Source organism: Camarhynchus parvulus, chromosome 11, assembly GCF_901933205.1.
Source record: "Camarhynchus parvulus chromosome 11, STF_HiC, whole genome shotgun sequence".
NCBI lineage: Eukaryota > Metazoa > Chordata > Aves > Passeriformes > Thraupidae > Camarhynchus > Camarhynchus parvulus.
This window is the reverse complement of record NC_044581.1, coordinates 12,444,956-12,588,428: the sequence shown is the minus strand read 5'-3', so window position 1 is coordinate 12,588,428 and position 143,473 is coordinate 12,444,956. Positions and strand designations below refer to the sequence as shown.

Sequence of the window (143,473 nt, the reverse complement as noted above, 5' to 3'; positions counted from 1 at the left end):
CAAGCAATGTTTTTATTGGGTGGTTTGAGGTTTGCTAGGAGACAAGAATTTACAGCTGGCATGTGCACCACCCCCAGTGCTTGGACAAACAGGCAGGGTGGAAGAGAGCACACGCAGCCAGGCAAGACACTATTCTCCCAAATAAGACCTGCAGAAACAATATTGCATTTTCTAAGGCTCCTTTGAACGGAGTTTTCCAAAGGCCCTCTGAGGGACAGCATAAACAAGCAATTTTGCTTCCTTTCACCTTAACATTGTGGGACAGAAAGGTTTTAGCAGCCCCTGCTCTGGAGCCACTGAAGACAGCAAATTCTCTACCTGCCTTTTTGTTTGCTCAAGTTTTGCCCCACATTGGCTTTGCTCATGCCAATCAGACAGCAGCAGGGTTTAAGCCACTAGTCTGATGTCTTCAGCTGTGCCACTGACTGCTACAACAGAGACAACATTTCTTGAATGGCCATGTGTGGGGATACAAAAACCTCATTTACTACTTGGCATCTCAAGGAGGACAGGGTGGTACAGCAGCAGGTGACAAATTAAAAGCTCATTTTTCTATGCACTTTCTTTGGAGCCACGTTTTGAATACAGACCCACTGGCAAGGGGGAAAATCATAACTTGGATACCTCTTTACGAAAATATGCATTTTGTCTTTGGGAGAATTCCTGGCGCATGTCAGAGCAGCCAGCAAACCCCATTTGTGAGCAATCTGCCTGCATAACACCAACAGCCCCACCACCAACACAGCATCCTTCTGCCAACTGCAGGGGGTTTGTGCCCCCAGGCCCCTGAGCAGCAGCTCGTGCTGCAGCCAGGGACACCCAGCAGTGCAGCCTGGCAGCTCTGCAGGCAGGGCCGGCAGCTCCCCCTCCACAGCACCCTCGGGGCACTGCAGCCAGGCACACCACGCCTCTGCCAAGCAGCTCTCGGGGGTGGGGGTTTTCAGACCCTCACCTTTATGTACAGGCTTATTTCTGAATTTACTCTCATTGAGAAGAATGAAAAAAGAAGCTCTCTGTTAAGTGTTTGAGACCAAAAATAGTAATCAAAATAAATCAAATTGGAGTTCTCAAACAAATATCACTTATCTGTTATCAAGCAGGAAAAAAACACCCTTGAAATTATAGGAATCAGGTCAATGGACTCATATACAAGCATTGGGCAAGACTCAAGAGCCAAAGACAAACACTCAGAGTTTCATTTTAAAACAGCTCATAATGCATTGTACCATACTCTTCAAGTATGCTCAGAATCAGACCAAAGTACTTCATCTTTTAAAAAAAGAAAAAATCTTTGAAGCAACAACTTTGGCAGCCAGAGTTGCCTACTACATTCCCCACAAAGTATCCCTGCCAGAAACACACCATTTTTTCTACACAATTCTAGTATAAACATAAATAAGGTGCAAGTCACACACAGCCCTCCTTCTCTACTTCCCCACCCTGATATTTTCAGTACTCTGCCACATCCCACATGCCCTCTGGGGGAACAGTCTGGTCAGTAAAAGCAAAGAAATTACAAAGGGCAAGGCATGCCATTTTCCTAGAAATAAAGGAGGCCATGAGCAAATTATCCAACCAAAATGCATCCACAGAATTCAGCAATAAATAATACACAAGCTTGGCATTACTATGTAATCCAGTATCTCTTTACTCCTGTGAGTAATCTAATGAAGCTACAGAAATCTGAGTAATAGCTTGAATAAGTAAATTAAAACAAAGCTACATTTACCTGTCAAGTAAAATAGCCAGAATGCTGCTGGTTTTTTCAGCACAGCAGGCAGGGTACATCAGAAAAACCCCCTTGCATTTTGCAACCATTTTAGTTGGCCCAACAAAAGATATTACCTATTCCTCTAAGCTTTCTCTTTCATTCACACATGAGCACACATCATTTACTGTATGTATTTGTGTATAGTCACACAGTAAGTGTTGAAAGCCTACTTTTTCCAGTTACCAACCTGATCTCCCCTTCTGTACAAAACCCTGAACAATTGCAAGTCCTCACAGGCCAAGTTCAGATACTGCCATGATCCTAAAATAGTTGAAACACCAAGAACTGATGACTGCAATCACACTTGTCCTCAAATGTCTCTATATTAAACAGAAAATAACTAGATAGCACAACAAATGCAGCAAAGCAGGAAAGCACTGTCACTGTCTAGTAAGAGCAGAAAAACTATTTTGTTTGGATCATTTGCATGTCTAGTGGGTTTTTTTTCTGCTTATGCATAATTACACACTTTTCCATGGAGCTAGAGTCAACTTTTCAAATCTGTTCCTTCCCTCAGTCTTCCAATTTAAAATTAAAAATAATATAGCTACAGCTCCAGGTAAGCCAACCTCCGTGCCAAAGCTATGCACCTAATCATCAAGCACCCTCTATACTCAAATTGCAGCAACAGATTTCCCACTTTTATTTCCCACTTCCCCATTTTATTTCTCTGTTTAGCATCTCCACTTCCCAAAGTATGAAGTTTAGCCTTGCTACCATGTTTTTTTCTCCACCTCCTTTTAGTTTTCCATTTTTTTAGACATGAAATTGAAAGAATGCAGAATCACAGTCACTGTCTCTCATGTAAATCTGTACCTGCTTATAGTGACAGATGTTAAACACAACCCAGGTCTCTTGGGTTTCCCCAGTGCCATCTAGGAGCTCCCACAGCCCTGCTGCATCTTCTGCACCCTGAACCTTCCCAGTGCTCCCCTGGAAATCCTCCCAGCAGCAATCTCAGTGTCAGCAGCAGGAGCAGGAGACACTCTCTCCAGCATTAGATCCTGAATGACCATTTTCATCAAATCTTTTTGCGCTGCTCCTGCTCTTTCAATTGCAGTGTAAGGAATGAGACTAAAATCCAACCCCCACTAAGACCTGTAAGAAACACTACCACAAAATCAAGAGAGAGCCTTCACCCTACAGCTGATAGCCTACTCAGTCTTCCAACACAAACCTCAATTAACAGAGCTACCCAGAGAGCTTAGACTTACACTTAAACATACAACCCAGACTCAGTTGCAATCAAAGGGGGGAAAAAAATTAATGTACTCACACTAAAGACTGCAAAACCAGCCACATACTCAGCAAAACACTTCACCTCTACATTGCACCACTCCCTTTTTAAAGCACACGGCAAGTCTGTCTTCACTAACAGACTTCTTATCCTCATTATAGTCAGCTGCCCACCAGGTGAAGCAAGTTCCAGCAATCAGCAGGTGGATGCTTGGCTAACCTGCCCCAGTAATAACCCAGACAAACCTCATCTCAGCCAGGTGAGGATCATCAAGAAATTAAAAGAGCTGCAAATTAAGCACCTGGTGAAGGGTGTCTAGATCCTCACCCCAATCTCTAAATTACCTGTGGGCAAATACTACCTAAAGCCAGTAGCAGCTTTTGTGAGTCCAATCGATTGAGTGGTTAAACTTGTACAGTCAGCAGGCAACCAAGGGAGGCATATATTTTAATGGTAGATGTGGAAACAAAGGAATTTTGATTAGCCTTGGGACTGGAGGGGGTAAAAATACTGGTTTAGGATTTTCCCAGGATATGCATATTAAGAACTTGTCTTTTTGCCCTCTGTGTAATTTTTTTTAATATTTGGAAAGCAGAATTAGGCCACATTTGACCAAACCTCCAGAGCCTAGCAGGAGCCAACAGAGACCGGAGTACAGCGACTTGTTAATTCTTGTACTTTTACTCATAGCAGGATTTCACTTGTGAGCAATGCATTTTCTGCAGTGCTATCAGAGGCTTAAACAAACTGTTTCTCTACAAGCAGGGATCTTTCCCTCTGCTTTGCTTTCAAACCTGAATGCATTGTTTACGTTCTCTAATATCAACTAGAAATAACTTCTGTGTAAAGAAACTCCAACTGTTACACTTCTGAAGCAGCCTTCGTTATCAGTGCCAGACTCGAGGAGAGCATGACTGCAGGTGATGCTACAAAGAGACACGAGATCAACCCTACTAGAAATTGCCCAGGAGAACACACAGGTAGGGTGGGTTTAAATGAGATCATGACTGAGATTATTTCACCCCCAGCATACCCAAGTGAGCCCTTCAGGTCTCCTGAGTGGCCTCTATGCAGCAAAGGAAACACTTCTCTGCCACAAAGGCTGCCTTACATTTGTACTTGCCACGCGGCTGCAGTAGCAATAAGTCCTTTGCTGTTTGTTCAGCTCTTGAAAGTCCTGTAAAGCATTCACCATTCACCTGTCACACTGCACAAACTGAGCCCTTTGAAATGAAAATCTAAAAGTAAATGTGTTAGTCAACGGCTGCTGCTGCTGCAACAAGAAGCAAGCCCGACACCAGCGAGCCTTCAGGCAGGTAATTCAGTTCAACACGAGACCGGCAAACAACAGTATGTTTTATTTAATTAGGATGAACAGAAGAGCTAAACCTCACAGCAGGGTGGGTAATGACAACATTTCAAAAATAATTCATGCCCAGGTAACAAAAGGGCAAATTTCAATTACATAAAAAAGCTAAAAAGTTGACTTAATACATCCAAGGGGGAAGAGAGAAAAAATTAATAATTATACTGCATATGATTAACAAGTGGCATTTACAAGCTCTACAAATTGGTCTTTCTGTTGCCTAATCTGTGGCTAGAAAGGAAAAGGTTTTCTTTCTAAGCAAGTGCAAACAATATAATGAAGGTACTTATGGCTAGATTCAGATGGGCATTGCAGTGCTACCTGAAGCAAGTCATTCTGTGGAAAGCGAACACCATCCACCAACCCACAGCACCACAGGGAGATCTGTGAGCCTGTTCCAAATGGCAGCACCCAGTTCCCAACACCATCAGGTCCCTTTGTTAACATTTTTGAAAACAAGCCATTGGAAGAGGTCAAAGCCTGAGACTTCTGTAGCTGGAAATGTCACAAGAGACCATTTAGTCCCTGCACATCCTTCTACTCCCCAGAATAATGTGACTCCAACAAGCCACCATAATTCACTAATGCACATATATGTACATCTACGTGTTGTCAAGATGTAGTACTTAAAACTCCCATCACCTTATTTGTCTAAGAGAAAAAGGAACCAGCAACTAAACTCCAATTACTAATGGACATCAGGAAAGAAAATGCATGAGAATCGACTTCTGGGCTCTAAAACGTGGAATAAAGGCACACAGAGCTCAGAGCTGGTCCTTACTTGGCTCCAGCTCCCACCTGCACTCGCTGAATCCGTGTCCACCAATGCATGCACCAAAGCCAGGCCCTCCCCTCCACCACCATTTGTCAGTCAAGATTTAGCAGGAGTCTCTAATAGGTTTTATATGACTACTATTTAATTTCTCCAGCACATTTGCTAGGATACAAGGGAATATAATAGCCATGCTTTTTCAGAGGCAGTTGCGGAGGACATTGATGGAGTGATGCGGATCTGATATAGGCATTTTATAAGACAGTTCAATTATTGTGGGTAATTAATAATCTTTTGTGTAAGAGAATGTTATAATACATATGATGCATGAAACCAAGAGATTATTTCTTTTTCCAAAAATAGTGGTTTGCATTTTTCAAATAATCTAAAACTGATTTCACAAATTGGAATTGGAAAGCAATATAAAAATTAACCAATTCAATAAAAATAGCCAAGTAAACAATTACAAGTGCACCTATCAAAGAGAAGTAAATATTAATTCTACAGTGTGAGAAAGTCTCATCATTCACAAAGCCAGCAGGTGAGGTAGGGTTTTAAAATGTTTACTGTAGTAATTGATCAGTGGGTACTACCTCAAGTACTCAGTTAATTTAACGAAGCTTAAACCACGTACCCATGTTTAACCTAAAAGTTAATTTGGCACCAAACAATAGATAGAACCAAGCCAAAGCCACATCTATGATAAGAAAATCTGTATTTACACAAGCTTAACACATCTAGAAAACATCATTTTTATATCCAATTCAGAGGATGGCATGAACATCTGCTTTCACTTCAAGACATTAATTTTCAATTATTGAAGAAAAACAAAATAAATCCTGACAAATTACTGGTAACTGTAGCATCTTTTGTTACTCTATTAGTTTATAATAGTAATTTAGAAATCCTACAATTAACATCCTACAAGACATCTCTGATTTTTTTTTCGCATGTGTCATCTGAAGCAATTCAGTAGTGAATGATGTTCTTTAACTTGCACTGATTGTACACAAATATTTTTGAAGAAAAACATAGGAAGAATTCTCCAAGAGCTGTACAATGGTAGTTGTTCTTCTTCAATGGCTTTAGACATAGCATCACTAAAAATATGAGATTTCTATTTTCTTCCCATTTATATTTAAATGTTTTGTGCTACCTTTCCCACTCTTTTCAATTTTTGGCCATGTTTATTCGTTATATTCACTGAGACCAATGGGAACAGGCCGCAATTAAAAGGTGTTTGCACACAGGCAGGAGTTTCAATCAGTAAAACCAGTTAAATACCACCCAGATCCCGTCCAGGAGAGCATACCAGAGGGAGAGAGAGGCAGGAAAATGGGACTTGTGGAGTTCAGAGGAGAACGCTGTTAGGCTTGTAGCAAAATACACAGGCAAAAATTAAAAACTGCAGGCTAATCCCTGAAGGCAGTGCTCAGAATACTGCACGGATTCAAACACTCTCAGGGCACCAGCCCCACAATGAAACACCAACATCTCCAATTATTCCTAATCCCCCAAAAGCTACACTTGATAAAGAACAATCAAGAGCGTAATCTTATTTGATATGAGTTTTATCAATTTTAGCTGCTGCTTTCACTGTATCAATAAAATTCCACCGAAACTTGAATGAACTGTAAAATTAAAGGATAATCGCACAAGTCTCTTGTATTTGGCAATTATGATTATACTTGTCAAAATTTAATTTGTAGAATGTACTGTTCCAGTACCTTCAGGTTCTTCTTTATCAACTGGGAAAAAAGGAAAATTATATCTTTAAGACAAGTATGAAAGACATTGTTACTTCCACAGTCAACTCTGTAACTGAGCTCCAACATTGTATAATTGACTTTGCAAGCAGAACAACAGCAATATAACAAAGAAAATGTCAGTGTTTTCACAGCGCTAATCTATAGCACTAGGAGGGCCTCCTGCTGTCAGCCAGAGCTGACAATACAATAGCTTTCAAAGGGATATTACCATCATGCTTTTATTCTTGACATCAATCAAGACAAAGAGAATCCTTTTCACAAGACATTCAAAATCAAACCTTTGTATGAGCAGATAGGTAAAACAGCATTCCTTTAAAGAAGATCATTCATAGCAATCAACTAATTGGAACTCAGCAAATGGTTGAAGTATTTTTATTTACTTTGCAGATAACGAAGTAATGAGCAACCCCCCTTTTCTCTTCTTGACTGACACAAATGAGGCAGGTAGGGTGTGAATCAAAAGTTTCTATCAGCATTTTTTGCCAACAGAAAGCAAAAAAATATGACAGCAATTCTGCAACTTCAAGTAGGATAACAAATCTAGAGTTAATTAGTGCATTCTTTTGCAAAACAGTTTGATTACCAACTAGCACGTTTATGCACAGAATATCCCCGCAAGCTGACAGCAATTTGCAGCACTGTCAAATTCAGCAGCCGAAGTGCATCTGATGCTTAAAACCTTGTGCCAATGTGAGCCCAGTCCCACAAAGAGCAGTCCAGTAATGCCTCAATTACCATTACATGGGACTGGAAATCCACGGGTTGCTGTTACCCACATCCCAGCACGGCACCGTCCAGAACCACCTCCAAGCACGGGAAGCTGCAGTTTGACCAAGGGCAGGAAGGAAGACCTGCCCTGCTCAGCCCCCTACGTGGACTGGGTGCCCCCCACTCCCTGCAGCAACCAGCACCAAACAAACCTTTAAGGACACCGGTGTTAATATCAGCTGTATTGGGGGACAAGACAGAGTGCTTTGATATTGACAGCTGCGTTATGTTCTGGGGTTCAGGTCCACGTGGTTTTAACAACACTGAGCAAGGTATAACTCTTCCTTACAGAGAACTGAAAAAGCTCTCAGCAGTTGAGGTTACTGGCAACAGGGCAAGAGTCTGTGCTGAGGAAAATTACTTTCATGGGCTTCATCTGTGATGTGAAGTCAAGCTTCAGAAGGTATTTTACTTCATCATTGCTACCACCACACTGTCCCCTAAGTGTTTATTTTGTAAACCATCAGAGACTCAATACTCACACTTTTATTCCATTCTCACTGATGTGAGACCACCTTCCTTTAGGCCAGCATTGTCCCCAACTACCAGCTAGAAGGTTAGTATCTTCAAGTTTGCACAAACTAATGGTCAAAACAAATCAGTGAATTGTATTGCAAATCATAAATCCCATGTCAGGGGGAAGCCCAGGGCTACTGCTGGAGTTACAGCTGCAGGAATTACTGTAAGTTTCTGCCAGGCTGAACCTGAGACCTCATAATACAGCACAGGGGCCACCTGACCTGCAGCTGTGCTGGCATCCACTTTGGGTTTGCTATCACTTCATTTGCAATAACGCGCATCTAAGACTTGTCAACATTCGATACTTCTGTCAAAGTCAATCACTTCTTTAAAGTCAGCATTGCTCCCACTTTAAGAGCAGGCAACTTGCTTTTTGCATGCAGAATAATCCCTTTCATCACAGGCACAGACTGATCCTATTTTAGTGCATAATCTTTCTGAATGAAAAAGGATACACAAATTTCGTAGTGGTTAATAAATAGCTAAGCTGCTATACAAAGTGAAATAAAAGATGGAAAAGAGAAAAATGTTAAATTATTTTAACTCCTAAATGCCACACATATATCCACGTAATTTATGCTTGTTTTCTTCTCAGCTGAATTGGGAAACCTATGACCTCAGAGTGCCTTTATTTATTACATCTCAATTATTTCCATGGAAACGTGTACTGTGGCAATCTACTGGGTTGCCAGCTCCCTAGACCACAAAATGTATACAACGGACTTTTTACAAGCAGAAGATATGGGTGAATAGAAAGAAATGAAGAATTTCTTTATCCTACATGCACATATGAGCTGCCTCCTATTATCCAGAATTTCACCCAGATTCAGCTCATTCTTAGACTCCCCGTTAGGCAGCTCAAACTAAGACCTGTAATTTACATCCAGTTTTTGCTGAAGCTGGAAACATTTTTTTGTGCCTAGAGACCTCAGAAATATTTAGAATCTTTAAAAACTGGGCTTCACCCAGCTCACTGTTGCAAAGACCTTCTAGATTTTTCTGCTTTACAGGGATAATGTTTCTCAGCTATGACTTGCCAGTAAGCTACCTACTTTAATTCATAAAAAGTGATCATGTAAATAGTGATTAGTTCTATATCAGAATTAGAGTCAAAATTTCATTATAAAGTATCAACCACTTGCAAGAGCTATTGCAGCCTAAAAGCAATGAGGAAGAAAACAAAAGAGTAATAAATGGTAAATATCTAACATTGTATGTCACAAGATGTCAAGGCTTACTAACTGAGCTTCTAGAGCAAACACTGTTTGCACTGGCATAGAACTATTTCCTGAATGTTCAATGTGACACTTTAGCACAGGAAAATATTTTAAACTCCAGAGGCCTGGCCACTAAATGTGATCCCCTCATCTGAGAGAAGTCATGACCCAAGGCCTGCTCCACTGTTCTCAAACTGCGATTCTTTTAGTTTCAAACAATGTATTTCAGAGCATCCCCTAGAAATAGCTCTATCTTTGCCCTTTCTTCTGGCCAGAGACTGAAACATTCATCTACCAATTACTGAAGCAGCTCCTTTAGCAGATTGTCCGGGATTGCGGAGGGTCACAATGCCACGCTGCAAACCTGCCCCACAGCACAATGCTAAAAGGTGCTCTTAGTTTGGGGAAAAATTGTTAAGGGGGCTGTACAAAGATGAAGAACCGACTTTACAAAAACTTGATAAACATTTGAAGCACATACAACTTACACTGTGATCATCTATTATATAATGGATATTTCACAAATAATATTAAATGGTCCTGCATGGGGTTTCAATTTGTTCTTTAGCGGGTCGATTAACTGCACGCTAATTTTGTTCACTTACGAGTTATTTAATTACAAAAGCTTTGGACTTTTTGTTTCATCTTCTGTGCATCCAAAGTTCTGATCCTATTGTGCTTCTACAACAAAGCCTCGGGTCCACTGAGTTCGCGACTTCTGCTTTGTGCAGAGGACAATAAAACCTTCCCCAACATCAGCTAACCTCCTCGTGGCTGGGAGCGAAAGGCTTCGGGAATCCCGCTTTCTCTCTCGCACCCATTCACTTAAAAGTCAAAAAGCTGGCAATGCGTGCAGTACGGCGCGGGGCTGGTCCCGGCCCTCCCTTTACGTTTCTCCAGCAGCTGTTTTCTTACGGAGGTAAACAGGAGATTTTAAACGCCGCTTCGTTGGGCACGGAGAAGAATACGCATAGTTTAATGTCTAACCTTTACTCATAAAGCCGTTACTAAATTTGGCCATTGTTTCTTCAAGCCCAAGCAAATTCTTAACCCCTATCTATCAAATCGGGTTTAATTCTCTCCTTCTTTCACCACCCTTACGCGCATTGGACAGAAGGAGCAAACAGACGGCGCTACTATTCCCAATCATAAAGGAACATTAATTTCGGGCTAACTGGCTAAAACACGAGTGAGCTCATTCCTCCCTTCCTCGGTCCGCCGATGCGCCACCGCACCCGAGCATCACCGCGAAACTTTCCTCCCTCCCCGCCTCAACGATGCCACCGGCTTCTTTCATCAATTATCGCGACACGTGTCGCCGGCGAGTCTCGGTCGGCACCGCGGTACCCACACAGCCCCGGAACGGACGGCGGCCGGGCGGATGCCCCGCTCTGGGACACGCCGTCGGTTCCGGGGGGGTATCCGCCACCACCAGCCCGTACCGGGGGGGGATTCGCAATCCCCGCCAAGCCGGGCCCCGGCCCTGATTGGCCGCGTCGCGGCGGCGGAGGCGGCGGCGGCTGCCCGGGGCCGGGCGGCGGCGGCGGGGGCCGGCGGAGGATGCCTTACCTTTCACCGAGCGGGGCTTGGCTTGCTTCCTCCTGGACATGTCCGGGCGTCGTGGCTCGTCCTCCTCCTCCTCGTCTTCCTCCTGTCCCTTCCTTCTCTTCCTCTCCCTGCCTTCTCTCTCGCCCCCCCGCCCCCCGCACCTCCAAACTTTGCGAGGCGAAGCGGCAGCAGCGGGATCGATTATTTGATTTTCTCACTTCTTTCGCCTGTTGCAATGCGGCAAGTTCAACTCCTCTTTCCACCCCCTCGGGCACCTTCCCCCGGGGAAAAAAAAAAAAAAAAAAAAAGGAAAGAAAGAAAAAAGAAGAAAAATCGCGGGCGCAACAGTTGCAATATTTTTTCCTTCTTTTTTTTTTTTTTTAGTTTTTTTGTTCTTTTGGGGTTTTTTTGTTCCCTCCTTCCCTCCCCCCCCCTTGGATGTGCAAATTCTACCGACGCAAAGGGAGCCCGGCCCGCGCCCCCACCCGCCTTTTTGTTCTCTTTAAAGTTTGCAGGCGCCCTGCGGCTCAGTCCGGCTCGCACTTTCGGAATAATAAATTTTTTTTAAAGGAGAAAAAAAAAAAAAAAAAAAAGCAGCGAGCCCTGTGCGGGGTCCCTGGCTATGGGGTGGGGGAGGGCGCGCGGCGAGAACTCAGTGTCTAAACCCACGAGGAGCTCCGGCCCCGGCAATCCGGGGCGCTCCGGGAGTGCGACCTTGTTGCGATTTTCCTAAATCCTCCCTCGGCCGCGCTCGGCCCCCTCCCTCCCTCTCTGCCCGCTCGCCCCCGGCTGCCTCTCCCTTCCTCGCCCCCGCCGCTGACCGGGGAGGGCGACGAGTCCTTTTTTATGCTGGCGGCGGGGGCCGAGGGGCGGCCGCCCCGTGTCCCCGGCGCGGCGCGGCCGGTCGTGCGCGGCGCGGAGCTGGAGCTGGGCGGGCGGGCGGGTGGGCTCCCCGCGGCCGGCCGCGCTCGCCGCCGCCTTCCCCTGCACGCACGCACTTCGCGGAACAAGGTAAGTGCTTCTTTGCATCGATGCCGGGGCCGCTAGCTGCCTCCATGGGTTATTCGCTGGAAGGTGGCACCGCTCCTGCCTTCATTGCTGCCGCTGCTGCCGCTGCTGCCCTGGGTTTTTATTTTCTTTAGCTCTCGCCAGCCTCCCTCTCTTTTCTTTGTCCTGGCTCCTTTTCCTCCTCCTGATCTTGCTGCTGGGGCTGCAGTGCAGACACACATAATAAAGCCAGGCTTGGCTGGAAATGTAGCTGAGTCCCAGCAGGAGGATGTGAGGAGTGGAGTCCCGGCGGGGGAGCGCTCTGATCCCGTAGGGAGCCCCGCGCAGCCTGCGCCGATCAGACGGAGAGAGAGCCAACAGCACCGAGCCATGGACGGCCCGGGAAATACAGCGGCCGCCCGCAAAACGCGGACCGCCGCCGCGGACCGGACTCGCGGCCGCGCGGAGCCGCCGCCCCCCCTCCCCCCGCCCCGTCGGGTCCGGTCCGGCCCGGCCCGGCCGGCGCTGAGCCCGCGGCCCGGCCCGCAGAGCGCAGCCCCCGCACACGGGCCCGGCCGCGCCGCCCTTGATCTGCACCGGGGCGGGGGCACTGAAATCCCCCCCGAGCGCGAAGGGCTCAGCGGCCGCGGGGAAAGTCGCGGGCGGTTTTTAACTAACACACACGCACACACACACACATACACACACACCCCTCCGCTGCCTGTTTGCGCAGAGCTGGGAGGGAAAGTTACTTTACTCTGCCTCTCCCGAGGTGTTAAATTTAGCAGGACCTGGAGCTGCCCACTGGGAAGGCAGCTTCTAGAAAAATCTGAACTTGTCATCTCACGGAGCACTTGGTGCCACGTTATGAATGAAATTACTCAAAATAAACACTCCATCAATTTCCTCTCCCATTTAGACAGGGTTTGTTCGTTTCACGGAGCCTTTACTGCTGTGTAAGAACGAGGTGCATCCAGCAGTTCATTTACTGTGCCCCAAGCAGCGAGTTAGGAATTGTTTCCAAGCATCCTCACCCAGGCATGTGATGGGCCATCACGAGAGTCCAGCCGTGTATCTGGACATCAAAAGGGAAGGTGTCCCGAATGAAAGGAATGGGTTTTGCTAAGATCCTGTGCAAGTAGCCGTGTCAGAGGAAGGTGCTGAAGCCAGGCCCCAGGGCAGCGGAGGGGACACAGCGCTCTGCCCAGCCTGCGGGCTTGCATCAAACGGGGGTGCAGGGGGCTGGGTATAGGCGCTGCTTTCTTGCTAGCGAGCTCCATCTGGAAAATATCTTCCTTTTTTCTTTTTCCCCCACACCAAAAAAAACCCCAAGCAACTCAGGAATGAGTTTGTCATTTAATCAGGTGAGTTCAGTATAGAACTGTAAAAATTTTCCTTAGCGCAGCATCACATTTGAATAGATGTTTAGTGCTGATTTTCTGTTTTCTTAAGATTTGACAGAAACTATTTGGTTTATTAATGTCACATTAAATGTTTACAGTTCCCTCCTACTGTGTGATTCCAGATTACCACCACAGACTGGACATACAGTAAAAAATGTTTCCTGTAATGGCCCTATAATCAAGGTATACTTCCTCCACCCCACTGCACTAAGTAGCAAATTGGGGGTTCAAAAAAGCATCCTGGAACAAGGATGCTAAAGAGCCCATGGCCCCAATTCTGATTCCAATAAAAGTGGGGATAACTCTAGTTGACACAGATTCACCACTATAAAAACCACTGTGGTAGCAGTTTCTGTAAAGAAATAAGGAAAGTCGACAAGGAGAAAAAATGTTGTGATACATATATGGTGAAAAACACAGAATCCTGGTAAATTTGGTCAGTGTGACCCTAGATTCATATCCATTCAGCATCAGAGTTGGATCAGGAACTGAATTACTTCTGTATCCTTGTCTTATTGGAGAGGCTTAATCCCCAGGCTATCAACTTGTTTCTGTTCTCTCACTGGCCCAATGAATATTTAATTATTCTTACAAAGCAGAACAGCTTCAGCAGGACAGATTCTCATCCCAGAATGTGCTGGCGGTTGGGCACTCTCAGAGGAGTTCAGAGACCCAAATTCAAATCCCCATGCAATCAAGCAAAGAGGGGATTTCAATCTTAGTTTTACACATTCCACTTGGCAAGTAATTCCCAAGCCCCATTGCCACCCCAAGCCCCTTTGCCATCCAGCCCTCTGTTCCCACATTTTCTACATTTTCTAAAAACAACTTTTCTCCATTTTTTAAATTCATCAGGAAATCTACAAATTTTCATTTTAATTTGTTTATTGCCTTTTCTGTTGCCAGAGAGCCAGTGAGAAGGTTATTTGCAGGGCCCTATGCATTTCAGAGCAAGGTGAGGAGCCCTGGTCTGAGCATCCCCAGCCCCTCCCATGAAAGTAGTTCAACTTCACTCCTATAGTTGTTGCTAAAAACAGCAGCTTAAAACACCCTTAAAACCAGTGCCTTCCATGGTGGTATCTGTTGAGAAATACTCAGTTTATAGCCAGTGATAAAGAAAGTGGGAAGGTAGGTTTGACAGAAAAAAATTATCTGTCTTTAAATGTAGCACACACATATATAATTATCAATTCATCCCTCTCTATTATCTTCAAACCCAGCAATACACAGATTTCCTCCAGGCCCTGCTCCACAGAGTTTTCCAACATGTGCCTAAATGCTTTGCTGCTCTATTGTCACAACACATCATTTGTGCATCTCCTCCAGATATATGTACATGGAGTTTATGTGGTCCCGCAGCCACTCTTGAGCAAAGAAACCCCATAACCCTGCTGGGCCCCCCAGAGAAATGCAGAGTTAACCCATCCAGGGTCTCTTCCCAACACCAGAACTTAAACTCATATTGTCATTAAAATAGATACATTCCAAGAGCTCTAATAACAAGGGAAGACTTCACAGGCTTTATTAAAATATTTAAGGCAAGTGTGCTAATTTAATAAAAATACATTTAATAATTTAATTTAATTATGGTAATTTCAGAATGCAATAAAAATATATTTTGAATCTCTTATCAATCTTGTTCCCTCACAGATGCTTTTTCTTTTTATTCTGGGGAATTTTAATAAAAGCACAAAGCTGAGACTGCCAGAGTGCAGAGCTGTTCTCTCCGGGAGAGAACCAAGAGCCCTCCCGCAGCTCCGAATGACGTCCATGTCTCATCAGGTCGCTGGGACAATTTGGATGCCGGATTCTCTGCTTGTAACCCCTTTTGGGAATGTCATTGTTCTATATTATGCATGACACAGATCCTATACTATACACAAGGCAGCTGCTGGTGAGAGGGAACTAGTCCTGAGATGCAGAGGAGCCCCCCGAGCTCAGCATGGCTTGTCTGAAAACAGGATTTGCTGGTGGAGGCATCCGCCACCTCCTCCATCAGATTCACCATCCGAGCCCCATGAGGCTGCCAGGGAGGCACGGAGCCCTGATCTATGGGGACATGGTGGTCCCTGCCCTCCACTCACTGCCATGCTGCTCCTCAAAGACACCAGTGCTGGTTTCAATGCTCTCCTTTTCTGGGGAACCATACACTTGCTTTTCACGCCAGCTAACTCAAGATGTTGATTTCATTTTGCTTTGCTCTCTTCTGCCACGTGCATGCACAGTGAACACCATTTTTAAAGTTTGATGACTTTCAGGAAGATGCTATCCATAACAATAGTGACATCTGAGATAGTCCTACCCTGTCAGCCCTATAGGAAACTGATTGGCCTTCCTCTGGAAAATGCAGGCAGGACTACCAGCCTCTCTACAGTTATAGATTTATTTGCATTCCATACTTAGAGCAAACCCCTATACATTTCTAAATATAGAGAATTATTTTGAAAGTGTTTCAGTATCAGTTTGCAATTACAAGTTCTATAAAAATGACACCATTGTGTAAAGACAAAAATACAATCTTCATAAAAGGGATGTTAAACAAGGACTATGGGAGTTAAGCACCCAGTGAATCAGGCCTGCTTTGAGAAAGCCAGCCTCAGTAAGGATTTAAACTTTCCAAAGTCAAAAAGAGGAGTACCTTCAACACATAAAAAGACTGAGAGGGTGATCACCCATTAGCAGGCAGCAGAGGGAAGATCACCGTAATTGTATAGCAGCCAGTAAGAGTCAACCTATAATAAAGAATATATTATATGAATAGACCTAATTAAGAGATGCTGCATAATATCTACAAAATGTGGCAATAGGCTCATGCCCCAGAAAAAGCCATACTGCACAATCTGATCAGAAGGTGCAGCTAAAAAGACCAGGCAAAATGGGAACTGAGCAGTGCCAAGACCTGGTATCCAAGGCACTTGTACCCTCACGAGCCCTCAGCACAGCAGGAGCTGCAGTGGCTGAGGTTTGACAGAGGTGAGTGAACACCTGAGCTCTCTGGATGTGTTAAGGAATACAGGCACATGCAGGAAACTATTAAAGGACTAGATTATTTCCTAAAAGAGATAATGTTTTCAAAGCACACAGCACAATGCAATCATTCAGCAGAGAGTCAAATGTCACAGTGGATACAGCTGCAAGACAGTGTCTCTCTTTATTTACAGTAAAATATGTCAAATAGGGAACACAAAGGCAGCATCGGGATAAACACGGGGCTGGAGCACACAAAGGCAGGCAGCATCCACAGCACATCAGACAACCTGAATAAAAGCCCCGACTACAATACCAGCCCAGTTTCTATGGTGCTCTTGAGTTAAAGCCTGCAAACACTTTACATAAATAAATAACTGGCATCGCACATTTTAGTCATAAGCAAGGACTGACATAGCCTTATATTTGGGCTACAGAGCAGCAGAGGGAGGATGTACACGGAAAGGAAAGGTGCCTGCAGGCAGGGCACCTGAGTTTAACTTTGGGAAGTTACAGTGAAAAGGGATTGAGAGGTTATCAAGGGCATTGAAAATGGAAGGGGAAATTTCACTGTGAAACACAGTTTGGTACGAACAAGATTAGGAACCTGTTTCATGTGCACATACCATGTGCACCAATATTAGTATTCATACATCTCTAATAAGCACAGCAATTTCAAACTCCTTTTCACTTGTGTATGGCTCTTACTTCTATCAATTTTAATTTTTTTATTTAAAGACGTTACAATAGTCTTAAATCAAGATAGAGTAAGTGGTGCAGTTAGTGACGTTTTTTTTAAAAATACTATTGTACACTGGAGCTGAATTTAGCTCAAATATCACAAAATACCCATCTGTAGATGAATCATATACTCACCCCTCTCCGTAGTTACAGTAAAAGTCATTACTCATAATAGTGCTAAAGACACAGATCCATGCAATGCCCTACAAATACAAGCAAGTATTCCATAGTTGACCAAGCAAAGCTTTTATTCATTTTGGCCTCTGTTCCAATTAGGTGAGGGAGTCAGGCAGAGGATCTGAACTTCCTGACAAAAACACCTTTAGCACAAAGAATTTTCCAGGCTCTGCATCTGCCTTTTGAATATTTCTGTAATGATAACTTAGCGATAATGTTACTTACTAACTTATGATGTTTAGTATAAGAAAGTATAAAGTTTCCATATTTTTATCACAGCTCAGAGAAAAGTCTCTCTCTGTGATCCACATATTCTGTGTTCTTTTCATTCCTGTTGGTCGTGAGTCTGTGCTGCTGCTCAAAGGACATAAAGAATTAAAAATACATTAAATACATTATTCATTTGAATTAGTTATAAGTGGGTGAAGCCCTGGTGTAGGAAGGTGCTCGGTGGCTCTGGGGTGAGCTGGCCAGTGAAGGTGTGTTATGGGTTCGCCAGCTGCTGGCTCCAGCACGGCCCCTGTCCCTCACCCTCTCCTTGATGTCAGCTCAGCTCTGCAAGCTCCGACAAGGCATTTCTGCAATGAGGATGGGTCACTGCATCTCTTTCCCCGTGAGAGTAGTTCACTGTGCCCACTGAGACCCTTTCTTCCCAGGGTTGCGATCAAAGAGCTCATTCACTTTACCGGGCTTTGTTACTCGGGTGGAAGCTCCCCTTGTACTCAACAGGCATCCTCACTGCTCTCTGGCCAGCAGCGGTGGCAAAAGCCACGATATAGCATTTATAATTTTATTCACATCTTTGCCAGCATTGCTGACTAGGATAATGTTGAGATTCGGGGAACGAAAGTAGTTGGAATGACAAAGCTGGAAGAGAGGAGAGGCACAGCAAGGGCAGCACCAGGAGCTCAGCAAGGGGCTCCAGGGGCTCCAGGGCAAAGCACGGCAGCAGCCTTCAAAGCTGTTCCTTCTCCACCAGTAGAAAGCCATTTAAGTGCACTCTTTGAGTTGAATGCCGTGTACTTTTACATAACTGAAGGAGAACAAATACCCCATTAGCAGATAATTAGCACTTGGACTCTGAATACTTGTTTAAGGTATTATGGATCGACCTCTAGCATTAGGAGTGATTCATGTCCCCCACATATTCAGGCATCCTTGTTTCTTTTTTTGATTATAAATTTCTGTGCCATGTATCTGTGTAATGTTTATGAGATGTTCAGAATTACACTCCAGAGACAGAAGATTTCTCTACCCAGAGGAAAGGTTTAGCAATATTAATAGCTAAGAGTGGGCACATCACTTTTCCTTCCACCTTGCAGACAAAAAGTCCCATTCACATTAGTCCGGGATCATCTCTCGAGGTGGATGGTGGATTTTCTCAGCCATTAAGCCCGGTCCCACCAGGGGTTAGGAAGTGTTGTGAGGCCTTGGGGCAAACTCACCCCGGGAACTGGACCTGGTGGCACCCACACCATGGAAACTCTCAAAATGTGGTATCAAAGGCTGCCAAACACAACCAGCAGTCTGGACCGGCTCCTATCGGGTGTCACAGAGCAACCTGACGCCAGGGTCTGGACTCTTAGACGCATTTTACATGGGTGGGCACAGCTTGTCTAAAAATTCATGCGTTTCCAAAGGCTTCCACTCCACTGGTATTTTCGCAGTAAAATAACAGGGAGAAGCGATCTCTCCACACCTGTTTCCTCATAAACCAAACAAAAGTAATGGTCCTTGAGCACTTTTCCAATCCTAACAGCATTACCCAGCTACCTACTACTGCTGCTGTGTCTTTAAAAATTGTGCACCAGGTAAAGATGCTTTGCACCAAAACCTTCTCACCCTCCAGATTATCTCTGCCATGAAAACCATCACTGGCCGCTTTGGCAAGTGGTACAAAACCAGTGCTCACAACTGCAGTACAATGTGTTCCAGCTCAGGCTGTCCCTGCCTGACATCCCTGCCCCAGGGATGCTGCCTCTCCACCCTCAGAGCTGTTCATGGGTCCAGAAAAGCAAAGTCCAAACAGCGGCTTCACATTAAACCAAGCAGCTTGAGGACAGGCAGCCGAACTGCTGCTGTCACCTCCTCTTCCAGCTCCTTCCCACTGAACCGAAGAAAAGAAAACTGAAACACAAATCAAGTCCCATTCTACAAAATTAATAGTTTCCACTTGGTTCTTTTCTGTGCCTGCTTTCATTCTGTAATTACGCAAAAAGACACAACGTACTGCATGGTGCTATTGATTAGCAAACCCCACAGCTGCACAGGCAGACCCGCAGGCAGTTTTGAAAGAGGCATTTTAAAGAAAATTTGTTCCTTAATACCAAGATATTTATGGTCCCTCTTCTGATTTGGTGTGATAACGTGGATGAGCTTGTGGTGGGGAGCAGGTGGCAGTGTGAGAACATGCAGTTTTTATTCCTGTAAAAAACTTCACAGGAAAGTTATCTCTTCACTACTGAACAGGAAATTATTGAATAGAAAATTATCTCATTGCTCTTGAATTATGATGCCAAAAACCCAGGGAAAAGATCTCATTCTCTATTAAATTCAGTAAGATTTGTCAAGTAGTTTCTATAGAATGTGCATGGGTTTCTTCAGACTTCTCTCAGTTTCATCTCTCCAGAGGGTTTTGGAAGGGTCAGAGAATATTTCCCTGTTATCAGCCAAATTGATGTTCTGTTTAAATCCTACGACTGGCAGTGTTTATTTTTCTCTTATTAGGACTCCTTTTGTAGATAGAAAGGAATAAGTCTTATCAGCAATAAGGCTTACAGCCAGCTGGGCCAAATAGGAGAGGCCATACGGTGTAAAGAGAACTGGATTTGTTTACATTTATTTTTAGGGTTTTATTTTTAAATCCTAATGCCTATTTTAATATGCATCAGTGCAAATCCTTAAAATACTTATAACAATATCAACTTTAAAAATTTACCCTGCTGTTTATTTGGTTATCTTGCTACATATCTCAATACTATTGTTGTGTCTTCCAATCAGGCACCGAATGCCCAGGGTCCTGGTGAGTGGAATTTCTCAGAGGCAGGCACAGACATCCACGAGGGCTGCAGATGAAAAACTCCTGCTCCAGAAGCTTGCACACTTCTCTGGGCAACCACCACTGCTGTCTGGGTGACTAGGGGATTTCCCAGGTTGGCACTGCCATGAGGGTCCAGCTGGAAGGGCAGGGCAGGGCAGGGCACGGCACGGAGCACCGGGGCAGTTCGAACATCGCCTCGCAGCCGCCGGGCACGGTGGGTGCTGCGAGGCTGGCTCTGGCGGCCACAGTGGCGGCGGCAGGGCTGAGTGTTCCTGCCCGCAGAGCCCGGGGGAATGTGATCCCAAAGTGATGGCCATTCTCGGGAGCCATCGCCACTCGGGGAACAACAGAATGTCAGGTCCTGACATGTCTTCTCGAGAGAAAAACCACGGCTCCGTGGGGCCGCGCCGTGGGAAAGGAGCCCGCTGCAGCATGTGGGAGCCCGCAGCTCTGGTGCGGTGCCCAGCCTCGGGCGAGCAGCTCGGAGGGGCTCCCGGCGGCACAGCCGGGGCGCGGGGCCACGCTGGGAGCAGCTGGACAGGCCACGAATTCCTGCCGGCGGCCGGCCCGGCGGGGCATAGCAACGGGAGCCGGGGGAGGAACGGGAAGCAGCGGGAGCTGTGAGAAAGCGAGCGGCGCCGCGGGGCCAGGCGGGGGCCGGAGCGGGGGCGCGGAGGGAGGAGGAGGAGGCGGCAGGGGCGGCTCGGGCCCTCCCGCCGGGCACGGCTCCTCTCCGAGCGCCCCCCAAAGCCGCCGGTTCGCGGCCGCTGCCGTTCGTGCCAGCCTGCCCCGGGCTCGGCCCCCAGAGCCGCCGCGACGGGCACGGCAATGCCGCCAGCCCCGCAGCGGGGCACTGCTGCCTCCCCCGCGCTGCCAGCCGGGGCACACAGCGAGTGCCCCCCTCCGGCACTGCTGCCCGCCGCTCACAGCGCCGCTGCCTCGGCCGAGGATGCGGAACGGCCTCGCTCCCCTGCCGCGGCGGGATTTGGAAGTGCCGTGGCCCCGGGGTGGCTCCGCCGCTCGCTGCAGCCGTGGCTGCTCCGCACAGGGTCCAGCTCCCGAGGGGAACCGGCCTCGCCAGGGGCAGGCATTGCGCAGCCACTGGATTTCATGTCACAAAGGATGTTTTACTGCACGGGTTTGTTCTTCTGCATGAAAAAAACGTTAATCAAAATGCAGAGGAGACACAATAGCTGTACAGATACATTAAATATCTAGTTACTACGCAATAAATAATTAATAAAGTTAATCAATTTCACCATACTCTGGTCAAGTAATACCCTTACAAGCAATCAATAGCAATAAGACATAACATTTGTATGAGCCTTCTCTTTGCTGTGTGATCATTAATAACCAACAGCTGAGCAGTCCTGATACCGCAGTCCAGCTAAAACTTCAGGAAGTTTCGATTACATCAATGATTCTGCTTTTAGTTTGTGAAATGCTCCAGAGGTGTCCAGCATATCTAACAGGCATGTAGGCTGGGGTTTCCCAATGAATTTAGGGAAGCTAAATGCCAAGCTTCTCTTCACTTTCAGTGGAAATAAATTCCCAGCAAGTAAATTCAGGCCTTTTCAAAACCTTAGGCTTCATATTTTGAAAGTTACACATCCACAGTGTCAGGTTTTTACCACTTTCCTAATTTTAGCTGCAAACAGGGAACAGGGCCCTCTCCTATGTAAGGAAGGGGGGCGGGGGGGAAGACAACCTGCAGAAAATTGTTTATTTGTACAAAGTTTACAAAAGTTTGTATATAAAGTTTAGAAAACCATCACAATTTCTCTTCTGGCATTTGCAGCCATCTGCACCTGGCAGAGCTCTCAGCTGGAGGCTACCGCAGGGCTGAGTCATTTCAGAAGGTAGCAACAACTGGCCTGATTTCCCCAGGAGTTAAAATAGTTCCTGACACACAGTAGTTTGTTTCTTGTCCAGCAATTTGGAGAGGGAGGTTTGTCCCCCACAGGATGAGACATGATGTGGGGGGCTGGTGCTCCTTCCAGGTCACTTGCCTCATTGTCCTGGGTGGCCACATGCATGCAGGGGCTGGAGCCAGTCCCTTGGAGGAAACAATGTCAGCTGCTGTTTCAGGCACTGCCATGGCAGGAGGAAAAAGGCAGCCTGTACCTCCAGGGGTCAGTGGCACCAGCCCTGAGATGGGTCCTGCCTGTGGGTCCTCATGCCCCTGCTCTGCCCTCAGAGTTCTGTATGTTCAGGTGCACCTTGTCCAGCACCACCACAGGGCTCCTGTCGCAGTCAGGGGGGCATCAGGACAGGGGGTGCTCCCAGGCACTCTCTGCAGCTCCTCTAGTTCCTGGGAGCTACTAACATCAGTGTCAACAAGGAAGTTTGCCTCTTCAGGGTATTTTTAGCAGCTTCCTGCCCAATGACCAGAGGATAAAGGCAGCCTAGCTGGATGAGAACAGGTCACTGAGACACAGTGACACTTGGTAATGAACCAAGGCTTGCCAAGTATCAGAATTAACCATGGCCTAGACTGCTCCTACAGTCCAGGCCATTGCCCTGCTTCCAGCTCACCCTTGCCCACTGCAGTGAGCTCCAGCAGTGTGTGTGAGGCCCCCAGTGCAGCTGTACCCCCATCAGCTCATCCAGGCTGCAGTGCTGAGCTCACAGGGTGCAGATGGCCACCTGAGCACTGGGGCCAGGCTGGGGCCGCCAAACTAAAGATCCACAGGAGGAAGAACAGAAGAGCTTTGTAGAAATATGTATTTTTACATCACAGTTCTTTGTATGTCCCCACCCTGCTGTGTTAGGAGAAAAAAAGTCCTGTGGGCATTTCAGACCAACCTATTTTATTAATGTAAACTGCCAGATTCAACATGAGCCAGCCTGAAAAACAAGAGGCTGAGAAGGAGGAATGTATCCATGGTAAGTACTCAGCAGGCCCGTCAGTCACATCACTCCTAGCTGGGAATCAGAAATAGAGGCAGGCAACTGATAGTGATGCAAAACAAAGATCTCTGTAATTTGAAGTGGATTTTGTCCACTCTGCCTGGGGCTGTACTGTACCTACCTTTTCCTTACTGTCATATGACTGTTTTGACCATGAGCATTCATGGACAAAACAGTAACAGCAAACATGTTTTGGATATGGAAAATATTTGTGCCAAGTGCTGCCTACATTTGCACACCTGAGCGTGCAGATTCAGAGCACAGCTGCATGGGGCCATGGATGGGGCTGGCTGGACCCGTCTGCAGCACTGTGGGCTTTACACAGCCACTTGTTAACTGCTCTGTGTGGCATCGGTGTGAAATATTCATTTAGGAGTCCAGGGTGCAATTTCAGGAGATTTCAAATGATTTAAGAATAACTGCATATCAGAAAATGTCTATAAAATGAACTCTCAAGAAAAGATGTGAAAAATTTAAACCCCAAGTCATTAAATATTCACGGTGATGTATTTGCTCAGCTCTAATCAGCATCTGAAGAAGGCTGATAAATGCTGCTTATGAGCAGTTCAAATAGCAGGATGGGTTAAAGTAAAAAAGAAAGTTAAATCCCAGGATATTAGCAGTCAGTAGAGGGAATTACTTGTGCAACAACAGGATAAAAACCAGGTTAGGATAAAAGACTTTCCCAGATAAATACAATGGGCTCATTCCGATGGCTATCTCTGGAGGTGCAGACACCGATCTCCAGGCAGAGCCAGAACTCCAGGTGCTCTCTCCAGGGACACACAGCAAAGAGCACCCATCTGCCCTCACAGGGTCTTCTCTTCCACCACCCACCTGAAGAAACAGGGTATCTTTGATTTCCCTGCCTCTCTAATGCTGTCAGAAGTTGGTAGAGATATGCACACACAAAAGAAGGCTGCAGAGTCCTGTTTCACTATGAAACCACGCCACAAATCCGTCTCACTATTTTTGTGAGCAGAAAATGTGTGTCTGTGAAGGCAGAGCACAGAGGACCAGAGCAATACTAGCAGAGACAGGAGCTGGAGCAGAGATAGAAGTTAGGCTCTGGAGTCAACAGAAGTGTGGCTGGCTTTTTGGTGAGTATTTTATGGCCTTGGGGCAGTGTCTCTCTGGCTCTGTGTCCACAAGAAGTGAGAAGTGCAGTTACCTCTGAGAACTGCACATTTGAGCATATGCCATGAGGAAAACAATGCTGTTGAATCACTCTGCCTCAGTTTCACCAGGAGCAAACCGAGCCAATAACTGCTATGTCTCTCTGGGGAATGCTCCATGATTTAGGCTGTATTTGGGTCATAGGAGACTTCAAAGGTCCTTTGAGCAAAAGCATTAAAGTGCTGCAAAATATGACAGGCACTGGTAGACAGCAGCCTGGCAGTAAGGCATGCCTGAGCTACAAAATTCTAATCTTGCCTCCCCAGATGATTCTATCAGCCCTGCAATCACTTTTGCAGCTCTTCCTTGAACTCTTCTTTGCTCTAGGTATTTTTTTGTACAAAATGGGATGCCCAGACACATCATGCTCTGACCCTGTTGAAACCCTGACACACCTGGGTGGTCGCAGGGGGTGTGATCCCCAGATCACACTGGAACCCCTTTCTCCTAGTGCCTCTGGGCTGTGATGATGAGCTGGGTATTCCTCAGGAGCCCAGGACTTCACATGAGGAAGAGAAGAATCCAAATACTATGGAGGAGGTGTTTAGCCACTGTCAGAAGACAAGCCATGGAAAGAGCTGGCAAAGAGTGTTACTAAATATTTTAAGATCAAATAAACCTGACATCTTAAAGAGCTCTGGTCCATTATTTTTGTTCAAATTATATGCACATCTTCTAATAAATACCTCTGCAACCATAAACACAAAACATAAGAGGGACAGAGAAAGAAAAATCTTGCTGAACAAGGGAGTTACATACTGTAGGAATGCAGGAGTCTGTGATCTGCATTATTTCTTTGCTTAAGGCCACCTAGCAACAGCACATAGGTTAATCCTCCACAGACTGAACAGACAGCATCAGCCAACAGGAAAACAAAACATCCTTGCTAGAAAAAAAATCAGAACAAGGATTACCCATTTGCAAGAGGGTTGTAGGAACAGAGAGCAACAAATAAGAAAGAGGTATACATGATACTCCTGCAGAAGGAAGATTTCCCTGTAAATAGAGTTATTGTCCACCTTGTTATTAAAAATACAAAAAGAGCTTTACAACATTTACAGAAAACCTCTGTGGGAGCTGCGGGAGCCCTGCTCCACAGGGAGCTGGGAGGATGAGCTGTGGTCAAGGCTGGTTGCCATCTTAGAGAGAGCTTTTAAATGATAAATAGAGTGTCCTCTAAAACAAAAAATAAATCTCTGGAGCCATAACCCTTCTGCCAGGGGCTAGCAGCACCTTCAAGGGCAGGTTCAGATCTCTACAAGCATTTCTTGGATGTTAAGACATACCATCACTTTCTTAAAGCCATTGTTCGCAGTGACTCAGCCCACTCTCTTTGCAGCTCTGCCAGGCTCCCCCACACCAGGACATTCTGCTAAAGGGGCCTGGGAATACAGAATTAACTCACCAGGAGATTCCCACTGTGCCAGGGCTGCTCCACACAGCTGCTGTGCCCTAGAGAAGGCAGCCTGCAGGGCTCGCTGGCCCCAACACCCGCTGTGCCTGCAGAGCCTGTGCTTCGCAGCACACAGGGTGGCCTTGGCAAAGCTGCAGCCCAGGAGCTGTGCTGTCCCCCTGACATTGCCATCCCTGTCACCCCCCTGAAGGAGAGCCACCAGGGATGGGATTTTGGAGGAAAACAAGGTGGGAGGCCATTGCTGCTTCCCAGCCTGCTGCAGTGCTCTGCCTGCGTTCCCCTGCCCGCCTCCCTCTGTGCCCCAAGCTGAGTGTCACCTGCTGCTCACCAGCGCCAGCACAGCCAGCACTGTCCTCAGGGCTGCTTCTGACCCAGCCTTTCTGAGGGGTCTGTGCAGCACAGCACACCCTCCTGTGGCCAATGTGGTGCCACATGTACCTGTGTGTCTGGGATGTGATTTATGGAGGGTTTATTGTTGCTCCTTTTCTGCTGTTCACCAACAGATGGTAGCAGCACTGCTGCTGTCATGCCAGGCCCGAAGCTGCTTGCAGCAGGCGATGACTTCTGCTCTGAAACTTTTCCTACTTGATGAAAAGTTATGCTTGCCCATCTCCTTGCCCCTCACTAGCTGCATCTGTAGCATAAGTTCAGAGAGCACATTATCTCTCAGCACATCATGTTCTCAGTTCAAAGCTCTAGGGAGGGACATGTGCAGTTGTTGGGGTTGAATCTCTGTTCACTGAGGCTGGTGAGTCAAAACATGCTTGAGTACACCAGTAATGCCTAGGCTGAATGCCTCAAACCTCCTGTTCCATGTGGGGCTGCAGCAGTGCATCCTACCTGGCTCTGCCCACAACAAGCAGTTCCCAAATTGTGACCAACATCAGCTCAAAGATGGGCATCTGCAAGACCCAAATTAATTAATTAATATATTATTTACAAATTTAATTCTTAGGTTATTACTAGACAACATTCCAAGCATTTTGTGCCACTGGTTGCACTGGCCATTTGCAGTCTGAGCCATGCACTGCCTCTGCTGGGTGAGCACCAAAGCCAGCGGAAGCTTTGGCTAAGCAAGGTCTAGTTAAGATGGAGCTAACTACAGAGCTCGGGATTTGGTCTGCAGTGAAACTGCTCCACAGAAGAAAAACAAACTAACAAACAGCAACTCTGCTCCAGAGGCTTCCCCTAATTCTGTAAAGTGCTTTGAGGCTTGTGAGCAGCTCCAAATAATCAATAATACCATTAACAAAAAGGTGGCCGAATGGCAGCTACCTCTGATTAAAATAGAGCCCTCGGTGTATTGCAGCAAACAGCCATGTAGCCATTTCTCTGATCAGGAGCAGGTCTTTCCTAGTGTCATATAATTCATGTTAAAATCGCAGCAATAAGGCAGACTGCCTTGCAGCTGTTCACAAGTCTTTGGAGGCTGCCATTATACTTCACCTTTTTAATGCTTTATGTATTACAGTTTTATTTTCACCTAAGGCTGTGATCCTAAGCTTCCTCACAGCCTTATCTACAACTCATATTTCAAAGCCTAATTTTCCTGCCCCCAAATGTAGAATAAAATAGCTTGCAAAAAGGGCTGCAAGGAAGCTGCAAGTTCTGCCGTTTTACAGCCCTTCTCCATCAGATCTGTATAGGTACTATTCCTCATGGAGCCAAAAACTTCCCAGAGAAGTACTGTAGCTAGAAGATATTTCTTGACCTGATGTACACTCTGTCCACCCCAGCTGGTGGAGAGATTATGAAATTTTAATTGGACTGAGAGCAAGATATCACTCTAATTGGAGCCCAAGTGCCTGCACGAGCCTGAGATCTAGGAGTTGCTGGAAGTCCTCGACAGTCGCCAGCGGCCCCAGTGCCTGAACATGCCTGTGCCCCTGCACGGAGACTGGTTCCCTTCCAGAAATAAAGGGTTTTTCAAAGGAAGAATGCCCAGGTTTCCTATCCAGGTTTCCACCTCCTCTGCGGTGACACTCACAGCAGCACAAGAAACCATGAGAAGATCCCAGCTCATCCTATCACAATCTCTTGGGAACATATGTTCCTTGTCACAAAAATGCCTCTCTGCTGCAGTGCAGTGGACTCTCACTGCAGTGAGCTGTGATCCCCTTCTCCAGTGCCTGGCTGGCTGGACAAGTCTACTGCAGCTGTATGAGCACAGTGGTCCCATGGCAGGCACAGCCTGCCCTGCAGCACAGCATCTCAGATCGATGCACTCACTGGTTTTGTACCACCACCTGATGAGATATAAACCAAGCACTGACTTCCACCACCTCCAAAAGGTAGACAGGGACATTGGATGGAAAAGCAGGCATGCTGGAGGAATGCAAATGGTGGAATTATTTATTATTCACATAGGTGCTCAGCCCTTAGCATGTTGCCTGGCTCCATGTAATCATAAAAATCACTCAGCTGAGTCAGTGATCTAAGTGTAGGCCCTCAGCCCAGGGACTCATATTATCCCAGAAGGTCTGTGTTTAAACCTTCATGCCTGGATGACACTTGCTCTCACATACAGTTTTTAAACCTTTGCCAGACATGATGAGAGATCATCCTGAATATGTCATATATAAAATAAGATCTCAGTTTTCCTTGGAAGCCCATGCTGAAGAATCTTCAGGAAAACAGAGTGCCTGAATGCTTTGCAGAGATTGTCTTTAAAGGTCATTGCAAACCTCCCTTGCATAACATGTTCTTTTGCCTAGGGAGGTAGAAATCCGAGCTTTGAGGCAGCCAAGTGCTCCTCCTTCCTAACAGGCATCTGCTAACAGAGTGGCCTGCTGTGCTCCCCACTCTGACCATCCCCACTGCTCCCCACTCTGGCCATCCCTGCTGGGAGGGGCTCACCCCACTACTGCTGCTCTGGGAATCTCCACTCCTGACACCAGCACTAAGGAGGTGGCTCTTGTTGAAACACCATCACTTTATGGTGCAGCTCAGCAAAAACTTTGGCTTCTTTTCTACCTGTGATGCCCTAAAACCTCTGTGGGCAAACAGCCCCATGTCCCCATGTCAGGACAAGGAACTGGCTTTGCCAAGTGATCTGCTTGGCAATGGTCTTTGTTTAGGCCAGTGTGAGAGACAGGAGACCAGAAACACCTTGCCTCCCTGTGGTTGTGATAGGCCCTGCTCACATGGCTGTCTGGTGTGTGCTCTTTGAGAGACAGCTGCTGCCACAAAAAGGCTCTGACATTACTGATGGGTTGTGCAGGTCATTCATTGTCCTAAGAAAAGGAGTATTTCCGAAAAGACAACAATTACCTGGAGAAGCAGAAGGACAATTTAAAGTTTTTGTGCTGGGAAGAGGTGTCCTAGGGATACCTGAGCACACTTTCTGTTGTTTTGAAACAACTGGACAAGTTCCTGGTCCCAGCTAAAGGAAATGGCACAAGTGGGCTTCATTCAGGCTTCACTCAGGTCTCTGGCACCAGCAACAGAGTGTGCTTGGGGACTAAGAATGAAATTTAATTTTTGCTTATTTGCCTGATCACCTTTAGCATCAGGATTGCTAAACAGAAAAAAAAAAAAAAAAAGAAGGAGGCACTTGAAGAATGGACAGTTTGCCTCATATATAGCATTCATTGAAGCACACCTGGGAACAGATGTATGACCACAAGGGATGACCCATCCGATTTAGTATTGGCTTCCTCCTCACACTCTCACTTCCCTGTGGTCCATATCTCCCATTACATCCCAGCAGAGCTGCAAAGCTGCATCCCAGCACCAGGCACATGTAGGCCATGCTCTGCCTGCTGCCCCCAGCCAGCCTCCAGCCCACCTGTGTGGCAGCCACAAAAGGAAAGCAAACAAGATAACCATAAGAAAATGCTTCGCATCTTAGCTGCAGTTTTCATCTGAACAAAGCATTTTGCAAGCCATGCTGAATTCAATTAACAAAGTCCATATTTCTTAATTCATTAAAAAACAGAGTCTGCATTATGATCTCATAATTGAAATCAAGTTACAAGACACTGACTGAATTCAATTTTTTCTCATTTTTGTGAGCAAATTAATGAAAAAGAGTATTAAAAACCCAAGTCTGTTTTGAGTGGGAAGGGAAGGAAATCCACTTCTTTGTTATAATGAGCTATCTATATTTCTGCTAAAACCTTCTGCAGTCATGACATCCAGCAGGCATACTCTGTGAATCTGAAGGCAGAATGAGGTCCCTGCCCTGGGAGCACAGTCCCTCATTTGGGAAGAAAGCGGCCTGGAAGCTCTGATCCGCAGCCAGCGCTCATCCCGCGGTGTCGGGGTGGCCCTGGAACAGGCCTGCCCAAGCAACCAGGGACCAAAGGCAAACAGTACCAAGCCCCCAGTTAGCATAAATAATTGGCTTTTCAACATGAAGGCTCCCACAGTGACTTTCCCATCGAGGAACTACGCGCTACTAAGAGAATTAGAGGTTGAAGGTTCATTACTGGGACAAGTAGAGCACGAACTTTTGCAAAATGCCTCATCGATTAGCATCATCTCTTGACCTAAAAGAGAAATTCTAAAGGGAGCTCACAGAAAGTTGATTCCTGCTGGGATTTATTACTATTAAGTATTATTACTATTACTTATTATTATTGATTTTGGCTCATTATTTTCCTTTATAAAAGGAAGGAAAAAAAAAGAGGAAAGGAAAAGAAGTTCAATGGGCTTTTCATCAGCCTGGCTTCAGGTAAGGCTACTCACATTACAAGGCAAAATAGAGTTTGCACATACAGATGCTATTAATACTTCCTTTCTAATTAAATTCCACAAGAAATTGTGCAGGATATTTTTGTCCCCATACTCATTCTAGTCCCATCCTCTTTTGATTAACTATCCTCATGCACTAGGAATTAAGGTGTGACCTCTAACTTTTTTTGAGAGAGATGTGCTGTTTTTAATATTAACAGCTCCATCTTTTCATTGTTCCTTGAGTAGGGTTGGGAGGAGAAATATAATTACACACAATGGGGGTATAATTCATACATTAGAAGTGACATTAAAATGATAGGTAGCAAAATATAACAATGTAACAGCTTGTCTGTCACTCTCATGCATTGCTGGCACCCTCCAACCCCATTACAAACATATCCCTGGAGGGAGACTGAGTGAGATTAACACCATCGGAGACCTCCGGTGCCCAGTGCCATGGGGCTCCAGGCAGGGATATCCAATTTAAACTCCTGGCAGGTCTCTGCTTCCTGCAGGTGCCACATCCTCGAGCTGCCTGCTGCCACTGCCCACATCACCAGCACCCGTGGGTGGCTCTCCCAGCGAGAAACCGCCCCAGCATTGCAGACTCCTGAAGCAGAATCCCAGCACTTCCATGGGGAGATAACGTTATACACTTTGATGTAGGAGGGCATGGGAGGCCCTCCTAAGTAGCACACTTAGGAGGAGAGCAGCTCTGCTGTCTGCAACATTCCTGGAAAAACAAGCTGGCCCTGGCAGCGAGGCAGCCAAGCACCCATCAGTGGGGAGCACACCACAAGGACTGTTTGCACAGAGCCAGGGCTGTGGGTACCAGCTGCCCACGAGGCAGGGCATGATGCCTGGGCTCACCTACGGCTCTGCCGCAGTGACACGTCTGGCCTGGCAGATCGTGTGAGCTTTGCCTGCCTGCAGAACCTGCAGCCCAGTTTCACTTGCACTGCTTACACACGGCTGAAGAGAAACTGGTGCAAACCCCCAAGCATGCAAATCGGGGGATTTTTTCCTGCTTAGCTGCAGGGTACTCCCTGTCAGTATAACCTAAATGCAAAACGCTGTTTGGAAACTGAATTAGGGCATCATCTGCTGAGCACACCAATGTCCAGCATCCTCCCCCTCCACATGGCTGCCAGCCACCCCTCTGGGGTCCCTGCACCAGCTCACAGGCAGCTGGGTTCATGCTGATCTGCCCTGATGTGACCCATTTGGGCTGAAGAGAATGAGAAAACATCCATAAGAGTGGAACCAGTCCCCCAGGGAAGGGAGGCACAGTCTCCCCAAAAGCCCAGCTGGCTCTGGAGGAGGATGCTGTCCATGGACAGGGGAAGCTAGAGCTTAAATGGCTACAGTGTATGCCTTCCTCAGGCCACAAAGAGCTTTCTTCTGAGCTCAAGTGCTTTGGTTAATGCTTTATCTAGTTTGAAAATCAAATTAACTTAAGCATATACTCATATTTAAGTGTAACTGACTCCTTGGTTTATCCCCACAAAGAGAAATCTGCAATTACTCCTCTCTTGATAACCTTCCTGTGACACTGGGGCCATGCTGCCTCTCCTGCTTGAGCTTCACAGAGTTCCAGTCTTCATAATCCTAAAACACAAATAGTAGATGTTGCTTCTGACAGCAATTAGCTAACCTTCAATTAAATTTTTTTCAGGTCCAGTTTTGAGACCTGATGGTCCTGATGAATTAAATACAAGTGTAAAAATATCAGTGCTGTTACTGGGTGATTCTGAAAAGGTGCAGCTCCATGTGGAGAAGAATGTGAAAATCCAGAAATATTCAGCCTGAAACCTTATACCAGCAGTCAGCAAAAGCCTAGCAGCAGGAGCTGCACTGTACTCACAACATTCTAGGTAAAATATGCAAATTGTTCACTTTTGTCTGGATAGTGAAATGTGTATTTTAAGACCAACCTGTTTTGAAAAGCACCAGCCCTTCCTGCTCCCTGCTTTTTACGCCCACAGGGCTCATTTAGACACCAGTTAACCAACTGGGAGGTCAGACTGTTGGGGCTCCTTCTGCAGCGAGCAGATTTCTTGCCCTTCATCAATCTGCAAATGTAACTGCAAGATTTTTGCCATGGTTGTATTTATTTCAAGGAAAATGGGAGATGGGAGGTCTCCACAGCCAGAGTGCACAACTTGCTTTCTCCAAGCCCTTCCCAGCCACTGCCCCACACCTCATGTCTGCCAGTTCAGCCTATTTATCCATGCACAGGAGATGGTTTCATCCCCACATCATTTTTTTGGTTTTGCCTTTTTTTTCCCTTTCCCCACCATTGAATATTTTAGTTCCATTCTTCATCACTCTTCACCATATAAACATAAGGAATTAAGTGGCACCAGAAGGAAGGTTTTGCTACGTTAATTACAGCAGCCCCAGTTCTTTTGGAGCGGTGTGGAGCAGCACATCACAGCAGCCCCAGTGGAAAGCAGATCACCGACACGGTGCTGCGCTTTCTCAGGCTGCGGCACCAGGAGCCACCCCAAGGAATTAGGCTTTCTTGATGTCTAAAATTAGCTGGAGAAAATAGTACTTGCCATAGTGGCTACCCCAAATAAAAGCACCAGATGCTTCCTGTGGCAGAAGTGCAAACCAGGTCTGTAATTTCTACATCAAGTGAACCCAGTGTCTCTGTGGCACAACAGCCTGCCTGAAGAGTAGGACAAAGGTGACTGTTTCAGCATCCATCCCTCCACCTGGGGCCCATCCCACATGAGGTGCTGCCTCACTCTTGGCTTGTCCTCCCCAAAACAGGGAACGAGTCTTAGTCCTCAGGTACACTCAGCATTAAATAAAATCACTTTCCGTGTCACCATGACTTTCATGTCAGCTGGTAAATTGTGGTTATAGAGATCACTGATGTGTTGTTTCAGGCAGCACACACACAGAAACTGAAATGACCACATTGGATAAATGGGCTTCATGTTAATTTCTGGTAACCTTCAGAATGGTAAATGTAAGACTGAAAAATAATGCACTCCTGGAAAATTTAGGACAGTTGGGATGTGAGGTTAAATTTTGTGTTTTATAGCCAGCTGCAGTTTTATGCAGTCTTTGAATTAGATTCTATTTTCCATGGGCTGCTGGTTCCTGCAGCCTGCATCCTTGTTGGCCAAAAACATAAAAAGACGGTGGCTCTCACCTTGAACATTTCTGGGTGTGAGCTGGTTTTTAAGCAACAGCAATTAAAAATATTTGGGTATGCATTTATCCCACAGCATTAGTTCTTCTTTTTCCCCATACAGTTATACCCACCATTCTTTACAATTTCACACTCCTGAATCCTGCAAACCCTGAGGTAAGACTATTTAATGGTTTCCACACCATGGACAGACCTTCAAAGTGCCATACCATCATCTGATCCCGGTGCCCCAGGAAGCCCTACATGATGGGCAGCTGAGTATGATTGCACAGCATGGGGAGTAACAAACTACATCCAGCTTCAAGAAGCTATATTACATTAAAGGCTAAATCTGTCTGTTTGTCTACCTAGTAATTATTCCAAGATTTTACCATGACACTCAGGAAAACAGGCAGCTAGAAATTCCTTGGAAAATTATATATATAACATCATCCTTTTAATAAACAAAATATTTATACAGTCAAGATATTTTTGAGCCTTATGCTTCCATTCTCCATGAAGACTTTACCTGGATATGCACATTTTCACATTTTATTATTAACATAAGATTTAAGTGCATATCTAAGGGTTTAACAGTGCAACTGGAAAGCTCTCCATGGACCATGAGTCATTAGCTGCAGCTTACAGCAGATGAGCACTGAGCCTTTGGAGTAAAAACCAGGGGATTGTGCTTATTTGGGGTGGCTTGCAAGCGCTGGAGGGGAGCAGTGTTGAAGGGTGCAGGTCCAGTACATCAGCCCCAAGGGATCTGTGGTCAGGTGGTGTCTTGGGCACACAGAGTTGCTCTATCATCACCATGCTGGCACATCAGCCCATAACTTTATTTATTAAACAACATCTTCCTATTTTTTTTTCTCTTTTGCACATCCTAACATCCTCACTTGACATGGCTGTTCAATATACGTGTCTCTGCAGAAAATAAAAGCTAGAAAAGAAGATACAATATTCTTCCTTCAAGACAGCACAGGTCAACCTCTACACTTGTTCATTTGGGGCTTTTCTACATTCCCCCCACTCACAGTCACCAGCCAGCGCTCCGGCACGGCCAGGCTGCTCGCCCAGGCGCTTGTGAGAGCCACTGCAGTGCACAGATTTAAAGGCTGTTTTTGATAACAGGTCCAGCAAGACTGACCTGGAATCTCCTCAGTAGGGCCAGGCAAAGCTGTTGCAAGCCACAGGCCCGAGCAGCAGGCTGAAAATCCTACACAGGCAATTCAATTGATCAGGGTTTCTGTGCAGGAGGATGGCTCTGGGGCATGAAAAGCACAGGAACCGGATGTAGATGCAGCTTTTTAGCCCCACTCACTCCCTGTGGGGGAAACTGGATTTATTTCACCTCCAGCAGCTCTGGGAGGACGGCCCTGATGGCATTAACACCAGCCACAGACAAGATTGGGTTTCCTTGGCCCCAGCGGTGCAGGGTGGCAGCAGCAAGTGCCCAGGAAGCAGCTGGGTGCAGGTCCAGGGCCAGCCACACTCTTGGTTTAGCTGCTGGTGTTTTCTTCAGCAGGAGTGAGGCGACACCTTTGGAAAGGAGCTTGAAGGAGGTGAGGAAAACCCCAGACACAACCCCATCTCTGCTAAGCAATGCCAGCGGAGAAGTCAGCAGTGTGGTTCAGCCACCAGCAGCAGCAACTCCAAGCACCGGCACAAGTGGCCACTCACCATGAGCTGCAGCAAGTCCAGAAGAGCACAGTGAAAACCATGAGCACATACAGTTTAAATGAGCCCGTGTTTTGAGAAGAGCCACTGCAAACAAGCTGAGCATCTGAAGGTCCCACAAGAGTCAATGGCAGCTGCAGGCACATGGATTCTCTGACAACCAACAATGTTTTACCTTTTCTCTCATAATGACAAGATATTAACAGGAAAACCAAGATGATAGTCCTTACACCCGCCAAAGTGCATTTGCAACCTGATGGACAGGTAGCAGACAGAGAGGATTCCCAGCCACCAAGTGCCAGCAGAGGAGGTGCCACAGCTGTCACTGCCAGCAGTCCTGCTGCAGGAGGGGAGGCCATGCTCCCTCTTGCACCAGTATTTCTCATGGCACATCAGGTTGCTGTTGTTAGCAACCCAGTGCTGGGCCAGCACAGCCACAGAGCTACTGAGCACACCTTGAAGCTTCTTCTAGCAGTGACAGATCTGTTCCAAAAACACATTTCCTCTTTACAGACCTCTTTAGTGGTTCTGAATAATTATTCCCTGTGATGCTATTTCCCATAGTTTTAAGAGCCAGTGATATATTTTACTGCTGTCCATCTATTAGCTTTTAATTTCCTCAGGAACACAAGCGCTGAGAAAGGAGACAGTGCAGGCTCCCTGTGGTTGGACATGAAGCATTGGCAATAAAAACTTGCAGCAAGTTTTCATTTTCTGCTTTCTTGAGCTAAGTTTCTGGAGAACTGACATCCATTTGTCAAAGGAGATTATTATGAAGTGATACCTATGAGCTTATAAGCGAAACCTACTGACTTACTGTCTCTGTGAAATTTCTTCTCAATTCTTTCCAACAGAGCTGAACACAAAGCTGGCCATGTCCCCAGGGAGCAATTCAAATAAACTTTTCAGGTAGTACCAATGCCCAACACACCTCCTTCCAAGACTGCCAAGACTTACAGAAACCCACTGTAAGAGCTGTACAAGTGCTGCTGTGGAGAGCTGTGAGATGCACTTCCCTCTGATTTGGCGTGGCCAATGCTCTGGGGGCCATCACACAACGTCTGGGTGGTGGGTCACCCAGGGCATGAGTTATCACTTTCACCCATGCAGAGGATGCAGATCTCCTGCAAATAGCAAAACACTTTCTGCAACACTTCATCCTCTGAATTAAGAAAAGAGCACATAGCATGTCCAGGACCTGCAGCTGAAGGAGGCAATTGTGCAGCAGAGTGCAGGGCTGGCTCACAGCACACAGGTAAAGACACACACAGGTGTATTTTCCCCCTTTTTCTATTATGCACAACAGCCCAATGCCTTGGCAAAGGAACAGAAAGCTGAGAGTGGGGCAAACCTGAGCTTGCCACATGCTCCAGGCAGGCTGGGCTAGTTTGGGTGGGCAATGCCCTGTGTGCTTTGCATGGGCAGTGTGGACAGGCTGAGGTCCCTGGCAGGCCGTGGGAGGAGCCAGCCACCTGCACACCCAGAGCCTGTTTTATGGAAATTGCACTCTGTGATGGTACAAAGTCTCCTGACACAGGCACAGGAAAAGTTTTGGCTGTCTTTTTCTTTGTCATCTCTGCCTGCCGTTATCCCTCCTTGCACTGGAATAAGGAGGTCAGCCAGACCCACACAATTAGAGGAAATTGTGTAAGGTTGACCTTATACCCTGCCAGGTCCTTTCAAGCATGGGCAGTCTTTATCAGTAGCAGCATAGAAAACAGAAGAGATGTGCTTATAGGTGGGAGAATGAGATTGTTAAGACATTTTTCCCCTCACTTTCCACAAACCAAGATAGTACCTCTGCCACTTGGGTGAACTTAGGTTATTCCCACTCATATCTGGCAGCCCGTGGTTTCCTCCTTCATCTTGACTTCTGCTATTTTCATTCTGTGATGTCTGTACTTTTGCACTATTGGGAGTGGATTGTGTGTGGATCACTAACTTTTGGACAGGTCAGCTATCTCAGCCTGAGCACCACTAGATGGATACTAATAAGAGGAAACGAATACATCAAAGACAATTCTCTCTTCTACTCCTCATATCCCTCTCCCAGGCACACTGCTTTCTTCTGCTCTTGTTGTTGCTGCCCTTTCTCACTCTGCGTTTATGCTCTGATTTCTGCAGATGGAGCTGTACCAAGAAGAGCTGAAGATTGGCTTTTTACGTCTGCTGGAACTACATGAATGAGCCTGAGTGGAGCCTCCCCTTCAAAAGGGATCATCTAAAAGAGATAATGGATTCTACAAACTTTGCATCAAATTTAACAAAACAATTAGAGCTGTGCCTGTTAGGAGACAGGTGATGCTTCTGTGGGGAACACATCGATGGAATGTGGAAGTGGCTGTTTGAAGGAGAGAGCTAAACCCTGTAAAGGATGGGGGTGTCCACTCCAGTTAAGTCATCTGACAGCTGGACATGGCTGTAGCTAATATTTGGTCCTTATAGGTCTAGATGAGCATACCATGGTTGTCACTTGGCAGAAGTGCAGGAGCCCTGGAAGAGCTGAGCAAACACCCCTTCATTTTGTACAGCTTTAGACCACCCAAGAGTGGAAGCCTAGGGGGTCTCTGTGGTTGCTATGAGTTGGAAATAAGTTTTTCCAAGGACATTGTTTAAACATAAGGTCAATTTCCCTTTATTCAGAAATGGTGGAATCTGGTACAGGGCATGACTGGCCAATACATAACAAGTGTGTACTTGTCCTACCCACCAAGAGACCCTGTGTAACTCAACCCAGTGACACAAGTGAGTTGGTCATGCAGAACTGTTGGGGACCAGAGTCTCTGTGGCCACACTGATCTTGGCTGAAGACATGCACACGCCTCAGCTGCATTGCTGTAGCTGCCTCTGAAGGCCCAGTCTGACTGGCAAAATCTCAGCTACCAATGGTAATCCCTGAAAAGGAGCTGCTCTAGCCTGACGGTCAGGCTGGCAACAACAGCTGCAGTTAGAAAAAAACATCCTTTACCAGTAAAGGGAGTAAACTGGATTTGGAATCAACAGGATACAATAACCTGGATTCTCAAAATACCGTTTCTATGGTACTTTGAGGATTTCCAGGGCAAAAAGCAAGCATCTCACATGGCAGGAGGAATGTGCTGGGTGAGAATTCCTGTTTCTGCTGCACTGGCAGGTTACAGAAGACAAGGCCCTAAAGCTGAGAAATTTGGTGGTTTGGACCAATGAATTCAAAGGAGTTGGGCCCTGGGAACTTTGTGCAAGTTTGTCTCTATTGGGACCTAGGATGCTTTCCCAAAGCAGTTTGAGTTACCTTCTCTGGAAACACATGAAGACAAAAATATCCCACATGGCAAAGGCCTACCAGGCCACCAAGCATTTTGTAAAGCCTGGGGAAGAGAGAGGCAAATATGTTGATTTCCAGCAGCTGACTAATTTTGTGGGATAGTTATGGATGCACAGAACTCTTAGCTAACCCCTTCCTTGTCTCCTGGCTTCTTTGTTTTTTTTTTTAATTCAGTTTAAGCATCAGCCATAAGAACAGTGGTGTGGCTTGAGGAATAAAGATACACAACCTGCACTCAGTCCAACCCAAAGTGCTCACCCTGCTTTGGATACATTAACAGGTCTGGGCACAGCAAGCAGTTGCTGGAGGTGCCATGATCTGCAAAGGAGCCCTGAAACATCAGCTCACATCAGAGAGCTTGGATTAGACACAGTGGAGAGAAGCAAACCAGAAGTGCATGACAAATTAATGGCTTTGCAATTTGTCACTACAGCAATGGTGTGAGTTCAGGTATGCAGACCAGGCTCTCTGGTACCAGCCTCAAGGCACTCTGGGCAGATAACATGTGCAACACGTTCTTGAAAGACACAGTGTTCAGAAATAGCTTTCAAATCTGTTTTCAAAAGCGGGAAGTCCTTATTAAACTAATGATTCTAATTAATTAAGCATATTTTTTATTATCTTAGCAAACAAGTGAGTGCACAAACACCAAGGTTCAGTGACCAGTTGCTTCCTAGATTTCTTTATGCACAGGCTATTTGTTGAAAGCTGTTTTAATGGCTTGTGCTAAGTAAAATAGAACAGTCCTTCCATTAGTGCAACTTGGAGATGGCATCTCACTTGTGGTTTCCATTTTTCAGATGCATTAATAACTACAGCCCATATTAAATCCCAGCATCAAGGACTTGCTCCATGTCTGGTTATTAAGCCAGTGGGAAGCTCCTCCTGACCCCCGGGGCACTGCTGGGAACAGGAGCCAGCTCAGGCATCTTCTCCCCAGGCCCATCACCTTACACCATACCCTTCAGCAGGCAGTGTGGTTATCAGCACACATGGATGACAGGGCAGGGCACAGTCACAGGCAGGGCACTGGCTGTGCTCCCAAGGAGGACACTGCCAGCCTGTTCCACTGCCGTGTGCAGGTAGCCTGTGCCCGTGCTGAGGCTGGCCAAGCAGCTGGGCACCAGCTCATGCTGTGGCCTCCTGCCACCACCCACTTCAGCACAGCAGCTCCAGCCTTTGCTCTGTGCTTTTGGCTCATGATTAGGTTTCCAAATGCAAGATTCGTGCAGTATTTCAAAGACTAAACACCAATCACCTCTGACACTGGTTGTTTTTAAAACCTAACTCGATATTTGTATGTGCCATGTACTTTCCCTGGTGGTTGTACTAAGAAATTATGGTAGATTTAAATTTTTTTAACCCAATTATTCTCCTGAATGTTTTCTGCTAGCTGAAAAGTAGTACATGGGGAAAAACTAACAAGAACAAACTCAAATTTGAGCACTGGGATCAGAAAACATCCTCCCACATGGCAGGGTGGTCCCATCCTTGTGTGGAGGAGCTCACAACTGCGCACTCACAGCAGGTATCTCCGCCCTGGCCGTTTTCTTCAGTTGTGATCTAACACAGCTATTGCACCAGATGTGAAAGCAGGATACTCAGTTCAGATGTGTAACTTTTTTTACAGCACCGGTGGAAATGTTTCCACCACCAAAATTCTTCTGTGCACATCAACGCTTCCCTGCCTAAAGCAGGGAGGCCAAGGCCATTTTCCAGATGTCTCTGACGGCAGACAAGGCAGGTAGAAATGCACAGCCTAGAATGATTTTGGTGCAGATTTCAGGGAGACCTCAGGAGGAGTGGACCTTGGACAAAGAACCTCCTCTGATCCCAGCAGCATCTCTAGGAAGCACAGCTGGCTTCAGCTGTCACTGTGTGGCTGGGGCAGGCTGCAGGCCAGTACAGCCTATGCAGAGTTTAGCCAAAATTGATGAAAACAAACCCAGACCACTTTGTCTGAAAGCATCATGGAAATGCTCATATGTTCCCATACACCATTGGGTCCCTCTGTGGAATAGACATTGAGGGGTGGGAACATAATCCTGACTACAAGGAGATAGCACCTGGCTTTGCCTCCATCTGACCAAGCTGTAGTTCTCCAGGTCCAGCAGTCATTTTTGGAGGCACTGGCTGTCTTGGGCCAGCTCATAGCAAGCCCCCACATTCTGCCAAGCCCCTGTGGTGGCACAGCTCTCCTGCTGGCCCCCACTCGACCACCCCCGCGTCTCCAAGCTCTCCCCTTTTGCTAACATTCCCATTAGCTGGTAATGACTGCCATTTAGAAAACATATTTCCTCCCACATGGTTCCAGAGGGGTTTGCAAACTGAGCGACAAGAGCTCAGCAGGGACTGCTCTGCTCTCTGGGGCGCAGCATCGCGGCGGCTCCAGGGCGCACTGCAGCCCAGGAGAAGTCCCACGCACCAGCACTGCGGTGGGACGGGGCTGCCAGCCAGGGGCTTGGCAGCGGGGACAGATTCCTGCAGGCAGAGCACCCCTTCAGGGGAAGGCGGCCCCAACTCGACCAGAAAGCCTCAGGCATCAGGGGCCGCTGGTGTCCCCAGGCAGCGCGGCATGCCAGTGAGGTCGGTGCCCGGTGGGCAGAGGCAGCCCAGGGATCACCTGTGCCGTGAGGGGCTGGGCACGGGAGGTTTGAGCACCTCCTGTCCCACACCTGTCACAGAGAGACAGAGACAGAACTGGCAGAGACAATAACCTGACAAAATTCACCTACTTTCCTAATTTTCTAAATGTCCAGCCATTAAGTGTTTATTTCGAATTCCTTGCCACGGAGTCATTACGCATTCAGGTGGAGAGGAAAGTGAGCTCCACGGGAGGCTGACAGTAATTCTGCATTAGTTAAGCATTAGATGACAGACGTACAAAGCAAAGCCATTACTCCTGTCAGCTGCTCTGTCCCAACTCCTGTCCCCATTGTGGAGCTCCTCCAACCAACAGCTCCGGAGCACCACATAAATGCAGGAATGAAAGCCTGGCAAGAGGGGGGAGAGGGGAGGGGCCCGTCATAATTAGAGGTGAATGAAAATGGGGGGAAGGATTTTGTCTGGAACACAGTTTGGCAAAGTGTTACCGTTGCATTTATTTATTTCAGTGCTTTTCTGTTGAAGCAATGTCATGGATACAAACCTTTTCTCATGCACACTGGCCATTTAGAGCAGGCACACCAGAAACAATGCTTACATAGAATTTAGGTTGCTAAATATTAAACAAATTTGAATGTATTTGAAATTCATTCCATTAGTAATGATATTGTAAAACCACAAGAAGTCCCTAGAAAATTTGGCCTTCAAATAGTTTTGACTAAATCACTTACTACACACAAATCAGTAAGTACTATTAATAGCAAAAGAAATACATTAAGAGATCACAGAGTACAGCCAGGATCCAGAATTGTAAAAGAGATCAATGATGCTTTTCTGCAGAGTAAACTTTAAAAAACATTAGATAATCAATGCAAATTACAATTTCCTGTTATTGGGTGCAAAATCAAGGATACATGGAGCAAATAATTAATTCTTCGTAGCATTTCTTCAGCCCTCAGCCTATCTGAGCCCTCACAAGCCTGAGAACTGTCCCACCACCAGGGACCTGCAGTTCAGAAACATCTTCAGAGCTGTAAGGAAGAATTTCCAATGCGGCAGAAAATCAAACTGGTGTCTTGGACAAGTACTTGTCTAAAAGGCAGAGCAAGCCTCAGGTTAAGTTCTTCCTATTGCATTCTATTTAATGCAGAATTATGTCCAGGAACATAAATAGCACATTGTAAGGTATTTAAAGACATAATAAGGCAAAAAAAATTCCAACCCTCCTAAGCTTCCATTCCTGCTTGTTTACCAGATGATGTCCATGCTAAAAATTTATGCTTATGCAAATGCAAAGACACAGTGTGAACAGGACCCACACTTCCTGTGTGTCAGTTTGTGTGAGGACCCCCACAAGTACAGAAAATAATGTCCAGGAAGAATGTACAACTCTCTGTGATCCTGGTGAGACTCAGCTGAATACTTACATTCAAACACCTGAACAAGATCTGCTGAACTTTCAGTGCAATTAAATCCTCCCAGTACCTCCTGGTGCCATTTTTGCCCCAAATACTGTCACTGCTGTGCAGCTTCAGGCCTCTCACGCTCTGTGGACAGACAGTGTCAGCAGTGAGGATGTTTCCCTTTAAAAGCACCTCAGAACAGCTTTTGTCTGCTTTTACTTTCTTCCAAAAATGGGCCATACAACAAGAGGAAGGGTTTGATGGCTGACACAGCGGCACCTGGACGGCTCTGTGCACCTCAACAGCTGTCCCCCAACAGCACCAAGCTGCCTGCAAAGCTGCTTTAGGGGTGCTCTGCCCCAAGTCCAGCAGCTCAAGCTGTAACAAAACCTTTCTGTGAACTAAGCTAATAGCAGAGGAGAAAAAAAACAGTGAATTCTGAGAATCAGAACCTCCAATTGTATCTCTAAGTTTAAATCTAATTCAGAGATGAAAGACCCTTTAGTCTAGCCCATGCCTTTAGGATCTCTATGGAAAGGCACAGAACAAGCCTCACACCCAAAGGACTTTCTAATGGTCCTGCAGGGCTTCTTGCCCAACACTCCAACCTGTTTCACTTTCTCTCCTCCCACCTTTAACTACTTCAACATTATCCACCTTTTAATGACTGACTTCAATATTTTATTGCCCTATACCACTTTCTGTTAAACCACCCTTTATAATTTCCCTCCTGCCCGTTAGACGCTCCCCCTTAATAAATTATTAAAGCATGTATTTAGATCAGAGAAGCAAAGGAATTAGATTACATTGATCCATGGCAATTTGCTCTCAAGCAATTTCTTCATGAAACAACATCCCTGCCATGCTTCATTCACATCGAACCTCACTATTGAAATCTCACCTCCAACGTTTCCATCAGCCTGGGAGCCAGGGTGGGCATGGGGAAGGGGCACACTGTGTGCTGGGGACACCCAGCATGGCCATGTCCCCACTGGGCAGGTGCTTTGCTGTATGAAAGGAGAGCCCCACAGACAGGGTTATCAAACTTGAGAAGGGGTATTTCCTCCTTTTGGAATCCCATATCTCTTTGACAGCATTTTTCTTATAGAATAGACCAGATGGAATTTTAATTGTTTTCAAGGCTTCCCTGAAATACCAACGTCTCCACCCAGCCCTGTGTGCTGCCTCGGGTGGCTGTGGTGCCTTCCCAGTGACAGTGTGCTGTCACACAGTGTGCTGTCACACAGTGTGCTGTCACAGGCCTGTGTGATGGCAGCATAACCACGACCCACAGCACTGCAGTGGGCACAGGCAGATGTGGAAGGGGCTCACAAAGACAAATGTACTGGGGAGAGATTGTAAGGGAACTTCTATCCACTTTTATTCGTAGACAAACGTGCCTCCCAAACCTCATCATTCTCCAAAACATTCCAGGTATCTGCATCAATTTTTTGACACAGCAATTTATTTCCAAACAGAAATCAGCAAAACAGACAGAGAAGTGTCACCTGCAAGGTACCATAAATAAACAGTACCAAAACCAGCCTGTGCCTCCAGGGAGCTCGTAGTTCTGCCATCGGGGAGCCGAGGTACCCCATCCCACAGGGGAAGGCTGGGACTGGCAGGCAGGCTGGGATGACTGCTGGAGCCCCCTGTCTCTTTCTGGATGGCACGGGGCCCTCAGGGGTACTGAGGAGCCCAGCTGAGCCCAGTGCCCACCTATGAGAGGGGCCCTGCCCTGCTGGCTAATTGCAGGTGATACACTACATGGGCAAAACCCACTTAACTTCAACAACTTGCCTCTGTGGGGAAATTCATCTCAATCCAGCTCGCTGTATTCAAAGCAGAGTAGCTATTTCTGACCAACTAAATCCATTATCAACCTTATTCCAAGCTCTAAAATTAGCCCAGGCTGAAAGTGCAGATGAAGACTAACATTAATCAGGTAATTCAGTTTGTGCCTAAGCATGGGAGGTGACTTCTCACACCAGTGGGATGAAGGAATGCTTTCTACAGTGAAAAACAACTCCACTTACGAGGGGATGCATTTTTCCAGGGCAGACAGGCCCAGGACATTGGCATGAGCCACCCTGCCCTGCCCAGACCACACAGGGTAAATCAGCGGCACAGGAGGGTCCTGCCTTCATGGGGCTGTGGTGCAGGCACTTTGCTAAGGGGCTGCTGGATGTGTTCATGTCCCCAGCAGCCCTGGTGCACCTCTGAGCCAGGTGACCTCCTTGACACAGCCGTGCTCCACCCTGTGGAGAAAGGAGCAAGTATGTTTCTCTGAATACTTCTCAGTTCTCCAATAAGATGTTAAAGGGGATCACTTTAATTCTAAAAATCAGCAAGAATAATTATTGGAGAGCAGTACAAAATAGCAGCAGCCAGGGCACCAAGCTCTGCTGCACAGAGCTCAGCAGTGTGTGGCTGGCTGGCCTGCACAGCACTCACCCTGCAGAGCACAATTATGCTAATTTTGTTAACTTCCCACATCAAAAAATGAAATTAAACTCTTTCCTTCAGAATCCCATTTGAGGCTTGTGAGCAAAGAGTTTTCAAGCCTTCTTTGCCACTGTGGGAAGACAGGAAAAAACCCAAAGTGCAAAGGGAGGGTTTCTAACTTGGGAAATTTTGGAGAAAAACAGCTGTTTAAATGCTGTTGCATTTATCAAATCTTTCAATAGCATATTGAGGAGACTATTAATATATGACCCAGTCTGCATTTGTTATGTATTATCATAGCAAATCACAGCAACACACAATTTTCTACATGATCTGTATGGTTTAGGTGGGCACAGTGCTTCCTGCACAGGAGGTGGAGCGCTCCTGGTTACCTGCCTGTCACTCCCATTGCCCCTAGACACTGAAGTCACCCCTCTGGGACAGGCTGGGGTGGTTGGCTGAGCCAGGGGGGGTTGTTTCTAATTTTCTTTCCTTGTTTTTAAAACTCAGAGGTAGCTAACAAAGAGTATCCATTTGTCACCCAAATATAATTCAATGTTTAAATAGAAATTTCCATCTTTTGAACCAAGCTTTTCATTTTGTTACATGTTCTCATATAAATGCTCCAGGTAGGAAGCTGAACAAAGAAACTGCAACCCAGAAACAACTTTCTGCACCTCTGCTTCCAAGTTCATCTCTACAAGCTCTCAGTGGCAGAACAGTTGGAGGACAGATGCAGAAACAGAAGAGCACCTTTGATTTTCCCCAAATAAAACAACTCAAAATCAAAATGCCAGTTTAATCAAGTGAGGGCTGGTGATTTCCTCAGCCTCGCGGCACTGCTGAGCTTTCCTGCGCCTCTTGTGCCGAAGCGCGGGCCGGCCTGGGAGTGCAGCGGCACAAAGCTGCTCCCTGTGCCCGGTCTCGGGGCTGCAGCTCTCGCCCATCGCGCCCCGACCCGCCACACACAGCCCCAGCTGCTCTGATTGATGCTTTCAGGATACGGCAAAGGAGCTGCACGGGATACCCCTCAGCCTGGGGAAGGAAGTCCTCTGTCACGCAGCTCTATTTTTCCTTTCTGTTCTTTCTGTAATCATCAGCCAGAGCAGACTCCATACTGAATGGTTTAAAATACCCTAGGATACGGTACTGATACAGATGGATAGCAGGGAAACAATGCAGCCCTTCCATCATGTTTTACTGACATAAGCATCCCGAGCTATAGGAGAACCATCCCAACCGAGCCGAACAATGCTCCAACGCATTACTGTAATTCCCCTTCGTGCTTTTCCCCCTCTCCTTTCTTTTCTGATGGCTCCAGAAGCCAAATGTGTCCTGCAGCGCCAGGATCCTGCTGACCGCCTCCCCCGCCCCCGGCACGGGTCTTGCTGAGCCTGCCTGGCCCGGGCTCCGTGCGGCCCGGCCATCCCCCACGGCCCGGGCTCCCTGCGAGCATTCCAGACGGGAAAGGCCCGGGCCCCCTGCGAACGTTCCAGCCGGGAAAGGCCGGGGCTCCCTGCAAATATTTCAGCTGGGAAAGGCCCGAGCTCCCTGCGAGCACTACAGCCGAGAAAGGCCCGGGGCCTCCGCGAACATTCCAGACGGGAAAGGCCGGGGCTCCCTGCTAACGTTCCAGCCGGGAAAGGCCCGGGCCTCCTGCGAACGTTCCAGCCGGGAAAGGCCCGGGTCGCGGCGATTCCAGCGCGGGCCGGGAACCCCCGCCCCGCCCGCTGCCCGGTGCACGGCTGCCCCCTGGCGGGCACGGGCGGCAGCGCAGGCGGACCGGGGCAGGGGCCGTGCGGGCGCCTGCACCGCCCCGGGAAGGAGGCTCGGCGAGCGGGGTTCTCTTCTTCGTCCTGCTGCAGGGGCACTTCCCCTCCCCGGGGCGGCACCCGTGGGCTCTGCAGAGCCAGCCCGCCCCGCGGGCACGGGCAGTCTCTGGATTTCCTGTAGGTTTTGTCTTAACCTGCAACTCGGCATCTGCGGGCTCTGCCAAAGCCCTGAAATACGGGGCCCACCGAGCGCTGCTCCCGCCTGGCAACGCCTATCAAAAATTGTCCAAACAGCCCTCCAGCTTCCCGCTTCTCCTAAGGACCCACTCGCTTTAAACCCCAGCTTTCCTACCCTCACGGCCGTTTCCCACAAAGCTGGAGAGCTGATACCGGGGCCCGGCGAGCACGGGGGCAGAGGAAGCAAAGCGCACAGGTACATTCATGTGCGAACGATTTATAAAGTCACGGAGCAGTTTATGCAAAGAGCTGTTTTCTCCTTCCCTCCCCCCTTCCGTCACTGCTTGAGGACTCAGGCATATGGCATTCCTTTGAAAGAAAGATTCGGCGCTGGAGAAAACAAAAGCACTGAAGGAACAGTTCAGCGAGCTCAGGAAACAACAAGCGAGCTCAGTGCCACAACCCCGGCTGGGCAGGCGGGAGGCAATGAAAACCCCTCCGGCTACTGCCAGGGTCCTGAGCCCCGTGAGATTATCTGATTACTATGCCCGTTCAGCCAGGTGACTTCTCTAAAAAGCCACCCCTATAAGTTAAAAACTGGAAAAAGCATCAGAGAAACGCCCTGGAACTTGAAGCACATAGTTTCATTGTCATGAAGGGTAAAGAACTTCCTAGTTATTTGATGTCTTTGCTCTGCTGAGGTACCTGGACACTTATCACATCCAAACAACTTTTTTTTTTTTTTAATGAGAAAAATAAGTCTCTTAACACTTTTAACAGCATGAGGCTTGTTTTTCACAGCCATAGCTCATTTCTGTGGTCTCTAATAGAATACTGGTGTATCTCCAAATCCTCCCTAAAATATGGACTCAAACCAGGCAATTCCAGTATTTTCCTCTGAAAGCAGCACTTGCAAAAGTGCTCTCCCTCCTGCTAATGGAACCAAAAGAGAAAAAAAGCCATGCAAGGACTGGGTTTATGTGTTTCAGTGCAGCCAGTACAGGACTCAGACTTACAGAGGCAGCTGCAAAGCACCATCTCCCAGCTGAAACAGATCTTGCTTTTTTTTGTGCCTGGATGTGCAAGAGCCAGCTCTGGCCTGTGCCTGTGCTCGCTGATTGAGTCCACTTAGCCAACCGAGTCACTCAGAAGCAAAATCTTGGATATTTACTACATTGCTGCTTTGCTGTCAGAAAGTTTCACCACAAAAGGGTTCCCATCACTTAGAAGAGCCCAATCTATGGTACAGAGGCTGTGCTCAGCCTGCCAAACCAACTCAGCCTGCCCACAGCCTGCCTCTGCCTCCTGCCTTTCCACACAGGTGTCACTAGCTGGAATTTCAGAAAGATTTAGCCCAAGAGCCTAAACTTACAGTGAAGGATGAAGAGGCTTGAAGCCTCACAGCTTTCATGAGAAACCGAGTACACATCCTGTTGCAATTTCAGAGTAGCTCACAAGAGGCAGCAGATACATTTCGAAGAAGTTTCTACTTCCATTCATGCCATCTGTGATACGTCTTACTTCACTACAGCTCATAAGTTTACACAAATTACACAATCCACCACTCTTCCCTCCAAAAGACAGAGAGAAGAAGGACCAAAGCAGACATCACTAAAATGTTCCACATCTGGTTTGCACTGAAATATGTAGGAAATTGCTACTAAGTAAAGCAAAGCTATGCAAAGCAATACTGACTCTAAATAAAGCAATACAGTGATGGTTCTGTTTGCTTTTCATACCCTAGGAAACCTCATGAAGCTTTACGGATGCAGAACAAATGCTCAGGTGTTAGAATGTGTCCAAGTTGAAGGTGTTTCCAATGCCCATGTAAAGTATGGCACATTCTCTGATTACAAGATTACATATTTAAATAAAAGATGCACCACTTCTTTAAATGGGTGACTATTTGATGAGGAACACAGCATAGTTCTATTTATCATCAAGTTTGGGGTTTTTTACTATAGGGATTATAACTACAGGAGTGCCTTCTATTATCACCCAGCATTTAGCACACAGTGGACGCAACTTTTCTTCATCTCTTGTCACTGAGGCTGAGCACAAAAGAGTCAGAGGGTTTGGGACATCCACTGACAGCATACCAACCTGGGTACTCAAAATAAAGAAATTCTTACACAAACAGGATCCAGTTACAGACACTTTACTTGGTTTGCCCAAAGTTACAGGGAAATGTTGTGATAGGCAATAAACTCCAGGAAGAACATAATGCTTTTTGTGACATCTCAGCTCTCAGGATTACCACAGCCTTAGAAATTTACAGTGTGTTGCTGACTTTTATCTATGAGGAGCCTTCCAATTTTGACAACACCCTCTGCCTCTGTTACAAAAGGCAGCTTTGATTTTAAAATACCCCAGATATATTGACAGAAACATCCTGCACAAAGAAGTGAGCAATAGTCACACACAACAGAGGACAACCTTAACTAGGGAATACACCAACATCATCATTCACATCCGGATGGGACTAGACTGGAGACTCAGTTCATCATCTTCTAGACACTTGATATTGCAGCTTTAGTGTTGTTAATGTAGTCCTGATACATAAACCAGCACTGAACACAACTAAATGAATCAGAACTGCACAGCTTTCAGTTTCTGACTTAGACTTGAGTCTAAGATCTACCCAAGAAATCAGGAATTATAATTACTGATGCCAGAATTTGCCAGGGAACATTTCTGAACAATTAGTTCTCACTGAAGGGATATTAAGAAGCTGCTAAGACATCAAAGTAGCTTAAGTACTGTCAAGCCAACACTGTACATAATTTCATTCATAACAGACTTGAGAATGGAATTTTTCTTCCCTCTACACGTTCCACTTACCTCCCCAACAGTGTTACACCCCATTAAACACTATAAAAGAATTATAAGGAAAAAGTACCAAAGAGGAAAATACCCAATAAAATATGTACTTTTACAAACATAGTAGGAAGTTTACAACACACAAATGAGCCCCAAAGAAAGGATAAGAACCTTAGGCTCACACCATTTATTCAGCCCACAAACCAAGAAAAACCAAGCACACGTGAAAATTTCTTAACACAAGAGGAAACAGCATCCTGCCTGGTACCCACAGAACACTCTCATCGTTAGTAAAACTCATTAAAACAAAAAAGCAAACTAAAAACACAATAAAGAACTTATACTCAACCCTATGTAGCACAGGTAACTAAAAAAAAAGTTAGAGAAAGAATGCAGAATTACAAAACGCTTAAAAGAACAGTATCTAAAGGCATTAAAATAATTAATCACCAAGCTTCCGTCATCATGCACTCAGACAGTGCAAGATGATGGAAACTTGATGATTAATTATTTTAATCATCAGTGCACTCAGACTAAAGCAGCAGTCCTCATCACTCAGGCAACCAGTATTTGTATTTTTCAACACATCTGTTGCAAAGCCTGTTAAGACAGTTTACTGCTGCCTTACCACAGTCTCTCAGTCATGCTCTGCAGCTGGAAAACATGAGAAATCACCTTCATAAACCAGTAACTCTTCTTTCTCAATCCCACGGCTCATGTGAGTGTTTGAGGGTGACTGAGCTGACAGGATCAGCTCACCCACAGCCCACCCAGGATTCATTCTGTGCCTGGGCACTACAAGGCACAGAAACAGCTAAACCAACTGTGCTGAGGTTTTACATGCAGCTTTGCAACAAGCATAAGCAAATCTGAAGTAACTGAAGCTTTCTTTCACAGCTTGCAGATTACTTTGGACAAATATATCATGAAGACATTCTTACCTGCAGCAGGGTCCTTCTCCTGGCACTGCAGCAGCAGGCAGCCTTCAAGGTGCTGTGGGAGAGCTGACCACTCCTGGCACAACGCTCACCTGCCTGTCACTAGCTGCCAGCTGGTGAAGCAATGGGATAAAAGAAAAGACAGGCAAAGGGAGCAGTGCACTTTCCTCCCCAGTCTGCAGTGGGTAGAGAGCATGCCACCTGCATTTTGTCCATGGAAATGAAAGGCAAAGTGAGGGCACTGGTTCCTCCCTCTTGGTTGGGTTGCAGCAGCTACAAGGCTCCCTGTGTCACTTTGATCTGCTCCAGCAGGAGACCAGCTTCAGATGCCTCCTTGCCCTCCACGACTGGTGCTCCATTCCCAGGCTCTCGGTGCAGGGCTAGCAGTGAGAGCTGTTTTCCTCCTTGGCAGCTCTGGCCACAAAGGTGCAGCACAGCCGCTAGCTGGGGAAACGGGCAGCCTCCCACTCCCTTCACTCCTTGTCCTGCCTCTGCCATGGCAGGTGCATGGCACCAGGGCAAGCATCAGGCTGAGATGCAGCCAGGATGTTGGTACACTGCACAAAGGTTCTGTGCTCCAAAATACACATTTTAAACAAGGAAGTTACTTTCTCCTGCCCTGGTTACTCAAACTTCACCAGGCCTCTGCAGCCGGCCTACAGTTCAACAACATTTTCATTTAGTCCACATATAATATTTGAGTTCAAAAGCAGGTCAGTATAGCACTGGTGCTTAAAAAATATTTTAAATACAAGTTTTCTGTCAGAAAAGTAAATCCAGCTAAAGATGTAAGAGGGCAAGATGAGAAATACAGTGCCTTTAAAATATATCACCACATGAGACCTGAGGAAGTGGAAATCAACGGCAGTGCTGGCGATATGAAGAAAGTCAATAATTCAAGCACTCTGGGCAATATTTTGGCCTTAACTACAGATGAAAGTTATCATTCCTCTTTCTACTTGATCACTGGAGCAGGGTTCTGTTTAAAATCTCACCTGATATGTTTTCTTTTGGTAAAACACAATGTAGGCCTCAAGTGACTCCTGCTCAGCTAAGCAGTTCGGAAAACAAACAGCAGATTGATCAAAGGATGTGTTGAGAACAATTTTCTGCCCTCAGCAGCCCTCCTGTGGGGCCTGATGCTGGTCAAACATGGGGTTTGTTCCCATCCTCAGGTGCAACAGAGGTTTGAGCACAGACAATGGAGACAGTTCGTGCTCTCCACCCTGGCCTCAGCCAGGCAGCTGCTTCACACAGCCCACATTCCACATGGCCGCCAGCTCTGAGGGGAGCAGAGGCACCTCAGGAAGCTCCCAGGTGACTCAAGAATGAGCAGCAAAAGCACCCAAGTGGGAATTGGATCTCTCCACTTGGCTCTCCACAAGCAGGGCTCTAAGGTGGCTTGTGCTGGAGGAGGTGCTCCTGTGCTGGGCAGTGCTGTGTGCCCACCTTCCTCACACCGTGCTGGGCACTGCTGTGTGCCCGCCTCCCTCACACCGTGCTGGGCAGTGCTGTGTGCCCACCTCCTGTGCTGGGCAGTGCTGTGTGCCCACCTCCCTCACACCGTGCCTCAACCACTGCGGCACTTCTTCCCTGAGGGAAGCACTGCCAGCTCTTCCAACGTGCAGTAGGACTTAGGAACTGTCCACGGCTCCGTTTACCTTTTCTTTCTCTTTATTCACCTCTACAGTGCTTCATATTTTCTTCTTCCACACTTCCCAGCACTGTGAATGTTTAAGGACCACTGGCCTTTTTAACCGATTTTAAAAGAATATACCTCATCCAAACACCTAATTGAAGGAAAACCAAGCATTTTTATTTGCCCAATACTGATGAAGACCATTTGTGAGAATCTGAAAACAGAAGGACAATGAAAGAGGTACATATGCTGCTCAGAAGTGTTCTCAGAAAAATAAATTACAATTCACTTAGATGGTAACATTCTGCAAGGCTTGGGTTTGTTTGTTTGGCTTGGTTGGTTTGCGTAGGTTTTTTTCCTGTATTTAAGTCTCTGAAGTTTCAAACATGATTTCCTTTGTGCACCGGTGTGCTGAATTTAGTTTTACGCTAATTTCGTGTTAAAAACACTAACTTTAATCTAATTCACTTGAAAAGTAAGCATCCACAGGAGGGCTCCACTTGTGTCCAAATGCAGGTATAAACTGGTTTTGCGTTTTTTAGCTCCCTTAAATTTCCTGTTCATATGTGAAAGCAGAGGCCCAAGCTGACTCCTAAAATGGCAATGTATTATTCCTTTTCCCTTTTACACGTTTCATTTCTTCACAGTGCAGCTGTGCACATTTTTCACTCTGTTTCCTTGGGATACTTGGTTTTAGCACCTTCCTCAGGACACAGAGGGATTAGTGTTTGCCAAGGTGCCACTCAGAGCTGGAGGCCACTGCAGGGCCAGCAGGGCCTGATCAATCCCTGTGTGCCAGAGCAGCATCTCAACTGCCCACTCCCTGCCTCTGGAAAGAGAAATTCTACACCATGACAGCTAACTCTTTAGCAAAGTTCACCTCAAACCCTCAACCTCAAGTGTTAAAAAAGAAAAGCCCTTAAATGATACAAGTTATTACATTTAATCCCTTCGGGGGAAGTGGGGAATGATTTTGTGATTAAGGACCTACTGTGGGGCTCAAGAGAATTAGTTCAATTCCAGACTCTGAAACAAGCTTCCAGGTTCCCCTGGGAAAGTCTATGCAATCTCCTATCTCACATGGACACCAGCAGGGCAATTTGTAAGTGTGTGCAGCCCTCAGACATTGTAGTACCAACAGCTAAATAAATTCATAGCTAGGAGTTAGGTGAGGTTCAATAATTTTGAGGGCTAGTTACCTATTCAATGACAGCACTACCATTACACTATCACTTACCACAAATCATTCTTAAGAATTGGTATTACATTCTTGAAAAATAGTGAGCTACATTATTACTTACTCCTGGGCTGACAGGTAGTTCCTAAGGGTTTAGTTAATGTATTAATGAAAATGATGAATGAATGAAAAAAGCTGCAAGATAAAAATAAATTGGCAGGTCTTACAGAAAGACACCACTTAGTTCTCAAGCACAGGACTATTTTCTATGGTTTGAACTGCAGAGCAATTTTGTTCCATTAAGATTTATAGCTGGTATTGTTTCTTGGCAAACAAACAAAAAAAAAGAACTGATCTAATTCTTAGAATGAATAAATTTAATAATGAAAACTCATCTGACAATGAGTTGTGATAGAGAAAATCCAGCAAGCACTATCAGAAAAACATAATACTGAAGTCACTGTGTAGTCACCTTCTAGACAGTGAAGTGCTGCACTACACAATGCACTGTGATGACATCAGCCAATCTTTCTTGCAAAAAGAACAAAATTTAATTACTCTGAAATACTGATAAGAACACATACTAGTCATGTTCTTTGCTATTCACTACCAGTGGAAATTTTCTCCTACTATAATGAAAAGCAGCTGTCTCACACCAGAAATATAAAGCAAAAGGTACTTCACATTTTTAAAGACATGGCAATAATTTTAAAATTTCACTCATTTCTGCAAAGTTACTGTGCCTATTATGGTTGCAGGTAATGATGTATTTAATGCATTACAAAAGTTACTTTCAGTAACTAGACATATACTTCACATACTTCTAAACTATTTTCTATGTGAGAACAATTGTCTCTCAGAAGTTGGAAAAATCCATATAAAACTTCAAGAACAGCATTGCTGGCATGTTTGTTTATGTTCAAACTATAAGCCATATTTTAAACTTAATGTTAAATATTTTGGCAGAGCATCTGCCATTTATTTTACATGTATTAAGTCCAAGCATACTTGGTATTTTTGTGGAATGGATGTTAAAAATGTTTAAATCTGATATTTGATTGGAATGTATGTAACTACAAATTAAGGCAGTTCTTCACATTATTTTACTTCACTGCTTTTCTAATTATAATTATTTCAATTTTTTTCTTTAATTTTCCCACTGTTATAGTTTCAACTTATAATAGAAGTTAAAGCAGTTGAAAATTAAAAATATCCAATCGCAAGCAAATTCCACATTCAGAAGACTGCTATAAAATCGCTTCAAACTGTCAGTTAACAGACCAGCAATTCACACCAACAATTCTTGGGCAGTGTCTTCACCTTCATCTCTAATGTAAAATGCAGAAATGACTCAGGGACTTTCCATGAATTAAGAGAAATTCCATCCTACCCAACATGCAGAGAAAGCCAGGCCTGATGAGACCTGACCATTCCAATCTGAATAGTGTGAAGAATTTCAAACACAAGCTGAAGCTGGTGGCAACTGTGTAAAACACACAACTTTATTCTGTGACTCTTTACAATTTGAATTTAAAATCACAAAGGCGCAGCAGTGACATTCATGAGCATTTGTTTTAAAGGAAAAGCCTTCTTAAATTTTTCATTTCTCGCAGGTGACAGAGGGTGTGATGGTGGTTACAGAACTTCAACATTCTCAGTGTCTTCTTAGCTCCCCATTGGTGCTGCACTGGTTTAACATGAATGGCTGTGACAAAAAACAACAAACACGGTAAGGCAGTCGTACTTTCTGTATTTGATCATCCTCCCCACATCTGCTTACATCTAAAAATCAATCCCCTCTTTCATCAGTGAAAGGTTAATTGCCACCTTAATGTTTCATTTTATTGTATTATCAAACCTAATGATTTGATATACACTTTTGTGTGTTCTATGTCCTTATGGTGTCCCACACTGAAAGGGAAAGAATCAGGCAGTTGTATAGATGCCCATGGCTGGATAGGAATGAGATAGGAATGACAGAAGTCAGAGGGACCACAAAATCTCACAAAGTTTTATTTTGGCATGAAAAACTGGTTATTTAGTCCCTTCTAGCATAAACACACGGTGGTGAGTTTTTGAGTAAGGGGTAGGGATGGGAAGAAGGGAGGGAAGGAAGGAATTATTTTCCATATAGAAACAGTACTTTTCAGGCTGATATGGCTGCTGTTTTCACTATTTAAATGAAAATTCCTTTAAATCATTATTTAAATGATTTAAGTTCTCAAGCTAGAGTAGATGTGTAGTTGTCAGCATCAGGTTCTAAGCAGAAATGATTTACAGTTATTAAACCAAACAGCTACAGGTCTTTGTCACTCACCTGGTGGTAAAAGGGCAGGTGTCCCTCCAAGCTGTGGCCATTCTGCAGGTTGATAGGAAGAACATCCCAGAAGTCCAAACCTTTTAAGAGGTGCTAAAAGAAGAGGTCGAGGGTTTTCCTTTGCATCTGAGAGTCCTGTTTGGAAATAGTTTTTGTGTTTTGTTGTGAACTGCTTTAAAACAAACAGTAAAATCCACCTTTGTTGGTACAGGACACTCCTTTAACTGTGAAGGTCTAAAACCACCAGGCTTAAGCAATGCCTGAAAACAGGTAACTGAAAGAAGATACAGCAATGTGCAGCCAAAGCCATGGCACCACAGCCCAGGAGCTACAAACGCCTTGGCCTCTCTCATTCAGTGCCCTACTTTAAAAGATGTACAGGCACTGAGCTACCAGTCCCATAGGTATTAACAACAGAGCACACTGACCTCAGTGTTACTAATCATAGCATGAGCACACTACAAAGTCAAACTCTCTGATATTAATGTTAGTCTGCACACAAGTTAAAACAAACTGACAAATGAAGTGCAATTGGTATGAAAAGTTAAAGCCAGATTTTATTTTGTGACAAACAGATGTCATCTGAGGCTGGTTCTAAGCAAGGATTTAATCCATGACTATAATGTAGGTCACTAGTTTTGACAGAGTTTGTGCCTGGTATTCATCCAAGGAATCAGACTCAGCACATCAATAGCTGTCAAGAGGTACATGTAGTTTCTTTTTACACCAGTGTTTAATAAAAGAAAATAATCCAATTAAGCAGATGTCACAATATTTTTCTGCTGACTTCCCCATAACTTTCAATCATTAAAGCAGTATTTAATTTACAACAAAACACTATAATTCTATGCATCCAAGAATATTCATGTTTAAAACCTGAACCGCCCTCACCGTTTCTGCTGCCCTTCTGGTTTCCCCATGAGCTTCAGTAACTCAAAAGAATTGCAACCAACTTGGTAACTAAAAAAGAAAGCTTTGTGGAATGGGAAAAGTTCACAACAGGGGAGGGAAAAAAGCATTCTAAAATAGCCAGGTGTTCACCTCAACCCATACCAACTTCAAACAGATGCAAGGACAGTAGCTGAATCTGATTTCAGACTAAGGACATTAAAGATGAGTTTAATGTTCTTATGCTTTTATAATGTTAGAACGAATTCATTTTTAGATAAAGAATAGTATACTCCCCTACTCTCCGATTCTTTCACATAAAATTTGCTCTGAAAATAGCATGGCTGAGTTCCACTCTTTCAACTATTATTTGATCACTGCCAAATATTTGCAAGTTCAGATTTTTCCACATCTCACCCATCTACTTGATTGCAGTTCATGTAGTATCTACTATGTTTTGTTCTACTTCTATGACTAAATGTACTGTGCCAAGGGATCAAGTCAGTCACAGAAAGAGAACGAATTACTTTGAAATATGAAGCTGAAACTTCATATTTCAAAGTGCTGGAAGAAGAGCCCCTGACAGCCTTTCACCCAAGTCAAGGTTTAAGCTCAGGAAAGGATGACTAGCCTAAGACAGCAGTACTGCTTGGCAGCTGAGGAGGTGAAGGTGGGTCCAAGGTGTGGATGGCAGTGCCTGTCCATGGCTTCACATCCTCATGAGATTGTCTTCCACTTCAGGTGAAGGATGAGTTTGTTCAATAAGTCTGAGTCTAAATAAACAGAAGTGGTGAGCAACTCTTCAAAAGAAACTAGGAAGACGAGTAGAAGCCTGTGAGAATCTCACAATCCTCTTATCACAAGGGCATCAAAGAATTTTCTGTAGAGCAGTTCTACAGACAAAATGACACCAACATTCCAAGTCTAACTCTTGTTAAACCAAGAACTGCATTTTATTTTGATGGATATCACTAACTTAAATGCATTTCTGTGTACAGTGCTATTACAACTTAAATCCTCAACAGCATTAGCATATGATCAAACACTTTCCAACCGTAACCTGTGAGAGAGCAATTCCCCTTAGGGACGTGTATATTTCCTTAGAACATGTCTAATTTTGTGAAGAATATCTGCACATACTGCAGGGTGCACATGCCCATTAATAGACATGCCAGCATTTTATACACAAACTTTTTATCTCTAGTGCCTGTCAATTATTTACAGATCATTTCTTATGTATAAGCAAGCTTAAATCAGATTTAAAAGTTGCTCAAAGTTATATTTCAGAGGGAAAAAAATGAATACCTTCAATTATCTGGTAGTTGCAGGGTCACTTACTGGGTTCAACTCCAACCAATCCAAGTATTTTCCTGCTTCTAATAGAAATAAGTCTCATGTCCAGAGGCACACTGCACATCTCACAGCTCCCATGCTAGGCAGTCACCTACCAGATCAGCTGGCTTGTGTGAGGCCCTGGTACACTCAGCAGATCTGTTCCCAAGAGCTTTGACTATGAGAGCCAGTGCATCCTGCACAGGTACCTCATGATGTGCTACAGATATCAGAGATGGCTTTATCAAACTGGTGTTTTCATCGACTTTGCAGCTCTCCAGACAGATAGAAAAATACAGCTGTTGAGTCTGTGCAATATAACAGAGTGAGATGTTTAAAGCTCAGTATTGACCCAGCCCTCCTGTAGCTGCAGAGGTTAGTTTTGATTTAGAACCAGTATATGACCTCTATTTGAAATATAAATGAAAAGCTGTAAGTTCTCCTTCCCCCTGTCAAATCATTATTGGTCAGTTTTAACTTTAGATCATGACCAAGATAAAGACTCCCAATTCTACACAAAGTCTTTCACAAACATCTCCACCAAAACCAATAGGATTTGTACAGATATTATCTTAATTTCAGAATATTTTTAACTGAAGAACAGGGCAGTTACTTTTGCTCCAGGAGAAATTGCATTTTTGTTACTGTGTTGCTGATACATGGAAATATGTGAAATTTGTAAATTTACAATAAAAAGTTCTGAAACAAATAGAGATAAATCTTAAAAAGCATTTTTATTTAGTTACATAGAATCAACACAAGAAACTGAAATTATAATTAGGCAATTACTATATAAGTTCCTATAATTTAATTATTATATGTGAGTCTGTTAAGTGCATTTTATGCCACGTAAGCAGCAATCCAGGACAGACATTGAATCACTACATGTATTATGCATTATTAGAAATTAATTCAGTGAACTATTTCAAAGCTGTCTCATTTTAACTAGGTCAAATTCTGTTACCCAGAAGTGCAATGAATCTGTGTTTAAAATTTAAAGGCGTTGAAAGAAATTTAAACTGCAGTTCTGAATGGAGAATATTTTAAGCAACGTCTCTCAAACAACTTAAACTTTCTCTAGATAGAATAATGAAGTCTGATTACAGGGCAAGAGGAAAATGCTACGTTGAGCTGTTCAAGAATACAAAACAGTCATTTAACTTAGTGGAGTGCAGATGTGAGATCTGACTTATGTGAGGTATGTTATTTTCACCTCATGTTCAGGTTCCTCTACGTGATTGCCCATAATTCTAGAATAATCCCCTGAAAAAAAGAGAAGTTGGTTATATCAAACTAAAAGTCTGTGTCGCTGTTTCTCATTGCTGTGCTGTTGCCACCTTGTATGTACCAGAAGCCATAAGTGCCAAGTCCAATGCTGAGCTCTGAGAAATCCACAGAACAATGTGTTCTTTGATCAGAAACACCTTCTACAAAAATGGGAGGTATCTGTGATCTCTATTTTAAGCTATGCAGAAAAGAAAGTATTTGTTACAGTAGGAAGCTGTAATATAGATCAGAAGAAGATTTTTAGTTAATGATTCCTGCTTGATCACATTTTAGTGCTAGAGTGAAAAATTATTAAAATTTGTATTTATAATCTGATTTTATTTCATCATTCTAGCATACTGAGAAATATGCAGCCGAAAAGAATATTGTCTATTATGAACTATTACACTGACATTACTGTAATTTTGTTAGTAGCCTGGTTTTTTGAAAAAATACTGAAGATAGCTCAAAACATAAGACTAGCAATACATATGTTCTGAGGACAGATGCTGAATGTTAACCTTTAAGACTTTTACTGATAACTTGATTTTAGTCATTTAACTTGGAAGATTACATTTCTTAGCAATGTAAAGAGATGAAAGTCACAAGTTCCATTTGCTTCACCAACAAAAAATGTTTGTTCACACTGATCCTGAAATTACGAGTGGAGCAGTAGATAGTCAAGGAAGAACTAATTTTTTAATATTGAAATACACCTACTTTTTTAAGCAGTTCTAAAAGTGCCTCATATACATAACAAAACCACATATTTGGTTTAAAACAACTGAAAACAAATTAATTTCTCAGCTTTGCTATTTAATTGTTTTAAAAAAATTATAAGTCCATTTACAACCTGCTCCAATGATCCCACATGATTGTTGCATTTCAGACACATTAACCAACCCAGCTGCAGCAGCTGTAGTTCTGTCTGGATTCCTGTGCCTAAACATTTCAATAGATCACTAAACTGTGATAGTAGCAGAGAATTTCTAACTCTTGTTTGAAGAGATTATGTACTGCTACACATGTGCAACATTTCATGAACCAGAAGAGAAAATCTCTGATGCAGTTCCAGTCATATCACTATCAGAAGGACATACATCAAATTTGGAAGTCAGTGAGAAGGAAGGGAATTAAATATTGCAAAAGATGTTGCCTAGATGCATAAGAAATTTTAAAACTAACTAGAAGTTTTAAGGTGATCCAGAAACATTAAATAGGCATGATCTTCAAACATTATCTACATATTTGCAGGGTCACATTTCTGAACTGGGTTTCACCTACCTTTGTAATTACCATCTCTGCAACAGAATTAGCTAAACCCTTTAACAGAAATCTACTTTTCCTCCTTGCTGGTGGCAGCTATGACAGTCAGAAGGTGTCTGATTCTTTCTGCATCTGTTGGTAAAACTGCTTCTCTCTACAATCACCCCTGGTGTAGTCATCTGCAACCAACTGGAAAATCAATTAAGGAGCAGCACAGACTGCAAAACTGTACTAGAATGTCACCAAGTTTCACTACTTTACTGCTTAACAATGCTGCTAAAAATGATAAAAACAATTCCTTAAAGCAAGGGGTTTCACCCCCCCTTTTCATTTCCCCTGAGTATATTTCTTAGACATGTAAAAAATGCTAAGAACATGGCTGCTCAAATTGGGCTGCAAACATCTCAGAATTATTCTACTGAGAGCAGCCCACTAATCTATTCCAATCCACAGAATAAATTTTTTGTAGGATTCTCACCTGAACTGTCTTCCATTTTGATGCTGGGACTCAAATCTCACTCCAAGGGAAGGCAGTGGGACTAGGAAAAGCCACCAGACTACAGCCAGACACTAGAGACTAAACAGGAACGTTTTTCACCTGTGTTAACAAAACATCTTTCCTAAATACTTTTAAAGCCATGTTGAAAAAATACCCCCAACAGACGTACACCAGTGGAGTCCTCAGAAATGAGCTTGCTTGCCTATCTCTAACAGAAGCCACCTTCCAATTTTTTTGAGATCTGCAAAATCTACACACAGAATACCAAAGACCAAAAGTACAAGCATATTTATACAGTTGTATTCAGGCAATATTTGCATAATGAATCTACATCACTACTTGGTTAAGCTACTATTATTATTAGATACTATTAAATATAATTATTTGCTTAAGTTTCTGTCACCTTGATTTAAAGGTACAGTGCATTTTGTAAAGATTTCTACTAGAAAAGGTAAGAATACGAATTTAGGTATATGTTACCAGAAAAGACTTTTAAAAGCTAGACTAGTCCAAAGTGTTAAATAGATAAAATAAGCATATTTTATAGATTTTCACACTACATTTGTTTTGTAAAGAGTGCCATATCAACTAGAACTGATATACTATTTTTCCTTCACCACTCTTCATTAACAAACTCTAGGGAGATGTGAAGAGGTCAGATTTCTTTGGGTTTGCCTAAATTACTGAATGCCTGGTAACACAGAGCAGCTCAGTCAGCTCCTCCTGACAGTGCTTAAATAAAACCTAAAGTACATGGACATCACAACAGTCATGGCAAAAATTTGCAGCCACAGTGGGACATTTTAATCCAAACTTTCTGCTTACACAAGATGCTTCTAAAGCTTTTGCTACATCCACCTTCCCCTTAAGTAAAGAGGTATTGAAAAGTGTCAAGCAAGTGCCTTCATTAAGCATCAGCAGCTAGAAGTGACTTCTGCATTAAGGGAATAGAAATTTAGCAGAATAAACACGCTCTTTGCATTCCAGCTGGTCCTCAGAGATCAGAGGGGCTGGGTGTGACCAGGCTTGATTTCTGATTAGAATCAATTGAGCACTCCAGGTCTGGTTGAATGCAATAAGAACTTCCATGATTACAGGTTCATAAATAGTACAGTTATTGAAGCAACAGGAAAGTGGGTTCAGGATTGCCAGTTATAAGGGCATTAACAATGGATTTTGTTTTATAAAGGTACTGATAACCTGAGTACAAATAATTAAATATAAAGAATCCATTTAAATTCTGTGTTTATATAGAAACAGTGTTTTTCCTCAGAAGATGATTAACCAAAAACCTCAAGAGAAATTATCTCCCACTTCTCTGGTATAGCTGCAATACTACAGAGAGAAAAGCAAGAAAAGTTTACTTAACAGAGAGATTGCCATGTTATTTCAGGATATGCCCTTCTGGAAACAGGTGTAGGGTGGAGCTATGTGAGCAAAAAGCTATAATCAGATTTGTGTTCTTGTGGTTAGTTTGTTTGTTTTTCATAAGAAGCACTTATTAGGCTGGAAGGAATCCTTGTTATGCAAAAGTAGTATCAACTTTAACCCTACAGGACAAGCAGACAATTGAATGCAAACAACCCTCACAGCAGCTGCTGTGAATAGGATCTCAAGCTGAACAAACAAATGCCCAAAGTAATGGCTGGAAACAACAAGAAATACAGCAAGAAATACAGCATATCCTGGCAAGCCAGCAGTGTACATGGCTCATCATTTTAAAAGCCAACAAACCTCCTACTCCTGTGTCTGGCACAAAGCAGGCTGTGAGCAGAGCAGCTCAAACAAGGGATTGGATGCCAGCTCTCAGAAGCTGCCTCAGGAATGCAGCTGTTTCAGCAGCACAACCTGTCCCACTGTGCCCTGCACCCATCACAGCTGCTGAGAACACCTCAGGGCTGCCCCACTGAGAGGTGGCAGCTGCCAGCCAGGAAGGGAGATGGGGACATAACCATGGGGAATGCCCAGACACACAGGAACAGTGGCCCCATCACCTCTCAAGGTTTGCCTGCCCACAGCACAGATTCCACACCACTACCTCCAAAAGAAATGAAACAAATCCAGCTTCCAGTCTTGGCTTCTCTGCATTGTTAGTAACAAACAGTTTGGTTTTCCTATGAGTCTTGCTGTGGTCTAATGTTTTTGGCATAAATCTAAGATTTCAAAGAAAAATGTCCTTGTTCTAAACACTTAGCTTTCAACCTGAGAGTCAGTAAAAGAAGACAATGTTGTCACTCTATTATCATACCAGGAGTGACATTTGAAAGAGTAAAGCAGCCTTGAAAACAAGGCAAAATCAGGTGAATACATCTGTTCCCTGACAGCTTTCAGAAAACCAAATACAATGTGTAGGAGAACATGGGGATTAAGAGGCTGAGAAGACTCTACTGGGGAATTAAATGGGAAGGACTAGAAAATTGAGAAGCTGAATACATATGGTTCAAGACTGAGCAAGAATCCATATCCTATTTTTAAAAAGTGGCAAAAAAGTGAACAAAAAGTTGACGAGGGAGTTTCTTGTGCTAAGTATAAGTAAATTTGGCAGAAAATAAATTCCCTTGCATTCCAGCAGATTCTCAGTTATCAGAGGGCTGGGGGTGGCTGGGCCTAATTTCTGAGTAAAAGCCAATCCAGCACAGTAAGTAAATGCAGAGCCAGTTCAGCACTACAAGTTCAGCCACAGTCCATAAGAACTATCACAGCCTCATTCACAAATAGCAAATTATTGAAGCAGCAGAAATGCAGATTCTTATTGGATTGCTGGATTTGATTTCTTGCTCAGAAACTGATGTGCCTCTAGTGTTACAGCTGTGTAAAGAACAATAAGCTAAATAAGAGATTAAGTTATCCTGAATAAAAGAAGCCTGTCTTCTGAAGTGTTAGATGGAATATGATGGTGAAGTTTTACCACACCTGCTGTAAGTACCCCAAATGATAAAAAATGTCATTCCAGTTGCAGAAAAAGAGCAGAGGAATACAAATTAGCTTTAGCGTCTACCAAAATGCAAACCATTTACAGCATCTCAAGACATAACTTACCATGTTCAATGTGGCAGAATAAGTTTCATAGTACACTTCTAAGAAGTGAAAACGAATCTTCTATTATATCAAGCCACACACACAAAATCCATATTTCTACATTATACTTACATTGTGTAGAGATGATCCTCTGGACTTCGTTCAGATGTCTAACAAAAGGCATTCTCTCTTCTACAGAATATGCATCAATTTGATGAAGCTCATCGTCCAGGATAAACTTTAAAATATTTTCTATAGGCCGGCTAAAAAAAAAAAAAAAAAAAAAAAAAATGTTATGGAATTTTCTGATCAGATTTTTTTTGTTGTCTAAACCAAGAAGTCCCGAGTATGGATCCTCCTATAGAAAAACCCCAGCAGTACTGTAGATAAATAAAAGACTCCACAGGGAAAATAAGATAGGATGAAGAAAAAAAGGACAGTCTCTTGATAAGATTTAAGCTTTAAGCTTCCAAAATCTACTCAAGAAAGGAATATGAAGCATGTAAACACTATCACTATATCACTAAATATAAGTTAGGATTATACTCTTCAAACTTACTACAGTAAACAGATTTATAAAAATACAGGTTTAGTAAATGCAAAAAGACTGAATATGTAACAGTCTTCAACATTACCACAGAATCTCTGAAGTAACATGTTGCCTCAAGGGGGAGGGATTGTTCAGAGGAAAATGATTATGAGAAAGGATATGTAGACTCAAAAGTGCAGACGGCTGGAAAAGCAAACTAAGAAACAAGTGACCCATCCTAATTATCTCTGATAGCAGATGCTGCCAACAGATGCTCTCACATTATGCTCCAAGTACAGCTGTGAGAATCAGAAATAGGCACCAAAGATGCTAAACTCAGAAAGATGCATTCCTTACACCTCCAAAAGAGATACTTGAGACAGCACTTGAAACTGACAAAGCATGGTTCTCCAACCACCTCTGCCTTGTGAAGCAATCCAAGTGTACACCCAGCCCTTTTGCTTAGGCTGCTCATTTTCAGGCTTCACAGGTATTGGCAGAAAAAGATATCAAGGTTACTAGCAGATGCACTAACCCTAAGAAACAGTTTATTTAAGTCATAGCTGTAGTGTGATGACAGTTACATTGCCTTGCCTCATTTATCTTGGCTAGTCAACAGAGTTGTACTGTAGACAGTAAAAGCTATTTCAGGGAAAAGAAAAAAACCCAAAACATTTTTAACAATCCAAGAAGTTTTACATTAGAAACAATCAAGGAATTATAATTTACTTAGGTATAGCAAGGGTTATAGATCTTGGAATTTTTTCCCTGATGTAGGTTCAGCCTCTGAGTGTCACAAATCATTGAGGTTTGAATAAAAAACAGCTTTATGATATCTGTATCTGTTCAGATATAAACCTAATAGCTGGAGCAAGGTAAAAGACCAGAGGAGATCTGCACATCAGCAAGCTCACACAAATATAAATAGCTTAATGCAAATAACAACTTTCTGATCCTTTCGGGATGCTGGAAATTCCAAGGGCTATGCAGAGAACTCACTTTTTCAGAGCAGCATCCAGTTTCCCGGGGTCTGATTAATTTAAGGTTCTACAAACTGCAAGAGTACAGTTGTAGAAAGGAAGAAAACATCTCCTTCCCATACTCCAGTCTTTGATTCATTGAAACTCCAGTGCTAATATCTGCTATAGTCTTTGTCAACAGTCAGTAAAAACACCACTGAGGTGCTCTGCCTTTCCACATGGAAGACATAATTCCAACTACCACCAGTGCTGTGTTTCTTCTGGTTTTTTCACTGGCAAAATTGGTATAAACTAACCAGGCAAAACTATAATAGGCTGGACTCAAACACTCTTAAGAAAATAATAGGCCATCATTTACATTCAGTGAGCCATCACCAAAGCAAAAGTAACGTATGAATTTCTAGAATACAATTTTTTTTGTAATTATGCTTTTGTAATTATGCTTAAACCGATGAGAGCAAAATTACTGTAAATCATATTTTCATGATTTTCTGTTCAGGAAACAGGAGAGAAATTAGACCACATCCCAACCTCGAGAGCACTGCAGCGCCTCTGCTTTAAGCAACACAAAATGCTTACTGGACTACAAATGCAATCCAGGCTCCAGTACCAGTCAGCTGAAAACAGATGGCAGTGCAGAGAGCCCGGCTCCCGGGAGAACTCACTAATCGAGTCACTCAGTAACTCAGAAAGCTTTCATTTAGCAAACAGACCAGTTCAGTTACCTCTGTGGCCCAGCTGGGCTAGCAGCAGGCAGGGCTGTGGGATCATGATGGCTGATCCCTGAGGTCCCATGGGACACTTACGACCGGCAAAGAAACCCAACCCTTCAGCGCTACTTTTGGCTGACTATTATCTCGGCAGTTGCCATCCAGTTCGCGACTGCTGCCGCTGGAGCACAGCCGGGCCTGGGCTGGCAGCACAGCTGGGCCGCCACCGCTGCTGCTGTCCCAGTTACAAACCCCGTCCCCCTGGGGCCACACCGCTCCTGCAGCAACAAACGCAGGGGATGGGGGTGAGGGGTGATGTGTGGAAGCACCTCACAGCCCTTCTGATAGAGACACAGGCCCATACCCAGAGACACATGGTCTTTGTGCCCCAGCGCCGTCCTCCTGCACAGAAACCCTGATCAATTGAATTGCCTGTGTAGGATTTTCAGCCTACTGCTCGGGCCTGTAGCTGCATTAGCTTTGCCTGGCCCTACTGAGGAGTCTTGCTGCACCGGTTATCAAAAACAGCCTTTAAATCTGTGCACTGCAGTGGCTCTCACAAGCGCCTGGGCAAGCAGCCTGGGCGAGCAGCCTGGCCGTGCCGGAGCGCTGGCTGGTGACTGCGAGTGGGGGGAATGTAGAAAAGCCCCAAATGAACAAGTGTAGAGGTTGACCTGTGCTGTCTTGAAGGAAGATTATTGTATCTTCTTTTCTAGCTTTTATTTTCTGCCGAGACACGTATATTGAACAGCCGTCTCAAGTGTTGTGAGGATGTCAGTAGGCGCAGGAAAGGAAAAAACGGCGACGCCGCTGTTTAATAAATAAAGTTCAACACAGCTGCTCGACAACATCCCCACAGCCGGCCGAGCCGCGCCCCTTCGCTGCCGGTAGCCAATGCGAGGCGCGCTTGCTGCGGGCGGCGCGGCGGGCGAGTAGCGCGGGGCGTTGTTGCGGGGCCGGGCCGGCGGGGCGGTGCGCGGGGCCGCGGGGAACGGCCCGTGCTCGGTGCTCCGCCCGGTGCGCGCCGCTCCGCCCGCCCGCCCGCCATGAACTCCCTGGACCAGGCTGAGGGTGAGTGCGGCCGCTCGGAGCGAGCCCGGAGCTGCTTCTTCGGCGCGCCGGGAGCTGCCGGCTCTGCGCCCAGGCTGCCCGAGCGCGCTGCCCCGTCCCTGCGGAGCGGGACGAAGCGGCCGCGGGAGGCCTCGGCTCCCTCTGCACCGCGCTCCCGGCGCTCCTCCTCGGCCCAGACAGGCGAGCTAGGGCGGGGTTCCGGGGCCTCTTCGGCGTCCCGCGCTCGGGGCGGGCTGTGCTGCTCCCCGGAGAGCAGCGCCCGCGGGAGGGCCTATGCTGAGGGCTGCTGCCTGCCCCGGGAGGAGGGAGTGCCCGCGGTTCCCTTTCGGTGCCGCTGCTCGGTTGCAGCTGAGGAAAATCCTCTTGGGCTCTGGGAGCTCCTTGTCCGCTGCCGGCTTTTTGCGGGAGACGCGTTTCTTACAGCTCTAGAGCCCCACTAGGCGTTGCACTGATGCGGGGCTCCTTTCGCCTTTGAAGAACGCGATCTCAAGTAGCCCGTTCTTGCCTGAAGACACTTGATGGTTTGGCTTACCAGTTCTTTGAAGTTACAGCTTACTGAATGTCAAAACCCTGAAAGAAGTTTTCAGTGTCCAAAGACTGGTTGAGATTTTTTAAATGGCCCAGTGTTTCACAATTAGCAGGTGTTTTGTAGCTGGCACCAGAAGTAGGCAATGTCCACAGAAACCGATAGTCCGGCGTTGTCAGGGCTTTGTTGCTACGCTTGTGCAATCTGAGGGATCCCAAAGTGTGCCCTGCTACTCACAGCTGCCAAAGGAATCAACTCAGAGAAGGTTCTTAGAATCTGCATAGCTGAAAATAAGTTAAAACTTCCGTTTTCTTTTTTCTGAAAAAGTTTTTTCATATTTTCTTTCAGTGGTGGCTGCATTATGTGAGTGTTTTCTCGAGAGCTTTGTTGTCAATAGCCTGTTTTTATGCCTTCAGGGTGCTGTTTCTCAAATAGCAGGTTTTTGTGTGATGCCTTGTGTTCCCCCTCTCGCTTCAGTGACTAGTTGGAGGGGTTTGTGCTAGTCAGGGAAAAGTTAATTAGCTGCAATTGCCGGCGGTGGTTTAACTTCCCCAGAAGGGATGTGGAGGCCTGGCCATTAACTTCCGTCTTCTTGGCAGTAATTAAGACTAGTTAGCTGTTCTGTGGCTGAAGTCAAGGTACTGTAATCTTCCCCCATAAATTCACCTGCAAAGCACTTAGGAATAAATTCACAGTGTAGAAAACTGCTTTCATAGTGATCATAATAGATTTATTTATTCCAAGCTTATTCTTTAATTGCTTTATTGAGATAACTAATATAGCAATAGTTGGAAGTTAAGTTCCACATTGATGCTGACAGATACTTTAGCTGAAAGTTAAGATGATCCTAATTAAAACTTTACTTCAGGTAGAATTCTAGCTTTAACTGGAATGTTATCAAATATTGACCTTGTTGAAAGGCAGTGTAAATCTAACCTGGACTTAAAGTGAAACAGCTCCTTGGAGACAATTAGGAGTATCAACTTGAAATGGATTTAACAGCAATTTCAGCGGAAAGACCATGGGAGAACGATGACAATAAGAAGGAAGATCTATTTTTAAGGAATATTGATTGGAATAAGATCATTGGAGCAGTGTTTGCTGTGGGATTTTTTGCGTATGTGTGTATATATATATATCATGACACTCAAAGTCTCTACAATACAAAGTCATCAAGGCCACACTGCTACAATAACCCCTTGAACAGTGGCAAATGGCCAACTTTTTAAATTGCCATTATATTGATAGTAGAACGTAATGGTTTCCTAATATATTTAGTACTTCAAAATGTGGTACTTTTTTTTGTTTTGTTTTGAGAGGCAATTTAAGTTACTATAAGTCTAAGTCACTATTTCTAAAGATGTCTGAAATAGTGTGATTTCTCAGCTGTATTGATTTCTCTTTTTGTAAGTGGGAATGGTTTTTGCTTTTAGATTAACTCCACCACTGTACTTCTTACTTGGAGTAAAGCTACTATGACTGGACTTCTGCTGCATATAAAGGATCATTGCATTGGTTTTCTCTGCCTGTTTAAGAGCTGGGTGTACATGGGGGAATTCTTTTTATCTTCTACTTTAAAATATGACTAAATAGATGAAGATCTAATTATGCTTGATATACATCTTTCCCAGATCTCAAAGCTTTTGAAAGAAGACTTACTGAATACATTGCATGCTTGCAACCAGCTACAGGACGTTGGAGAAGTAAGTTTGGTGTTCCAAGGAATAAATAGGAGTCTGTCTTTCAAGCTTGTTAGATTTACCAGTGTTTATCCTTTATTTAAGTTTACCCAAAGAAAAATTTTTATTTATACTTGCTTTAAAATTTGTGGCATGTATTCAAACACTCTGCAGCAAGTTCATACAGGATAATACACTAATATTTTAGCCAGAGTTAGGAAAATGAAGTTAAGAATTGAATGGCTCAAGGCTGAATTATTCTGGAAATATCTCAAACAATAAGTTGTGTTAGTTTCTGTTTTATTCTGTTTTTATTATGTTACTGAAGTTTTTTTCTTCAAGACTCAGACTTCCCAGACTGTTGCCACACTTACTCAAACAAAATATGATTAGGTGAGATAGTCCATATAAAATTGATGGTGAAAAAGTTACAGCAGTGTGCCATAAAGGCAGCTTTGTTATAACAGGAAGGTTTGAAGGAGGGGGGAAGGCAGAAAATTCCACAGATATGCTGCCAGCTTTGGGATCAGTGGTCTGTGGTAGAAACACACAACTTTGTTTTGTTTTTTGGGTTTGTTTTTTTTGTTTGTGTTTTTTTGTTTTGAGCCTCTGCTGAAGTTTTTCTATTCAAAGAATACAGACTTTTTAGAACACATAAAATAGTATATTTTCTTCTGAGAGGTCAATTTTGAATGAAGGGATTGAAAGAATGACTACTTAGAAAGCAAAACCAAACACCACTAGCACCACCCAAACCCCCTTGTTTCAGAGCAAACAGATATTTATATGTAGTTCTGCTGAGTTTGTGCACACCTGCTTTAGGAATGCATTTGGCTTCCAAAATTGCTATTTTCTGTCAGTTATAATTAAAAAAATATACTGGAAAGTTTTAAGCATATTTAAATGAGGTTTGCATAACTAGTATTGTATTCAGTGGCTCATGTTTTTTCCCAAATTGCTTGTTTCATAATTCACATAAAAGAGGAACTTTCTATTTTAATTATAATGGGGTGTGTGACCAATGTTAACTTTTCTTCCTGTTATACTGAAAAGAAAGTATTTATGTGATGTAGAGAAGAAGCTCTATGCTTTTGATTGATCTTTTTCAACTTCCTTTTGAAAAGATAACTTTGGTTCTTTCAAAGGACCGGGATGTTTTTACTTGACAGAATTTATATTTTCAGATGTACTTGTTCTGTCCAGGAACTTTGTATAGATTCCTTAGGGTTTCACAAATTAGAAGTTTCTTTGCATATTTTCATTTCTGCTTCCAATTAAGAGCTTTTCCTCTCAGAAGTGAGCAAAGAACTAAGTGTTTAAGAGTTGCTGCTGAAAAATAAATGCATTTAATTTTGAGTGAGATATACTGTTTATGACTCTCATTCTTTTCTTCATCAGTGATTTTGATAGTGGTGTCAGTCTGCACAGCAACTGGGGCTTGGAACTGGTTAATAGACCCAGAGACACAAAAGGTAAGGTCAGGCTAATGCCAAATGTGCTGTGTTCCATAGCTTGGTGCTGCAGTCAGGTGGTGTATTGAAAACTGAAAGGCTGAACACATTCTCACATGAAACTGGGAGGTGATTTTTAGTAAAGCTATCAAGCTGTCTGGAGTTGTTGTGGAATGTGTCCTGGGACAATGCCTGCCAAAACACTGTACCCTGAATGCTTATCTAAAGAATTGTTCACAAGTACTTGGAAATAGCTGGGAGCAGTATTTTATTTTTAGTTAAGGGATCTAGGCAGTGACTTTCTCTGTGTTTTAGAAAGTATGCAGTTGAACTAACCTGATTTCTTTCCTAGGTATCATTTTTCACGTCACTTTGGAATCACCCATTTTTCACAATTAGCTGTATTACCCTAATAGGCTTGTTCTTTGCTGGAATACATAAAAGAGTGGTGGCACCATCAATGTATCCTTTGATAATGTTTGTCACGTTAAAAGTGTAGTTCCTGCAGTTGTTGGAGCCTGTGCTAATACTGCTTTTTTAGTTTTTGCTTACTGTGTGTACAAGTGTTGGTTGCTTTCCTTGACACAATCCATGCAGTATAGCAGCCCGATGCCGAACTGTTTTGGCAGAATATAATATGTCCTGTGATGATGTAAGTGTTACTGCTTCATTGCCTAAACCTTCTTTGTTAAAAGAAAAAAAGGAAATAATTCAAAAAGACACATAGTCTGTTTTTCTGAACAGCATTTGTATATACCTCAGCAAATTCTGTGTGTCTGTAAAACTATAATGTGGAATACTTAGTATTGTTTTGTGTGTGTGTTGTTTTAAACTCTCCCTGTAACATTGAACTTGAAGCTTAATTGTTGGGTTCAACTTCCAGGATTTAAACTTTATTTATTTTGTTTTCTGTCTTGCAGACTGGAAAATTAATTTTGAAACCTAGGCCTCATGTTCAATAAGGGCTGTCTTCCTTCATTTTTTTTCCACTGCCATGGAAACCAAAAATGACCTATTTTAAGGTAGTATGACAGCAAAAAAATCAAATGGGACTGGTTGTCACTGCCTGGGAGTAAAAGTCTTAACACAGTTGACAGTGAAAGTGTGCAATATTACTTTCTTGAATATTTATCCAAATTCTTTGTTATCACATTATCAGTGCTTTTGCTACTTCTGATTACCTCTTTTTCAGTATTAGTGTCACTTTTTTACTTCAGCTAGAACAGAACATACAGGTGAAGTATGTTAATCGGCAATGAAGTTGAACTTGAAAATGAAACCTCATTTGTGTTACGTGTCTTTCTAAGCTATTGTAAATAGCAGATCGATGCCAATCTTGAGGAAAAAAAGAAATATCTGGTGTATGGATTTTCTTGTTCTCATGAGGAGTATTGAAAGGAACGTTTGCCATTCTCCTGATGTTTTATTAGCACACTTCCTCATTACAGCTGTCCTTGTCTCCTGGTCACTCTTTTGGAACTGGTTTAAAGGCTCGCAGGAAGACTGACTGTTTGTGCCGGAGAAAACTGGTCTTACTGTTAAAGAACTTCGCAAATATATCAAGGATTACATTTGTCAAGTTGTGTATATAGTGCACCAGCCACTTTCCTTGTGGTCATACATAGTTCCTTGTTTGATCTGGTTCAAAACACTTATTTTAAGATTTTAATTTTTTAAAATTGTCTTAAATATGCTTGTATCTTCCCAGTTGTAAGGTTGTACTGTATCTAAATCCACCTGACCATTCTGAGTGGATTTTTATGCTTTGATAGTCAGAATATGAAACTGGTATTGCAAATGTATAACATCAGATTTGGTGAAGAAAATCTAAAGAGTGCCACAATAAAATAACAAAATTTGTTATTCAGAGTGTTAACAAGCAGGTGTGGATGATATATGCATAAAGTGTAACTTTTGAATAGCTAAAATTGTCAAGTTTTAAGAGTTTAAGTTGTTCAAGGTGCCTTTTTAAATGTTTTGAACTCTTTAAATTGACTCTAACTGCAAAGCTCTTGCAACTTCAGTAACCCCTACTACAGGGTAGACTGGCTTTTAAAGGCAGCCTATTGATGTAACTTTGTCCGTTGAAACTTTAAGAATTGTCTTCTGGATTTTTTTCCAGCAAGTCTTCTGCCCATCCATTATTTTTAACTGCTGTATATTTTGTAGGTAAATGTGTATAAAATAAAATCTTTGTATAAACAGGTGTTATCTTCTTTTGTACTGTACAAATACAGATCTCCACTGAACACAGAAGAACTTCAGAAAATTTATAGCTGCACTCTGTAACTTTCATACCGGACCAACATTTCCTGTATTTGATGTGGGTCTTATAATCTAAGATACTGACAGCAGAGAGGAAACCCCTTCCAGGTTTCCATCCTCCAGGTCAATCCCGCCTCTGTAAGTGCCCTTAGAGGAAACTGTTTCTATTGATAATTTTCTTGTTTGAGCGCAGTAGGCGCGGTGTCCTCCCTCGGTGCGGGCTGCGGCGGTGCCGGTGTTGGGCGGCAGGGGCCGAGCGCGGATGTCCGCCGGCGGCGGGGCCGCGGCAGGGCGGGGTGTGCGGAGCGGGGCGGGCGCGGCGCCTGCGCGGGGCCGCCACGTGGGCGCGCCGGCGCCGAGCGCAGCCATGGGCAAGAGCCGGGCGCGGCGGTTCCGCAGGGCGCCCCCAGCCCCCGCCGGCCCCGCGCTGCAGCGCGACGGCGAGCGCGGCCCGGAGGAAGAGGCGGCGGCGGAGCTGCTGGAGAAGGTGCGGGCGGGGGCGCGGGGCGGGCTCGGCGGGAGCCCCGCTCCGGACCGGGGAGCGGCGGGGCCGGGCGCGGGGGGCGAGGCCTCGGCTTCCCCGCGGCGGTGCCGGGCGAGGGTCCAGCGCGGTCCCGCCCCCGGCGGGAAGGAGCCGAGCGGCCGCGCGGGGCCGCCCCTCTCTCCGCTCCGGTCCCTTTCCCCTCCCGGCCGTCGCTCCCGCGGCGTCACGGCCGCGCGGCCAGGCGGGGCGGCACCGGCTCCGCCCGCGCTGCCGTGCGCGCTGCGGCGGCGGGCCGGGGGAGCGCCGTGCCCCTCGGCCCTGCGCGGGTGCCGGGCCGTTCTGGCGGAGCTTGCGTTCGGGCTCCCCGGCCGGAGGGTTCTACTTGGCCAGAGCTAAGTGTTCAAGAGCCACATGTAAAGAAGAAGGGATACAAAATACTGTAAAAGACTGGGTTTGGTCGCTTATAGGCCATAGTCCTGGCTTAAGTATTGCAGATGAAAACTGATGTAAATCTTCTTCTGCAAGTGTGACTTTAGAATCAGAAGAAAAAATCCGTTTTCCTTTAAGTAATTAAATCCCCTTTGCTCACTTCACCCAATCTAATTCATTGAACAGATCACTGATTGATTATTCTTCTGGACTAACTTGTTTAGGAAAGAGAGGGGAAGAGAGAATAAATAGTGGCACAGGTGAAGATGAGCTGAGACACCTTTTTCAAAAGAGGCAGGATCTGATGTTACCAGTCTTCTCTTCTGCTCTTCAGCAGATGTTTATCTGCTAGGTTTTCAACAAACTCCATGGCCTTCCAGGATATGCACTTCTACTGTGTTATTATTTTTGCAATTTGTAATTTATGTATCTCACCTAAAACTCTTGTTATAGCATGTGTCAGCTATTGTCTTGGGGAATGGGGAACACTTGTTTCTTGCTGTTATGCAGATGCTTTTAATTTAAAGGCTATAATTTTTTTTGTTTTATGTTTCTTCAACTTTTCTTTATGGTGGCATATGTTATGTCTGTTATACTTCATTGATGATATTTCCCCCCTACTTCAGTCCTTTTTTTAATACATGGTAATTGAAGTCTCACCAGTGCCAGCTAGTGTTTAATCTGTGTCCGGACTATGGCTGTCTTGTCAAATACCCAGAATAGCATTTATCTAGTCATAAAGTTAACACACATAGACCAGGCAAGGATTTATAAGCTTTCATCAAAGTTAAAAATTCCTGCTTCCACTCAGGAGCAGTAAATGGGAGCCACAGTGCCCTGATCAGTCCCTTCACTCAGTAAAACCCTCCTGCTCCCTTTTCCCTCAGTGTGATGTCTCTGTGTCTCCTCAGCTGCAGCATCCCAGTGCTGAAGTGAGGGAGTATGCCTGTGCCAGTATTTCGCAGCTGCTGCAGCAGAAGCAGGTCATCCCAGCGTTTGTGCAGCGGGACGTGGTGCGCTGCCTGGGGCCGCTGCTCATGGATCCCAGCCTGGCTGTGCGCGAGACGGCTGCAGGCGCTCTCAGGTGAGCACTCACTGCTTTCAGCTGGAATGGGGGATCCTGGTACAGGGGGAACTGGGCTTCTGCTGGTGGACTGCAGTGCCAGCCTCGCTTGCTTTAATTCTGGTCTGAGGAACTATGCCTACGTCAGCTGAAGTCTGAGAGAGAGGGGATTTTCTTGCTCTGTGAGACTTCAATGTCAGGAGCGGGTTTTATGAAATGTATGGCTTTATGAGGAAATAGAACTTGAGTGCAGTTTGGATGGCATTTTCTGTCGTGATGTTTTAGTACAGATAAGCTTTCTAATTCATGAAGTGTGACGGTGTTCACAGGGGTCTTAGGATGAGGGAAGAGATGAGGATCTGACTCCATGTTTCAGAACGCTTGATTATTTTATTTTATTATTATTTTATGATATATATTGTATTAAAACTATACTAAAAGAATAGAAGAAAGGATTTCATCAGAAGGCTAGCTAAGAATAGAAAAAGAAGGAACGAATAACAAAGGCTTGTGTCTCGGATAGAGAATCCCAGCCAGCTGGACTGTGATTGGCCATTAATTAGCAACAACCACATGAGACCAATCACAGATCCACCTGTTGCATTCCACAGCAGCAGATAATCATTGTTTACATTTTGTTCCTGAGGCCTCTCAGCTTCTCAGGAGAAAAAATCCTAAGGAAAGGATTTTTCAGAAAATATGTCCGTGACAATGAATAAGTGGAAATAATGTTTTATTTTTAACTCCCAAGCTATTCTATTGTGTTAGTGAGGTAGAAGACTAAAACTACTGTTTAAGCAAATTGAGTTTGAAACAAAAAGTACCATGTATATGTACCATATATATTCTTATATAGAATATAAGAAAATAAAGATAGTGTAGAAAGTAATCTTACCCCTAAGGAGTTGCAGCTGGGCCAATTAGCAAAGATTAGGAACAGGCCTGACTTTAACAGGCCACAGCTGTGACCTATGAGAAGAAGAGTGCTATAAAAGAGTGGGGTGGCTGTTGAGAAGGGAGCTGGAGTTGGTTGGCTGCTTTGTGAAGAATAAAGAGTCAGTGCTCTGGGGAGCTGCCCACAAGAAATACTAAGAAGGTATGAAAATTATGTGATAAGGAGACAACAGTACAGAACCCCTGTGATAAGATGACAACATACCATAACTTTTAGAGAAGAATATCAAAGGCATGGGGTTTTTGAAACATTCTTGGACAGTATTGTATCTCATCCAAAGCATTAATTTTTTTGTTTTCCCTAGAAATCTGAGTGCTTGTGGAGGATTTGATGTCTGTGATGACATGGTGACAAACGACATCATGACGCCCCTGGTTGTACTTCTGAAAGAGGTGTGCTTATTTTTATTTTGATTTTAAACCTGATCTAGGCATTGAATTGTCCCATATGCAAGAACAGTTCTATTTCTGTAGCTGTTAATACAATAAGGTACTTGAAAGATCTTTTGAAAGAATGTTTTGATGGGTTTAGTGATACAAAGGTTATTCCAAAGATTTCTAACCACTGCCTTCTGGCTCCTGGCCAGCTAACTTGTGTCCATAGTGAGGTTTGCTGCCTAGGATGATTTTTGAGTGAAAGGTCTGGAGATTTGGGTCTGTAATGTCAGTTAAGAGAATTTTATTCTGTCAGTGAGAATCAAGGTGCTTTATTTATGTTGCAGCATTATTCCAGTGATGTTTTTTTGGTGAGCAATTTTGTCTCAATGGATGTAGAGCTGGGTAGTTAGTGGAGAATAACGTACTGAATTTGTATTCTTTGTTTGGTCCAGGTGTTGCACTGCAATTTGGATATTGCATTGATTTCTCTTACCTGCTGTCTTTGTATGAGCAGCCTTGAGCAATATCATCATTTTCTGTATGTTTCTTCCCCATTTTAAAATATGAGTAATAGCATTACTACAGAGCTTAGTAAGGTATTAGCTGAGTTAATATTTGTGGTTAGAAAAAACTGTTGACAACTGCATACAGACTATTAGCAAGAAACAGCATTTCAGATTCTAAAATTCCCAAGTATTTTTTTAATTAGAGAGCCCTTCCAAAGACTAACTGCAAAGCAAGTACTGTAAGAGTCTTTCTACAAGAGAAAAGCTATCAATGGTTCAAGTTTTCACAAAGAAAGGAAACTTGTCAGGTGTTGTGGTAATAAACACTGGATGAGAGGATCTCTCCAGGCAGTGCTGATAATACTCTAAAGTTTTGCCTTTCTTTGTGTTTTGATTATTCCCAACCCTGCTTCTTTTGTTTGGTTGTAGTGCAGCACTGGACTGGATGCTAACCAGCTCTCTCCAAAGAAATGCAGAGGGGTGAACAAAAATTATATTGAAGACATAGCCAATGAGGCTATTAATTTGCTGTGGAATATATGGTAAGTACTGTGTAAACACTGGCATTTTAGCCAAATTAAATTGTTCCTGAAAAGGAGTGTGGTACTTGAGGCAGAAAAGAAATTGTTGTCCTGGCATGGGAAGATGCATTCATTTGCTGATTCTGATTGTGTTGCTCCTACATGTACCTTGCTTTAATAATGATGAGCCCTCATCCCATCTGAAATAGAAGTTCATCTTCCAGTATAGATTACTTTTTTTAAGTGAAGGATTCCAGAAGTTGGTAATTAGTTTTAGATGAGTAACAAATCCTATTTCTACTGGTTCTTTATTGTGAGTTCTGATCCTGTTTTCTGAACATGTTCTGTCATAATCTGTTGTTTGGGTTGTGGCTTCTTGCAGGTATTTCCTGTAGATCCATATCACAATACAAGAAACAGAGAAAATGAAATTCTAATCAGTGGATCAGTGCTCTAGGAATATGAGGAGTTTTTATACTGCTTCCTTCCTCTGCAGGTCATCCCAAACATTAATATTAACTGTTTGGGGCAACTATCCCTTAGTTACTGAGACACTGATAAAAATTTACTTTTTATGTGAGAAAGTAATGTAAATTGTTGTATTAGTAGTTTATATTGGAAACACGAGGTGAGGGAAGAGAAATGGCAATGATGTTAATACAGAAATTACTGTAAACATTGAAGTGATACAAATCTGCTCCAAAAGTTCTCCTTGAACTTTGTGTTGTTTCTCTTTATTTTTTCTCACATTGTACACTTTGCATAGAGGATTTTGTTTAGCACTGTACAGTGCCTCAGTAGAACTGCCTCTGTGCCTGTTTGTGTGATGTGGCTGCTGGCTTGAGGCCTTATTTCTAAACTGGGATATTTATTTTTTAGGGATTGGAATCTAGAACAGTAGATAAACTCCTTGTTCAGCATCTTGCACAGAATACATGACCCTTTGTAACTGACTCAGCAATGTTGTGTGTTCATATTTATTTTTGCTTTTTGTCAGTGCTTGAGAACAGGAAGTATGATTATTAAGTGTGATGTAAATCCCTTCTGTTTTTTGAGCTTTGTGGTAATGAATGTGAACTGCTTGTTTCATTGCTAAGTTTGATTCTGATAAAATTAGGGCTGGCATCGATGCTGAGACATAATATTTTCAAAATTAAAGTTTTGAAGACCCTTGTAGCTAGTTAGCTCCTGTGCTTTTTTTAGTTTGAATTACTCTTATATCAATGTATAAGTTTAAAAGAGAGAGTAGCTGTGAGTACTTGAAGAAACACAAATCCCACTGTTAGGTAATGAAAGTAACTGCATTTCTGAATGGTAAGAGCAGTCATTTTTGGAGTGAGTGGGTACTGATGAGAGAGGCAGCAGGCTGCTCTGCTGGCAGTGGGTTTGTGGGTGAAGTCTCCTGTGGCTGCAGGAAGCCCTGGGCTGGCTGGCAGCCCACAGCTCTGAGCTGCCTTGCTCACTCCAGCAGGAGCCTGTAGTGAGGCTCCCAGATAAACTCCAAACAGTGTGAGGAAGCAGCTGGCACAAGCCAGCTTTCCTCAAAATTGTCCAGGATTTTGCAGCTTCTCTTTCAGCATTTTGTATAGAGTTAATCATAACCCCAGTAATGAAGGATAGCTCTTTGACTAATGCATAATTCTTAGGTAGCTTTTAAAAATGTGAGTAATAAAAACACGGTGTGCTTAAGATGTTGCTACAGTACTTTTTTTTCCTGGAAAAATGTTTGACTGATTTTTTCCATACATTAGTGAATGCAACAATACTGCCCTATACATATTCAATAAAGAAGGATGTCTGGAGGCTGTCTTACATTACATGAAGAAATTTGCCACAAATGTGGATCTGGCTATTTCAGTAGGTAAGTGGTAAAAAGAGAAGAAAAGGCTTTAAAGATACGGTTTTTTTTTAATTGTATGAATGTAACACTCATATCATATTCATGCATAATGGACCTGCTTTAGCATTGCTTAAGTTTGCAGTGAGTGTAAGACTTTAAATTCATTTTTGAGCAGCACATAAAGAAGTTGATGTCTATTGTGCTTATTTTCAGTCCAAAAGAGAATGGCTTATTGGTGGTTACATGGGAAGAAAGATTTTATGGGAAGAGAGCTTTAGAGGCAGGCTGTGTTTTTCATTTTATTTTCATGTTTTGGTAATGGAGGGTTTAATTTGTTTAAGCGGAGGAGATAGTCCTAAAAAAACCCCAAACGATTCCAATAACTTTCAGTCTGGGTTTATCAGTATTATTGTTATTATAGTTTCATAATGGTCATACAGGTATGTGTGCTTCCAACATCTTTTTATATTGTTCATTGTCAGTATATAATGGATAAATTTAATTTTGAGTAGCTGAAATTAATACAACCAATTCTATGGCTGATGTGGTATCATCCTCACCTGTTTTTGTATGGGTTTGCCACAGAATGTCTTTTAATCCAAAACACAGCTTGTGAAGCACAATGTCCGCCCATTACAACATGATGCTGCATGAAATTTTTTTCGTGTGTCAGCATTTCATTACTCCAGCTTTCAGGAGGATAATGCTTTCTCATCAGCAGGACAAAAGCTACTACTGGGTTTGTTAATTATGTTTGCTCTTGTTGTTTGCTGCAGCAAACTGCTTACAGGCAGTGACAGAAGATAATCCAGATCTTCTTTCTTCATTTAATGCTTCTGCACAGCAAATACTGGAAGCTGTGATGTTGAGTCCGGAGAGCACCATGAAGCACATCCTTCTGAGAACACTGATAGCAGGTACAGTGCTCAGGGGGTTCATTGCTTTGAGATGGGGAGCAGGGCAGGTAAAGGAGGCTGGGAAGGACAGAAGGCTTAGTCTTCTCTGCTGTGGTCTGCACATCTGATTGTCAAGATTTACAGATGGTTTGTGAGGTTATATGTGCCTTTTGGAACTGCAAGTAGGTATTTGCAACTCGTTTTAAAACTGGCTTGAATGCTTGATTCTGAATTCAGCCCCTGCTCAGTGTGATAGCTCACTTTAACTGCTCATTTAGGTTTTAATAGTTAAATGAGTCAATAATAAGTGGTACAGGAGTTGTTTTGATCTAACTTTTGTAAGTTTTTTTAACCTGAGATTCTCTACCTTGAATTCTTGTTACTTGAAATGTTTAACCATGATGATTTTTGATACAGGAGTGTAATAAATTAATTTTGAGACTCCTTAGAAAATGATTCTTGCGTGTGGATTTGTTATCTCAGGTACAGAGTGACACCAAGGTCGCTCCACATAAATATTCTGTAAATATTTGCATGCTGAAATTTACTTGAGCTTAAGATGTGGGCATAACAATTATTACAGATGGGTATATGAAATGTTATACAAAAAAAATAGAAATCTGTAGAGAAAAGACTTTAATATTTATAGTGAATATAAGCACTGGGGTAGTGGAGGCTGTGTCCTTACAAAATGGCTATTACAGAGCTGGGAATTGAGCACTTTAATAATTTATATCATTTGGTTACCTCATATTTAGGCACTATCTGGAATATAAAGGATACCATTCCACCAGGCAGCCTGGGAAGCACAGTTAATGCAATCCTGAAGATATTTTCAGAATCATTGGCAATAGATGCTGGTGAAACAATTATTCGTATGAATGAAGCTGAGAAAAACAGGTTAAAACTTCCTGTGGAACCAGAAACTGAGGAAAACATGAGTGATAGTACAGAGAACTGTGTTTTGACTGAAGATGATAACATGGAAGAAATACCAAAAGGAAAACTTGGAAGAGAAAATGATGTTTCAGATTTACTTCCAGTAAGTGTGGCTGACTGGCTTTTGGACAGCTTTGGTGCAAGTGGCATTCCTTGAGAATTAAATTTGCTCTGGAGCATCCAACGAAATGATGGTAGATAACACTGCTTGAGTTTGTGTTTTGGGGTTTTTTTTCAAGTTTGGGTGTAGACTGAGAAGAGGAAATGGCTGGGGCTGTATTTTTAACTGACAGCTTGGATACTTTAAATGGCACTTAAATGTTGTTCTCCAAAAATCAAATTTGGTTCATGTTTTTAATTTTTTAGTCTGATAAGTGGGAACTGAAAGAAGTGACAGCTTTACTGACGGCTCAGCAGACTGCTCTGGAGATCATTGTTAATATGTGCTGCAGTGAAGGTTTGTAGGAGTCTCGTTCATTGCAAGTGTTGTGGTGTGTTTTGTTTCTGAGTAGGTCGCCTTTAGGTTGCTGTTTGCTCATCTGAGTTTTCAAGGGCAAACGCCCATGGGCATATTGTCCTTGATACCCTCATCTGGTGGCAAAGTAGGTTGTCATTTCTATTACTAATTTAATTGTTTTTTCTTAATTTGAGTGATTTATGTTGCTTAATTTTTTTGTGTGATCCTTCATGTGCAAACATTTAACAACAAACAAAAAAGCACTCATGCCAGAGATTTCCTAAAGTGTTGCAGCAAAATCTTTGTTTGGTTAGAGTGAGGTCTGACTTCTGATGCAAGATGTGTGTGAATCTGATTGCAGGTTGGAGGCATCAATTTTTTTAAAGCAGATAAATCTTACAGCTTTGATTTAGTTTTGGTACTACAAGTGTTGCAAAATTAGGAGTAGGGACAGCTTTTGCATGCAACTCTGGCAACAATGTAGATCTTGGCTTCCAGAGTTCTGCCTTTATGAGCCTTGAGGAGGAGGAGAAAGAGAGGCTGTTATTTGGAGGGGAGTAGGATATAGATATTCTGTATCTTTTATGAACTCTGAAGCTCTGTTTTGATAGCTTTTCTTCTAATCTTCAGGAAAACAAATGAGAGATTATCAAATTCTATTTCATAAAGCCAACAAACAAACAAAACTAATCCCCTAAACCCTCCAAAACCTGAAAACTTGGACTGCTATTGTAGTTTTAGCCTGATGCAGGAGTAATTGTGTAGAAAGTAACTGAATAAAATGTTCAGGTTCTTATAAAATCCACAGTAATACCCAGTTATTCCCAATGGTAACTTTTTTTTTCTCTTACAGCACAAGGAAATTCTGCACCTAGTGTATGAAGCTCCTTTCATAACTGCATTTCTCATCTAATGAGCTGTAATTCATAAGCTTTCCCCTTTAATTGGAAAATCTCTTGTGGATAAGCTGCATATTCTGCCATTCACTCAGTGTAATGTAAGATTGATTGTGTTGTATTTTGCTACAGTACTTTACTCATTCGTGGGCAGACAGTCTGTAGAAATTAGGAGGAATCCAGAGGCAGCTGTTCATTTAATTTTCAAATTATTTGAGGGCTAAAATAGCTTTAGCCATTATGCTGAGTTCATAATAACACTCAGCTTGCAACAGAACTGAGAGAAGTAACCAGGCTGGTGAGGGATGTGTTGTACTGAGCACTGGCCAGGGCTTGGAAGGGGCAGAGTGCTCCCCTTTGATGGGCACCTGGGCAGGAAGCCAAGAGACTCCTGCATTGCTGTCCAGTCTTTAATTCTTGGGTCACCAGTGCTAGGTAAGCTGGGATTGCTGCTGGAAATGCCTCTGTGTTTCCCAGAACATTAGAAGAAATCTGACCATAGTTATGGGCCAGTGTTCTGGATCCCAGTTCCTGCTCTGCCCTGGTCACTCACTGTCACCTTATGACAACTGCTGTCTTTGTTATTGCTGAATTGCATTGTCAGCTTGTATTGTAATCAGTTAGTTTTCAGGGAATGTGTTTTGCTTCTTTGTTTTCTAAAGATGCAAAAGGAATTTTTTAGAAGAGGCAGGAGACTGAAAAGGGGATGTCTTGCTTTGTTTTCATGTTTCTTGCTGCCACGGTTTGGTAAAGCATGAAAGACAACCATGCAAAGGCTGTTAACACCAGCAAGTTATGGCTGTAGAATTAATTGGGTATGACCATAAGATGCCTGTGTGGTCAAGTTGCCACACCTTGACATCTTTACACACCTTTACATCTGATAAACCATAACCATCACTTTCAAATAAATTCTTTAATTTGCACAGTACAAGTGAAATGCATTCATTTGGATCTTTCTTGCTGTATTTTTAGTGAATTTACCTTTTGCCTCAGAAGTGCGTGTCTGTTTCTGTAGTTACTGCAGGACCTGCATCTCATGAGAATCTGTGCTGTCAAACAAAATTGCTTGGGGGTGAATATGATAGGTGGGTTTTTTTGTCACAATAGTTAAATATCCTGACCTCTGTACACAGAGCTTTCATCTGTTGGAAAGGAGGATCAGTCCAGCCTGTACACTTAGGACTTGGGTAAACACTAGTTAAAATGTAACCAGATTTAAAGAAATTTCAGCTAAATGAGTGTGAACTCTGTGGATGTAGATAGATGAGTTCTAATATAAATGAGGGTGATTTTAGTTTGTGCTTGTCAGCTAAAGTCCCCGTTCAGCTGTGGACAGATTATTCACACAGCAGCCTGTTGGTAATAGAACTTCTACTCCTCTCACCATATCTGCCCTTAAAGATCTGCTGGTAGAATAAGTCATGTAAGTAGCCTACTTCAGGTTTAAGATTATAAACATAGTTTAATTTATGTGAAATGTGTTGCTTGAAATGACTATTAGAGATTACTTGGTGTTCTTTGCTGTCATCATTTTGTTTCAACTGACCTTGCTGTGGAGACAGTAACATCTTCATCCAGCCCAGTTACTGCCCAGGCAGAGGACATCTGTCTGTGGCTTCAGTATTGCCAGAGGAAACAATTGCCTTCAACTGACTGCAATTAGTAAAGAGGTTGTATTTGCATGCTTGAATCAACCTCAGAAAATGAAGTGGTACAATCCAAGTTAAAATCTTAGTAAATCTTTATGAAATGTTTCTTCTATACCTTTTTTTGATATTTTTAAACAAGGAAGTGTCAGTATCAGTGATTAACATGCCCACATGTGAAGAACCTCTCTCATAAGAATATTTGTGTCTCAATGAGTATAAAATATTTTTAATAAAATATTTAGAAGTGTGGCTTAGTGGCACTTGGTTTGTGAGGAGTTTGTTAGAGCCCAAGAACTTAAAGATTCCTAAACCAAGATGTTTGGAGGAGCCGGTTTCAGTTGGGAAGATACCTGTTTCATGAGGGTTGTTACATTTACAAATCTGTCTTGTGTTCTCAGATCCCTCTGATGATGAGTGGGAAGAACTCTCCAGCAGTGATGAGAGTGACTTGTTCATGGAAAATTCATACAACGAGGGAAGTGGGCTGCTGCTGTCACCTCTGTGCCTCTCTGATGAAGTTAACTCAGCATTTCTGAACAACCTCATTCCAAAGAAGGTATTGTCTTCTGTATTATTTCCAGCACATGTTACAGTCTTTCCCAGGTTAGGCAAGCAAATTACTCCAATCCACCTGGAGGAAGGGAGTATTTTTTTAAGTGAGTTTGGCCTCACTTTTTTGGCCTAGAGATGGTGTATCATTGCATGACCTAAATAATTTGCTTATGTAAGTGAGAATAGAAGGGTCATGTGTTTCAGAAATCTGGTAGGTCTTTTTAAAATTTCCCCCTCTCCCAAAATACAAAGTTTTTTATTCCTTGATTTGGACATGAAAAAGATTACCCACAGAAAGAGAGGAAACTTGGCTGCAGCGTGACAGCCAGATTTCTGTATTAGCTAAATGAGGTGGAAGTAACATTAATGAATGGCAACAGTCAGCACTGAAAAAGTGCAAGTTCCTCTCCCCCTGTTTTATACAAAGTGTCTGAAATACAGTATTTGGCACTGACAGGAAATCAGATGTTTTTGTTTCAGAGTTGTTTTGCTCATTTTTATTTGGGGTTGTAAAGGTGAAGTTTGTTATTTGAATCAGTTACTGTGTTAGCTCAGCAGCATTGTAGAATTCTGAGCTAAGGCATCAAGGTGTGAGGTGAAAAATTTGAAGGCTTTTTGTACTTAATAGCCAGAGTTTCATGGCAAGGCCTTCCAGACTTGCAGCTATCTGAAAATCCTGTAGCAGAATCTATAAGAAGAAAGAGCTAAAGAAGAAAGAATAACAGAGACCTAGGAAATCACTTGCTGTTAGTACAGTTCAGCACTTTAAGTACTCTATCCTCAACCCAGTGTATAGTTGCACCATTTAAGTGATAGAGGAAAATTCTGGCATTTTTAACAGCAAGATATTTGCTATCTGGAAAACTTTGAAATGTGTAGTTTGAAGTATCTGTTTGACATTAAGCTAAAATTTCAGTCTTCCCTCTGAACACACTGTAAAAAAAGAAAAGGAAAAAAGGGCTTTATTGCTAAACCTTTCTTTTTCCCCTCCTCAGATTCTTGAAAAAACTGCTTTTCCGAACAGTGTTGCTGTAGACATCTGTATGCACAATCCGTCTTGGAAACCATTAATTAAAAAGTAGGCATTTCATTGTCTCTCTTTCTATTTTTCATGTATATTCAGTTGTTTTAGAACTCTTAGAAGGATTGTCCATCTTTGGGCTGCTCTTAAGATCTGGAAACTGGCAGATCTGATAGATGGTTTTGAATAAAGAGATACGAATGTTTTTGTGAACTGCATACTGCATCACAGTCTTATTAAATTCAAGATTCCTCTTTATATTTCAACAGGTGTGTTCAAAAATACCTGCTCAGTGTGTTTTTGTTTGTTTCAGACTAAATGCAGTGCAGTGTAGAGCTTTAACGTGTCTTCAGAGCATTTTGTTGGTGTCAGATGTGGATTGTCTTGGAGGAGCTTCAGCACTTCAGTCCCTTGCACAGCATCTCTCACAGCTGATCTTTTCTAAAACAGGTAAGGGTTTAGTAAAGGGGACTTGGTGACGCCCTTTGCTGATCATCTAGATACAAGGTAGCCGTGGGTGTTATGTTCCAATGCTGTTTATTACTAACTTTATCCCTCTGGTCCTGCAAGATAAGGATACTGAATGTTGGCGATGTACTGACAGGACAGCATATCCTGTTAAAATGTGTTTATCCAAACTGCACCTTGAGCGGGTCTGCTTGTAGTGCAAGAACCTGCTTCATGTTTGGGTCTGCACAGAAAGTCTCTGAGTGGATTAACACTGCCTTGTTGGGAGACCAGAGCTGTTTGTTGGATCATATTTTTGGTAATAACAGTTTTTCAGCAATCAGACAAGCACGAAGAAGATGGGACATTTTCTTTTTAAATGCCCTAACTAGCCTAAGGAGATGTGAAAACAGTACATGTCTAGCGCAGTCTTTCACCATTTTTCCTAGTAATCTTAACAAATTATGGCAAAAGCAATCGGTGCAAAAATCTCAAGAATGTCCATGCTTATTACAGCAGAAAAGAGAGCAGCCACCTTGTCCCCAGGACATGCTTTATGCTTATGATGGCTTAGCTTTATTGGAATTATATTTGTAGTAAGAAAGTGTGCAAAGTTTTTACAACTAAGTGTTAAAGCTGCTCAGCTCCCTGTTTTGGTTGTGGGTTCAATTTCAACAGAGAAGGTAAGAAATTCAATTCTTCTACAAATACTATATTAGAATGAATATATATATTTTTTTTGTTTTTTTTTTTAATTAGATCTGTATTTAGACAGTGGAGTGGGCTGCTCAGGGAGGCTGTGGAGTTGCCATGCCTGGAGATGTTTAAGGGCAGACTGGACGTGGCACTCAGTGCCAGGGTCTGGTTGAAAAGGCAGTGGTCAGTGACAGGTTGGACTGATCTCACAGGTCTTTCCCAGCCTCACAGATTCTGTGATACATCCTGATGAACACTAGAATGCCTTCACTGTGGTTCCTCCAGGGTACATTATTTCATAGATGTGCTGAGAAGGTCTCTTCATACATCTGCTAGTACAATGTTACTGGATCATGTCTACAGCAGGCAGCATTTCCAGCTGCTTTCTGGGATCCTGTACATGAGAGCAGCATCATTTCTATAATCCTGTTGGATCATTTATACTACGATCTCTCTGTTACTGACATGAGAGAAGCTGAACCAAGATTGGAGAAAAAAGGTTTAAGAAAAGCCCTCCTGTTTCCAGACTGAGGATGTGGGTCCCTGACAGGCTGTTTTCTTCAGACTATTCTGATAATCTTTGTTTTAAGGTCAGTGGTGATAGATTTCCAAAAAATAAGAGAGATTCTTAGAGCCTGGAAAAGCTGCCAATTCTCCAAACTGTCAGAAAGCATTTTCCCTAAGACAGTTCTGTTGAAGTCTGGCATATGTGTGGCTTTGTCATTTCTCATCTCTTAGAAGCTCAAGAAGTTTCGTTTCCTTCCCTTCCTTCAAGTGTCTCTATTTGTAGCCATAGATGTAGCTTATGTAGTGCTCTGCTGGGATGTATAAAATGACACTGCATTGGTGCTTGAAAATGCATCTGCCTGCAAAACACACTTTTTTCTCAGTATCTTTATAGGCATGTGATTAGTATATGTGAACATTATTACTGAGTGCAGTGTGTGGAAAACTAAAATGCAGAAATGAAAATATCTATGAAAACATATCCAAGGAAGTTCACATAAAATATGTCTCATGCTTGAAGAGAGGACATCCAGATTTTGGGTCTGTATGTTATGCTTTGTTATAGAAAGCTCTCAGATAAAGCTGGAGAAGTTGCTATCTGAAGATAGCTAAGGATGCTAAAACTAATTAATTGGCACAGGCCCATTTTTTCATGTTTAAATGCTGTGTAATGAAAACTGCCAGATAGAGCTGATAATATCCAACATGTGGTTAGAAGGAATTCTGTGGTTTACAGAGTGAAAGAGAGGCATAAAGATCTGATTGTTTACATGAGAAGGGAGGAGATGCACATAAATCAAGAAGTTCTGCATCTGGAGTGGTCCAGAAAATAAACCCTTTAGAGGAAAATGAAAAGCCTCAAGAAATGCAGAACACAGATTGGAGGTGATGGCTGCTACTGATGAGTTTGTAGTTAAACAAGAATAATGCAGTGTTTGAGTCATACATTCCTGGAATGTTATTAAACCACCGGAAAACATGCTCTTTATATGGATTGGAAAGAGTCCAGGGCTCTCTCTGGGTGTCTGAAAAGCTTGCTTAAGAAGGCAGAAGAAAGGAGGTGAAGTATGCAGTCAGCTCCTGCAGTTCTCTCAGTTCCTGTATGTTCCTCCATGTGATAGCAGTTTTCAGCTGCTGTTCTGGTGACAGTGGCTGGCACTGTCCCTTAGGTCACACAGTGTCTCAACTAGGGATGTGCCTGGAGAAGAGGCCCAGCTGTGTTCCAACCTCAATGCTGAATTCAAACAAATCACTATGGTTACAACCTACAGAGACCAGTCTGAAAATCTAGCTTTTCCCGTTGTGGTAGTACCTGGAGGAACAATTAGCGATTAAGGAATTTGTATTTCTTTGCTTCCTGTGTCCCTCATATTACTGTTTAACTTCTGCTCTGGGTTCTATTCTTTGACAGAACTCCCTACAGACACAGAATTCCTGGAAGCTGTAACCAGTGCTTTGAGGGCTCTCCTACAAACAATGGCGTCAAAGAACATTTCCCAGGTAAAAGCTTTCAAACTCAAATGCTCTGGTAGGTTCAAATTCCTGTGAGATTGGGCTGGAAAGTTTTTGAAACAAAACAGTATAATTTTAGTTTAAAATTTCAGCAGTTGTGAGCACTGGAAGAACAGATTAGTAGCATTAACTGTGTTTTTCATGGACCTTATGGGAATATTTTTTTATATATCTCCCCAACATGTAAACAAATGGAAGGTATTTCAAAACCAGAATAGCAATAAACCACAGGTATCTTTAGAAGATAGTTGTAATGACAAATATTTAGAAAATTAACAACTAGAAATGTGGCTTCCTTTTTTCCTGATGTCACCTAGCTGGTGGTCCTTGAATCTTGGTTGGGTATGAATTAGTGAGTTGAATACAGGAATGAAGCATCATGATTTATTATATAAGACACAATAATAGATAGTCTGCTAGTCCTTTCTGGCCTTAAACTGAAAACTGAGCTTTTATGCTGTAAGTTGTAATGAGTTGGAAGCAGCTATTGAGCTAGATAAATTTGTGAGAATCTCAGAACTTTTCCCTCAACTTCATGTCAGCCTTGGATATGTTCTGGAAGAACCAAGTTGAAAGGGATTTGAAATTTCTTGGTAATTGCATTTTCAGAATGCTTAAAGTTTTCATAATCTCTCTGAAGAATTTGCCTGTGTTCTGTGAAAGTACAGTGTCTAAATGTCATATTTCAAAGTTTCCATGAAAATGTAACTGTGTGTGTCTTCCTTTTTTCCCTCCTTTCCCCTTGCTGACCAGTGTATGACTCCTGAGCAGCTGTTGGCTTTGTGTGAGGCTGGTATTCAAAGCAGCAATGCCAGTGTTAGAGTGAACGTGGTGAGCATCCTTGGAATTTCTGGCAGCGTCCTGGCAAAAGGACAAAATACAGCTGAAACACTGAAGGTGAAAAAGCAAACTTTGCATTGCAAGCTTAAAAGAATTTTGATGTTTCTTTCAATTTTCTTTAGCATTGCTGGAAAAATCAATTCTTCTTTCTTATTACAGATGATTGGAAAATTTCTTCTTGAGGTTGCTATGAAGGAATCTTCTCTTGTGGTAGCAGGGGAAGCCTTGGATGCACTTTTTGATGTATTTGCAGATGGTGAAGAAGCAGAAAGGGCAGCGTTACAGATCAAGTTGCTTTCAACACTGAAGGAATTTCAGCCAGTGTTCAGAATGAGGGTAGGCATCAAGGGCAGCCTGCTCAGGGTCTCAGCACACAATGTGGCTTAAAGGTTGAGTTTTGGGCTCCTAGAAGATATAATTAATTTATAAGGTGACAGAAAAAAAGTGTTTGATTTACTGATACTCCACTTTAGAAGAAAGCAAATACCTTAAAATTCATGGATGTGTCAGAGTAACAGTGCAGCGCCTGCATGGCAATGTGAGTATTAGTGATGTCCAAATCACTGTATTGTTCTGACACAATTGTACAAAAATCCTGCAGATGTCTCTGGAGGTGGAAGAAAAGTCCTTTCTGAGGTTACATTGACATCTTTGGTTTTTAATTTGCAGTAGCTGTTGGATGTTTTTCTTCCATTCTTGGTTAATTAAAACAGTTCATGTATCCTGTATTTTCAAGAATAACAAGGCTGGCATTCTAAACTCTGATTTTAGGTATATCCCAGACTTAAACAGAGACTGAGCTTCCACACATTGTTTGTTTGGTCAGATGCATTCTTGAGGAGTGACTTCCATAATCTAAAAGCTAAGCACTGTACACACAAAGTACGTACCTGAGGGTGCTTCAGTTGCTAGGTTAAATGTGCAAGGTTTTCCATATAAAAAGCCACAGAAAAGAAGTGTATGTCTCAGATTTTTGGATGAAATAATGTGCCATTAGTCTAGTTTTAGGCAGCAATGCATTATAGTAGATTGACTTGCAGAAATAATTGCTGAGCTCCACATGCACACATGGGAACACCTTGGAGTTCTCATAGAACACCTGTATACAGAATTACAGTAAACTTGAGGTGATCTGATGGGAGAAACTTCTCCATCAGTAAACCATGTGTTCTTTTGGTTTTACAGATACGAAAAGAAGGCAAAGGACAATATAGTACAGATCAACTGTGTGTTCTTGACAATGTGAAGATGAATTTGAGAAGATTCATTGCATATCAGGAGACACTAGGGAAAACCCCAACTTGAAACATCGAGGAACTTTTAAGGTTTTCCTTACTGAGTAATGTTTTCCAAAAATATAACTGTTTTGAACTTCCAAACTTTACTGAGCAGAGCAGTTTTGCTTTGATGTTAATGCTACATTTTGTAACATTCAGTATTTTTATACTTTTGGGTTGATGCAATATGAAAGACATATCAGCATAAAAAACCCTGTAGCATACCCTGAGGTTGTTGGAGTGGTAAGAAAGTGCTCTTTAGGTCCTGAGGTCTGTACATAGCACCACTGTCATTGCCTGGATATCTTCATTTACCCTGGCAGAAAACTGCACTTGTGTGAAAACGTAATTCTGAAAATATTCTCGGTCACGTGACAGATTGGGGGAAAAAAAAAAAAAAGAGTAAAAGCTCAAGGTCTATTTCAGGGAATGGAGTAGTGGGAGAATTTTCATATTTGCTATTTGCTCTTACCTGTTCCTAGAATTGCACAGGCACTTATGGCAGACTTCCCAAAAGAAGTGTGTGACAAATGTATAGATTCCAGTCAGCATTTGGATCTGTTATTTCATGAGGTTCATGAGGAGAAAATTTTCAGATTCATTTATGATAAATTCAGTATGATAGTTTTTTGCTGTGAAAATCAGTGCAAGCAGATCTTACACTTAGACACAGCACCCTGTCTTTATTTTGATGGGTATTTCTGAAAATCAGGTCTCCTGTTTTACAGTCTTCCTTTTAATTCTACATCAGCACAAGTTTGAATTCTGGGAAGTAGTAAACCTAATAGAAAGTATTTTTTATACTGAAGTATTACCTGAAGTAAATTTATATTTGCTTAAAATACCTTTTGCAAATATTTGCGATGGAGATTTTAAATCTGTAAAATACAGAAAATATTTCTAATAATATCATCGCTTCATGCAAGTTGTATGATATTTTCCATATATCAAAAGCTTTGGTTTTGTTTCTGTGAATGAGGTGTTCTCATACACATTTTTCAAGAAAAAAACCCAGAACTAAATACAAAATCATTTTGTTTTGCTGGGTTTTAAAATGGGAGGTTTTTTCCTCCTCTCTCAATGTGCTGCCTTAGCTCAGGCGTCCAGTTTTTGGCAAAATTTTTCCCATGTTAAAAGCATGGAACTTATAAAGACCAAATTTGCTTGGTTTGTTAGATTTCAGTCTCTTAAGATTGGAAGGTAGACTGAGAGCTGACTGGTAACTTGCAAATGCCTGACTTTCTGAAACCCTGACAAGGTATTTCATTGGTTGCAAGAGGAAGGAAAGATGAGTTTAAGCAGCTGTACTGCCTGGAAGTGCTGTTACTGCTGTTACTTGACAGGAGTCAGATGAAATGTCTGATGTGATGCCTGCCACTCAAAGGAGTGAGAGGGCGCAAGGGCCAATGGGGCTGGACTAGAGAAAACCAGAAGTCAAGAGCATGGGGCAGTTGAAAGGTTATTCAGGATTTGGCAAGGCAGGCAGTGAAGAGGTCTGCAGTGTAACAGCTGAGGAAAGGTGGATTATGGCATAATACCCTACAGTGTGTGGATTTTAATCCTGGTGTTAGTTATACTTGCTGTACACTGAGGATAGTGTACTGTTAGCCTGATGAAAGGTATTTGTTTGGGGCACTTAAAGGACTTCCACATGAAAAGTTCTGCTCTCATTTTTTGGGTACTACATTAAATTGCAGAGTTCTAGATTGGAAGGGATCTCTGGAGGTCTCTTAGTCTAGTCCTCTGACCAGAGCAGGGCTGATGTGGGAGACAGGTTGTGCTATGCCTTGAGCACCTCCCAGAATGGAAATTCTGCAACGCTGGACAGCCTTTTCCAGGGCTTGACTTCTCTCACTGGAAACACATTTTTTTCCCTTTTTCCCTTGTGCCTTGTAGGACTTTCCCCTGCTGCAAAATGTGCCTCTTGTCCTTTGACTGCACACGACCAAGAAGAGCCTGGCTCCATCTCCTAACCCCCACTTGGCAGCTGAAAACAGCAATTGTATTTCCCTCTTCTCCAAGCCAAATAAACCCAGCTCTCCCAGCTGTTCCTTGTACACCCTCTCACCCTCCAACCATCCTAGTGGCCTTCTGCTTGACCTGCTCTGCTGTGTCTTGTACTGAGGCCCAAAACTGGACACCCTACTCCAGATGTGATCTCCTAGGTGCTCAATAGAGGCAAGTGATTGGTTTTCTTGTCCTGCTGGCCATGCTTCTGCTAGCACAGCCTGTTATTTGTTAGCTGTTGTCACTGCAAGGGTGCCCTGATGGCTTCAGCTTACTGTCCTCCAGGACCCTTTGGTCCTTCTCTTCAAAGCTGTCCTTTGGTCATTCAGTCAAGAGCACTGTCCCAAATGTAGGAATTTGCATTTTACAAGGGTAGCAGCCAGAATCTGTTTACTGGGGACCATTAGAAAACCAAAGTATGTTATTTTTTTGTGTTGGATTTTTCTTTTAGGTTGATAATGATGAGAAATGTTTAATCTACAAATACAAATCTGGAAGTTGGAGATAAATATGCAGAAGATAAGGCATCCACTAGAAACATGGTTTTCTTAATATAATCAGTTAGACCCTGTTTTTTTTCCTTCAAGTGGAAAAACAGACTGACATTTAGATCTTGAACTATTCTGGCAATAGGAAGGCACAGATTATTTTTTTGCTATGCACTGATTAGCTGAATGTCTTGAAAAAATATTTTCACAATTAGATTGGTGCATAGTACAAACCATATCACTTAAAGATGAATATTAATGCATCTATGGAAGACAAAGCAAGTTATGAGTGATTTAAAGAGGCATCAAATTAGGGACTAAAACCAGATGAGATACCCTGGCACAAAAGAGCTAAGCTACAAGACTGGGGCTACAAAAGTTGTTCTGACACAACTAAGGAAAATCGAGGCAGCAGCAGAAGTGATGATAATATGCAAATTAAATGTTTGGGGGCTCTTTGAACACTGGTTTATTAATAGGTCTAGGGTAAGCTTCAGACAAAGACAAGATCCTTTACAGCCTACAGAGAGGAAGATGGATCTTGATGGCAGAAATTGGACAGATGTAGACAGTGTGTAGCATAAGTAAATAGATACTAAATATATGTAAGTGATCTTTGTCAGTTAATCTAATCACACAGATAAGATTGGTATCAAAACAGGTATCTGAATTTGGTTGCTTATTCTGGTCCCCAAGGCATCATATGTCTGCTTCGGTTAAAAACCACAGTCCTTGGAAAGTATGGATTGCTGCTCTGCTTGTGGCCCTGCCTGATGCTGAGCACAGCAGACTGGCTCTGAGCTGAGCTGTGACACCAAAATAGGTGCTGAGCTTACCTTGCTCTGGGATCAAGTAGTGTGAAGGAGGCTGTGGGTCCCCTGCCCTGTTCAGGAGCAGCAGGAGAACTGACATTTTCTGCTGCCTGCAAGATGTCAAATTCCCAGCTGTGGAAATAAGGAATTATCACTTGTGTGGTTATATTTTTGCTCTGTATGAAAAGAAACAAGTGGCAAGATTTAAATGTGTATTTGTTGTTTATACATCATGCCTTGACATTCAGAAGCAGAAGATGGCTGTATACCATAGTCAAGTCAATAGTTTAACTTTTTGGGGGTTATGGTGCGTGTTGAAGGTAATTTTTGCACAGTAAGGAGTTTTCAGTTTTGTTTTTTTTTTTTTTTTTTTAAGATTGTCTTCCTAGAGGAACAGGAATAACTTCAACCAGTAGTACTTGACTTGGTTTGATGTTTGCATTTTGAGAGACAAATATGAAAAAAATGAGAGCACAGTAAAATTACAAAATGAGAACTGTGTTAGAGAACTAATGAGGTTAAAATTAGTGTGCAATTTAAGTATTATAAATTAAATTCATATCTTGTGGAATATTAAAATAAAACAACCAACCAAAAATGTCCATAAGCTCAAGTTCTGTTTCCTTAGTGAGGATTTTCAATAAAAACATTCCCGAGGATTGGATGGAAACATCTAGCCTTACATTTACTGTTGCAAATTCCAATTCAGGCAATGGTAGTGGTAATTGAAAATAATGTAATTGTTCCTTTCTGGCACAAGTGACTGGAGCAAACAATCTGTATATTGTTTGTTCTGGACAAGCTGTTAAGATATATACCTTTAGGATAATTGGCAAAATCTGAGGTCTCTGACAGACAGCAAATGAAGGAACTTGAAGTTTTTCCACCAGGGCTGACACATGGTGAGCCTTTCTGTTTGAAGAAGCTTTTATTTGAGTGCTGGGTGTTTTTCTGTCTAATTTTCAGATAATTTAAGACTGTTATTTTTTGTACCTTCTGGGAAAAAAATTGAAGGCATTGAAGTAAATTCACTTAAATTTCATTTTGTTTCTGTATAATTTTTCTAAGTTTCTTCTCTCTGTGAGAGGAGTTTTGTCAAACATACAGACATAATTCAGTGACCACATAAAGCCTAGTTGGAGGCTTGCACATCTGAGGATATAGGAACATGCTTTTTTCTTTTGAATCTGGGTGTCAGGAGCTCCTGGCATTACTGTTACATTATGGGGTTTAATCAAACTGTTTGGGAGCTGCAGTAAGATCCCATCATAATAATCTGTATGCTGTTGGATTGTGGCTGCTGAGAGTTCTCAGCACAGTGAGGTCCTGATGCAGCCCTGGCGTTATGAGGTGCTCACATAAATCCCTGCACCATGCTGAAAGATGTGTTGGGCTTTCAATAAACCTTCTGGCTTTATCTTCCTGCTATGATAAAAATCCCATTTAGAATTGTTTTCTTTCTCCTCTGATGTGAATTTTTTTCCAACTTTTAAGGAATATTGCATTAGCCTCCTCCCTCCTCTCTGCCCCTTCAAATGGAGAGTGAAAAGCACTTCCAGAACTTCATGGAAGAATGGCTGATTCAGCTAGTAAATGCATGATGTTTCCAGATCTCCTTTCCTGGGAAGTTCCCTTTTTAGTAAATAAAAGTGTTAAAATTCAAAGCAGTGATAAAAAACCCCAATTTGACCATATTAAAGTGTGGGTTTTGGTTTTTATGCCCCCCCCATGGCATACTTGCTAATCTAAAGCATTTGTGTTACTACACCACTTGTATTGTGTCTTGGCTTGGCACATTTGCTTGGGACTAGGGTTACTGCTGAGGAATCCTGTAAATTAATAAACCTCAGTCCTATAACAAAACTTGTTGACCTTTATGTGCTATATGGGTAGACTAAATCATGGATTTTTGCAGAATTAGCTTTATTTAAAAAGGAAAGGAAACAAATCAGTTGTTTTTCCTGTTGCTGTTATTTTTCCTGTTGCATTACCCTTCTTAAGGGTAATGTAAAATCGTTTATTTGACTTTTCTTTGTTGCATTTTTGAGAAGGTTTGTTAATTGAAACTTTTGTATTTGAGTTTTTGATGTGCAGAGAATATTGTTTAGACTCTTCTTGTTACCTTTTCCTGCTGTGCTTATAAGTACCAGAATAACTGAAGAATGTGGGGTTTGGAAAATACAGTTATTCATAGTACTTATTTCCCAATTCCAAGACATGTTCAAGTCCCACCAGTTTCCATTTGGCTTTCACTAGTAGCTTTAGGTGCAGGTCCTAATTCTCAAAGCAATTAAGTTTGTCAACCTAACCCCCAAATTTCACCCTCTTGCTGTGGTTAATTTTCTCTTGGGCTATGCAGATCAGACATGCTGTGACATAACAGAGGAGTGCTGAGGGACAGTATGTTCTGCTCTGGGATGGTGGGGAGAAGCCAGAATTTCAGACTTTGGCTGTCACCAGGAAATGGTGCTAAGTCTTCCTTGCAAACTGTTCACTTCATGGAATGCTTGAAATTGGAATGCGACTTTTTAATTCTAAACCCTCCAGCTTCCTAAAGCGAAGTCATCTCCCATGCAATTCTGCAAGTGGGGGAAAGTACCAGGCCCTTCGTGCAAATCTCTGGAAACTTTGTAGCTGATATTGAAGATGTTTTAAAGCTGTAGTATGAAAACACTAAAATTAAAACCGAGTCTGACAAGAACTGATACTACTCACTGTTGCTGTTTGGGGTATTGTGTATGTGATGTATTTTTCCATCTACAAAAAGGGCTGCACCTAGGCTGCCTTTGCCCCTCTGGTGCGGAATGAAAGGCAGGAAGACCCTGAACTACCCCAACGCGTCCTCGCAAGAGTTTTGGGGTGGGGAGGGCAGCGGCAGCTCTCGGTGTGCCCACAGGGGAACGCTGCTCCGGCTGTGCCCGAGCCGCAGCCCGGCGCGCTGGCAGCGGCGGGGCCGGAGCCGCGGCCGCCCGCGGGGCCGGAACGAGCGCTCGGCCCTGGGAGCGCGGCTGTTGCCCTGTGGGGCGCGGGGCCGCTGCGCGCCGGCGGCGGCCGTGCCGGGACAGGAGCCGGCGGTCCCGGGCCCCGCTCCGCGGCCCCGGGCCGGCCCGGAGGCAGCGCGGGGGCGCCGGGGGAAGCGGCCGGGGCGCCGCCGCCCCCCGTGCTGCGCGCGGCCCGCGTGCCGGCGGCTCTCCCGGCCCGGCCCCGCCTCGCCGCGCTCGCCAGGAGGGGCGGGGGCTGTGGAGCGACGGCGGCAGCAGCGAGCAGGCAGGCGCGGAGCTGCCCTTCCATAGGAGCCGCCATTAGCGCTGGGACCCGCTGACAGGGTCTCGGCGGCGGCGGCCGGCGCGGCGCGGGGAGCGGATCAGCCGGGGTGGGTCCCCGTTTGATGGATCCCCGGATAGCCTGGTTCCAGCCAGAGCAGCTCGGCCCCTCGAACCGCCTGTGGATGCAGATCTGGGAGACCACGCAGGGGGTCCGCAACCTCTACTTCCAGCAGCAGCAGCAGCAGCAGGAGCAGCAGGAGCAGCAGCAGCAGCAGCAGCAGAGCGCCCCCGCCGCGGCCGGCCCGGCCTCCCCGCCCGGCATGTACCGCGCCCCCCGCGCCGACCCCCCGCCCGACTTCCTGCCGCTCGAGAGCGCCAACAACCCGCACAGCCGCGGCCACCGCCAGGCCTCGCCGCCCCCGGGGGCCGCCGCCTGGGCCCGGCCCGCGCGGGGGCGCCGCCCGCCGCCGCCGCCGCCGCCAGCAACAAGAGGAAGCGCGACAACAAGGCCAGCACCTTCGGGCTCAACTACAGCCTGCTGCTGGGCCGCGCCCCCGCCCCAGCCGACGAGCCGGCCGCCCGCGCCCAGCCCGGCCTGGCCGAGCCGCTCTACACCGGCACCCCCTGGAAGAAGAGGAACTACAGCCAGGGAGTCGTGGGGTGAGCGTCCGTGGGGCGGGCGAGGGGGGCGCCGGACACGACCGCGCTCGGCCTCCGGAGAAGGAGGAGGAGGCGGGGGGCCGAGGTCCTTCCCCGCCCCGGGGCCGCACGCCGGGGCCGGGCAGCGGCCGCCGAGGGGCCGCTGGGCCGCGGCACCTGGGGCGCGGCGCGGGCCCGGCGGGTGGCGCAGGGAGCCGGGCCGGGTCCGCGGCGTTGGGCAGGGGCGGCGGGCGGTGGGTGCCGGGCCGGCGCCGCCCGGCCGTGGTGACAGCTACGCCCCGCCGGTGCTCGAGCGGCCTTTGCGGGGCAGCCCCTGCGCCGAGCGTCCCGCCCGCCGGGGCGGCGGCTCCGCGGGGCCGGGGCCACACGCGTGCGGCGGCGGTGCCCGTGTGCATGCTGATGGGGCGGGCACGCCTATCCGCAGGGACCGGGGCCCCGCCGGCCCTCCGCTGTCACCGCCCGTGCACGTGTTACACGCTGCCGGCCGGTGCCGCCGGGCTCCTCGGACACGGCGTTCCGCTGTCAGCGACGCTTCGCGCTCTGCTCGGCGTTGTCGCTGCTGTAGCGCCGGGTGCTGCCCTCGCTGCTCACGCACGTGCGGCGGGCACAGGCGCAGGGCCGGGGACAGGCACAGGGCTGGGGACAGACACAGGGCCGGGGCAGGCACAGGGACAGGCACAGGGTCGGGGGCAGGCACAGGGCCGAGGGACAAGCACAAGGTCGGGGGACAGGCACAGGGCTGGGGCAGGCACAGGCCCAAGGCCGGGGGACAGGCACAGGGCTGGGGCAGGCGCAGGCACAAGGCCGGGGGACAGGCACAGGGCTGGGGCAGGCACAGGCACAGGGCCGGCCCGCCTGCCCTCTCTGCAGCGCTGTCAAGCTCACCTCGAACCCTTTGTGCTGCCTGCGGAACAAATGCGTGGTAGGGACTAGAACTTAAAAAAACAATAATCATCTGCTGGTGTCAAAAGAAAGCGCACAGACAGGGTAATTTCCCGGGGAGTGTGTTTTCTGAGGCCTGACTGAGAAGGTCTGCATGCAGACGGGCACCTGCTCTCAGAAATAAACTTCCACGCATGTATAGTGTGCAGTGATTTTTATTGTGGGGTTATTAATGGTTGTCATGGATCTCTGGCTATGAGAGGCATATGCTGATCTGAGTATTTTGTCTTTAGTGTTTTTGTATTAGCTTAGGTCTCATCAGTTGGCATTGCATGATGAGCCCACAGAGATGGAGGGCAGGCAATTACCTATCTTCTGTTTACCTGAAAACGGGTTTGAGCCCTCCCCTTTTTTTGGACGCAGTGATGGCTTTTGATATGGGCAATGCCCTGGATAAAGGCCATTTGGTAACGTCTGTGGATTATTTTTTTTTTGTAAAGTTCACGCTTTTCAAAACATAACCTTTGCCTTGAACCCTTCAGGGTCTAGATGACGGAGATGTATGGTAAGAGTTGAAGGCCTGACAGAGCTCACTTTAGAAATCAGTAGTGATTTAGTTGCATGAGTTTTTGTGTGCTCAGGTTGTACCTGGGGGTCCTTCAGACTCCTCACACAGGAAAGCAACGGCCTCTTTGTCTTCTGAAATTGCTGTTCTGTGAAATTTGTCAAAATGACTATTCAAATTTGCTGATCATTTTGGAAGACTAGTTATTACCACCTCTGGCTACCTCTTTCCTTGCCAGCTCCTGTGTTACCTTTACTGCTGGACTTACAATAATTCATAAAATGACACGACAGAAGTGTACTATTTTAAGTGTTTTAGTCACCGTACCTTGGAACATTCTGCAAATTTCTTCACACAACTTAAAAGTAATGTGTGTAGAATATACTAAGTACTGAATTTTTTAAAGTTAGTTTTTGGACTCTGGTTGTATTCTGCCTTGTAACTTATTTACTTGGAGGCTGAGGAACATTTTTAGAAGTGCTTTGCTCTCTCTCTGTCTTGTAAATTTGTAAATTTTTTTCTGTATTGAAGATATAGGGTGGAAAAGGGTAAGTTTCAACAAGAGAGTAATTGTAATAATGGGGTGAAAAAAGAGTGAGCTTCAGCAAGAGATTAATAACAATAATAAGAACAACTTTGCCAAAGTATTCAAAGTGTTGCTAGAGTTAAATTTTGGTGGAATCAGTTTCAAACTCCAAGTGGTAGGCCCTTGTAGAGTTTTTTTTTAACAGTATCAAGACATACTCAGATATCTTAGTCTGCATGTGTATTGACTGTCTAGTTTGTGGCATATATTTACATGATGCTGAGCTTCTGTTTCAGCTATTTCCTTTATTCAAAGCTGAGCAAGGTCTCTCAAAGAGTGTCTCTCAAATACACCCCTACACTGCTTTTCCTAAATTACTGAAATTTCCTTTTTAAAAAGCTAGAACAAGTTTTAGAGGCTGTTGGCTAACAATCTTGAATGAAAAATTGTGGAAATAATCTCTAAAAGGAGCAGAAGCTTCCTAGGAACGCCTAGACAATGCCTAGGTCCTGTGAAGGTTGCATTGTGTCTGACTGGCTGCTGGCAGGGCTGGGTGAAACCTCCTGGACCTGTGGTGTGACCTGAGGTGCTGCCTTCTCTCCTCACTGCAAGCTTCTCTTTAACAACTGTCTGTTGTTCTCAGGCATCTGTCTGCATCTTGAGGCACTGGGCAGTAAGCATGGATACAGAGGTTTGTAACCTAGCAAATGAGGTTAAATGTTGCTGAAGTAAATATTTTGAATTCGTTGTTTCCAATGTAAATTTCCAAAATTGTGTCGTAGAAGTTAATGAGAAAAAAAAAGATACCGGCATTGCTGTTTTATCATTACTTGTGTATCTTTTTCTTCCCTGATTGATATTATGCAAATTGTGAGAAAGTAGTAATGGCTCTCAGTGCTTTTCCCTATGGATCATCCTGTAATTTTGTTAAATTGATCACTTCAAACTTTGACTCTTTGGAATACAACAGAATTGTGGAACAGTCCCACCTTCATGAAGATAAGACCAGATTTGCTGGCAAACACAGTTGAAAGCTGACATGTGGCATTCACATTTCCAGTGCAAGGATGTCACTTGTGTGGATGGCTGTGAAAAAACAGCTCTGAATATGCAGTTTTATTGATCAGCTATCTGGAAAACCAGTCCAATAATTTTTAGCAAGTTGAACAGATTTTGTAAGCGCATAACAGTGTGCAACTAGCTGTCTAAAGGTTTAGGTAAGGTAAACATGTTGAAATAGAGATTTTGGTTAGAAGCTAAGTAGCTGTTCAGTTAAATCTTATTTTTTTTCTGCCAGGTTTGAGAAATATACTCTCTTAGCTAAGGCTATATACACATATAAAGAGATAGTCAAATAATTAAAAAATAACTCACAACAGTATTTGGTTTGATTTCAAGATAGATTTTTTCCGAAGTATGTACAATATTCCTAACATTTTCCTGTGCTGAAAGACATTCAATACAAGGGAGTTTTGCTCTCTTGGAGTTAATGGTGCTGTTGTGTACATTGTATTCTGGCTTATCTTTAGTATTTTTTCTTAGTCTAAGTTCTCAGACTTGCAGTTCTATTAATAATGCAGGTGTTTGCATGACAGGTACTCTGCTGTGTTGTGGCACTCTGAACATGGTGATTTGTGAAATATCTCTGTAAATCAGTTGTGTAGTGCTGCCTGCAAGTTGCTTTGCAGCAGTCAGAGTCAGCTTCCATGTCTCCCATCCTCTGGGCACTGTCATCAGACAGCAGTTCTGTAAAGGACAAATAATGCAGAATATGAATGAAAAGTTTCACAGCATGAGAATGATGTTACTGTTAACTTAATGCATACCTTTAAAGAGTTAAAGTGAGTTTGCCTTGGCAGGGTAGTTAGTAGCAAAACTCAAGGATGAAGGAGGATGTGTGGGTTGGGGGTTTTGGGTGGGATTCTCTGCCTGTGTGTGTGTGTCCCAAGGGCAGCAGTAAATAATGTTGGTAGTGTCACAATTAAAAAGAAAGAAAAAGTATTTGGGATACTGAAATGGCTATTTTATGGCTTTCACCAAGTTTAGATTGAGCCTGGCTAAAATGTGAGAAAAGAACTGCTGAAACAAGAAGCCTTAAGTGCAACAAAACCCAAAAATAAAGACTTGCACTTGTTTGCCCTGTTTATTGTAGGTTTTTGTGATTCTTGTGCTAAAGGAAAGAGCCCAGTGCTACACAGTTCCCAGGAAGGAGATGTGGATTTGGGACTCTGTAGGGAGCTGTTTCCACAGTAATCTGCAGCTGAAGGCAAGAGCTCAGTTAATGTGTGAGTTTAAGGAGATAAATTTGTGGTGTGTACTGCTGAGGAGAAACATTGATTAGATAGAAAACTGCATTTTGAAATACTGAATGCACTTTTTGAAGTACTGATGGAAACTTTGCCATGAAAGGGAGAGAATCCTGTGACCCCCACGGGAGGGGTTGCACACAGACATGCGAACACTCCCACGCTGCTGAAGTGGTTGGCACAGACTTGAGCAGACTTCTGCTTGTTTAATGTAAGGGTTCTCAGCATGTTATCCAGGATTGCAGAGGGTACCATGAAATAAGACCATAACTACTTTAGGGAAGAAAATAGCTTAAAGTCGTAGGTCTTTGCTACAGAAATTCCATTATGAGTTTTTCATGTGAAGTTTGTCAGCTTCTCAGATCTTTTAGTCTCATTTTTGAAAGAAGCAAAGTGCATTAAGGCAGACACAAACCCATTGTACCAGGTGTGAGCTGACCAGAGGACATGGAGCCACATTAAGGCAGCTGTCTGCCTGTGATAACTTACCCTGCATGTCCCTGGCTCTGTTGCTCAGGCCCTTGCGTGGTATCAGCCATGGGAGCACGATTTCCATGTGGGCTGGAGCACAGACAGAAAGAGCTGAGGGTGATGTGGGCAGAACAAGTCTGTGAACCTCCAGCAAAATGTGAAACCAGCTGGAATGCCTGACCTGGGGGAATTCTAATAATTTGTGTTGATTTTCATCATATACTCTTAAGTGCTTAAATCAAATGCAGGGTTGTTGCCTGATTTACTGTTACATTTTTTGACACAAAAGCTTAATGTGGGTGAAACAAACAAACAGACTTCTGGTGAAACAGCAAGGTGTGTGCTGTTACAATAACAGTAGTTCTATTAGAATAGTTGCACGTGTTTTGGATTTGGTGAACTCATGTACATTAAAACATGGGCTGCACTATGAACATCACATGTAAAAAGGACTTATTTGGAAAAATCCATGGACACAAATCTGCTTGCTTCCTGAGAGAGCCTGCTGGAACAGCACTCTGTGCTGGCTCCGTAGCTGTGAGGTGCAAGTGCAGGGATGTGACTGGAGTGCAGATCCTTTCTTGTACCCGCCTGATGAGAGCCACTGTCACTCTCTGTCTCGCCCTGAGTCATGCCACAGCACCCTCCTGGCAGTACCCTTGTGACAGCTTGTGCAGCTCTTGGAGGCAGTCAGCTGTGCTTTATGGAAGTGAAACTGGATATTTCCCACAGCCTCCTGTAGTAAGAAATGACTTCTTTTGGAAGGGCTGGGAGAGAGAAACAGGTTTACTAGGGATGAAGATGTGGACTGAAGGCAGTTTGATGAAACCTTTTGAGAAATGTATGGTGAATATTATGTAACAGTATTACTTGAGGTTGCAGGATTTTGGAATAGAGCCAACATTTCAGACTGTGTTGTTTAAACAGTTTAAGGGGGACTTCAGAGGCTGCTGATTTCTGCATGTGCAAGGGAACAGCATGTGGATGTATTCTTGTGAAATGTTGTGTTTTCTCCAGTTCATATCTTCTGTTTGGGACTTGGATACCTATTTACCTTGGAGTGGCTATATAAGGAACACAAGTTTGGCAGACTTTTTTTTGGTAGATGGAGATGTCTATATTAAGTAATAGGAAGAGTGTGTCATTCCCTCTTGTGTGCTTGCTGATTCCCAAGAGCTGCTGTGTGTTTTATGCAGCAGCATGCGTTGAAGAAGGAGGATCTGTTCACCCTGAATCTTTATTAATGTCATATCAAACCATGTTGGAGTTGTAGCTCTTACTTTTTAATTGTCAAACTGTGAGCATAAGGTCAGTTTTAGGAAGCCTGGTATCATGTTGTCAGTCCCAGGAAGCACAGATAAATGGAGACCTGTATCATGAGAGCACATTATTCTTTTCTCTCCCCTTCAATTTTTTTTCTGCTCTCTCCATATTATACTTTGTTTCTGTCCATTTCTAATAATTTATTTAAAATTAGAATGTTAAGTCTGTTTATCACGTTGGGGATTCACTTTGGAAAATTTAAATGTGGTTTTCAGAAGCTGTGTGCATAACTTTGCTATTAAAATGATAGAATAGGCTAAAATAGGAGTACTTAATATTTCCTTTTTATTGATATCATCATCTGGGGATTCTGAACACGTCTTTCATTATGGTGTATGTGCTCCCAAAATCGTGCATATGCCAAAATTTCAGAGATGACTGTTGCTTCAAAGCTTTTTGTTTATGTTGTATGTGATGTACAACAGTGGTTCCTGTGCTCTCCTTGCTGGATGTTGGAACTGGCAGCAGGAGCAGAATGCAGCCTAGAGCCAGCTTAGGTGTTGTGTTGAAGGAGGGAGTTGTGCTGGTAGTGACAGAACACAACCAGTGCAAATCTTGCATAATACATAAGATTTGCATATAAGCAAATAAACGCTATTGCTGTTCTTAGTGGGTAGTTGGTATGCTAATTTATTATTTGAACATGCTGGGAATTCTTAAATTATGAGTGTTTCTCTTTTTGAATTATCTTTTTGGATGAACTGCCAAAGAGTGCTCAAAATGTTATGAGTATTTGTGCATTACTTTCTGTGCCTTTGCCTAGAAATGGGGGCTAAAGAAAATATTTCTATAAGCAAGGAAAAGGGAGGAAAACTGCTGAAGTCGATATGAGCTGCAGATGTTTTTCCTAGGCTGCAAATAGCTATAGCAGGAGCAGTTTGAACTTTAATCATTTTATAACTTTAAGCAATAGATAACAGCAAGAATTTTTTTCCAGCAATACTATGAACTTCAGATATCAAAACAGAAGACAGACATGAATTAAGGGAACAGAACTTTTGTTTATAGTTTTGTACAAAACTCTTTCCTACACATCACTAGAGCCAGTATAAATCTTCCCAGTAACTTTGTATTGGTGATGGTGGTGTGTTGTATCATAGTCATGCAGTCAAGGTGTCAGTATTGCTGCATTCAGTACAGGTTTTCTGATCCTGCCTGTCCCTGATGGTTGTCTTCCTGACCCTTAAAGCTGTGTCACAAAATCTGTGTGACACTGAGCCACACAGATGGTGTCCCTTGGGGCTGCCAAGCTCTCAGGGTGGGTCATGGGTGGGAGGGCATCTCTGGCACAGCAGCTCAGAGTGAGGGTGAGCTGCTGCCTGACTGAGGCTGGGGTTGCCTTGTGCTGGGATGCAACAGCATTTGTTGATTTTCTTCCTTCTGTGACGGCAGTTAAGATTATTTGGCAGCCCTCACTCCAGATCAGCCTCTCTGACAGTCTGATAACATCCTCCATGGTATGACACCTACTTCTGACTTATTCAAAAGTGATGTTCAGTGAAAGAGGCACAGTGTTGCTACAATGGCTTGAGAAGGCTGTATGGTGTGCTATTTTGCATCACCATACTGTATTGCATACATTGTGCAATTTTTTGTTTTGCATTGCATTTTTAAGAGTTTTACTGGACAGCAATGGTAGCAGAGACGTAAAATCAAAGTCAGTGTTTGTGCACCTCCACTCTTCTGTCTTGTCAGTGTGATCTCTTATTGGAGAAATAGCCAACACTGTATTGAAGATGTATTGAAGATGTTAAGACAGCATGGAGGAAATAGTATTGTGATTCTGCAAGTAATAGAATATAACAAGGGACAAATTCAAATATTAAAAACCTCTAGAACTTCTAAATCAGGGAAATGAGAGAAATTCTATGATAAGTGAGAGGTGTATAGGTGGGTAACAACATTGGCTCATCACCTTCACTCAGTGTAGATCCACTTTCAGTTACATTTAAGTACACCCATTGAAAGTGTCATATGATTTCTTACAATTACTTTGTGGATGCTGCAACACTTGAAAGAACTTGCACTAACCTTAATTACAAATATTAAGTATAGATAAGCCTTTCTTTGAATGTCTTCTAAAATACAGCATGCAGCAATGTTGTGCTGTAGTTTGAGTGATGACTAAGGTGATGATCTTTCTGTTCGAGTCACGGTGTATGGTCTCAAGACAGGGAGTCCTTAATCAAAGCTTGTTGACCGTGCCTGACCTCTTGATGCTGTGTTTAAGCTAGTCTGAGGAAGTGTGATAACTTACTTTCTTAAGCTTTCTTAATTCTCACTGTTAATTTTAGAGCTGTTCACTTCCTATGTTACTTCAGGAGCAGCTATCTTTTTCTGTGTGCTACAAAAAGCAAGTGGTTTTTGTTCTGGTTTTTAGGGTTTTTTTTGTTTGTTTCATTTCAACATGGTTGTTACAAAAAGTATACTCCTTTCTATGCATTTGCATTCCTCCCCCTTATCCCTCAGTAAGATTTTGGCTTTAATCTAAAGTATGCATATCATTTCTGACAGTGGTGTGAAGGACTTGTGCCTTGCATCTGGCTTTATCTCTTATGTATTCAGAGGCACTCCTGGTTGGCAAGCTTTCCACAACTGCCACTTAAAGTGTTGAGTTAAACATAGTGTGGTGAAGGAACTGTCTTGATCTGAATAATGGTCATGATTGCACATCACAGTCTTAGGTCACAGTACTGAGTCAGGCTGAAAAAATTAGGTCCTAAGGTTAATTTTATTTAATTTTTGCTTTGTTCTGTTGCACTCTCCAGTTGGGTGATTCAACTCATATGTTGGAGGATCTTCTATATATTCAGCCTTCTGGTTGTGCCTCAGACTCAGTATCTTACACTCATTCATCCATGGGGAGTGACTACTGTAGTAGTCATACTTGGCAGGTACTCACGTGAGAAAATTTTCATGTTGATTTTTGCCCTGAAGAACTAGTTTGTTATTGAGCTAAGCAGCTTCTTCACAAGTACCTCTGCTTCCAGCATCAGGTGGAAGAGAAGTTTGCCTCATTGAGCTGTTAGATTGCTTCTTATGGGTTAGTTTTTGAGATGAGGCAGAAAGGACAGTACAGTCCTGCTTCTTTTGCTCTCTTGTAATTACTTTGTACATAATGTGCATTTTTTTCTATCTAAATTTGTACTAACCAGTGATCTTCTGAAGCTGCTGTTGTTACAACCTGGACAAAAGTGATAGGGTAAAAGATAAAGTTTCAATGCCAGTAAGTAACAGTGTCAGCTCCTGGCATAGAAGTACCCAGGAGTAAAGAAAATAACTGTATTAACAAACTTCCTCCCTTGTTTTTTGTGCAGTGTGGTATTTGCCTGTAGGCACCAAGTCACTGAACATTATATGCTGTAATCGTTCACTTCAGCCTTTGCTGCTGTGAAGCAAACCTGCTGCAGGCGTGCCGAAACGTGCTCTTTCAGTTGCTATTGATTCTGCTCTTTGTGGAGCTCACAGCGACCCTCCTATACCTCTCTTACAACTGGTCACTGCTGCATCTTCTACTCATTTTTTGGGTACACGGGACACTTCTACATAATTTTCTAATTATTTTTAGGGACTGTTTCCAGCAAGTGAGTCGGATGAATCTTGGGGGTGTTTCTGAGTGCTCTGCATAGCCTTTCACTCTACATTTGCTACTTCTGTTGTTCTGTGCACAAATGTGTCCATGCACATGTGAATGGTATGAGCAGGTGTGCCCCATCCTGGAGTGAGTTCCAGTAGTCACCTTTGTGATACTAGGTTTGAGTCACACCATTAGAGTCCCTCTTTTTCCATCATGTGCTGATTCTTCTGTCTTCATGTCCAAGCAAAACCCAGCACTTGAGGTAGCTGTGTGAAATCGTTACTGAGTAATTTTTCAGTATGGATTTCTCTTTTAACATTTTGGACTCATGGGAAGTATTCCATTGCAGTATTTTCTTCTCTACTAAACTACTTCTTGGTAGTTTTCTGCCAGATATACTAGCTGAAGCTTCAGGGGAAATAAAGAAGATAAAACCCCATGATTTAATCCACAGGGTTAGTGAGGGACCAACTTCTCCAGGTACTTGCAAAGATGAGATCTGTCACCTATGTTGGAAGAAGCATTTTGCAGTTCATGACAGGGAAGCTCTTAAGCATGCATGTTTATCACTGGGCTGATAGAGGTGACCATGGGAAACATTTTTCGGTGATCTGCTTAGGTAGTGTCCTTTTTTGATTGTTATTGTTTGTAGCTTTCTGTACTGTGCCAATAAGCAGACCAAATGGAGACTGTTGACTCCAAAATATTTTGCAGTGTTACTGCTCCCAGCCCATGGTGTTTCTGGTACCTGTGCATCCTGCCTTGCAAATAAGAGTATCTGAGGACAAGAGAACAAATCAGAATATGAACAGTTTCTAATATATACCTTTAAGGGAGGATAATACTACATCATGAATCCCAGAATGAATACTGCATTGTTTAATCTGAACATAGTTCACTGTGCACACCCCTACTGTAAAGATAACAATTCATCAAAATAAAAAGTTACCTGAAATGTTCCTTGCACCTTTGCCATAGTGGATGTGATTTTTCCTCCTCTTTCAAAGTGCACCCACTGCAGTTGCTTCTGAGCATTTAGAAGTGAGAGGGGGAGCTACATCTGTGATTTTAATTTTGCCTGACTATGACAGCAGGGCATCTAACCTTGTATTGGTACTGTAGGAGAGTGTCACCAAAGTAACAAGTAATAAATGGGTGATGAACTTGTTCCAAAACAGGCAACCTGGGGTCATTCTTCATTTTGCTCAGGGAATAGAAATTTAATCTACAAACTCAACCATATGGTTTTAATTGTAATTGTAATAATAGGTTTAGATATTTTCATAAGAAGTTCTGAACACTTCTGATATAGGAAATATAGTAAAGTAACTTAGGGCTCAGTTTTGTATTGCTCAAATGTTCCAAAATGCTGTGCAAAAATCCCTTCTCTTAAAAAAAAAAAAAAAAACAAACTAAAAAAACCCCACATCCAAAAGACTGTGAATATAAGAAGATGCTGGAAAGGCTTAAGAATCTGCATTGACTTTCCAGATGGCATACTGGCACTTCAGATTTAATTTGAAAATGTTCTTACGCTGGAGCTGTAAAGTTATTAACGAACTGCAACTGTGGCTAGTTATTGGACTTAATATTTTTATATTAAATTATTTTCAGTTTGATCCCATGTTCCTGAAGGAGAGGTGTTGAGAGTTTTATTCTGTTCTTGGTTCCCCTGCCTACTGAGCAGTTCCAGAGCAGGTTTGCTGCACAGATGGACGTGCAGGGGGTTTCTGGAGCGAGCGGGGCACGCGCGGGGTGCGGAGCTGATCTGTGTGGCCAAGTGAGGGTGGGAGCCCTGACCCCAAACTGCCTTTTGTCTTGGCTTCCAGGTGAGCAGGGTAAGCCTGGCATCGTGGTAGGGTCCCTTCCTTCTTAGGGACTGCTGTGGGCTTGTTGGGAGTAGACATTGAGAGTGTAAATCTACTCTGATGGAAGGAGACAGGAGTTAATAATTACATTGCTCTCCATTTTTTCATTTAACTAATCTTTCAAGTCAAATAATTTATCAAGTCATAAACAAGAATATTTGCCAAGCAGAACCCACTGTGTGTGTGGAAGTAGAGTTTTCTCCACTCTGTTCTATGTGAGAAAACCCTGTGCAAGGCTTGCCAGGCTTCCTGTTGGGTGACCTGCTGCTGTGCACATGGTGGCAAAGGTCTGCTGCAGGTTTTTTTTCTCCCATCAGAGTTTTCAGGTGGAGTTTTTTTCCCAAGCCTGTTATCCTCCAGCAGTACTCACCAGTCTGCTGGGAGTGTGTTAGTCTCACCTCTGCCCAGATAGCATGTGGTGCCAGTTATCAGGAGGTCACAGATTGTTTGTTTATGTGATAATATTTACTACACTAACAAAATAGAAGCAATGTACTACAGCTGTATAAAGATCTGTGCTACCTGGCTTTATGGAGACAGACAGAAAGGCAGATTACCTGATCTGCTGTTTCCTTCTGGTTTGGTTTAATGGTAACACCACTGGTGTGATTTGCAGAACTGATGTAATAGACCTTTATTTGTTTTAAAACTCCCTGCTCATACCTGTTGTGCTGGTTCAGAGGGGGTCAGAGCTATCTGTGTGTTACAGTAATTTAGTAGTTGTAGCTTTTGTTACAGCTCTAACACAAACCCAAATGTTGCTGTTTTATTGGGAAAGGTCAAGTAATTAATATTAATTGAACTACTGTTGATACTGATAGTTACTTTTACTTGTTAAGCTCTTGTTTTAGAGCAAACTTATAAACTCTTGTTTGGTTTTTCTGAGTGCTTTTTTAAGCAAAGGGAATTGGCAGGCTGAGGAAATCCTAATTCCCCACTGTACAAAAAAGATACCTTCAAATTCTCTCTTGTTTTAAATGTTTGGAAATTTACCTGAAGCTGTAATTCCAGAATATACAAAATGCATGCTAATAGTTGCACTTTAAGGCTTTGAAAAATATATATCTGTATTTTAAATGATGAGTTTGCAAACTGCATAGTCTGTATGTGCAGCTGTTCCAGCAGACTAAAACTGTTTTGCAAGTGAGCTAAAGAAAAGCCGTGTGGCTGTATTTTATAGGAGATGTTAGAATTACTGGTGAGTTTCAAGATAATTAGATATTACTAGAGTTGAACTCTTTGTCATTACGAAATAAATCAGCTTCTTCCCATTGCTGCTCTTCCCACTTTGTTTTTCCTGCACAAAACCTTTTTCTCCTGCTTCATCTTTTTGTTTTGTAAGGACTTTTTCTTTCAGATCAGTTGAGGTAACCGTTCCTCTCTTTTTCTTTTTTTTTTCACTCCTCTGTTAGCAAAATGATTCTTCCATCACCTAAGGGAAGAGAAGCAACAGACTCTCACAGCACTTGCTTACAGAGATGGGAAGGAGGGATGATATGGAGATACTTTCCAGGGAAGAAATAGAAGGTTATTCCCACACATGCAGTGATTCAGCTAGATTGTTTTTATGTACAGTGTGATTGAAAAAAAATGCAGTGGGAAGTAAGGGTATTTCTCAAAACAGTCTTTCCAGTTGGCATTTGATGTTTTTGCTGCAAAAAATAAAGAGCAAGACTGAGAATGCATATGGCATGGATTTAAAAGCCAGTGGATTAGTTGCCGACAAATCACTTAGTGGTAAGACTAATTCAAGCATCTGATTTATAATTAAAGTTCAGTAGAATTTTTCCCCCTCTTGAAAGACAAATTGCTGTAGGAAGAATTCTAGTACATCCAAGTGTACTTTAGGAAGGCAAACCACACAATGAAATTTACAAACAGACAAAAAATGCTCACTTTTACCTTGGTAGGAAAAGAGTCTGTTACATTACTTCTGACTAAAGAATATGCTTGGGAATTTTAGGTAGAAGTAGCTCAAATCAGTTTAAAGAAGAGAGCACTCATGCTGATTGAAGCAAAGGGTTTATAAAATAAGTAAAAAACTGGGAAGACAGAGATACCAGTTTAAATAATTAAAAAGAACTGTCCACATTGCTTCTTTGTCCAGGATTTTAATGTCTCTACTACATTATGCTGTTTCCATGAAGTAGTGCTATTTTAGTGCCTTTTATGATGCAGTTAAACCCATAAGTTAATGTAAAATACAGAACATAGGTGAAAAAAACAACATTAATTTGAGGGATTTGGCGGCAGTGAGTGCTGATTGGAGGAAGAAATACTTTCAAGTATTTGCACAGGATAGAAAGTGTAAGTCTTGTAGTGTAAATTTAGTGACTTTTTTTCCCACAGCATTTGAAGAAACATGCATAATCAGTCCACCATAATTGGTGGAAGTGAGCACACTATCTCCATGTTTTCAAAACTCAGTATCAGCATGATCAGATTAATCCCAAAAGACTTCAGTCCTGGAAATAAGATCAGGGTTCCTAAATAATTTGCATATTTGTAGAAATTTTACTCTCCCTTAGTCCTAAAAGGCAATTCTGTGAATTTCGCAGCGGATAACAAATGTTAGTTAGAAAGGGCAAGCTGGTTTTGGGTAAACCCTGAAAGCTACCAGAGGTGGTTGCCAGAGGTGTTTTTTTGGGTGTGGCTGTGCCCTTTGAAGTTCTGCTTGCATCTTTCCACCCTTTGCCATCCTGGGGGGCTCAGGCTCCTCCTTGGGCTCCCCACAGCTCTGAGAAGAAGTGGCTGCTTTATCTGAACTGATAAAGGTGGTGGGATTGAGCTTGGCTAACCTTGCCGAGTGGATTAGGTTGGTTTGTGTAATCCTGTTATAACAGCCCCTGTGTCTGGGAAGCCAGGCACTGGTAACAAACACCTGGGCTAAAATGGACAGGGACGGATATAAACCTCATTTGCCTACCTGTCAGTAAAAGGAAATTCTCCATTTGCACCTTAGAAACTGTTTATACAGTGGATATCCTGATTTTTAGTGATGTTTAGCAATCTTATGGCAGTGGAATACCTGTTTTTTCTGCATGTCTGTTTTTAGGTAAACTGTGAAAAGATGGTCTGTGAAGCTGTAATTCAAATGGGAGAACTGGAGAAAAAATGTGTGATATCAAAACCCCAGCTCCTTAAGATTTCCTGGTTTTGTCAAGTTGCTATTATGGACATATTTTGGGATGTTTGATTTTAAAGCTGCTGTAGGGCATATGTGTCTCAAAATATGGTTACTGTGTGACCTATAATATATTGATATGGTTCAGTAACTAAGGATGTAAAAATTGATAGTCAAAGTCTCTGAGGCTTTTGAAAATTGTTTCCTTTATTATGCATAATTTTATTTTCTTATGAGGACTGATGTGTCAGTCACCATGAAACTTAAGTGCCTATTAAATCACCTGCAAATGCAGTTAAGTAGGTTTTTTTTCAGTAGCTTAAGCCAGCAAATATTAAAAGGATTTGTCTGCTATGGAGGCCCAGGTGGTAGGGAAAGGACCTCAGCAGATGCTTCATATTTACAGTTCCCTTCAGGACTCGAATGTTTGGTTTTGCCTGAGTTTGTAGGTGGGGAAATAATTCATGATCTTTATGGTGTCTGCTGTTGTTCCTACTTCATTATTCAGCGCATGTAGATGGTAATAGTAATCTAGAAAATATTTTATTAAGCTTGTGGAAGAGCAGTGTTAAAATTGAAGGTTAATTTAGGAAGGTGTTGAATTCCCTAATAAAATTGTGAGGGGGAGAGTGAGGATTGGGCTTTCTGTGTCTTTGCCTTAGTACAGTTGTTTTTCAAAACTATTTCAGAAGCAAGTAGGTCACGATTAGTGGGGGTAAAGCTTTGTTTAGTTCATGAAACTTACAAAGTTTTGGCAGAATTTACCAGTACCATCTTTTTCTTAGTAAAATTCCTTTGGAGGCTTCAAACCGAAGTTATTCTCTCTCCTGTGCAATGGTAGCTTTCCTTTTGGGAGTGAAGGGATGGATGCAGTTTGGATTCTTAAGTATTGGTGCTTTCAGTGGCTAAAATACCTCAGGTTCCTCCTTCACATTCTTCTCCAAAGACAGTTATAACCCTGAAATTCTACAGTGTTTCTCCTTGTTTCCTTCAATTTTTAAGGCTTTAAATGATAGGGGCAATTAAACACTGTCTTTTAGGAATTACTTATCCAAAGAAAACTCAGATACAAAAGGCTCATTTAGTGCTGCAGGACTATGTTGCAAATATCCCTTTAAGTTTAAAGCATAGGGTTTGGGAAGTTGAAAGTCACCTGTGTGTTCATTGCTTGCTTCAGCCCACCATCCACGGAGTTTCTAAATAATTTAGATTTTCATCATTCTGCAAATGAAACTTCCTTCAGAAATCCTGCCAAAACCAAACTATAGTACATGAGCACTAGATGATTTTTTGAGTGTAGTTGATATCCACTGTTTTAAATTATCTTCAGTGATGTTGCAAATAGCCTTTTGTGTGCAAAGGAATATATAAGCCCAAGGCAGAGAAGCTCTTTGGGATGGATGAGCAGAATTTTGAACAGTTGGAGCAGAAGCCATGGGTAACGCCCTGATGAGAGAAATTAGAACATGCATGCTTGCATAATTTCTCCTGTGAAATGAAGAATAAAGAAGAGCCAGAGGAGAGTGGAAGTATAGCACAATTCCAGAATGTCAAAACCAGGAATTTTTTAAAATAAAACCAATTATTCTGGTTGGTATAATACAGCGTGTTGACACACAAAGCAACACTTAACTGCTATCCTGTGCTTAAGCAAAACAGGTCAGAATGATCTTCACCTTGCTGGCTGCTCTGCTTTAGCAGAACTGGACTCTGCTTTAGCAGGGTTGGGATCTGCTTTAGTAGGGCTGGACTCTGCTTTAGTAGGGCTGGGATCTGCTTTAGTAGGGCTGGACCTGCTGCGGGTTGCTTTAGTGGCGGATGCATGGATCTGCTTTAGTAGGGCTGGACTCTGCTTTAGTAGGGCTGGGATCTGCTTTAGTAGGGCTGGACTCTGCTTTAGTAGGGCTGGGATCTGCTTTAGCAGGGTTGGGATCTGCTTTAGTAGGGCTGGGCTCTGCTTGAGGAGGGCTGGGCTCGGCTGCTCAGCTGCTTGGGGCAGTGGGGGCTGAGGGAATGGTCTCACTCAGCCGCTGGTGTGGCTGTCAAGCCCTGGGCACTGGTTCAGTCAGGCTGGCTTCCTCCAAGCTGCCAAAATCTGTGAGGATAGTGGGCTGCTCATTTATTCTGCATCCGGATCTGAGTGCAGAGAAGTGACACTTGCAGTATCTCCAGTTGTGTTTCATAGTGTGATGTCCCTCCCAGTGTCACTGTTGGTTCCAGTTCTGGACTTGCAGCAGGAGAGTTGTGCTGGTTTAGGTGTCGGGTAGCTGAAGTGCACACATCAAGTGTATGTGCTAGGCCACGTTATCTGTGTGCTCTGCATATCAAACAGAAATGACATTTTGTTCATACATGCCCAACGTGCAGCAAGGTTCATACTCCAGAACAATGTCTTATGTAAAGGAGTTTGAGATTCCTGATTTTTACATTTAGAGCCCACAAGTTGTGTTACAAAATAAAGTAAGTTGTGATCAAACTAAGAAAGTAATGTAATGCACTATGTTCCATGGTACTTGCTCCTCACAAAAGCTGCAGCTTTTCACCTAAGAGACTTGAGTCTCACAGTCTTGTGTTCCTGGTGGGGCTATTCAGTGATGTTACCATGGGAAGTCATTCTTGTGATTTTGCAGCCATAGTTTATTTTTAAATGATACATCACTGTCCCTCTCAGTGGGACATGAAATTAAATTAAGTGGCTTCCTTGTAATTCTGTTCTCGCTGTAAAATTCTGATGGAATCAGCTTACCAGACTTGAAAACAGGTGTGATGCAGGTAAAACTTTGTTTTAAAACATGTTTAGAGAAAGTGTAAGAGAGGTTTTTATTTTACTTTTCCCCATGTGTTAAGATTTTCTGAAGTACAGGACAAAGATCCACTTGTTTACTCCTATTTGCTGTAACAAAAATGGCAAACTAATGCTCTTGTGCATGACAGAGAATTCTCTCCATGCATCCTAAGTATGTTTTGTGTGTGCTTCAGTATGACTATAAAGCCAAATGAAGTATCTTTCAATAGTGACATCAGATTTATTACAGTTTAATTTCCTTCTATAAACAAGTCTCCTTTTAAGGACTTTTATCTGAAATTACTGATGAATGTAATGGTATTAAATAATAAAATACTGTTATGATGCCAAAAAGAACATCTCAGTCTCTTTGATCTTCATTTTGGCTAAATATAGAAAATTTCACTAGAGACTTTTGTAAACAGATTCCATTAATCCTAACAAATTGTTTTGAAAAACAGCAACTGTAATAGGTGTTGATTAAGACAGTGAATAACCTTGAGTTTTAATTTTCAATACAGCATGAGTTAACTCCACATTAATTGGAGTCACGCCTCTAAGTCATGTTGTACTGCTCTGAAATCCACGTGCGCCTACTTCTGTTTGTCTTGGCTTTAATTAATCATTCCCTTATTTCTTGGCAGCAGCCTGTTATTGGGCAGGGAAATATGGATCCAGGTGTAGTCTTGAGCCCCTGTAGCTTCTGCCTGCCTTCTGCACACCATGGCTCTGTGCAGCACAGGAGGTCCTGGCATCAGGAGTCTTGCAGCAGATGAAACACAGATATGTCTGTACTATTTCCAACTGGAGTGCTGATGAGAACTCTCTAGTAGTCTTCAAGCCTTTCTTCTGTCATTGAAGAAGTTCAGATTTCATTCTTTTCTACATGTGCAGTGTTTACTAACATTCTGTGCATGTGTAATGTAGGTTTGTGTGTTTGCAGGTAGCTTAATTTTTTGTTTTGCCACAAAGCTTTTCATGACTACCTCAGAATAAGAAGGATCTCATTCGAAGAAATGCAGACATCTGTTATTTATGTTTAGAAAAAGAAATACATCTGGTTCTGACAACACATCATTATCTTATGTGCTTCTAAAGAATGCAGCAATTGATATAATTATCTGGATTCAGAGTGTCAGTGGAGTTAATAAAGAGCAGTGCCCTGAGAACTGTAGTGTGTGTATGGCTTGGCTCTCCGTGCACTTTGGGGACCTCTTTTCTGATTGCTTTGTTCTTTCAAAGTTCCCTGATGGGACAGGGCAACAATTAACTCCCATAAAGCACGAGCCCAGGAGCAGCTGGGCCCACTAATGATGGGCAGTATGGATTTGTGCTGTGCCATGCATGAATTTCTCCCCAGGGATACTCCCTTGGTATCATCCTAGCTTGTCTCATGCCATTCAGTGCCCTCAGGCAGCGTGGTGTTGCTCCTCGTGGCTCACCGTGCATGTGGGCATTGAGTCCTTGCTGCAAACACTGCCCCAGAGCAGTTTCAGGTGTCTTGTGGATGTCACCAGTCTGCTCCAGCTGGTCCAGAGGAGCAGAGGCAGAAATGGGGCTGTGTTTCTTGATCGGTTCCCCACTGTGTGGCCCATAAAAACAGACCTGATTCCCAGGTCTTCCTGTAAGCTGGTTTTCCAATTACAGTTGAAACATAATTTCTATTTTCAGGAGTTTAATTACTGGGGGTTTGCCCATTTTCCTTGTTACTTCTGGTTTTGAAAGCTAGATTAATGGTCAAGCATGTGGAAACAAATTAGCAATTCAGTACACGTGACCTGCAGTGAGAACAGAATGAACTTGGTTATTGAAGTGCTCAACTTGTCCTTTATCACCTACTTCTCACCTGGATCCAGTACTTGCACTGGGAAGATAACGGTGAGAAAGTTTAAATGCCAACACATGGAATAGCAGTGAAGAGTAGAACTGGCTGAGAAGCTGAAGGCAGAGTAGTCAGTCTGGTGTAAGGTGTAAGTGGTGGTTTGGAATGTGCACATTAACTCCAGGATGTAAGCTTCCAAGGAAAAGCAAGAAAGCAGCTGTAGGAGGAGGTAGGAGATGTCCTCTGTCAGAGGAGTTTTTCTCTTAACCTTATCTGTATAGAGAGTAATGGCAATGGCTCTCCCAGGCTGCCAGGCTATTGTGACTGTTCCCCTGACTTGGGGGTGGAGGGAGAGAAGCTTGTGTTGTTCATAACACTGCAATATTGGAAGAACCTAACACAGGTGGTGTGAGTTCTTTGCCTGCTCTGACTCTGTTAAACACAACTGTTGGATGTTTTAATCAGTTTTGTTGACACCTGTATACAGCTTCCAGTTATTAACATTTGATTTATTTAAGTGTGTGTGCAGTAGGGAAGTATTAGATTCCCCATCTCAGCTAAGGGCTTGGTCTTAATAAATTGCTCTCTTCTGGTGGTCCCTCAGAGCTTTAATGAAAGATGCACTTGTACTTGGTAACTAGAAACAATACATTCTTAAAAGATAACTAGCTATTACTGTAATGGTCATTGCAGGAAACAAATGAAATTAATTTAGTTACTCTGTGGCTGGAATTACATTATTAGTCAAGTTGATGATGTGTTTCTGGTACTACAGAAGCACAGAAATTTGTAGCACTGTGTGAAGACATTTTTATTTCAGGTGTCATTACAGGCAAGCTAAACATAACTCACTGACAATGAAAAACACATGTAATATGGTAAATTATATATGGGTTAACTGTCTGTCAGTCACTTATTCTCTGAGCAATTGCTGCTGCATGCATGCTACATATTTTCTGGGGTTATGGGGGGAGAGTACATTTTTAGTTTATGTGACTCCTGGAAGCAGTAAAAGAAGAAGTTTTTCTAGCTCTAGTAGTGGCACAATTACTGTCAACTTTTGCAAGCATGGTGCTGAATGCAGACTGCTGCCTGAAACTCCCTGCCTGGTGCCAAGGGGCTGACTAGGAAGTGTTTTTGTGAAGTGTGTACTCAGAGCTACAGCTGCGCTCATGGTTGAAGACTGAACCATTTCTGTGTTATGCTGGCATTAAAATAGAGTGTGACTTTCAATGTGAATTGAAGGCACTTGGATTTAGATTTGCTTCCATGCTTTTAGCAGATCAAGTGCAATATTGACCTGTTGGCATAAGAAGTTAATTGGAACTAAATGCTACAAAGTGTTGTGAATGTGGATTTTTTTAATTGCATGCTGCTCTAAAATTGCCCCTTCATGAAATTGAGAACTAGGAGTTTAAAATATTTCTGGTTAGAATAGTTTATATTTCATTTGCATCTGGGTTTTTTTTCTGATTCTTTGTTCTTTCTCTTTTTATTTCTTTCTTAGTCTTCATGAAGAAATCATTGACTTTTATAAGTACATGTCTCCCAGACCTGAAGAACAGACAATGCGGATGGAAGTGGTGTCCAGAATAGAAAATGTTATCAAAGAGCTCTGGCCTAATGCAGATGTGAGTAGGACACTGTTTTATATTTATAAAGCAACATTTTGTGCATGTTTACTTTATGGAATACTGAATATTGCAAATGCTGTTTATTTTTCCATGTTAAACATTAAGAAGGCTTCTGGTGAAATGAGAGAGGTCATCTTTCTTACTCAAATAATACAGGTTAACATTTTCTATCACACATAGGATCAAAGACAAGTTAGTCCTGCTGTAGTCAAAGAAAAGGCATAAGGTGTGGCAATGTTCAGTCTTGTGAATATTTATTTGATAAGATGAATGGAAACATATCAGACGTGCATGTATGCATGTATTGTGTTTTTGCTAGTATATACTCATTCAAAACTAGAGTTTCTCCTATGCAGAGCTGTGGGTTTTTTTGATAAGGGTTAAATTAAAAAGAAGACAGAGAAGTTGCATTTATAAATCAGTATGGTTTTATGGGGACACAGTTGGGTTTCCGGCATAATTGAATCTAGTTTAATTATATTCTTCTGCTAATATTGTGTTCATTTCCAGAATGTAAATTTCTAGCTGTAGTCATCTATTTGTAGATAACAGTAGCTGAAAATAAGGGCTTGTTAGCCAGAATAGTAAACCAGATTCAGACAGCAGAATCTCTAGTATAAGGAATGCTCTTTGATCCTGCCACAGTAAAAGACACTGTTTTGACATGAATGACTTAAATCCACTGTTCATTTCAAATCTTCTTAACCTGTTTTTTGGAATGCCTTTTGAGAAATCGGCAGAATATGACAGAATATTAATTCTGTATAAGCTCTATGTATGTGGTGTGTGGGTTTGTGTGTAAAATATAGTCACATTTTCCAAGTGGTTTTTGTTGTGGACAGTGTATCAGAGAGCATCATATGGAAGGAGCACTCTCCCCTCGGTGATTACTGCCTTTGCACAGCTGGAGGGAGGTGTTTGAGTCATTACTCCACGGATCTGCCAATTTTCTCTTTGAGCAAACGCAGTAACCTTTCCATGGGAACTGTGTAAGAGAGCAGCATGTGCCACAGGTGTTGCACAGCTCTCCTCTAACCCAGTGAGACAGTCGGGTGGACCCTAATCAAGAGCAGGAGTAGTGGTCTGACAGGCAGTAGTGCAGGGAACGGTGTGGGTGCCGCACCCTGTGAGTGCCTTGGAGGAGAGGATTTCACCAAAACCACTGAGGCTTCAGCCTAGAGATGTTGCAATTTCCTAGGCAGGTTTGTGCGCCTCAAACTTAACTAATCTAATGGGGTGAATGGATTTATTACCAGAGGATCTCTCCTTTTTACCACTAGCACTTTGAATGGGGCACAAGAACATACTGCTTCCAGAGATACTGTGTGAGACAGGCTTGATCTGTAAAAGTCTTCTGTATTAAAAGTAACTTTTTGCGTATGTATATAACATACGTGTGTGTGTGTGTGTGTGTGTGTAACTTTGCATCCTTGAAAAAAACAGTCTTTCTTTAAGCTGCTGAAAGTTTTTTGTAGCCGCCAGGCATTTAAGGAGGGGGAAGCAAATTACAAATCCTACCACAAGCGACAGCTGACCACTGGGCTTAGCCGTAACGTGACTGAGAGGAAGCGCACACTGTGTAGTTGAAAACCAAAGTTCGCTTTTCAATTAGTGCCAGTTAAATCTGCCAGGACTGTCTTTCTCCACTGTGCTTGAAAATGTTAGAGGGCGAGAGCGTGCCAGTTCCTTTTTCTCAAGTCAGTAACTGTTCTTCAAAGCCCAACTGCATTTTGTCTGCAGTTGTTACGTTGAGGAAGAATTCTCCTTTTGTATGTCCTTCCGTTTTCTGGAGGCTAAAAGGGGACTGAATGGTGACAACAGCATTACTGTGGTGTTATTTTTCTAAAACTTATTTTGCCAGATCAGCTTGGGAACTGAACTGCTGAACTCAACTGTGTTCGACTTGGACAGTCTCTTGTAATTTTTCAGTCCTTTGAGTTAATCACTAACCTTTTGACAATCTGTGTTGGTTTGTCTACTTCTAAGATTCAAGTTTTGGGTACATGCTCTGGGAAGGTGGAGTGTTACTGGTCCAATGTCCTCAGCTCTAGCTGTAGTGTAAAGTGATGAGTTAATGTTTAAGCTGTTCATTTTGAGTCGTTGATACAGCCAAACCAGCTTAAATAAACTTGGAAGTTAAACATACACATTTAGCTTGTAGTTTCTCACTAAACACATAGGTAAGACATAAAAAAATATATAAATGCATAAAAATCAGATACTAAGAAAAGAAAAATATGGCTTCCTGAATTTAAATGTGCAGAGAATGTACATGTGGAATGTGCCTGAGCGCATCCTTCCCCCCCCCGCCTCCTCTGTTCCACTTAGGAAAAGTCTGAAAAAGCAGATGGAGGGGGGGGTAAAACTAGGTATCCTAAACTGTTACTTTATTTATAGAAGTTAGCAATTGTGTCATTTGCTCTCTTACTCAAGGGAATGTGCTTAGAAGGAAACATTCCTAGTAAGTGAGAACTGTTCTTGGCATCAGCAGGGCTCTGACCAAAAGAAACACTTTAATTATGCTGAAACCAAACAACCCAAAACATTTAAATGAAAACTTTTTAAGACAAATATTTTTGACAAGTTCAGTAGGAGAATTTGGCTACCAAACAAATAAGTACTTACGCAGTTGAATTTAGGATACATTTGTAATGATATCCTCAGCTTCATGTCCATGTGACCACATAGATCTGAAAAGAGGGAATGTTACATATTTCACACACTTAAATTATGAAAATACTATGATTGGGAATGAAGGTAGAAAGATGAACTCTATTTAGTTCAACAAACTTCAGAAAATTCTACTGAAAGATGTAGAAGAAAGGGAAATTAAATTTGCTGTGGATTTTTTTTTGTTGTTTTGACAGAGGGATTTTGGTACCAGAAATTTACCATGCTTTTGTGGGTTTCCAAGTTCTTTTGTGCTTAGTGAGCATGTATTTGGACACATTCTGTAATTAAAGCTCCTTCAGGAACTGTGAAATTTAATATGAACAAGTTCACAGAAGTGTGGGATAAACAGTAACAATAACCTAGAGGAGTAGGAATCATTACACTACTGTGAAGACTGAAGTTATCATATGAGTGCAAATACAGATCTCTCTCCACAAGCAATAAAGACATGATCAGCAGCATTGGCACACCACAAAAACTAATGCTCACATCTCAAGTCATAATAGTGTTCTGGTTTGGGATGCTTTCAATACATGCATGGCTATAGAGCTTCAACAACTTAAATTCCAAATTGATAATAAATCAAAATCCTTTCAAATCTGTGTTCTGATTTCTCCACTCTTCCTCTTTTGTCTTTCCAGTTTTTGTGAGAGAGTAGTTGAAGTGTGGGTGTGGGTTTCTTTTTTAATAGTTCAGTGTTTCTCATACTCCAGATTATTGTAGAAGAGCAGATGTTGTCTCATTCCTTTTGGTAAAGGTCATATATGTTGTATCAGTGAGTTTATGAATTCTTTCAGGGTTGTTTATTCAGTAAAGGCTCTCTTTGCTGTTCAGCTGAACACACTATTTTGTTTGATATTGTGAAAGCACATTTAGTTTTTTCCGAACCCATCAGTGGCTGTTTTATTGTGCAAAAGCACTTTTCTGGTGTTTTTGGTGCCTGAATGAATCCTGGTTTGACTGAATCCAGTTTCATAGAGGATACTTTTATTACTACCCTGGATAAACATAGTGATTATTATTATTATTATTACATTATTCATGTTGTGATGCCTTTATGCTTTTGTACACTATTGATGTTTGTGCTCTGGCACCTCTCACAGTCTTTGCCAGTTTGAGAAGCTATGAACTTTCAATATTCAATTTTGTATGTACTTTTTATTGGGCTTGGGGTGAGGGGCTAAGAGGAGTGAAGTGATAAAACATAATCAGGAAGAAGCACTCAAACTGTTTCTTAGTCTACTAAAGTGTTAAGGCACTTGCAAAACATCATCTTTTCTTGTCTCCCCCTTTTTCTTATCCTGAAGGGGAAAAACATAAAAAGTGGGTCACTTGACATACAAATAGGTGGCAATCAAGCTGGTGTATGAGACTCATTAAAGCAGAATACTCAAGTCCGTATAAGGTGGCTCCAGAAAACAAATCAGAAGAATGGCTGAAAATTAGCCCAAATGTGTAGATATTTTTTACTTTGAAGTCTCCCCAACCTCCCTTTGAGACTCAGCACTTGAGTCTGACCTCCCTGCAAGGCTTGGCTAAGTAATGAGAGCGTGGTTTTGGACAGCTTACAGGGGAAACCTGATGGTTTACACCTCCAGTGCTAGTAAAAATCCAGCATAATAAAGTAATTCTGTGGGATGTAAAGCTCTCTGAAACTTCCATTTGTTGTTTAAGCAGAAATAGACAGGGTTGTGCTGCTTGTTTTGTAATGCAAAAAAAAAAAAATGGGGCATGATGGAATTGATTTTTTTTAAAGTATGCAAAGCAATGGAAATATGTTAAACTTCGAAATGCTTCAATACTGAGAGGTATATTCTGTCATCGTTCAGCATTTCAAAATCTCGGGTTCTGGGTTTTTGACAAATTTGGTCATGGGAACAATTTTTACAATGCAAAGCAGTTGTTTATTAGAAAAGCCAAAGTTATTAATGTTTTATGAGTAAAAACAATGAGGATCAGCTGTTGGCAGTACATTTAAATGTGTATGCTTTAACAGATATGTTCAGTGCCTGTTAGCAATACCAAAATCTACCAATGGAGGGTAGCAATAGCCAGCCTTTCCAATCAGCTTTATAAACTTCATCTTCTGAAGCCTGAAAAATTTCTTAATTCATCCTATATGTTTTCTTATATATCCTTTTCTTGTGTTTCAGGTGCAGATATTTGGAAGTTTTAAAACTGGTTTATATTTACCTACAAGGTTAGTAATTTTTCAGCGGAAATTCCACACAAAAGAAAAGTAACTTGTTGGACCTGTAACCCTGGGGTTATTTATCTGCTCTCCCAGGATCTGTGTTACTTATGTCAATACTTGTTATGCTAAGCAAGTGTTAAGCTATTAGTTCTCTGCAAAGTGTACAGAAATGCAATAAATAAGACTATTGACTGTAACACGTGTCTCTATAGATCTTGCATGTATCAGTAGAAGGTGCTGAATTACCATGTGGTCAGAAAAGGCTTATGCTGGAATTTGGCTTCATTAATACAAAAAGATGTTGGCCCTAAAAGAAAAGCTAAATTTTATCTCCACAGATGACTAAATTGAAACCTTTAACATAATGTTGTTAATATTAGTGCTGAAGAGAAAATGTTACAACAGAATTGGGTTTTTTCCTTCAGTCTTCTTTTGTGAAATCTGTACAAAGTCAACATCTACCTTTTTCAAATTTATTGCTAGCTTTCATAAAGAGTCTTTAAGCAATGACACTGGTATCTTCTGTGTAGAAATTGTGAGTATTTATGACAACTAAATGGAAATGGAGTGAAATGCTTAAATGGCTGTAGGGGATAAACACATTTAAATAGCATAAATCTGAGGATAACTTTTGAACTGAGTTCGTACTTTGGGAACAGGAGGAGTCTAGTACTGACTGCAGGTGAGGGATATCCTCATCATTGTTCCATCTCTGTTTGTAAAAGAAAGAACCTGACAGATGCTTTAGTTCCTGCTTTAGTTTCAGGAGTTGTAAAGAAGTCTGATTTCTCACTTTTTGTTTGTAAAGCCAGAAGTGAGGTGTACAAGTACTCGTTTTCACATTTGGTCTCATTCCTGGCCTTATTAAAATTTATTTTAAATAAGCTTAATTAAATATGATTTGATGCTGGTAATGCTAGAGAGATATTCCTGGCCACTTGATGGATAATTTACTATATTTGCTTGATTGTTTTGAAATATATAAAAAAAAGGCTTTTCTGTTGTCATATACTGCCTTTCTTGAGTATTTGTTTCAGGTGAGGTTTTGGGGGAGAACAAATGCAGATACTTCAAATGCAGTACATAAACCCACAAAAAACCTTCCTGTGGCAGTGCTTGCCAAACTTTCAAAATAGCCATCATTTGTGTATTGGTCATTAATTCACTGTGGCCTTCTATCAAAGCTTCCTTCTGCCCTAGGTTTTCCCTACCTCTCAGTTTGTTTAGATTTCAGGCTCTGGTGTTCAGAAAGGTCTGAAGTGTGTTTTTAATGCTGTGTCTCTCTGTTGGGATTTGCTCTGTATCCATTGGCTGAAGCTGCTGCTGGAGGTTTGGGCACTTTGCTGCTGGATTTGTGTCCCTTTGCAGGCAGTGTCTGTGCTCAAGGTGGCAACAGAGCTGCTTTTTCTCTCTTGGTGTGCATCAGGAAAATGTCTCCTGTTTTTAGCTATCAGCAGTGGGTTTAACACTAATTCAGTTTAGAAGAGACATGTCCAGCAGCATTTCCTGCTCTCCAAGCCAGTTTTGAACACATTTCTGAAAGTGGCTGGTGCTGCCTGTCCTTGTCAGCCCAGCAGTCTGTGGCTGAACTGCTGCTTCAGGAGACAGCTCATCTAATGCAGATGCAGTTTCTTTGGAATTTAAAGCAGTGATGTTTGTCAGTTAGCAGATCTGTAGAACCTGTTGCAGGGGGAAGTCTCTCTAAACTTTTTTGTGTTTTCTGTTACACAGTTTCCCATATCACTGAAGCACCCTGCTAGCCTAACTATCGGGTTACACATTCACCTCCTTTGTGTTCCTGGCCAAGCAGGGGGATCAAAGGACTTGGGGAGCAAAGAGGGAGAAGCTCAGGATCTCACAGTAGCCCTCAGTGGCTCAGATGTGACACCAGCCACCTTTTGAGTTTGAGTTCAGGGATTGGATTAGGGTGTCAGCTTCCTGTGTAACGAAATGATTCTGTGTGTGCATAGAGAGAAGTGTAATAAGATGGAGACACCTCTTCTAAGAGCTGAGTTAATGAATGACATTAATTAGTGGCTTGATCTTATTTAATACCTTGCTGCTTCCTGAAGTCCAAGTTGGCATGTTTTCTTCTCCCTTGCCTTGCTCCCTGTTCTTGGTACTACAGGCCAGCAGCTTACCCTGTGCCCTCTGGTGCACTGATCATCCAGAAAACCAACTTAGAGATGCAAAGAGGCAGGAAATTACCCCAGAATGTTCTGTGGGTCCTTTACAGGGGGAGTGAAGAAGGTTTGTGCCAGACCCATTATTAGATTGAACTGATTTGCTGTGGATTAGGCAAACACCAGACCTGGAGCAAAGGAGGAGACAGGGTCATGCATGATGGGGTAGAGGATGGGAAACAGGACTTTTCCTTTTGGTGTCAGGCTGTTAAATCAACATTCCTGATGAATACAGCCCAAAGGTGGTGATTCACAACAAGTTCATTTCTTGCTCTGAATCACTCCAGAGAAGCTGATCCCTCTCTGCTCACAGTGTGGCCTGAGGAGACTAATTTTAGGCTTTGCAGCCTAATTGATTTATGTTTATCTCCCCTCCTCTGGGTAACCTGAAATGGTCTGTATTTCCCCAAGTGTAAGAGTTCATCTCCAACTATTTCCTTGGAAAAATCAGAATGAATTATTTGATTCAGCTATGTTCTTTCAGCTTTATTGAAGTTATATATAGATGTCAGTTGTTTGTATTTTAAGTGTATTGTCTTTTCATTTGAATATTTTTTTTTTCCATTTCAGTGATATTGATTTAGTTGTGTTTGGAAAATGGGAGACATTACCTCTTTGGACCCTGGAAGAAGCTCTTAGAAAGCACAATGTAGCAGATGAAAACTCAGTAAAGGTTTTAGATAAAGCAACTGTAAGTTTGGGGGAAGAGGGTATTCCCTTGTTTTAAGCTAAATTTCTAATCAAAGAAAGATGTTGGTTAAAAGAATGAATTTTTATAAGCAGAAACTTATTTTGTATAATACATTTGAAATAGAACATAAAGAACTTTTTTATTTAGTATGATTTTTATTACTGACAAAATAATTGATACTGCAATAACAAAAGCATTTTTCTATTGTGGAAATTGTCTGATATTTCATATAAATTGATGGTCACTCAGGTTGAGACACATCAGAGTACTCCCCATATCTTGTACTTGTTAATCAAAGTTCATTTTGGTGAGGAAGTGATGACCCCAGTGACATGAGTTGTGTCATTTCTGATGTCTCCAGGACCATTTCTCTGTGTTTCTCCAGTGTTTGTCTCCCTCTGGTGTCTGTGGTCTCCACCAGAGCTGAGCTGCTGCAACAGCAACTCACCCAAACCAGTCCAGAATAAATCACCTGGAAGGTGAAGCATTAAGTTCTGTTCAGCAGGACAGTAAATTGAAAATAGTGTTTATGAGTTAGAAAAGCCAAGTTTATGTAACCAGATTGGCAAGGCAGTGAGTTCATAAATAGGAGTCCTGATTTCACTGCCTACCTTCTCTCTATAAATTCATAAAAAACTTCAGGTTTGCTGGTGCATATAAGTCATAAATGAAAGCAAGTGTGTCTTGGAAATCTGTATTGACTTATTATATCTTTCTTTTGCAGGTACCTATTATTAAACTGACAGATTCCTTCACTGAAGTAAAAGTTGATATAAGCTTTAATGTACAGAATGGGGTTAAAGCAGCCCAGCTCATCAAAGATTTTATCCAGGTTAGGCAACACTCTCATGGAACTACACATTGAGTATTTGATAACTTAATTTCCTTTTCTGTTTTACTTTGACTTCATCCTTACTAGAGATACACTTTTACTCTGTTGTTTTTTGTTATCTGATAATACTGAGGGATGGTCTTAAGTTGTAGATATATTGCCTTGAAAAGCATGAAGATACTAAAATACAAGAATAAAACGTGGAGTAGTTTTTAATGGTACAATGATTAAGAAAAATGCACTATTGTCTGTTTTAAGTGTTCTGCTCTTTTAACTGCAGTTCATTGAGCTCTGCATTTCTGAATTTCAAGATGGGAGATAGTCTCCTCATGAAAGCCTGAAGCTGTTTTTGTGTGTGAAAGCATAGAAAATCAAGTAGCCTGGGTTACTTGTGACACTCTGGCCTTGGGTCAGGGCGTGAGAGGGGTCTGTGCCCCTGGGGATGGGGCAGGAGCTGTCCATGGCAGCAGGGACAAGGCTGCTGCAGCCCTGTGGTCCCCCAGCCCAAAGAGCAGAGCAGGTCTGGTGCCAGTAGCTGGGGTCAGCTCCCAGAGTGGCCGGGGCCTGGCAGAGAAGTGGCCAGGGAGGATGTGCAGGCTGTGGGTAGGGTCAGGATCAGCGTCAGGATCAGCAGCAGTGCAGGTGGATCAGGCTGACAGTGCAGGGAAGCAGCTCTGGAGCAGAGTGGAGGCACTCCCAGTGAGGTTTCCCACATGGTGCTTTCCCACTGGCTGTTCTCCCTGCAGGCTGAGCCAAGGCTGTGCAGCTGTGCCACACCACAGCTGGCCTTGAGTACGGGCAGCTGAGGAGAGTCCTTTGTTGACCTGGAGAAAACTTGGTGTGTTCTTGCCAAGTGATTTTATTGGTGTTCTTGAGGCACTCTCTATGTAACACTTGCAGGGCATTCTCTTGGGTCTTATTTTGTCCCATATAACTTCAGTACCTTTCTGAGATGTCGTGTTTGGCATTAGGCTTGGAAATGCCTCTTTCTCTTCATGCAGGTTATTTAGGAAATCCGAGGCAGTTGGAGCCTTTGTTAAGGGTGTGCAGTTTTCCAAGAAAAATCCCATCTTTAAATTTTGGTATATACTGATATTCAACACTTCAGCTTGTGACTGGAAGTTCTTAATAGTTCAGAATCGTCAGATAGATAGATAGGGATCTTCAGTTAGACAGGGCTCCCAATACTCACCATAAGGCTCGTGCAGAGAAGTTCTTGGCAAAATTCTTTCCTTTTAATCTTTTTGCAGTCACAGACATAGTGATCCCCATTTCATCAGTGACACTAAGGCACTTTCTGGCTCTGTGTTGATAAAAGCAGTGATCTTATTAAGCCTCTTTTGCCCCTCCCCTGTGAGGGGTGTACAGAGTGCAGGTGTAGCCCAGCCTCCACTGCTGTCCCAAAGGTCTGTGCTCACCACACCTCTTAGGGGAATCCATGCAGATAAACCCTTTAAAGGACTAGTTGCCCAAAGGTATTTTGTTGATTGAAAATGTTACCTGGGTGTAGTAATTTTGAAGGGCTTTCTTTAACTCTGGGCATCCAAAGTATTTGCAGGACAGAAATCTCAGTGCACTTTGAGCTACCTCTCAGTTGTAGCAAGAAGGTTTTGTTACAGGTGTCAGTATCTCCACAGTTATTCCTTTGCTATATCTTTCACTTCTATGAGAAAAGTATGTATATATATCTGTATATGTATATACATTCAACCCAAATACTTCCGATTTTATGATGTAATAACTTTTTTCTGTTGTTAATATCTGCCACCAGAATCAAACAGGTAAAATACCTTGTTGATCACAGGCAGGGCATTGGCTCTTCTCCACTGTTACTAAAAATGGTAGGTTAGATTTATAGTTAGCTTAAAGACAAGATATAATAAAACAGATGGTTTCAGTATGCTCTCCATTGTATGCATGCATCACAGTATGGTAACAGCTTTGTTTTTCTCTTTCAGAAATATCCTGTGTTACCATTTCTAGTTTTAGTATTGAAACAGTTCCTGTTGCAGAGGGACCTTAATGAAGTATTTACAGGTGGAATTGGTTCTTATAGTCTCTTTTTAATGGCTGTCAGTTTCCTTCAGGTAAGTTCAATGGGATCTATCAATGCCATTGTGCCTAAGGACATCACCTTAAGAAAGAATTTGATCAACCCTCCAATTTAATAATTTAAGCTATCATTTTTTGGGGTTGCACCGCCTTTTCATTTAAAATTAGTTATGTCCCATCTGTCTTCTGTTCCTTCTCTGATGCTGACACTTTTGGTACTCTGGGTGTTCAGAGCATCTCTTGGTGTACCAATGCCAGGCACTGATACATATGATTTTGATACACATGATATGACATGTCATTCATGGTAAAACAACTTGAATGTTGTATAACTTGCTTGGAACAAGTTCCATAAGGTTGGTGTTAGCTGCAGCTGTCCTTTATAACACTTGGTCTCCAGGTCACACACCCTGTATGTGCTTTCACAAATGCAGTGTAACCTTGGTTCTCTGGGTTACTAAGCTGATAGCAAACATCTTTGACAACTTTCTCTTAAATATAATAGAACAAAGTGCATGAGCTGAATCTATATTGTTGTGCCTGGGAGAGGGAAATACTGGACAAATATGAAGTAGCTGATTCCTGGCTGTATCGGCCCTGTTATTTTCCTGAACTAAATGTTACGTATAACTTGTTTGCAAGTGTATGTCCATACTTTTCCAGACTGTAATTGCTCTAAAACCTGAGCCTGGAACTGGACCTTGGTGTTTGCTGAGAGCCTTTGCAGTTTCCTGCTGAGCACAAAGGAAATAAGGGCAACATGCATATAGTTTAAAACAAAAATCTCTCCTAATCCATTTTCTTGTGTTGAGTAACAGCACTTCCATTTGCTCATTTAAAAAATAATTTTAAAAAAAGTTAAATTTCATATCTGTTACAACTCTGAGCTGGTTTTGTTCATTTAGGCTGCCTCTCAGGCTGGTTACTTAAAGTAGAGGGAATCCTGTGCATAGCTGTGCACGTGAGGAGTCTGTATTTGCATTGCAGACCCAGGTTTGTGAGGTGCAATATCTGCTTTTTCACAAGAAACCCACCATTAGTGCTGGAAGTTCACTTATTGGACTAAAAGTTCAAATGCACAAAGATTAGTGTTTGACAGCCTTTTTTTGAAGAGGTAATTATTTTATAAAAGTTCTCATAGCATCTTATTTTAAAGATGCAAAACTGCTTCATCAAGGGAAAATACTTTATTTAGACATATCTATTTTCTTCTTTTTTATTACTGTATTTAGACATGTTTTCTGTGAAAAAGAGAAGAACTTGAAGTCATAAAAGAATGAATTTTTTTTTCTCTCTTCTTAATAGCTGCATCCCAGGGAAGATGCCTGTATGCCCAATGCCAACTATGGTGTTCTTTTAATAGAGTTTTTTGAATTATATGGACGTCACTTCAACTATCTGAAGACTGGAATCCGAATAAAGGATGGTGGCTCTTATGTTGCCAAGGATGAAGTGCAGAAGAGCATGTTGGATGGCTACAGACCATCAATGCTGTACATTGAGGATCCATTACAGCCAGGTATCCTCAGAAACCAAAATGGAATAGCAGTACTGTTAAATGTTTAATAGATGCACTGCAGGGGTTTTATTCTCTTCATATATTGTACTTGTACCCAGAGAATTGCTGGTCTGGACTTCTTCACATCTAAATCCCTGTAGATCTTTTAAGCTGTTTATGCTAAAGAAATATTATTTATATATATATATATATATATATAAAATATTTATGTTTTATGCTAATCCTCTTCTACAAGAGGTGGCTACAGTTAGTTGGTACTTAAGGGCAATTTTTAAAACAGATTACTGTCTCCTGCCTGAAAGGTGATAACCACAGTTTCAATCTTACTAATTTATTTATATTCTTATTTTAAGGTAATGATGTTGGGAGGAGTTCCTATGGTGCCATGCAAGTGAAGCAGGCTTTTGATTATGCCTATGTTGTTCTGAGCCATGCTGTTTCCCCAATAGCTAAATATTATCCTAACAACGAAACAGAAAGGTAAAGTCTCCAAGTCTAATCTCAGACATCCATTGCTTATATTTTTCTGTGTCTAAAAATTAATTGTGGTGATGGTTTTGTTTCTTTTTTTCCCTGGTTTGCAGTATATTAGGGAGAATAATTAGAGTAACACAAGAAGTGGCCACATACAGAGACTGGATATCCAAGCAGTGGGGGATGCAAAGCAGAACAGAATCTTCATGTAATGGTGAGTTCTGACTCAGCAGGGATGAGGGGGAAACTTCCTGCACATTTTGCTTGTATAGATTTTGTTGTTGCTTTTGCCTCACATAAGTCTGTGTGTCAATCTTAATAGCAGTTTCTTCTTTTTTTTTTCAGTATTAATTTCATCTTTTCATCCAGAAAAGTCAGACTTGTACAAGAGTAAAATGTCCCTATCTTTATTTTACTACAATAGATTTGGTTGGTAGAGAGGTCTGTAAAGAGTGCTGGCTTCCAAAAAGAGACTTTGGAAAAACTTCCAATTTAAATTACCACATTGTCAGTGTCATGCTTCCTTTGTCCTTCAAATGTGGACAAAGTTGTAACAAGAATTGCTGGGCATGGTAGTTTAAATCTGAATCCTTAAATTCTGCATTTTTAATAGTAATTTTAAAGTCTAACATACCATATGTGTAAGGAAGCAATACTTAAGCCAAGATTCACTGTGTAAGAGGAATAATTCTTTTAAATAGAAAAGTCCTGAAGTATCAATCATGATCTTGTTTTTAACAAATGGAAACACACAAAATCTAACCAGAGAACTTGGTGACAATGCCCTTTGGAATCACCTTTAATCCATTGCCCATCTTCTGACTTCAGCAGCCAGTTGCCACCCTCTCTTGGTGCAGGTGTGTCTGCTGTCTGGAAGTGTTCAAACTAGAATTAATTTTCGTACTCTCCAGTTAATTTTAGAATGTTTCCTGTCAGAAGTGTTCTCTTGTTAGTGATTAATCAGAGAAGATGTTTCAAGGACCCGTTCTTTTGGCTAGGCTGGGATTTTTTTAACTTGTTTTTAGAACTTGTATGAGTGATTTGTCAGCAGCATGTGCTCTTTGCCATTGGAGCTGTGGAGCTGCAGGCCCTGAGCTCCCATCACCTCCCTTTTAGCTGCCTTTGTGCACAGACATCATGTAAATCTCTACCTCCTAAGTGTCTTATTTCAGATAAAACAGCAATCAAAAAAAGAAAAATAACCCTATATTAAGGAAGTAATGGTGACAGTAACAGTGGTTGTCTTGTTGATTTAGTTCAGATCTAAGTTCCTTTTTTTTTAAGGCAGAGCTTAGTGATATATGAGAGTTCTCTATCTTGAATTTTCAGTGTAGGAAATCCTACAGAATAATGGGGCTTATTTGGATTTCTTCTGATCATAGAAGCTCCAGCAGAAGAAAAATTGGAGTTGCTGAGTATGGGGCATATTGGAACAGAATTTAAATCTGTGTATTTGAGTGCTGTTGAAGTGTTTCATGAAACAATCTACAGCAGCACATCTGAACTTTGTTGCTGCCTTCTTTCACATCTTCTGTCCCTAATTTCCATCTCAAACCATGAGCAATGCTCAGTGCATTAATGTCCATGTGTTACTGTGGATGTAACATGTATTTTGTATCTTAGGGGCTATATTAAAAAAACCCAAGGCAACATATTTTTGCATATAAATGTGTGGTGATGTTTCTGTTTTGTTTTTACTAGGTAATGGAGTAACCTTAATAGTAGATACTCAACAGCTGGACAAATGCAACAATAATCTTGCTGAAGAGAATGAAGCACTGGGAAAACCTAGAAATAAAACTTCAGAAACACTTAGTAAACATTCTTCAAATTCTTCATCAGGTCCTTTATCATCATCATCATCTACATTGTCCAGCTCTAGTGATGTAGTAAGTACTGGAAGTTTTCTGACTCTGCTTTTCAAAATTTCTTTGGGTTTTTTCCCCCTCTGATTTATATTGTCACAAAATACATTTTGGGAGCTCACAATCCTAGTCAATTAATTCATCCAGAATCCTAACTTGCATAAGATGTTAATTCTTATGCAATTTCTACACATAAAAGTTGCAGTGTGTTTTTGACACAATACATGTAGAAAGTGAATATATAGACACAAAGTTTCACAGCCCTCTTTTCTCTGGGAATACTGTATTTCAAAAGTAAAACAGACTGGTAATCCTAAGCCACATGCTTTAAAAAACAAACAGGCTAAAAGCTTTGAAAAAGATCTGTTTGGGAATTTTACTTAAAAAATAAAAGGCAAATCTCAAAACCAGAATCACACGTCAATACATCTTTAAATCTGTTTTACTTGATAAGAATTCTGGATTGAAAGAATTTTAATATCTAGTAAAATAAACAAGTTTTCAGTTTTGTCCACTGTTAACTTTATTTTTAAAAGAAAATTCACTTTTAGAAATACTCACTCTTAAGAAAAGCTCACTAATCCTTTACATTTTCCTGAAGGATTCTGATGGAACACCTTGCAAAACCTCTAAACAGTTGAGTTGTCGTCAGTCTACCACAAACAGAGTGGGGTCACAAGAAGTGTCACTGGAATCCTCCCAGTCAAGTGGGAAAACACAAAATAGCCAAACAGCCAATACATCCAGCAACACGAACAAATCTCAGGTTTGTGAAATGTTTGAAAACAACAGCTTTGTAGATTATTTGAATATTACACATATCCTCCATGGAAGGGTAATTTGTTCTGGAAAGGGAGCACTGCATTTTTCACCTCCCTTTTGCCCCATTAAAAAGCGTCCAAGCACTGATTGTATGTGAAGCCACCTGGTTCTCTGTTAAGCTTGCACAGATGAATTTGCAACCGTGGCTTTCCCAACCTTAAAACAGATGAAGTTGGTCTGACTTGTACACCAAATTTGCCAGAGGTATTCAGCTGTGTTGCACCCATTTCCTCCTTTGCAAGAAGCACATCAGTCCAGTTTTGATTGCAAAATTTGAGAGATGAGGTGTGCCTACACTCAGTGAAAGCAGTTAGCAAAAATGTGTGTTTAAAACTCTGACTGACTGCTCTTTTAGCTGTTGGTACTTATTGATCTGTCTTCCACTAAGGGAGGTGAAGATTCTTTGTGATACGTGACATTCACCCTCATTTTCTCCTGTGGCCAAACATCCTTATAATGACAACTGTCAGAACTTATGCATTTAAGAGATTTCCCAAACTGAGGAATGCTTCAGTATTCTGGAAATATTCTACGCCTCTGTATACAGTATACCCTGGATATATGCAGTTTAAATTCTTACACTTTTTTAGAAATTGGATCTTTTATGTTTGAAACATAGTCCAGAGCCTTCTGGAATACTTTCCTTGAAAATAATTCCAAAGACATGCCTCTTACTTGCTGATGATCTGTCCTGTAACAAGACAATTCACACACCTGGCCTTGGCTGTGCTATGGGTGTGTGTTTGTATTATTGGGCAGAACTAATTCCAGGCTGGAATGTGCATGCCCACGATCTCATCTCTGAAAAGATGGGGATTGTTAGATCATGGGCATGCACAGGTTTGAGCAATCTTCCTGTGTTGTCTTAGATTATGGACATTTCTGTAAAATACTGTTATACTTTCCAAAATTCCAAGTTCTTTGCTCCTCTTGTTTGGGGCTAGAGATGAACATTTGTTTGCAACCACCCAGGTGGGAGATTGGCCCTGCAGTGCTGCTGTCTCAGGTTCCTTCTGCCATGGCAGGTTTTCCAGGTGTGTTCTCAGGAGTCAGCATGCTGGTTGTGCAGGAGCAGGGCTGTGTGACTGCCAGGCTGTATCCACTGCAGGGCTTACTGACCACGTTCTCTTTCCTCCACAGCACGGATCTGCACGGTTATTTCGCTCCTCTAACAAAGGCTTCCAAGGTCCAACAAACTCAAGCCATGGTACCTCAGTCACAAACAAACAGCACCAAGGCAGCAAATCACACCACCAGTTTTTCCACGGCAAAAAGAGGAAACACAAGAGGGATGCAGCCCTGTCAGACCTTTGTAGATAGTTGCCTACTTTATGACTGTTCTTCTGTGTGCAATGATCTCATGCTACAGGATAGTTTGATAGTGACTCCTTGGATCTCTTCTGGAGCTTCAGACTGTTCAGACATAGATTAGCAACTGCATTTTTTTTTCCCAGCTCGCCACGGAACGGAACATGAAGATTGATCACTGCAAAAAAAAAAAAAAAAAAAAAAAGAAAAAATGGAAAAAAAAAGGAAAAAATTAATTTTTTTAAATGAGGAAAAAGGCTGCTCATTTGATAAGTCATATGCTACAACAGGGTCATTTAGGATATAAAAGCTTGAATGTAAAATAAATGTATTTCCCATCAGCTCATGCTGACCTGTAGAGATAGTACTCAGTGTGTCTAGGGGGTGGTAACAAACAAATAAAACACAAAAAATAGGAAAAAAAAGGCAAAAAATTGTATTTTGAGGGAAACCCAGCCTTTAAAGGTGAAAGTAATTTGTGCATGATTTTTTAATTATTTTTGCATATACTTACCATTTTATTGTGTATATATAGATGACCATATAGGAAAACTGACATTTGTAATAGTGGATTTGTTAATACTTTTTACATAACATTACTGTTTAAATTGTAAACATAAATTTTTCTCAGGATTAGTTTGGAAAATAATCTGAATTGTCATCTTAACATCCATATAAAGAGACATTACTAGTTATATTGCTCAGATTTTCTTTTCTTGGCATTTGGAAGATCTCATAGAACTTTTGATCTGCAAAAGCTGTTCCTCTGAAAGAAAGGTTTATGGTGACAAATGAAGATTTTCATTTGTATAAAGTGTACATGTACTTTGTGTAGACACTGAGCTTGTCATCTCCGCGAAGTAACCTTCACCTTGTTTTCTAGAGTGCCATCATTTCAGGCAATGGGGTTTTATAGTTGCATCCTTCTCTTCCTCCCCTTAGTGGTTTCTCCTCGACCCTTCCTTCTTTTTTTTTAAAGAAAAACAAAGGGCCACTTGGGGTTTGGTTTTTTTTGTTTGTTTGATTGATGGTGATGATTGGGTTTTGGTGGGGTTTTTTTGTTTTTGTTTTTGGTTTTTTTGGGGGTTTTTTTGGTTTTTTTTTTTTTTTTTTTTGGGTGGGTTTTTTTTTGTTTTGTTTTGTTTTTTGGTTTTTTTTTGTTTTTTTTGTTTGTTTTTTTTTGTTTTTTTTTTTTGTTTTTGTTTTTTTTTTTTTGAACAAAACAACAAAAGTCAGTTTGTTACAGACGTTTGCATTCCTGGGCTGCTTTAATCCCATGCCTCCTTGTTTGTGCCTTTCCTCCCCCCTCCAGGTCTGGGTTTTTTTGTCTTTTATATTTTTGCTAACTCCTGTAGGAGATGATAACTGTTGAAGCTTTAAGTAAATTTTACAATTAAAGTATTTTTTTCTCACTCCCCTCTTAGGCATTTTTATATATACACTTAATTATTAAAAACAAGACAATTTCAAATAGTGAAATATACTTTATATTGCCTTAAAGACCCAAACCTTTCATATCTCATAATATTTCTTCATTGACCTAGTTCTCATTTCATTGAAACTCCACATGTGTGTGGTTCAGTCACATCACAAGTCTAGGTTGCAGTACCTTTGATGCCATGAATGCGAATGAAATGGAAAATTGCACTCACAGGCATAGTTTGGGACAGGAGTGGGGACACTTCAGTGCTAGAGAGTTAAGTGGCATTTACTTTCACATATTTCTGTAAAGAGGAGAGTCTGTACTTGGCATACCTGGCTGTATTAAATGCAGCAGTTCTGAGATGATGCTTTTATAAAAAGTACTGTTAGCTTTGAGAAACTTTTTATATACATTTGCAGAATACTACAGACCAACCTGACCTTTATGGGCACTAATGAGTGCAATGATTTTTAAAGTAAAATGAGACCAGAACCAATGTTATCACTTAAATTAATAAACATTTTCAATGTGTTAAAGTGTTTTACTTCAAAAAGGAAAATATATATATATATTCCAAAAATACAGCAAGTCATAACATTTACTCCAACACTAAGCTTACGTGATGTTAATTTGACAATTTTTTTTTAATTTTTAGAGTCATATTTTAATTTGATCAGATAATTTTATCAAGATGTTCAGCTTTTCTTCATAGAAACTAGTGAAAGTTGTACCACATTGTGCATAGTCACTATTTATTTTGTTTTAGATTATTGTGAATGTGTAGACTTATGTTCACCGCTTAGGGAACAATTATTTATAAATTATATTAATCCAGTATTGTTAGCTGCTATTAGCAAAACTGTTCCAAAACTTAATACTTGCAAAGATCTGTATCGCATTTACCACACTGAAGTGTTTTTAAAAGAATCACCCTCATTGTTGAAAGCAACTGTACTCCTAGGGTGCAGATATTAGTGTTCCAATAAGCATGTGATAATTTTAAGGTGGTGGTAGCGGGAAGATAATCTTGATTCCATTGGGAATCTTAGGTTTGCCTCAATTTATGGTTTTCATAAATTTAATGGAAAAAAGCTTTTCCTGGACTGCTCAAGTTTCTTTTTGGTAAACAGTATCTTTCTAAAAAAAAAAAAAAAGAAAAAAAAGGAAAAAAAAAAAAGCATGAAGGAAAAATTGAGGTATTTTACATTGCCTCAAATGACCAGCATTGTATTCATAAAATACTGTATATCTTGCAAAACTTTATTTAAACGGAACAGTTGAACTGTTCGTTTTTCAATCTGAAGTAAAATACTTTCAAGACCTTTTAGTTTGCCTGCTCATTTGTCTTGTACATTTCATCTCTGTATTTGACTCAAGTCTAATTCCTTTTTGAGTTTCAATACTTTTGTGAAGATTTTGTGAATATATGAAAAAAAAATAAATGTTTAATCTAACTACTGCAGTTTATCACCATTCTTGACACCCTGTCTTCCCCTTCAGAGCACTGTGGAAAGAGTTACTCGAGTAACATTTTTTGTAGGATCAGGGTCCTTCCCCAGCTGAGTCCTGGGCCCCTCTGCCTGGAAGCTGATTTTGTTCAGGTGGCCATGGTCTGCTGGGCTTCCTTTCAGGAAAGCTGGAGCAGAGTCTGTAAGCTTGGGAATAAATGGAAGATAATACATGTGTAATGATTTCTTAATGTATGATTTTTGTCTAATTTTCATCCTCAAATACATAGGAAGCTTACAGAAGGATCCATTTTTTTTCCTTGTCTTCTGAAATTGGCCGTGGGGTGGTGTTGCAGCTGCAGGGCAGCAGCTGCTCAAAGCTGCCATGCTGAGGGGGTTGTGTAGAACTATTCAAGAGTTAATTGGATTTACTTGCAGCTAAAATCCATGTTCAGCAGTTCCTGAAGCACAGCTGATGTTACTGAAGTGTGTTCTTGTCCTTCCCTGGGAGACATGCACATACTGCAGGTTCTGGTACTTTTCCTTCTGGTGGTCCACTGCACACCATTGGAAATACATAATCTGAAATGTTTGTATATCGTCCTGTTTGGCATTAAATTGATTTGCTGAGACTCTTAATTAAAAAGAAAATTGATCAAATAGTGTTTATGGTTAAAAATTTATGTATTTTTTAATTAACAGTCTTCTCCCTTGTGGCAGAAAAGAAGCTGAAATGTAAGTAAATCTTTCTGTTTGTGAGACATGATTTCTGTTTTGTCAGAATTTACAGCTCAGGTTTTGAAATACTAAATCCAAACTTGTTTTCCCAGAACTAAATCTTTAGAAAATAATTGTAGTCCGGTGGCTGGTGGCCACTTTTTTAATGTCCTTTCAAAATGGACCTTTTCCATTTTATGTCTGGAGTCATCATGAGTATGTCTTAAATATAAAGTGAGCAGCTGGTTAGAAAATAGTCTTACCTGGAAAATGTATTGTAAATAAATGCAGCCAGCCATTTGACTTCTTGACGGATGCTAAAACTCATGATAGATCTTAAAACAGAATGTTTGACTACAACTTCATTTGTAGTCATAAAGAGTAAAAGTCATAGGAGATAAAGTGTGCAATTAGTCAAGAAGGGAGTTTATTTACCTATTTAGAGGTTGTAAGAAAAAATAAATTAATTATTCCAGGTACTGTTAAAGGGCAAAAAGTTATTATTCTGCTGATTCCTAGAACTTGCTTCTTTTGCTAAACAATGCAAAATAATTTTCTAAGAATCAAGTTTAGTATGTCTTAAAACTGTTTGTCTTGAAAGTGCAGATTTTGGGAGCTTTATATTCTACCTAATTTGTAGTGGTTTCAAAAGTTTTCCTCAAAAATGTTTTCTGGGTGCAGTGACCTAAATGTGTGTCTTGACTGTATTTCCACAAGTTATTTACCAGCAGTTTTGACAGATACATTATTCATGATTTCATCTACAGATTGAAAACAGATTTGTTTTTCTCATGGTGCATAATTTCTAAATGGTTGTAGATTTTCCTGTGCCAGAGATCTCTTAGGCTCTTCCCTGTAGTAATCCTTCCCTGTAGGAATACAACCCCTTAGCCCTCACATATCCATATTTGAATTATTCCATGTAAATTATTTGACAATCTAATGTTGGGATGTGAGGCTTATTTTTTAATGTTTCTGTATAATGAAATCCTACTTTCCCATAGTGCAAACCTCTGCCAGAAAAAAAACACTTGACTGTATGCAAGAGCTGGCTTGTAAAGAATGCATTTGTGTGGTGGTAGAGAAATCTGAGGAACCATGAGTGCAGATTTGGTGAGTGCTTTGCTTGTTTAAAATAAATAAAATGCTCTTGTGCGGGTATATGAAAAGACCTTTGCTGCTGTATGAAGCAATGTTTGACTCTTGAGCTTAAAGATCATTAAGCAATCAAATGCTTCTGAATAGCTACTAGTGAAACTAATCTGCACTCTCGGCTGCATTTTCCCAGGTCTAAAGTTCATTTGTTGTGCTAGATTTGGTGACAGCGAAATCTGAAAATAATACTGGTTCAAATTGCTGTTCTATGCTGCTTGGCAAAAATATCTGTTCTGAACTTAAAGCTACCATCTTAAAAAAAAACCCCAAACCTAAAATCCCTAAACAAATACATCTTCCTGGTCTGTGCGCAACATATTATTGCACCAGCAGTGTGAAGAAATATTTTTCTTTAAAAATAACATGATGTGATTGAGGTGAAATGTGCATTAATGGTTGCTGTTTGCATTTCCCTCCTCCTGTAACCTATTTCCGAACAGGACTGTTGTTCATTCTTAGAATAAATAGGAGACTCATTAAGGCTGGGTTGGGGTTTTGTCCCTCTTCACTAAAGTGATTCTTGAATCAAGCTGCTTTGTGGTTGCCTGGTAATCAGTAACTATGAAAAGACATTCTCGGTCAGAAAAATCAATGGCTAACCCAACAGCAGGTAGAAATCTTTCATATTGTCTTCCTTCAATGCATGTTTGCTTTTCCTTTTCAAAATTTTTCATGGTGCATGGGAGGAATAACTTATAAAATAATGTATTATTTCTATAAGATTCTTTTCATCCCAAAGTGTCTTACTAACCTGATGTTATGATATCAACTTTTATCCATCAATATAATGTCATAAAGCATGATTGCTGACAATTTCAAGTATGTCTGACCTGCAGTGTGTGCCACCTCCTGAATCACTTCTGTGCAGTGTTTGAGCCACCAACTCCAGCTACAAAAGGTAGTTTGAAGGCTCTGGCTTTATAATGTTTCTTGAATGCAGGCAGTAGCACCTTCAGGTAGTGGTAACTACCCACAGAATCCCACTAATCTAAGGGTAGAACTGAGAAAACTGAAATTTGTTGCAGAAAAATATTGGGACAGTGTTAGTAGGGTGGAAAGCCAAGGGGGTAAGGGCAATACTGGCTCCAAGGGAGAGGCTGCCCTGGCCTTTCCTGTCGTGCACAGGGGCAGAGACCACACTGCCCTGCACCTGCCCTCCTACCCCAAGTGCTTTGTAACAAGTCAGCACTTCTGAGCTCTTCAGGTGAGTCACACGATGGTCTGTCAGAAGCAGAACAAACTTCTTGGGGAGCGCGGGCAAATACAGACACTGGGAATCTGGAAGCTGAGGCATTCATGTGAAAAAGAATAAATCCAACCTTTGCAGTTACAGAGAGCACTGGTCTGGTAATTTTACCTGGCATTGACAGTCTGCTTTTTAAAAAACAAACCAAAACAAGACCTAAATCTTCATATGCATTACTACACTTCATTTCTATTGAATAAAGTGATATTTTATGTTAAAATTTTAGAGGAGTATTTTTAAAGTAAAAGCTATAGAAAAGAATAATAACAAGTCATGAAATAATGCAGTTCTGTAATTTCTGTATTATGTAATTATTTTGCTAATTATCACACTTAGACATAAAAACCTGCCCACAAAAAAGACACGAAAAGCCTGTCCACTTAGAGATAAAAACCTGTCCACAAAAACTCAGTAGTTGTGAACTATAATTACTGTCTTTGTACATTTGTGAAAGTCCAATGTTCTGGTGCTGCTTAGTGAGGGAAGACTACAATAGAAAATTGTGATGAGCTGGTGAAACACTAAAAGAACATAAATTAGGACTGATGTTTATTTCTCAAATGTCATTATTGGAAAGTTATTAGTTTTCATTTCTTATTTAGTGTCTTCATCAGTGTCTCAGTTTTTACAGGCTTTTCCTACCGTGGTGCCTCATCTGGCCTGCACAGCACAGCACATCACAGCTGTCCTGTATCCCAAACTGGCTGCTGGCCTCACTTGAGATTAAATTTTATGAGCTGCATGAATTCATTTTAAAGAACAAAGAGTATCCATTTTGGATGCAGTCCTGTTAGAAGCTAGCCAGGTTTTTTTCCCAGTTCAGTAGTTTATCCACATTGAAAAAATTTATTGTAATGCCAGTACAACCAACTATCATGTGGACATTCTTAAGCACCAGACAATCCTTACCTCATGAAGTTAATCACTGCCCAGCTGATTTCAGTTAATAATGTGTTGTACTGAAAACAAATGTAGTGAAGATGCAGAATGAACAATTTTAATGTTACTATGTCAATAAATTCTAAGATTTTATTGCAAAGGAGAGAAACCTTTACTGTTGGAAATTTGAGGTTACTCTTCTGCCTTACTCTAAGAATCACCACAGCCTGGTTTTGTTGAATTTAATGGGAGTTCTTCCACTGATTTCACAGATAGCAAGCAGGACTCCATGATTTCAGGATATTCAGAAAGTGTTTTCCACTTTAGCCTCTCTGAGGTTTGGGGCAGTTATTATATTGATTTGTCTGAAAATACCAACTACTTGGAGGAAAACACACTCTGTTTCTCAGCATAGAGGAAAATAAAGGGAGAGCTATGTTTTTCTTTGTATTCTCTCTTTTCAAATCCCCATTGTGATCTAAAGAAACTAATCTTCAAGAAGTAAGTTACTTCTGAAAGCCCAGTGGGATAATATGAAAGGCTACATCCTCAGGTAATAGAAATAAATTTTACTTTGTTGGTTTCACTGTAATAGGGCTACATTGATTTAATCAGATGAAGTTTGTCCCCACACTTTTAAAATTGA

General features: G+C 42.4%; 4 protein-coding genes and 1 long non-coding RNA gene across 13 annotated transcripts in view; 3 read left to right on the top strand and 2 right to left on the bottom strand.

Moving 5' to 3' along the window:
• Positions 1-11,290, bottom strand: part of ZNF423 (zinc finger protein 423) — a 224,784-nt gene extending 213,494 nt beyond the window's left edge. The window contains exon 1 of one of the 3 annotated variants that reach the window (XM_030955692.1): positions 10,989-11,290. In XM_030955692.1, the coding sequence (XP_030811552.1) occupies positions 10,989-11,028 (40 nt within the window). In that variant the 5' untranslated portion in view covers positions 11,029-11,290. The remainder of the gene's footprint in view (positions 1-10,988) is intronic. The other 2 variants (XM_030955690.1, XM_030955691.1) reach the window with 2 other exon arrangements.
• Positions 11,291-55,051: 43,761 nt separating this feature from the next.
• LOC115907946 lies at positions 55,052-67,237 on the bottom strand. The gene is made up of 4 exons (XR_004061081.1): positions 67,046-67,237; positions 64,285-64,415; positions 55,884-56,018; positions 55,052-55,271 (listed from the first exon to the last, which is right to left on the bottom strand). It is a non-coding gene; the product is annotated as an uncharacterized LOC115907946 (long non-coding RNA).
• Positions 67,238-67,329: 92 nt separating this feature from the next.
• Positions 67,330-73,435, top strand: CNEP1R1 (CTD nuclear envelope phosphatase 1 regulatory subunit 1). 4 transcript variants are annotated; one of them, XR_004061068.1, is made up of 7 exons: positions 67,347-67,622; positions 69,600-69,671; positions 71,046-71,119; positions 71,451-71,560; positions 71,696-71,750; positions 72,019-72,120; positions 73,336-73,435. XR_004061068.1 is itself a non-coding variant. In XM_030955857.1 (6 exons), exons 1-6 carry the CDS (start codon positions 67,418-67,420, stop codon positions 72,058-72,060), a joined length of 378 nt encoding a protein of 125 aa, XP_030811717.1. In that variant the 5' UTR covers positions 67,330-67,417; the 3' UTR covers positions 72,061-73,304. The 4 variants fall into 4 exon arrangements, 2 of the variants coding, with proteins under 2 accessions (XP_030811717.1, XP_030811716.1); XR_004061067.1 differs by lacking the exon at positions 73,336-73,435 and adding an exon at positions 72,547-73,304; XM_030955857.1 differs by lacking the exon at positions 73,336-73,435 and having other exon boundaries at positions 67,330-67,442; positions 72,019-73,304.
• A 2-nt stretch (positions 73,436-73,437) lies between these two features.
• HEATR3 (HEAT repeat containing 3) lies at positions 73,438-97,407 on the top strand. 4 transcript variants are annotated; one of them, XM_030955853.1, is made up of 16 exons: positions 73,710-73,850; positions 75,188-75,360; positions 76,599-76,686; positions 77,607-77,719; positions 79,450-79,559; positions 80,315-80,455; positions 81,193-81,476; positions 81,740-81,830; positions 84,777-84,934; positions 85,926-86,008; positions 86,265-86,401; positions 89,013-89,101; positions 89,867-90,010; positions 90,113-90,289; positions 91,139-91,278; positions 93,127-97,407. In XM_030955853.1, exons 1-15 carry the CDS (start codon positions 73,731-73,733, stop codon positions 91,256-91,258), a joined length of 2,028 nt encoding a protein of 675 aa, XP_030811713.1. In that variant the 5' UTR covers positions 73,710-73,730; the 3' UTR covers positions 91,259-91,278; positions 93,127-97,407. The 4 variants fall into 4 exon arrangements, with proteins under 4 accessions (XP_030811714.1, XP_030811713.1, XP_030811712.1 ...); XM_030955854.1 differs by lacking the exon at positions 73,710-73,850 and adding an exon at positions 73,438-73,501 and having other exon boundaries at positions 91,139-97,407; XM_030955852.1 differs by having other exon boundaries at positions 91,139-97,407.
• Positions 97,408-97,774: 367 nt separating this feature from the next.
• Positions 97,775-136,997, top strand: TENT4B (terminal nucleotidyltransferase 4B). The gene is given in 13 exon segments (XM_030955912.1): positions 97,775-98,256; positions 98,259-98,463; positions 119,220-119,343; positions 124,173-124,219; positions 126,967-127,087; positions 127,812-127,919; positions 129,878-130,006; positions 131,277-131,490; positions 131,844-131,970; positions 132,075-132,178; positions 133,666-133,853; positions 134,431-134,595; positions 135,792-136,997. Coding segments are annotated over 13 exon segments (2,043 nt in total). The 5' UTR covers positions 97,775-97,925; the 3' UTR covers positions 135,972-136,997.
• The last annotated feature ends 6,476 nt before the right edge of the window (positions 136,998-143,473 follow it).

Coding starts and splice junctions, on each gene's coding strand:
- CNEP1R1 (XM_030955856.1), top strand. CDS start 67,418: ATGAACTCCCTGGACCAGGCTGAGGGTGAGTGCGGCCGCTCGGAGCGA. Junction 71,561..71,695: donor AGAGTGGTGGCACCATCAAT/GTATCCTTTGAT, acceptor CAATCCATGCAG/TATAGCAGCCCGATGCCGAA. Junction 71,751..72,018: donor ATAATATGTCCTGTGATGAT/GTAAGTGTTACT, acceptor TCTGTCTTGCAG/ACTGGAAAATTAATTTTGAA.
- HEATR3 (XM_030955853.1), top strand. CDS start 73,731: ATGGGCAAGAGCCGGGCGCGGCGGTTCCGCAGGGCGCCCCCAGCCCCC. Junction 81,831..84,776: donor TAATATGTGCTGCAGTGAAG/GTTTGTAGGAGT, acceptor TTGTGTTCTCAG/ATCCCTCTGATGATGAGTGG. Junction 89,102..89,866: donor CGTCAAAGAACATTTCCCAG/GTAAAAGCTTTC, acceptor CTTGCTGACCAG/TGTATGACTCCTGAGCAGCT.